Source organism: Sinohyriopsis cumingii, chromosome 4 (assembly GCF_028554795.1).
Source record: "Sinohyriopsis cumingii isolate HCF-2022 chromosome 4, ASM2855479v2, whole genome shotgun sequence".
Classification (NCBI taxonomy): domain Eukaryota; kingdom Metazoa; phylum Mollusca; class Bivalvia; order Unionida; family Unionidae; genus Sinohyriopsis; species Sinohyriopsis cumingii.
The window spans coordinates 105563707-105707885 of record NC_142964.1 but is presented as its reverse complement, the minus strand read 5'-3'; the positions used below and the strand labels follow the sequence as shown (position 1 = coordinate 105707885).

General features: G+C 35.1%; 2 protein-coding genes across 2 annotated transcripts in view; one reads left to right on the top strand and one right to left on the bottom strand.

Annotated features, from left to right (window-relative positions):
• Positions 1 to 43219: 43219 nt before the first annotated feature.
• LOC149801835 (sorbitol dehydrogenase-like) lies at positions 43220 to 100842 on the bottom strand. Its single transcript, XM_089956208.1, has 9 exons — positions 100650 to 100842; positions 90249 to 90282; positions 72284 to 72448; positions 63722 to 63881; positions 59766 to 59884; positions 56251 to 56316; positions 53244 to 53422; positions 50347 to 50468; positions 43220 to 43782 (listed from the first exon to the last, which is right to left on the bottom strand). The coding sequence occupies exons 1-9, from the start codon at positions 100701 to 100703 to the stop codon at positions 43629 to 43631; spliced, it is 1053 nt and encodes a 350-aa protein (XP_089812334.1). The 5' UTR covers positions 100704 to 100842; the 3' UTR covers positions 43220 to 43628.
• Positions 100843 to 143599: 42757 nt separating this feature from the next.
• Positions 143600 to 144179, top strand: part of LOC149801834 (uncharacterized) — a 1041-nt gene continuing 461 nt past the window's right edge. Inside the window, exon 1 of the mRNA XM_089956852.1 lies at positions 143600 to 144179. This exon is cut by the window's right edge and continues 461 nt beyond it. Coding sequence (XP_089812978.1) covers positions 143600 to 144179 — 580 coding nt within the window.

Genomic DNA, 144179 nt, shown 5'->3' with positions numbered 1-144179 from the left:
ATGGCCGAAAATGTTTCTGGAACAGTTTATTTTGTATTAAATAAGGCAGACGAAGAAACGTTTAATCTGGAGCCATGTGATAAAAAAATTAACCGCAGTGTCTTACTAGTGGTGCCTGGAATTTGTCGCTGAAACACCTCAGTTGATTACTTAGTAATTAGAATATGTGATTTCACAATCGTCCGATCTAAATTTTGTAAACAAATACAGATTCGATCATGTATGTTTGTGTCATACCCAACTGAAAACTATCTTCGATGAGTATACAATAAAACAAAACAAAAATACCTCAGACTTGTCTTTGTTACTGATATAATTGTATATTCTGCATCCGCGGTCATCGCTGGAACTAACTATCGTTATCAGCATCATACGTGATAGCACCAGGAATGAGAATTGGTGTCGCCGTAATAACCGGCTTTCTGGTAATCTTAATATCATCGTAAAAGCGTTTTGCTTGATAAATTACACGAGTATACAACCATGTTGTCCGCGGCGACTCACGCATACTCTAAATTATCTTCGTTGATATCATCAGGTCTTAGCGATGGAATAGAATCATATCAGGAATTAGCAGAAATGATTATGATTTACCACGAAGGTACAAATGTACCTTTATGAATGCCTGTATCAGAATGTACGAAAAATGATATTAGACCCCTGATTTAGAATCAGGATGGAACAAATAATAATAATGTCGTCATCGCAAGAATTACTACATCAGATCATCGCTAATACAACTCCATCAAAAACCACGACAGATATCAGCAAGCTCAACTAGCTCTGAATTTACGTTAGTTTTCCAACTGCGATTCTAGCGAAAGAAACAGCACTAGCAGAATTACGAGTATATCACAGCTGGCCAAATATTAGATCAATTTCATTCGGTGGGATGCAAGCAAAAAATTCTATAGTATTTTCGTATAAAAATAAACCAGATGGAACACAGACTGGAATGTTATGAGTATACCCACGGGTAATTATCAGATCAAACATATCAACGATGAATGCCAGCGCAGAATCAAATCTTTTACAGGAAAATAATCCAAAATAGCTATCACTGTTCACGAACCAACATTATCAGCCGCAATAGAAATAAACTCGCTAGAATACGCGGTAGATATATATCAATCATCGAATAGAACTGTTCTTGGATGGCCAGAAGTACAACCACCAGTACCTACAGCAATACCTCAGCCGAAACGATCTGATTATGTTTCAGATAAACATTCGTATATATCTAGGAAATACTCCAAATTATAAGAATAATCCTCTGTGGAGAGCAATAGAAGCTCAAACCGAGTATGGTGAATTACTTATCGCCCACGATATATGATAGATGTATAGAATACCCAAAAGACCATATATCGTCAATGATATAAAATTTACTTTTGAGCACAAACGATATCGCGACAAATTTCACAATTTATCCACCGAGAATCTTTTTGACCTGACGTTCACAAGAACAAAGGAAAAAAATCGTCGCACAAATAGAACTCTTGAACCAGGTTACATCTGACCTCGAAATAGTTCATCAGAGTATTATGTGGACGGTCATCGAGTCCAGAGGTAAATTTTCGAATGTCACTTTATATCAACAACCATTGCTCAACAAATATTCGACTGCAACAAATCCGCTGTCAGAGGCAGATATACCAACAGTTAACTTTTTGGATTAAACGCCGAAGAGCTAAAAAAATTCAGCTGACGACCTAGTCAGTGAATATCTTCCCAAAGTACTTGAAGCATGTAGAAAAATAGCCCATCCTCCGAATATTCAATCCGGTTTATTTGCGGTGTCATAATCCGCTATTATCGCGGATACATTTCAAACTTACTGACCAGAACGGACACTTGCTTGATTTGCGATATGAAATTTTGAATATAGATATGTATGTATGATCATAGATCTTCACGTTCGTAGAGGATTTTGTAAAATCTGTTTCTGAGTTTACGAACTCACAAAAAATTATTCCTTGATTTAATCAAAGGGTCTTATATAATGTCTACACGTGAGAGTTTTTGTATACAACAAAGAGATACTTGAAAGTGCCGTCAGAACAATATTGACACTATCCACCATTAACAAAGTCAAGGCAGAAAAATTTAGTGTTAATATAATTATTGATGAATACGCCCATGAAGAACTTTTCTTAACGCAGGAACAGTTAACTGAACTGCAGCGAGAACATATTATTACGATTATGTGTGATAGAGATCAGATTCTGAATTATGTACATTCTTGTACTGAATTTTATCAGCTTAAAAATAATCTGATTCTTCACTGATTATAAAATTTGTTGGGGTAAATGGTACTTAAAATTGTGATCATTGACCATGTTTTATAATTTGTTGGGGTAAATGGTAATCTAAATTGTGATCATCGACCACATTTCATAATTTGTTGGGGTAAATGATACTCGAAATAATAAATATAGGACTAATTTCACAATTTGTTGGGGTAAATGGTACACAAAATAATGAAAACCTCATCAAAAAATTGTATAATAATAATTTCATAAACAAATTTTTTAGATTTGTAACAGAATTTTTTTCTAATGATTTTATTTAATTTGATGGGTAAATGGCACTTAAAATAATGAAAATCAGTCAGCAATGATAAAATCGTTGTCCATAAATTTGATGGGGTAAATGCTACTCAAAAAAATAAAAGCTCGTTGAAAACAGAAGAATTAAAAAAAATATACAATCTTAGCTCTAAGGATGGCAAAATATCTATACGGGGAGCCCTCTCTACGTTCAAAAAGTACTCACCCTCCAATAATCAACATCGTGAGAGTGCAAAAGAGCACCCACCACGTGGTGACATGGTGGGAAGGTGTACATGTTTGTTGAAGTTCGAGCATGGGGTGGAGCTCCCCATCTATTAATGAAAAATTGCGATTATCGCCCTACCATCGACACATTTGTCAGTCATGGAATTAGATTATGAGATATCAACACGCTAGCACTGCGCCACAGACCATCCTTGCTGATATGTTTCAGAAATTACTATGAAGTTACATATGCTGGATTCCTAAAAAAATATCATTATACTGAATAAATCGTAATTATTATAAACTGCAGCGTGGATTTATTTATATTTCCAAAACACACCATATACAAAAATCGCACAAATAGTTCTGCCGAGTTAAAGTACATGTTAGGTCTGTATACAGCTATCTTACCTAGAGATCTAAAAATAACTTAGCTTTGATACATAAGCGGGGCGTGTGACTTACTCTTTTTCTGAATTTATCAACAAGAAAGTTAAAATGTGTAAATATCCTTCCACGAATTTGTAATATTACAAATTATGCTTCTCCACTGACAGCTAATTGCCACATAAGTAGTTAAATTACTGAATATAACAATTACGATGACATAAAAAAGTAAAATTTTCAAATCTACCAGTACCATTATGCTATCGCCCAGCAGATACTCGACGGCAAAATATCGACGTTGAGACTCTAGGTTGTGGTAGTACACAAAATCTTGTGTTAAATGATATTGTTTTAGTTCCTGTAAGTGTTGTTGAGAGCGCGTTAGCGATAGACAAAACTCCATGGATGCTAGGGTATGCTATAACGATTCATTCATCACAAGGATTAACTATTTCTGACACTAATATTTGGAATGTTGATGATCGTATTGAATGTTCAAATTTATTTATCTCGCAGTGTACTGAGTCAGAAGAATGTTTCAGCTACGGAGGGTTATCGTAGACATCACAGAAAATAATAACCAAGCTGCTAGCAATGGTGATGATGTAGTTAAACAAAACAAATTGCTAGTTATAAACAATGTGACCAAAAAAAAATAAGCGAGAGTTTGATCTCGACGCCGAATTTATCATAACACTGAAACAACGACAGAATACTCATTAATGTTGTGGCAATATTCAAAGAATAATCTAAGAAGGTATACCGTAGATAGACTTAATAGTAGTCTTGGTTTCAAAATGTGATACTGACCTGTCTTGAGTGTAATCGACGTCGAGGCGCTAGTTCACAAAAGTGAACGCGGTGGTAATTGTGTTTCTTCAGGAATTACTTGTAATTGTTCACGTACAAATCCACGCTGAGGAGCAGTTGAATCTAATATGTAGATTGCAGGTCTTACCACGCTGAAAATCGTATGTGTCGTCAAACTCCAAATAGAAATCAGTTGCTCTTGTTTGTTCTTTTAACCCCCTTCAAGGTCGCCAAGTTCAAATAAATATCTTACTGTTAAATTAACTAGTAATGGTTGTTTTGAGAAGGAGTCATTTCATTGTACTGGTATTTATTTTTGTGATCGTATTAATGGGTTTCATAGAAATCGCACGAATAATTTCATTATTTAACGCAGCTAGTACACTTAACAATTGCCTGATCGCGACGAATTGTGGTATGTCCTCGTCTGTTTTTGACGTTGTTTTTTTATTAAAGATAATAATGCACCAAGAAATTCCTTGCCAGTATCAAACTGTAGCAACTGTGGCCATCGTAAGGATCCTAGTTGATAAATTCGTCCAAACGCAGATGCAACTTCAGTTGCTGTTTTAGTTGATAGCGGTTCTGCTTCTTTATATCTACTTGCAACGTCAACGACAGTCAACGCGTTTTTTTTTCGTGATTGGTGTCTTCCAGTTTTAATAGTATCGTGTGGTAAAAACAAATTATCTGCTTGATGAACTTCATTTGGAGTGCTGCCATCAAAATATGCATATTGAATTTGTTTAGGTGGTGGTAGTTAAATTTGCCATATTGCCTGTCGTGCTAACCAGTTTGCAGCAACAGAACGTGTGACCCCTGCTGCATCAGCGAGTTTACTAATCGCTGATCTACCCCTCCAATATCCTCTTGGGCTATAATAAATCGATTCCATTATTATCATAATAATCGGTTGATTATTAGTTTACCCCTCATCACAGATTTTACTAGGAAGCTAGCACCTTTTTCTCTGAGAGATTTATTTTTTATGGAATTTAATGAGTGAATCAACTTGACATCTGCAATATGTCGTTGTTGTAAATCCTTATTTTTATACGCTACATCATGAACGTGAGATGCTTGGATGCTCTCCAGGTCTTGGTTGAACTCGTACCAAGTCGGGTACCAGGACCACAATAATTATATCCAGGACAATGTTTTTCTCCTAGATACTTAGCTCATGGATCTCCTGGTAATTTTTATAATGAAGCAGCGATATCTACACGTGTTTTCCTTGACTTGTCAAGGGAAATAAATTTGTATTTTTTGTACCATATTTCACACACTTTCCTGTAAGTGCGAGCTTTTTATTTGTTTGCATCGAACACAATATAAATTCATATTATTTATTATATTTGTACAACATGGATGTCATTGATTTCTCAGCGACATGAAAGCAAGAGCCATTATAACATCATCCAACGCATCCAAATTATATCAGAGCAGTTATTATTGGTCCATATGGGTCTGGCTGCTTGATCGGATAATGAGTTATTAAAAATAATCTCATAGTATTCGATGATATGATGCTTGACAAACAATCAAATCCAGCTTGGATATTTTCTCGAGGCAGAAACAAAAACACAGACGTGATTTGTGTTACTCAGCGGTATACACAAATACCTAAAGTGATCAGAGATAAGTGCAATATTTTATTTGTGTTTAATGGAGTTGATACTCATATTCTGCGAAACATTCATCAAACTTGGTGTTCAGGCGATATGGATCTGATTAAGTTCAAAAACTTCTTTTCACTTGCGCAAGCTACCCCTCATGGATTAATCACGATAAATTTACACGATTTTCGGTCGCGATATCGTGTAGGTCTTGATAAAAATTTTGGTTGAGATACAGTAGTGAGGGTGAATAAACACAAAAACACAAGCATAAAAAATTAAGTAACCCAATTAGAGAAATCTCGGTCAGTTAGAGGCTTCGGTTTGGCATTATTGACCTTGTACTTTTTATATTCGTAGGAAGCTTTATTTTCGTGAATAGACTCTTCTAAAAAGCGGTCTGTTCGCCCTCCCTGCTGCTTGCACTGATCTTGTACATAATCAAACTTGTCAAAGATTCTCAATCACATAAACATTCAGTCCAAATCTGATCAAAGTATGATCAAAAATATGGCCTTCAGGATGAAAAGAAGTTCCGTCAATCAGATTCAGGATAACTTCATTAATATGTATGTATTTCTCATTGTCAAACACGTATGAGACCTTGCTGATATAAACATATAAATTAATTTTGATCAAATTAGATCAGATATATGTACTCCGGAGTGGCAACAATCTCAGTGAATCAAATGCATGATATCCTCATTAATATGCATGGATTTTGCTTATTATTGCACCTGTCTGAGATCTTGATCAAAATCAAACAAGAAATATGAGCTCTAGAGTGGCAACAAGAACGGACAATCAGATGCAGGATCGCCTCGTGAATATGCATAAATCAAATTTGTATTCAAACCTGTCCAATATTATGGGTGATAAAAAGTTATGTTCAAAATTTGTGCAAAATCAGATCAAAAACATGGCTTCTAGAGTGGCAACAACCAAATGTTGATGGACAGATGAATTGTGGACACATGCATATACGATAAATTATCTTCACCTTACAAGTAGATGAATGAGGATTATTCTTAAAATACTGATGATACAGAATGAACTTTGTACAGGACAAAATATCTATTCATATAAAAACACATCAAATTTTAACCTAAGTCAGCACAATATGAAATATAGGTCACAGTTACCTGTTTTTGGTATGGCTGTATTAATGAGAGATGAATGATTACATCATAGATTATAAGCATCGAATTGAACCAAAGTCATTGCAATTTCAAATATGGGTCAGATTGACTTACTTTCAGGATGAGAGTGTATTACTCACCAAGTTTCATGATTTTATGTATAAGAAAAAGGTCATGAACTAAATGCAAAAAGTTGGCACATGCCTGTGAATCGCATGACCATCGTTTATGGAATGGGTGTGGTACAAATAGAGATGAAAACATGCTCAATACTGAACACAAGTTACTTAAGCATGAAATACGGTCTCAGAGACCTACTTTTGTGATATGCATGAACTCATTAAGTTCTATAATTCCAGGTATAGCAGTTTATACAGTGTGGAAAACAATAAAGCTACATACAAAATCTAACCAAGGATGTACATACATGTACAAAGTTTGTTCCCTCAGTCCCCTCCCAAGGGATTCCCTCAGTCCCCTCCTGAGGAGACAAGTGATATTGCACTCTTTCAAACCTTTGCCCAAAATCAAGGAAGAAAGAATGGTTCAATTTCAGTGAGAGTGTAATACTGTGGTTTTACAAGTTTTCATGGATTTCATTATTGTTCCAAACCACATATTTAATGACCCTATTAAATTACCCACATACGGTGAACAAGCCACCTCCCACCCCATTCTTACTGTCTTTTTCATTCTTAGAGGTCAACCAAGTTATTTTATAAATAGCCCTCCTCCTCTTCTTACTGTATTTCATTCCTTGAGATCAACAAAGTTATTCATAAATCATTGTCATTACTGGTATCAGATAATAAAACTCTTTACGTTGTTTTTTTTTTTCAACTCTTCTTTTAAAGATAAAATAATCATAAAAGCAGTATGTATTGTTTCAATGCAAACTTAGATGTAATTGCCGCTCACTGTGTGAGAACTAAATATAGAGATAAAGAACAAGCATATTACTGTAAATGAAAGAAAGAACAAATTATACTAGTTATGAAAATTAGATTTAATATTTATTGAAATATATTCTTCATTCAAATGAAACTTTTGTCAAAAAACGTAAAACTTCATCAAAACCTGCATTAATTTATCAATGCATACTTAATCCCAATAATCAGTAAATCAGCATGATACTAGAACCATTGCTTGAAGCACAATTACTATATATATATATATATATATATATATATATATATATATATATATATATATATATATATATATATATATATATATATATATATATATATATATATACATTTGGATATCACAGATCCATTTGATAATTTTTATAACATTTAGATATTTAAAATTTTATTCAATTAATTATGAATTTCGGCGGGTGAACGGTGTACTACAGGTGAGTCATTAAAAATAATGTAGTTTTGTACGCGTGTTGGTATATGTCGTTCCTCGCATTAGTTAAATTCTAGAATGAGGCCGTCTGTGCTCGAGTGGGGTCTACACTTTATTTAATTGTATTCTTCCGACTCTAGTTTGACCGCCTCTTTATTATTTAACCTATTGACCAAAAGATCCAAAAGGTTTTAAAGAAATTTCCATAGGAAGGAAAAGAACTATAAAGTAAGGGAGTTGTATAGTTAGATAGGAAAGATATAGAAGATTATTAGTTGCCTACTAGCCTATTCCCCTGTTTTTCTGTATGGTCTGCTAGTGTTCTACGTGGGGTGTTTTTCCCAGACTATTTCATGGGCCTTCACTTCGCGTAGCGCCATGTGACATAGCACCATGACGTCATTGCCTCGTACTTTCCCCCACATAGATTCCCTGTCTCATCCAGTGGTTTCTTTTTCTTAACCCTAATAAAACTTAAGTAAATTTTAATTTAGGTCTGGGTTAAGGGATGGGGTGAGGGCTACAATAATCAGTCTATCAGTATGAGACTAGAACCATTGCTTGAAGCACAATTACTAATGAAACACTATGTATATACACTTATTACTGCACAGTATTTAAGCTTAAACTTCTCATATTTAGCACCAGAGGAGATGAACAGACCTTTTGCTGAATTGTAATTTGCTTAAAACAAAACCTCATACGAAAACAAAAATAAGGCCACCAACACCAAACCAAAACCTCTAACCAACCGAGTGTTCCTCTCCAAGAATTCCTCTTAGGTGTTACTTTATTGTGTCGTTGTGTTTTTTTTTTCTCTAAAATTCATATGTACTTTGTTTATATATATTACACTTTATTGAGGTCGGGCCTCCTCTGCTGCTATTAATTTATCAAAATTTTTTATCAAGACCCACACGATATCTTGTTCTGGGATCATGTAAGTTTATTGTTATAAATCCATGCGGAGTAGCTTGTGCTCGTGAAAAGAAGTTTTTAAATTTAATCATATCCATGTCACCGCCACACCAAGTTTGATGAATATTTCGCAACGTATGAGTATCGACTCCATTAAACACAACTAAAATATTACAGTTGTCTCTGATCAATTTTGGTATTTGTGTGCATCGTTGAGTAACATAGATCACATCAGTATTTTTATGTCTACCTCGAGAAAAAAATCCTAGCCGGATTTGATTGTTTGTCCATCATCACATCATCATATACAACCAAATTATTAAAATAATATAATCCGTCTAAATCATCTACGGACGGTGCTTCATCAATATCGGTTATAAACTCACTAACATCGTTATCTTTGTCCAACAATCTTGCGTTTTCACTAAAATCTTTAAGTATATCATACCATTGCTGGTCTTCTACAGACGGGGCTACCAAATACAACTTATCCCATTTTAGCCATCTCATTATAATATTAAGCAACAACTGTGTCTTTCCACTTCCAGATGGCCCTATTATTATCATTCTGATGGAATTTGGTAACGCAGGATGGTGCTTGACAGGTTCTCGTTTTCGAGTCGCTGAGAAATCAATTATATCCATATTATATAAATACATGAATTTATATTGTTTACGTTGTATAACTAAAGCTCCAACTAATGATCTATCCACGGTTACAACAAAAAATGCGAGAATAGCATTTGGTGGAAAATGTGCAGTATGTAACAGAAAAATGTTTTCTTTTTTTACCTATAAAAAGATGGTGGTGATATTGCTAAATTAATGTCAAAGTACCCAGGCACTACCTGGGCTAAATACCCAGGAGAAAAACATCTACCAGGATATAAGTATTGCGTCCTGGTACTCGACTCGATATCAGGCTTGATAATCAGGATCAACCAAAACCAATTGAATATCCTATAAATGATATTGATAAAGCATGTCACGTTCATGATGTAGCATATAAAAGCAAAAACCTACAAGACAGACATATTGCAGATGTGAAGTTAATTCATTCATTAAATTCTATAAAAAATAATAAAAAAATTATCAGAGAATCATTATCTAACTGGTTAGTAAAATCTGCAATGAAAGGTAAATTAGCGCTAGGGGCTGGTAATGAATAAATGGAATCGATTTATTATTCTCCAAGAGGATACTGGAGGGGTAAAGCAGCAATTAGTAAACTCGCTGATGCAGCAAATGTCAAATATTCTACTGCTAAAGCGTGGTTATCCAAACAGGCAATATGGCAAATTTATCTACCACCACCGAAACGAATTCAGTACGCGTATTTCGATGTTAGTGTTCCTAATGAAGTTCATCAGGTTGATATTCTGTTTTTACCTCATGATACGATTAAAACACGTAGACGTCAAATAACATACGAATACGCGCTAACCGTTGTTGATGTTGCAAGTAGATATAAAGATGCAGAACCATTATCAACTAAAACATCACCTGAAGTATCTTCTGCGTTTGAACGAATTTATCAACGAGGATCCGGACCACAAGGTGGTCTACGATGGCCACAACTATTACAGGTTGATCCTGGCAAGGAATTTCTTGGTCCAGTATCATTGTTGATGAAGCGACATAATGTCAAAATACGATGTGGACATACTGCAAATCATCGTGATCAGGCAATTGTTGAACGATTTAATCGAACACTTGCTGAGCGGTTATTTGGATATCAATACGCGAGGGAATTCATTCAAGATACGAGATCTCGCGAATGGGTTGCAAGATTACAAAGTGTGATAACCGCGTTAAATAATAAGATTACTCGAACAACCAACATGAAACCCATTCATGCAATTACAAAAAAACATATACCTGTACAACGACGTGATTTTTCAGCGCAGCCAGTATTAGGTAATGTTACTGTAAGATATTTATATGAACCGGATGAACTTGAAGGTGGTAAAAAAAAGAGCGACTGATCCTATTTGGAGTATTACGACGCACAAAATATCTAGCGTAGTAAGATCTACTGGTAGACCCGCAATCTACAGACTGAATTCAACTGCTCCTCAACGTGGATTTGTACGTGAACAATTACAAATAATTCCTGAAGACACTCATTTACCACCGCAATCACTTAACTAGCACCAAGGGTGGCAGCACCCCTACTACGATTACACTCAAGACAGGTCAACATCGTGTTTTCGCGTGTATGACCAAGACGGTTAATTTTTCTATCTGCGGTAAATTGTCTTGGATTATTACTCGGGTACTGCCACAACATTATACAATTACAACTTGCACAATGATTATTCTGCTGTTGTTTCAGCGTGTTGGTAAATTCAACATCAAGGTCAAAATCGCGTTTTTTTTGTCACTTTGTTTATCACCAGCTAATTTTTTCTTATTATGTCATTCTCATCAAGGACACCGCCAATGGTTTCCGTAACGTCTATGACAATTCTCCGCAGCTGAGATATTCTTCTGACTCTAGACACTGCGAGGTAAACTAAATTTGACCATTCGATACGATCATCGACGATCCAAACTCGAGTATCAGAAATAGTTAACCCCTGAGATGAGTGAATTGTCATCGTGTATCCTAGCGTCCACGGAGATTTATTTGTTTTTAGCGCATCCTGAACAACACTGACATCAACTGTGACAACATCATTTAATACGAGATTTTGTTTATCGGTCTGTCCTGGTATATCAACGTCAATATTTTGCCGTCGTGTATCTGCTGGTCGATAACACAACGGCACTGGCAACGTTGGAAACTTTTCTTTATGTAACTAAAACAGCTCCCGTTGAAGTGTATCACGAACTATCTTTCTACTTGCAACTATCAAATCATTTGGTCTCCACGTTTGCAGAAAGTCGTTCATAGAGGTTTCTGAAATTATTTTACGCATTACTTCACACTGGGTTTTATTCGGCTGTAGTCTGATTAATTTGTTTAACTCACTTAATTCTGCATCAAGTGCTCTATGATCATCAGTTATCGCCGAGTAATAATCAACAAAATTTCTCAGCCAATCATGTGGAGATGGTCCAACTACGGGTGGTGGTTGACCGTGATCGCCGCACATTATTACAGCAGTATTTTTTGTTAATAGCCAGTCAAGAAATGTTTTTAATATTTCTAATGATACTATACATATTTCTTCCCAAACGATAATCCTCGGAATATATTTCTCTCCCATTTGATCAGGAGTCCATGCGTGACCCTTCCATCGGAAGAAGCTGTTATAGGTCCACGATTGTACTCCTCGTTGTTTCATCTCTCGCGCGAGTCTGTGTGTAGGTGCTAGCACGATCATATCTGAGTTCTGAAATAGTTCGATCGCTCGAGTGGTTTTACCAGAACTTCCAGGTCCGTTTAGATAAACCGTTTTATTTCTAGTTATTGGATCGTACACCGATGGTGCAGACGATAGCTTTAATTTTTGATGTTTTTTATAATAAATATCTTTAACTTTAACATCAGCGGATTCGGAATAATCGAGCATACTTTCCTTTTTTATTCTCCACGTGTCTATATTTAATTTTTCTAACAATCCTAAATATTTTTTATTGATATAAAACGAATCCGTAGCGACTCTGACAGCGAACTCAGGAAACCTGTTTATCATCGATAATAAATTTATCGAAACGTACGCTAACATTGGTGATCTTAAATGAGTAAACTGCGGTGACTCACCGTCCATATAACTCCCAGTTGTACCTATTTTAGTTCCATTTGGCAAGAAAGCTATTTCTCAACTTATAAATGTGTTTCTATTCGTTGTATCAGCGATTATAAAATCTAACTCAGTATCGTCCATAACACTGGACAACAAATTTTTACAAAAGTCATGTTACTGAAATAAAATTAGTCAATTCTTATCAATTTTTATGTGCTGAACACGAATATGACAGTCAAATTGCAAAATTGGCTCTAGTTTTTTTGTAATCTGCAAGAAATTAATGTTTACATAACGAAATGCATTCCAATAGTAAAAGGTCAACTGTAATAGCCTACCTATAAAAAATCAAGTCATTGACTACATCTTAGATTTCTTCGCCTGTCTCTTGTACAGCTGTTCGGGAGCATCTCTGAGGAGTGTCCAGCAGTAGTCAGCCAGCATTGTAGTGGACCATTTTCCCTGGTATCTTTGTTCCATTGTTGCGATATCTTGATGAAAACGTTCGCCGTGTTCATCACTAACAATACCACAGTTGCTAGGAAAGAAATCCAAATGGGAATGAAGGAAGTGAATCTTTAGAGACATATTGCAGCCAAGTTTCTTATACTTCATCAACATGTCTTCTACTAGTTCCTTATAGTTTTCTGCCCTAACATTTCCGAGGAAGTTTGTAGAAACTAGGCGAAAAGCATTCCATGCTTGTTTCGCGTCACCTTCCAGCAAGTTGTTGAACCGGTCATCTTTGAAAAGCTCTCGAATCTGAGGACCCACAAAAACTCCCTCTTTAATCTTTGCTTCGCTGAGTCGAGGGAATTTTTCATGCAGGTATCGGAATGCTGGCAAAGTCCGGTCAATGGCTTTCACGAAGTTCTTCATCAAACCTAGTTTGATGTGAAGGGGTGGTAGCAAGATTTTCTGAGCCTCAACCAGAGCTGGGTGTTGGATATTCTTCTCTCCAATGGCTACATTCTGCCTGTGAGTCCATTCCTTCCTCATGTAGTGCATTTCCCTTGCTCGGCTATCCCACTCGCATAAGAAACACATGTATTTTGTATATCCTTGCTGCAGTCCCATTAAAAGGGCAACTACCTTCAAATCACCACAGAGGTGCCAGCTGTACTTGTTATACTCAATGGAATTCAGTAGCTGCCTTAAGTTATCGTATGTCTCTTTCATGTGGACAGCATACGCTACTGGAATAGATGGAAGAATGTTTCCATTGTGCAAAAGCACAGCCTTGAGACTCAGTTTCGAAGAGTCCACAAATAGTCTCCATTCTTGTGGGTCATGAGTGATTTTTAAAGCATTCATGAGGCCCTCAATATCGGAACAGAATATCAGATTACTTTCCTTTCTGAAGAAAGGCTCCAATTGCTGGTGGCGCTTTCGATATGCAGTAATTGTGACATCTTCTTCTAGAAGATTCCATTGTTGGAGTCTTGATCCTAGCAATTCTGCCTTGTTCTTTGATAAGTCCAAATCACGAATCAGGTCATTTAGTTCTTCCTGTGTTATTCTGTGTGGGGTTGATGATGCACCACAGTGAAAATCTGGATCACTGCATGCTGATGGACCAGGAGAAGAACAGGTCGAAATACCTTTGTCTTCGTCAGATGAATCAAGAGAATATTCTGCTGGAGGTTCTGGAATAGGAAGTCCCTCACCATGTGGAACTGGTCTCAATGCAGACGGAATGTTTGGGTAGACTATTCTCGACTTCTTTCGCTTCGTTATTCCGCCGGAAAGAGGAGGAACCAAGCAGAAGTAACAGTCATTTAGGTGGTTGCTTGGCTCTCTCCACACCATTGGGACTGCAAACGGCATTGATGACCTTTTGCAATTCAACCACTGTGAAAGCTGTGTTGTACATGTAGCACAGCATATATGCGGAGCCCAAGGCTTGTCTTGGTCACCAACCTTGCATCCGAAGTAAAGATGATATGCCTTCTTCACTTGAGAATTGATACTTTTCTTCTGGTTGGCAAATGTCACTTCCCCACAAATATAGCAAAAATTGTCCGCGGTATTAACACACTTTCGAGGCATTACTGTTCTTTATTGTACGTAAATGGATAAAATAATAAGTTTTATGTAACAGTAGCTTGAACTGTCTCGCACAACGTCTAAAATATTTTAAATGCTGAACCTATCTGATTGGGCTTTATATAGTACACTGCTTACGTCAGCTTCAGCAGCCGCCTGGCATTAGTATAATAGGCCTACACATGTATAGTACACTGCTGACGTCAACTTACTTCAGCAGCCGCATGGCATTAGTATTGCATTGCATCAGAAAATGATGCAATCAACTGTGGATGATGTGAGCATGATGGTATTATGCAATGTTACATCATTATTCCGGATGTTGCTGCAGTCCTACTGGAGAAATTTACACAGTGAAACATAGAAAATGAGGTATATGAATATCTTCAAAACGAGAGCCAATACAAATTTTTCACGGTTATATTCGTGTTCGGCACACCAAAATACTACAGATTAGGGCCTTTTCAAGTCAGTAATGATTTCACTGTTGACCAGTGTAATTAATCTTGTACAATGTCGTTTATGATCATATGATCCTCCTTGGGTGAGTTAACCGATTATTTTTCTACCAAGATCCTTCGTAATTTTATTCTCATAATCAGTTTTATATGGGTTTTCGTTATCAGAATATTCCTTTTTTTGTGGTAACCAAAGTTCGGTTTGTTTCTGGTATGAAATAATTGCTTCACTTACAATCAACGATATTATTACTTTACAATCGAGTATATACCGTAACAATACTATTGATGCCCACATTTTTTCTGAAAAATGTTTTCCAAACCAAACATAACAAATTGGATGAAGTCCTTTAGCAAACTCAAATGACTCGATACAAGCGAATCCAGTTAAGTCAAAATCCGGTAATGGTCCATTTTCGATACTCTAGTCATTTCGTGTGTCGGATGACCGAATCTCTTAAAATATATAGAACAATCTCCGTATCCGAGAAAACTTCCCGGATAACATGCTACCATATCAACCGAAATAAGATGTTTATGATCGTATTTAGTATTCCATAATCCACCGTGCCCGTATTCGACACAACTCGATATTATATCATCAAGAAAATCAAACCGAGTCGGTTTCCACGAATTTTTCTTTCTAGCAAAATGAGCCGCAACTGACGGAACAGTAAAACAGTTGTCAGTAATTCGTCAGTATCATCAGTATATCGCAGCCCAAGATTTTTCATTTTTGTGTGAAGAAGATCTGTTCGATAAATAATGCCATTAGGTCGTACAAACTGATCAAATTTACTTTTTTCTTCCATACAAATACTTCCATCTGATTCGTCGTTTTCAGAACTTTGAATCAACCACACGGATACAGGATCGTTTTTACTTATTTTGTTAATAAAATAAAATATGTTATCATCATAAATTTAACAGTTCGATTAACTGTTATTGCGCTAGTCCACGCGTGCGCATTATGATCAATAATTTCAATCGAAGCTCCCTTTGATTTATATTTTGATTCATACAAAATCTCTCCAGTTATCGTTTTTACGGTTATTGGGAATTTTAATTTTTTTCTAATCAGCGACATCTTTGATAGACGCCCCGGTGTCTTTAACTATTTTCCCCCACTCGTTTATTATTTTACGTTATTTATCCGTTAGACCGTTTCCACGAGTCGAAACGGTAAAATGCTCCATACTCGTAACTTATTTTTGAAAATTGTATCGGCTTCATATTATCAACGCTGGGTTTTTCATTTATCGAATAGATTCCATCAATAACTGCTGTTACAGAATACGCTCGCTCATAATACGGTTTGTCAATACCAGGCAACATTCCTGGTTTGGAATCTTTACTCAGTATGGCAATTTTTTTATTAACATGGACAGGATCATATTTGTCACGAATAATCCATTTATCTGTTTCTGTTAGCACGACAAATTTTATTCTGAAAAAGATATTTTCGATTGTCAAGGTAGTTAATGATAGTTGTTGCTCGTTTATCATTCATCGTAGCGTCGACACTTTTGTCAGTCTGCACAATCTTGAAAGTTGACCAGACATGAGATGCGCCATCTGCGTGAAATTCTTTCATGGCGTCGTGAATTTTATTAATGAAACTTTTATTTTTTGGATCAACCAGATCTCGCATCGATAGGTCAGGAGATATTCTGTCGAGATTAAATTTATCTCCAGAAAACGTTGTTATCTGGATAATCTCTCAAACTCATCCATGTTATAATTAAGACAAACATTTAAATTAAAATATTATATATACAATGTCTCAAGCGAGAGAGAAATGCAAATGTCTCATGGTGGATTCATTGATTCCTTGCAATAAATCCTGCAAAAGATTTTGTGGACAACACTTGCTAAGCGTTCGTGGTGGGAGTTTAGGACCAATACCGTGTCTGCGATGTGGCATCGAGGTACGAGGAAAAACAGTTTTGTGCGCGTTGTGGTGGAAAAACATATCGCGAACTTAAGAGATATTATGATAAAAAAATAATGACAATGACAGAGCTATAAAATCCGTAGAGGATTATCTAACTAAGTTTTCAGACAAATTATGATTAAACAAATAATATTATTATATAAATGAACCAAAAATTTGTGAAGCATCCTATCACCAAGAATTACGAAGCAAATCGCGATGGTGTGATTAGAAACTGTAAGTTGAAGAGACCTGATGGTTTTGTTAGTAATACTGGCTATCTAATGTTTACTGTTGGGAAGAAAAATTATCTCTGTCATATACGAGTGTCACAAGGTGTTGATCAAAGATGGTTTTGTGATCGATCATATTGACGCAAATCCTCAAAATAATTCCTTATCCAATCTGAGAATTGTCACGCAAAATCAGAATTGTAGAATTGGAAACACTGGCTGTAATGATAAGAACGCCAAAGCAGTTTTATCCATAAATTTAGAAACTGGCGAAGAAATAATATTTCAATCAATGTATGCAGCTGGCAAATATTTTGATATTAAAAGGTTTTCAATACATTCTGTTGTGGAAAATATAGCCAAATCTGTTTTCTCTAAAAAATATAAGCAAAAAATTATTTTTCAATATTATTGTTAGAGATAAACTGTCAAGCTAAGATATTTTTAGCAAGTAGTTACCTCGAATTATATTTTATTAACTATTTATTTAATTTTTTTTTTTTGGTCAGAAATTCCCACTCGCGCACTACTTATTTTTCGACCTGAGCGAAGGGAGATAATTCTGTAACATAGTTTTTCTCAGTAGATCATGATTTTAGCAGGTGTAATTAAATAATTAAATATCTACGTTGCAATTGATGTCAATAATGTAACATAATTATACTCGTAGAAAGATATTTATGGTTTCTAACTTACAAACAAAAAATAACTGCGGTTACATTGTACAATACAATACGATACAGTAAAACTATTTTTAGATCCGTTGCAGCGATACATACAATGTATTTTGTCAATCTGATGTGGAAAATTCCATATATATATATATATATATATATATATATATATATATATATATATATATATATATATATATATATATATATATATATATATATATATATATATATATATATATATATATATATATACACGTGGAGAGTTTTCCCAGTATCAAATATATCATCGTAGAACCATTATTTTATCAAGGCAAAAATTATTTTATAGTTCCCAGTACTGAGAACACTTCAATATAATAATTTCTTAATCATATAACCATCAGATGCTTCCGTGGCTCGTTGCTAGAGCATCGAATTATGACACTCGAGGTGTGGCGATCGAGTCCAAAGACTGACAACTGTCGGTGGTTACGCATATTTGCGATTTTTATAATTAATTTGGGGCTCCGCCAAAACTCCCGACACTCAACAGAAAAAAATCACCCTCCTACCATATCACTACGTGGTGGATACACGTTTTTGTATCACCCACGGGCTGATTATTGGGAGGGGGCGTGTCAAAATCTGTTGAGTGTATAGAATGGAACCGTATATGTTGTATTGTCCTTAATTAAGATTTATATGTTGTATTGTCCTTAATTAAAATTTATATGTTGTGTTTTCCTTAATTAAGTTTTTTTATATTTCGTGTGCTCTCTAAACTTGCTAGAATGCGGTGGCAGGCTAGGAGTTTATATGAGGGGTGTGCTGTCCTTAATTAAGTTTGTATATTTCGTGTGCCCTCTAAACATGTTAGAATGCGGTGGCAGGCTATGCGTTTATATGAGAGGTGTGCTGTCTGTGTCGTCATTCACCAAACACGCCTTCTTGAGCCTGCTAGACCGTTGTTTGACGGGTTAGGGGATCTCATAGGGGGTTGTGTTTCGTGTATCCTCTGAACTTACTAGAATGCGGTGGCAGGCTAGGAGTCCATATGGGAATTATTTTTTTATTTTATATATATATATATATATATATATATATATATATATATATATATATATATATATATATATATATATATATATATATATATATATATATATATATATATATATATATATATACGTATAATGAACTATGAAAATATTAATGATGTTATTTCTGCTATTAAAAAATTCAAAAAAAAGGAATCAATATATCTGATGAACTGAATCCTGAAAAAATTATTTCTGATTTTCAATTTTTAGAAGAACGAAGAAATGATAATGGATACACACTGCCCTCTGAATACAAGTTTATAAAACGAATTCAGGCGGCGTTGTTCCAGTCACTAGCTGCAGTAAAAGATGATCAGGTCAAGGAATTCGTCCCTTTCTCTGCCGCAGTAGAAAAAATTAGATTAGAGTTGTTTGTTGAATAAGAGGCAAAGAAAACAATTAATGCTTGTGTAAGACAATTAAAAAATATTATGTTAGATCCTGAAACGACCGAGCACGTGTAATTTGTATTCATTCTAAAGTAATTTTTTATTCTGAAACATTTTATTTATTCTGAAATATTTTATTTATTCTGAAGTATTTTTTATTCTAAAATATTTTATTATTCTGAAATATTTTATTTATTCTGAAATATTTTATTTATTTTGAAATTTTTTTTGTTCTGAAATATTTTATTTATTTTGAAATATTCTTTTTTATTCTGAAATATTTTTTTATCATAAAATCTGATAGATTTGCATAATTTTGAGTACCTAACTACCCATCAGAATTAACGATCTGATCGATTTGCATAATTTTGAGTACCTAACTACCCATCAGAATTAACAATCTGATCGATTTGTATAATTTTGAGTACCTAACTACCCATCAATTTCAAAATAAAAATATATTTCAGAATAATAAGATATTTCAGAATAATAAAAAGCTATTTTAGAATAATAATAAGACGTTTTTTTAAAGTATTTTTTGCAAAACTGATCGATTTACATGATTTTGGCTACCTAACTACCCATCAGAATTAACAAACTGATCGATTTACATGATTTTGAGTATCAACCACCTCATCAATTTCTGAATGCATCGTTATCATCACCCTTTCTTACAAAAACAACCGTGTGTCTAGCTCCAAAAAAACTTTTCTAACATTCCTACAAAATCCAAAAATATACGATAGTGGAATTGCACATGAGAAACTTCTATTACCTCCTAGCAACATTTTTTTACGCACTGCAAATCCCAAGTTGAAATTTGGATTAGAATCATGGACTACTGGCGCCACATCAGCGTCAGCGTTTCCTGCAAAATTTCTTGGTCGTCTTATATTATACGGATTCTCATCGGGGTGACCAGTATTATCTTTTACAAACATCATTGTGGGACCCGGTGATCTTGTATAATCATCAGAATATCTTGCTAATCCTATTATTGTTGTAGCAACGTCGACATCTTTTTGAATTATCTCGATATTTTTTCCATCAATCAGATAGGCAGCGCTATCAAACAGTGCCATAATGCCATTGTTGACAAAACCAACTTGTACTGCATCTGCGTAATTAGCACCGTTCGTTCTTACAATTGTACCTTCTATCTCAATATATGCCTCAGAGGTTAGAAAATATCTACTTTTGTCATGAACTTATAGTTCAATTCTTCCACGTTGATCTGGTAATCGTGCGTCATAAGAATAAAACTGATAATCACGTACAGACTCATCTTTAAGGACATGTGCTTCCATATCAAATGCTGTGTCAGACACGCGCTTGAACATTTTATTATAAATGTTTTCATTTAACAGGTGGATTACCGCGTTTGGAAAATCCGCTTCAGGAAACACCCCTTCCTGATATTAAACTTGAAAAATTATTTCCCGATTGACCGAGTCTTTGATCTGCTAACGCCGCCAGTTTTTGATTTGCAGCTTGATTTATTATTTTACTGACATCTGCGGCCATAATTTCAGTACTTGGTAGTTTTACTGGTGGTTGTGATTTTCGTCTTATTAATCGTGCTAGTCTATCTTTGATCGCCGAGAACGCCTTACCAGCAACATTGACAAATTGCACCAGGAGTTTTTTCACGAACAACATCAATAGCTTTCATCGATAATTGTTTTGCAACAGACGCTACTTTTGGAGCTAACCTTGTAAAAATAATCCCTGAACAACATCACCAAGTCCATCTCCGTAAATCGCAGTGTAGGTTGGTAATCGTGAGTTTATTGCTCTGACCGGTACTTAATGATTATTATGTATGATCATCTTATTCTACTTGTTATTTATCTAATCATAGGGACTAGAGTCACTGTAATCATCAACGAGTTCATCGATAAGTTCTCGGTAAACACCGATATCCATAATACCGCCGCGAAATAATCGTTGACAAATATCAGCTGCTTCATTAATTATTTCTGGTGAGTTATTTCCGGCACGTTTTCCCCCTATGAGAACTTCTAACCACTGTACATCATTGAGGATATTATCAGGACAAACAAGATTATTTCCTCCTGATGTAGTCAGGAAACCACTTCCTACATCATCATCTATTCCTGCCAACATCTGTTCCCTTTCTCTTTTAAACTCCTGAATTGGCTTCCTCAATATAAGTCGTCGGGTGTTTCCTCGCTATAGGGATGAAGGTTTTTGCTGCGGTGGAGGAAGTTGATTTGAAGGTTCCTCCTGGGAAGGTTGTGATTGTTGTTGTGACTCCAAATAATAAAATTTATTTATATCTTTAATATATTCATCGTATACTTTATCACCAGTTCTAGCCTGGGGTTTGTTATAATACACGTGATATAACCATTTAAAATAATTTTTAACCCCTACGCCAGCGTTCTCGGGTTTAGAAATTTCAGACATTCGAGGAAAATTATCAAATACAAAACGAGAAAAATCTTCCTTTTTAACTTTTTCTTTAAGTTCCTCAACAACACCTTCGTTAAATGTTTTAATCAGTTCAACATTTTCTCTTCTTGTTTTAGGTTTAGGTGCAAGTTCTTTTCTCACGTCAGCGACTTCAGTACGAATTTTTCCAATACCCTCAAGTATTTCTTCACCGACAGGTGGAGGTTGAGCTGTAGCTATTTCCCTGGCCATGCCAGGTGGAAGATCTCGTAAAATCTTTTTTGTTTTCTTGGTTCTCGCTGCTATTTTTCCAGTTTGTTCGGCAGTTCGTGTTACTGGCGCAAGTAGACCTTCAGTAGCTGTTGCAACTCTTTCAGTAATTTTTGCGACGGGTTTAAATAATTGTTATGCACCTTCTGTAAATTCAACTTGTGCTTCTTGTCGAGCTTGAAGGTTTTCTCTTAAAGAATCTCTCACAGGGATACATTTTTTAATTGCTTCTAATCGTTCTCGAGCTATCCTTGCAGTGTACGATTCCGGATGTATCATTATTATTGATATAACAATTTTTAATTAATAGCAGCAGAGGAGGTGCGACCTCAAAAAAGTGTAATATATATAAACAAAGTACATACGAATTTTAGAAAAAAAACACAACGACACAATAAAGTAACCCCTAAGAGGAATTCTTTAAGAGGAACTCTCGGTTGGTTAGAGGTTTTGGTTTGGTGTTGGTGGCCTTAATTTTTTTCGTATGAGGTTTTGTTTTAAGCAAATTACAATTCAGCAAAAGGTCTGTTCACAGAAAAACATATCAAAGAAGAGTGCGGGCACACACAAATGTTTGTCTCGTAAAAATTCTGAAATCTTTGAATCAAAAAAGTCCAGCTTTCTGAAAGCCATGGATAATAAGTTTGATCTTTCACATATTTTGGTGTGCACGGTCATTATCCATTCAGCATGAATCAACTTGATTGATGTGGTTTTAAGGTCTACAAATACAGTACACTGAGGTTCACTTGTGATGTTTTCCTTTTCCCTAATGGCCTCTATGACCTTTTTACCATACCAGTTGTGCAAATGTGACCTTAATTCTTCTTTGTAGTCCTTAGTTATTGTAACATCCAATGGTTGAAGTTTGTTATCCCATGAGGCAGGAAAAAAGGAGATTGATTTCATTGTTTTTCAATTTAGTTTGCATCTTTGCACATTGATGGGCTCTGAACACATCAAATATTGACAATGCTTGATAATTACAAAGGGCTGCTGGTTATGTTTTTGGTTCACACATGGAATGATGACATTATTGAAACCTACACAGATCTAAGCTGACTTTGAACACTCTTAAGCCTCTGTGTTAATATCACGGTCATCAGAAAGTACTGACAAAGCAACTTTATGGACTGTGCTTTAGGAAGAGGTCACACACATGTACATTAATAGCGAAATAGCTTAAGTGACGTTGCTGTATCCGCCCACGTTTTCATGTTGAGTGTAAAGAATTGACAGGTATTTGATATATACCGATACAGGTGGTAGGATTCTCGTAACCATTGTAGTGACTGATGTTTGTTCTTGGGATAGGTGTACTCTTTTGTATTCTTTATTTTTGGGTATTTGTAGAGCTTAATCCAAAATTGAATACCTACAAATATCCAAACTTTGACAGGAAAAAACATGAGTATAAGTACCCTTGCCAACGTCTGTGTTTGCAAAACCTGAAAATGTAGACACCTGAAAATAAGTTATACTATAATTTGCATATACTTTTATCTATGCAGACACTGATGCAGAAATGGAGGGGATTGTAAAGTGCAATAACTTACCTCTACTTAGTAAAGGATGAATTAATTAGTTCAAAATAATTCCAAGTCTATATAGATATAAAGTTTCTACACACAGCTTTATCTCTCATTTTACCGTGATTCATATGTAGAAATATCATTAAATTTTTTTGTCAGAAACGAAATAATAAAGCTGCAGTCATCTCCTATCCGAAATTAATTCCACCTTCTTATCAACACACAAGATTTTAAAACTTTTATTTTGAAACTATGCCACGTTGTTGTTGTGGGGTTTAACGCCATATTTCAGCACACGATAGGCTATGCATGGCGGCCAGTATTAATGGTGCAGGAAGAATCCGGGAAAACCCCGGGAAGAACCAATGACCCACGAGAAGCTACTGGCAAGCTTTCTCACGTACCCACATTGGCTGAATCCGAGACTCGAACCCACGCAGACAGAGGTGAGATGGCAGTGATCCGCAACGGAGAGCGCAAACTATGCCACGCTTATTTATGCCGACTTAGATTATTTCAAACATTTTTCTGACTATTTCTTAAACATTCACTGACTCCGCTCATACATGCAAGATTCTGAAACCTTTTCTTCGAAAGAGTGTATCAAAGTCTTGGTAATCCGGCTGTCCGCGTAATATGTGCCAAGTTTAATTATGAATGAAAAATAAATGAAATATACCAATGCAGAATACACAGAAGTTTATATTTATAACTATGAAATACAGTACAGCTCACACGATTTTTCATTTCTCCATCCATCACAGTGGGGGTGGAGAACCATAGAGAGGATGAAGAAAACACTCACTCTGCATGTCCCTAATGGAATTGCAATGGCATCTCATGGATAATAGCTCTGTGCACCATGATCTCATGTGGAATTGATTCTGCAAACCAAAGTGGAGTGGACATGGTCTCAATCAAGCAAGCATGCACTAAACAGGTTCACTGAGAGAGAAGCACCGATTGATCTATGCCATTAACTCTTTTGGAAGCAATTTGTTTACTCATTGATATTTAAAATATGTGATCATTCAGTTAATGTTAAACGTTTGCAAGCTCTAAGATAATGTATGATACATGTCAAATTAAATTTTAGATAATATGAACACAATGCCAATACTTTGTTAACTTTATTAATATTATATTTTGTGTAAAGAATCAAAATTTAAAGTTCCACTTTAAATTACAAGGCTCTACTGATGTATTCATATCAATATTCTCATGCAGTTTGCATGACTTTTTTCAATGATCATCTAGAAGACAGTGATATTGTACTCCTCACTGTGAAAAGTACGAAACATATCAAACAAGAAAAAATTTGCACTCATACCTGACTAAAGTAAAAAGAAAAAAAAACAAACAAACAACAAGTCATAATAATTATTCTATACATAATTTCTCATTAACATAATAGAAAACGTCTCATTACATCTAATAACATTATTGTAAATAGGAAATTGAAACTTGAGAAAGAACAGTTCCAACTTCTTACGTCCAATCACATCACTATAAATAGGTAATTGTAACAAACTTGAGAAAGTACAGTTCCAGCTACGTCCAATCGCATCATTGTAAATAGGCTATTAAAACTTGAGAAAGAACAGTTCCAACTTCTTACGTCCAATCACACAATTATAAGTAGGTAATTTAAACTTGAAAAAGAACAGTTCCAACTTCTTACGTCAACTCACATGATTGTAGATAGGAAATTGAAACATGAGAAAGAAGAGTTCCCACTTCTTAAGTCCAATCACACAATTATAAATAGGTAATTAAAACCTGAGAAAGAACAGTTCCAACTTCTTCTTACCTCCAATCACATCATTGTAAATAGTAAACTGAAACTTTAGATAGAATGGTTCCAACTTCTTACGTCCACTCACACCATTATAAATAGGTAATTAAAACTTGAGAAAGAACAGTTCCCACTTCTTACGTCCAATCACATCATTATAAATAGGTAATTAAAACTTGAGAAAGAACAGTTCCAACTTCTTACGTCCAATCAGATCATTGTAAATAGGTAACTGAAACTGGAGAAAGAACATTCCCAACTTCTTACGTCGAATCACATCATTATTGATCTATGCCATTAAACTTGAGAAAGAACAGTTCAGCAGCAGGGCGGGCGAACAGACTCTAATAGGTTTACCCTGGAATTGTCATACCCTGGAATTTAAAAAAAATTTATACCTAAATTTGGTACCAATATGGAGTCATTCCGCCCTGCAGCTATACACAGGTTAAAATATTTTATCAAGACCGATTCGATATCTTGTTCGAGGATCATGTAAATTTATCGTTATAAATCCATGTGGAGATAGCTGAGCTTGACTAAATAGATTTCTGAATTTAATTATGTCCATGTCACCGCTGCACCAAGTTTGGTGAATATTCCTCAGCGTGTGTGTGTCTACGCCATCAAATACAGCTAGAATATTACAATTATCTCTAATTACTTTTGGAATTTGTGTATATCGCTGAGTAACATAAATAACATCAGTATTTTTATGTCTACCTCGAGAAAATATCCTTGCTGGATTGATTGTTTGTCTAACATCACATCGTCATACACAACTAAATTATTAATAAGTCCATCAATAGAATCAACAGATGGAGTTTCATCAATATCAGTAATAAATTCGATAACATCATCGCAGTGTTCATTTAACAGTCTCGCATTTTCATTAAAATCCTTAAGTACTTCATAACATCGTTGATCATTGACTGATGGTGCTACTAAATACAACTTATCCCATTTGAACCATCTCATTATCAAATTAAGCAATAACCGTGTTTTTCCACTAACAGATGGACCTATTATAATCATTCTAATAGAATTCTGTAGCGCGGCATGATGTTTAACTGGTTCCTGTTTTTTTCTAGCCGAAAAATCAGTTACATTCAAGATATAATTATATTATGGATTTATATTGTGTAAAATGTAAAGCGCGTACTCCAACAACTGGTCTAACTACGGTTGTAACGCGCAATAACAGATCAGCTGCTACAGGTACATGTGCGCGATGTGGCACAAAGAAATTTAGATTCATACCATCAGGTCAACGACGAAAGCCAGTCAAAAAAAAAAGTCTACAGCAAAGTCAGTTTAAAAAAAAAGAAATAAAGGGCGGTGATATTGCAGCAAAATTAGCAAAATTACCAGGAATTCCCTGGGCTAAATATCCAGGAGAAAAACATCTTCCAGGATATAATTATTGTGGTCCCGGAACCCATCTTGATATTAGACTTGACAATCATGATCAACCAAAATCAAATGAAGAACCAGTAAATGCTATTGATAAGGCATGTTATGTTCATGATATTGTCTATCGAAGCAATGATCTACAACAAAGGCATCTCGCGGACGTAAAATTGATTCATACATTAAATTTTATTCCTAATAAATCCATTAGCGAAAAATTAGCTAATTGGTTAATAAATGCTGCAATGAAAGGTAAATTAGCGCTAGGTGCTGGTAATTAATATTATGAAATTATTTATTATTCCCCAACTGGATTCTGGAAGGGAAAGCAGCAATTAATAAACTTGCTAAGGCTGCGAAAGTAAAAATTTCTACTGCTAAATTATGGTTATCCAAACAGGCAATATGGCAAATTTATTTACCACCGCCTAAACGAATTTAATATGAACATTTTGATGTTAGTGTTCCTAATGAAGTTCATCAAGCTGATATTATGTTTTTACCGCATGATATTATTAATCAAAAAACATACAAATATGTACTTACAATAGTTGATATTGCAAGAGATATAAAGAAGCAGAACCATTATCAACAAAAACTGCCGTTGACGTAGCAGATGCGTTTAAGAAAATTTATCAACGAGGACCTCTGCAGTGGCCAAATTTACTACAGGTTGATCCAGGTAGAGAATTTTTAGGTGCAGTATCATTTTTAATGAAACATAATAATGCTAAAATACGACAAGGACACACTGGAGTTCATAATGATCAGGCAATTGTTGAACGATTTAATCGAACGCTTGCTGAGCGGTTATTCGGATATCAATATGCGAGGGAATTTATTCAGGATATGAGATCTTACGAGTGGGTTGAAAGATTACCAAATGAAATATCCATGCTAAATAATGAAACAACCCGAGCAATAAATATGAAACCGGCCAACGCGATTACAAAAAAAAATTATACCAATACGACGACGTGATTTTTCAACACAGCCGGTATTAGGTATCATCGTGAGATATTTATATAAACCAGGTGAACTTGAAGGTGGCAGAAAAAGAGCGACTGATCCTATCTGGAGTATTACAACACATAAAATATCCGCCGTGACAAGATCAACTGGTAGACCAGCAATTTATATACTCGATTCACTTGCTCCTCAGCGCGGATTTACACGTGAAGAACTACCAGTAATTCCTGCTGACACTCAATTATCACCTAAATCACTCAAATAGCACCAGCTCCCTTACATCAATTACATTCCAGACACGCCAACGTGACATTTTCTCGTGAATGACCAAGATAATTATTTTTTCTATCTACGGTAAATTGTCTTGAATCATTTTTTTTTATACCTCCATAACATTATACAATTTCAACTTGCGCAGTGATTATTCTGCTGTTGTTTCAACCATATGATAAATTCAACATCGAGGTCAAATTCGTGATTATTTTTTTATCATCTCGTTTATAACTAGATAATTTTTTTCTTATTATATCGACGTCGAGTTCATCATTAATTATTAATTTATCTAAAACGATTCTACGTAATTGAGATATTTTTCTAACTCTAGATACCGCTAAATAAACTAAATTTGACCATTCGATGCGATCATCAAGTATCCAAACAATTATATAGTTAATCCCTGAGATGAATGAATTGTCATCGTATATCCAAGTGTCCACGGAGATTTATCTGTATTTAATGCTTCTTCAACGAAATCAATATCAACTGTAACAATATCATTCAATACTAAGTTCTTTTTCCCTTGTCCCGGTACATCAACGTCAATATTTTGTCGTCGCGTATCAGCTGGTCGATAACACAGCGGAACCTATATCATTGGAAATTTCTCTCGTTGTAATTGAAATAATTCTCGTTGAAGTGTATCACGGACTATTTTTCTACTCGCAACTATCAAATCATTTGGTTTCCACGATTGTAAAAAGTCCTTCATAGATGTTTCTGAAATTATTTTACGCATCACTGTACATTGAATTTTATTTGGTTGTAGTCGAATTAATGTTTTAAACTCAATTAATTCTGCATCGAGTGATCTATACTCGGTATTAACTTCTTCGTATTAATCAACAGAATTCTTTAACCAATCATGTTGAGATATTCCGTCAATAGGACATGGTTGACCGTGATCACCGCACATGATCACAGCTGTATTTTTCAATAATAACCAATCAAGAAATGTTTTTAATATTTCCAACGACACAGTACATATTTCATCCCAAATAATAACCTTATTGATATATTTTTCTCCCATTCGATCAGAAGTCCATGTACCACCGCTATATTTGAAAAAACTATGATAAGTACACGAATTAACTCCTCGTTGTTTCATTTCTCGCGCGAGTATATATATTGGTGTCAACACGATCACGTCAGAATTTCTAAATAATTCTATTACTCGTGTTGTTTTACCAGAACTATCTGGCCCGTTCACGTAAACTGTTTTATGTCTAGATGCTGGATCATACACAGATGGTTCCAACGACATTTCTGATATTTCATCGCGATAATAATTATCCCTAATTACAACATCAGCTGATTCACAATAATTGAGTATATTTTCGTTTTTAATTCTCCATGAACCCCATGATGAACCATCACATACTAAACCTTCTAATAGCGCTGAATGTTTTTTATCGATATAAAACGAATCCGTAGCTACCCTAACTGCGTGTTCAGGAAATTTATTTATCATCGATAGTAAATTTATAGAAACATGAGCAAGCATCGAAGATCTTAAATGGGTATACTGAGGAGATTCTCCATCATTGTAACTAACAACTGTTCCTAATTTATTTCTACATGGCAAGTAAATATTTTCTCGATTACAAAATATATTTCTCGCAGCTGTATCAGAGATTATAAAATCTAATTCAGCATCGTCCATAATTAATCGTGAATGATGTCGTCGGTGATCATATGCTCCACCTTGAGTGAATTTACCAATTATTTTTCTACCGAGATCTTTGCTGTTTTTTCGTCGTGCTCGGTTGGTAACCAAACATTAATTTGTTTTTTATACAATATAATCACCTCGCTGACTATCAACGACGTTAATATTGAACAATAAAGCATGTATCTCAATAGTGCTATATGAACCCAGCGTCGCTCCGAAAAATGTCTACCAAACCAAATATAACAAATCTTATGAAGATTTTTAGCAAATTAAATGATACTACACGAGCGAATCCTGTCAAAGGAAAATCAGGTAACGGACCATTAATTGATACTCGTGTCATCTCATCATTAGGATGTCCGAATTTTTTAAAGTATTCAGCGCATTCACCCATCCCTAGTATTGTTCACAATTTTCCACGTAGACCATACATGAGATGCTCCATCATCGTAAAACTCTTTTTTCGCACTATTAACGTCATTTAGATCGTGTTCGGCAACACCAAGATCAAATATATTGATATTATATTTTAGACAAGTATTTAATATAATAATGAATCAATGCAAATGGTTAATAGTTGGTTTGTTGGATTATTGTAAAAAATCTTGCAGAGGAGAATTCTGCGGGCAGCATTTACAGTGTATTCGTCGAGGTTGTTCAGGACCGATACAATGTATGCGATGTGGTGCTGGAATCCGAGGAAAAACACGATTATGTGCAGACTGCGGTGGAAAACGCTATAGAGAACTTAAAAGATATTATGACAAAAAAAAATAATGATAGTGATAAAATTATCAATCGCGAAGAGGATTATTTAAATAAGTTTTCAGGCAAATTATAATTTAAACAAATAGTATACTATATGAACGAAGTCTTTGTGAAGCATCCAATCGTTGAAAACTACGAAGCATCTTGCGATGGTACTGTTAGACACTGCAGATTAAAAACACCAGTTGGTAATATTATCAACACTGGTTATTTAATGTTTAAAATTGGGGGCAAGAAAACTTGTCTCAATCATCGTTTTATATACAAGTGCTTCTTTGGAATAATAAAAGACGGTCTTGTGATTGATCATATTGACGGAAATAAATTAAATGATTCCATATTTAATCTTCGTGCGGTCACACAAAGTGAGAATTCCACATATGGAAGAACTGGTAGTAATGATAAAAGTGCCAAAGCGGTTAAATCCATAAATATGGAGAGTGGCGAAGAAATAATATTTAGTCAATGAATTCGGCTGGAAAATATTTTGGTATTCACTCCGCTTCAGTGCAACATGTTGCAAATAAGATAACCAGATCATCGTTTTCGTATCGTTTTGGAAACTGGATTTCGTTTTCTTATATTCCCTTAATATTAGATTGAGATTATTTTCCTCAAATTATTGATTATTTAGAAATCATCTTATTTGTTTTTACTTTCAAATAAATAATATTCAGTATAATGAATGATGAAAATATTAATGATGTAATTGATGCTATTGAAAGATTAAAAATTAATGGAATAAAAATATTGGATGAATTGATCATTGAAAAAATTATTTCTGATTTTGAAATACTAGTACAGAATAAACACGAAGGAAGATATATTCTACCAGCCGAATACAGATTTATAAAGAAAATTCAGTCTGCGATGTATCAATCATTAGCTGCCGTAGATGAAACACAAATAAAAGAATTTGTTGATTTGTCTAGGACAATTGAAAAAATTAGATCGGAATTATCACGTGAAGACGAAGCAAGAAAAATAATTAATACTCGTGTGAGACAATTAAGAAAAATATTAGATAATGACGAAAAGTGATAATTAAAAAAATATTGTGCTAGTTGATAATAGATCGGATACAGTGTTGTAAAATCTAATTGTGATATTTGCAAACCGGTATCAACATTTTATCTCGTCCCATATAACTCATCAAACGATAATAAGCACGTGATACAGAATTAGTACCAAAATTTAATGATATCTCCTCAGATGGTTCTTGATGTCCATTTATTCTAAATGATAATTCAGTGACACCAAATTTGTCAAATACCATCGGATTAAATATCTGATTTTGAAGAGCGATAAAGATATGTCTTGGTGCAGAAATATCCTGTTGTGATGTTATATGCCAAGCAAAAGTATTATTTACTCTATTAGTGATACTATCAGTAATTGTTGTTAACCATGACATTATTGATTTACCGCCTTGATCCATAAAAGAAAGTATCCTTTGTTCTTCAGTGATTGATGGAGTCATTACCGGCATCCATAGTGTAGGTTTAGATAATACTACTTTACCAGCAATACCAACAGGTTCTCTCCAGATAGCATCATTACTATCACCTTTTCGATGAAGAACAATTGTGTGTTTAGCTCCAAAAATAACCTTTCTGACATTTCTGCAAAATCCAAAAATGTGAGATAATGGAATTGAGCATGAGAACTGCCTACTATTACCTTTTAACATATTTTTAAGCATATAAAATCCTAAAAAATAATCAGGATTAGCACCCATAACTACTGGTTCTACATCTGCGTTAGCGGCATTAGCTGCATTTCTTGGTGTTCTCATATCATACTCTCTGTGATCAGCGTGATCAGAATTATCCTTGGCAAACATCATACTCGGACCAGCTGATCCAGTGTAATCATCTGAGTACCTCGCTAGGCCTATATTTCGTTGTAGCAACATCAACATTATCATGAATTGACTCAATTTCTTTTCCATCAATCATGTATATGGCACTTTTAAATAATGCCACAATACCATTATTAACAAGACCAACTCTGTCACCGAGTCCGTATGGTGTATTAGCGGCGACGTTTGTTACAATTTCATCTACAACCTCAATAAATGCTTCACAGGGTAGAAAATATCTGCTTGTATCCTGAACTCGTAGTTCAATTCGTCCCTCTTGATTTGGTGATATTGCATCATATGAATAATGTTGATAATCTCTCATTGATTCATCTTTACGCACTGGTTCATCCATGTCGAAAGCTGAGTCAGACGTTCGTTTAAACATTTTATTATAAATTTGTTATCTTCTAAAACGAAGACCACTTCCTGATATTAGACTCGTATTTATTTGTTCGGTTCCTTGATTTATTAACTCTGCTAGTTTTTGATTTTCTGCCTCTTGATTTATCAACTCCGTTAATTTTGGATTTGCTGCATCATTTATTACCTTACTAACATCACTTGGCATCACCGAGGTGCTAGGCAATTTGACCGGAACCATCTTAGTGCTAGGGGATTTTACCGGCTGTTTTTTTTCTGCGTATTAAATTTTCTATTCTATCTTTGATGGTATTGAACGCTTTACTAGCAACATTACCAATAGCAGCAGTGGCTTTATCACGAATAAAATCCATTGCCTTCATTGATAATTGTTTTGTGATTGGTCCTGCTTTAGGAGCTTTCCTCGTGATAAAACCTTTAACATCATCACCGAATCCACTTCCGTAAGTAATTTCATACACTGGTAACCGCGAGTTCATTACCCGATTAGGTATGGATTTACAATGGTTTTTGTGTACTATCATTTTATTTAATTATTTATTTATTTAACAACTAGTCACTGTAATCATCAATGATTTCATCAATAAGATTTCGATAAACACCAATATTCACGATACCACCTTGAAATAATCGCCGACAGGTATCAGTTGCCTCATTGATTATTTCTGATGAGTTATTTCCAGCTCGTTTTGCTCCAATAAGAACTTCTAATCGTGACACATCATTGACAATATTATCAGGACAAACAGAATTATTTCCTAAACCACTACCAGTAGCACCATGATCTAGAGATTGTGGTGGTGTAGGTGAAACATCATATATAAGTTTTGATGATACTGGTATTCGTTCAGGTTCATCACCATAATCTTCTTCTGGATATGTTGTAGGTGGTATTGGAGATTGTGGTCGTGGTTGAGATTGTGGTCGTGAATATGGTGGTACTGGAGAATATGGTCGTGCAGGTGGTAATTGAGATTGTGATCGTGTAGGTGTTATTTCAAATCGTCTTGCTCTCTCTATGTACACATCACCTACAAATTTTTTAAACCCTGGATCATCTAAATCAGCATCTTTTGATCTAGAAGCAAAATATAATGCAGGAACCCATCTTTTTTTTTATCTATTGCTTCAACAAATTCTGGTTTTAGAAACTACTCTTTCTGATTATAACTATGTGCAGCAATATCAATTAATTTTTTCCTATCTTTAAAAGTATCAAGAGCATCTTCGGTAAATAAATTATCAGGTAACATTAATGGTGATGATAATTTATGTTTGCTTTGAGAAGATTGTTGTTCACGTTGTCGAATTTTTCCCAAAAATGGAAAAGCTTGTTCTATAGGTATTAGCTCTTGTTCACCTTCTAATTTCTCCTCACCTTCTTGTGTTGATTCAAGTATTTCTTGCATCAAACTTTTATCTTCCTGTTTAATTTATTTTTACTTTGTCTTTTTTTCTTTTTTTCTAATTTTTCTATTTTTTTCTTCCCTTTTTTCCCTTTCTCTCTTTTTTCTCCCTTTTTTTTCTTCAATTTCTCTCTTTTGTTCTTCTTTTATATTTTGATCAAGGCTTTCTCGTAATCTAAATCCATCAATAAAAGCAAAATACTTATTATCCTTAGTTAACCGAGTAATATTTTGTCTTGCTTTATACAACCAATCAGCCCATTTATCACGATTAGTGACACTTTCAAGATATTCGGGTTTTAAATATCTATATTTATCTGAAAAACTTGTATAAGCAAATGCACCAAATTTATTTATTTCATTATGATTATTAAGTGGAAAATTTAATATAAGATTCATACCACTACTATTAAATTTTTCTTCAGGAGTAACACGTTTAGCAGCAGCAGATTTAGGTTTAGGTTCAGGTGGAGGTTGAAATTGAGGTGGAGGTTCAGGTGGAGGTTGAGGTTGAAATTGAGGTGGAGGTTGAAATTGATCATAAGCTCTAGCTATATCTTGAGCTACAGTTATATCAACTGGAAGATCTCGTAAAATTCGTTTTATTTTTTTAGTTTTCAATGCAGTTTTTTTCTAATACTGGAAGAATACCCTTCTTTTTTTCCTCAGGATCTTTAATATCTCCCAATATAACTCTTTCAGTAGTCGTTGTAATGGGTTTAAATAATAATTCAGATGACTCTGCTAAATCTTCCAGTGTTTCCCCTTGTGCTTGTATTTTTTGTCTGACAGAATCTCTTACTGGAAGATGTTTCTTTATTGCTTCTAGTCGCTCTCGTGCTAATCTAACAGAATGTGCTTCTCCAACATCCATTATTATTATATTAATAATAATTTTAATTCACAGAAGATGATAAATTTACACGATCCTAGATCACGATATCGAATTGGACTTGATAAAATATTTTGATGAAATGAAGAGCAGCAGGGCGGGTGCGATTCCGAATTAGTACCAATTAATGATAATTATTTTTTTTACAATTCCTGGGTATGACAGTTCCAGGGTAAACCTATTAGAGTCTGTTCGCCCGCCCTGCTGCTACAGTTCCAACTTCTTACGTCCAATCATATCATTATAAATAGGAAATTTAAACTTGAGAAAGAACATTCCCAACTTCTTACGTCCAATCACATCATTATAAATAGGTAACTGAAACTTGAGAAAGAACAGTTCAAACTTCTTACGTCCAATCAAATCATTGTAAATAGGAAATTGAAACTGGAGAAAAGAACAGTTCCAACTTCTTCTTACGTCCAATCACATCATTGTAAATAGGGAATTGGAACTTGAGAAAGAATAGTTCAGTCTTTGCTGCAGGAACATAGAAAAATAAAAATTATTACTAGAAGTTGACTGACCATGGACTGTTTTGGAAATATAAAATATGAATTTCTGTATGTTGTGAAGAAAGTTGATGGATAAAGGCACTATATACATGTATACTAATCTCATGAATATCTGTGCAAGAGAGATAGTGAAAAGTGTATGTGCAAGAGAGGTAAAGAATAGTGAAATAGATATAAATTTGGTCTTCATTTCCATTTAAACTGCAATTTTGTAATTATCATCAAATTAGTGGTTGTTTTAGTGGATTGTTGTAATCACATATGGTGACAAAAATACATCCTCGATACATGTAGGCTCACATCTATAATTTTTTCAAGTGTGAACTGATAACATATATGCACTCCTGCAGGTTTGTAATATTTGGCAATATGGTGACAATAAACAATGTACACATGGACACGTGAACTGTTTCTTTTATTGAATGCACATTTTGTTCAATCATACCATATAACAAAAGTCTACTTCATCAAATAATTCTTGTAAGAGAAAAATCAGTGATAGAATGAAGAACTCATGAACAAATCAGTACAGCTAGTACACAATTTTGGTATTTGTGTTTATTGTCTTGAATTACTCATTTCAGTCATATCACCTAAGATTATTGTTAATGAGGAGAGAGAGCTCAAAATAAGATTAGTTGTCTAAAATGGATTGCGGTCTTGTTCCAAACTACATGTACTTACAATAATGTAATTCAATCTAATTCCAAGAGTGACATCAACTGGGAAATATATTACTCCTTCATATTCTAACATTGATGATTGGGTAGCTCAAGTCCAACACCGACCAGTGGGAATCAAATGTACTGCTTTAATGATCAGGTAGTCTGGCTACTCCAAGGGTAACCAAATGTATTAGTTTACATACACATTTATTTTTAAATCATGTTTCCAACAACAGGTATTCAATATGTAGATATATTAACACAGCTGAATCCAGTCTATTAGAATGAGAACAATATACAACTCACTTACCATTTAGACTTACAATCAAGACAATATTTTATTAGACAAATCCATGTACTTGAATGAAATTATTACGCACATCTGTATGGCAGTGCAAACCGTCATAAAATTATGAAGCATTTTTCAGGCTAATATGCATATGACAACCACACCCATCTATCTTTTCTATATTATATGATCTCTGCAATTATTACCTATACTTTAATTAATTATGCATTATATTTATATTTAGTTATGATCCTGTGCTTTGCAAATTCATTTGCCTGATACCAGAGACAAGCTAATATTTGGCTCAGTCAAACTCAAGTTTGCAAGGTACATGCCTGTGGGCTAGTCCAAAAAATATAGTTTGTTCAGTTTTTAATGCTTAACACCCTGCAAATTTTTACTCTGTGATCTCACCACAGTACACACGTCAGTACTTGACTGCATATTTATATGTCCTGCATTCTTCAATTACAGAACTGCCAGCAGTTTCTTTCATCTATCAATCCATTATTTCATGATAATCTGTCACCTCCATCATGCAAAAATCAAGATCAGTCTCACATTTTCTTACACAGACATGATATGAACATTAACTTATTGAAAGCAAGTTTTGAGAAACTGGAAATAAATATTTATATTTTAACTTCACAAAGTAATAATTATTATTATTGCAGGAACAACTTTTGTAGGCACACACAATAAAACATCACATGGCATGATGGGAAATCTTATATTTTCACATGTGAAAATATAAGTATATATCTTTCAGATGTTAAAAAATAGAAAAGTAAAAATAAATACGAAAATTATTTTGGGAAGAAATCTGACATTTAAATATTGTTTTTTTTTTTTAACATCCCATTCTTATATGATATATATTTACTTATGTTCTGATATTTTATTGTCCTATTTTGGGGCAAGCTCACATACCCTAAGGGCATGTTAGATTTTGTCAGATTTGTAAAGCCCCATGATCTATCTTCTTTATGTCAGTAGACAAATATTTATTACTAAAATTACACTTATGTATAAGTTTCTGTTTTCTAATGAATCCCCCGATTTACACTGTTATGAATTATATGTGAAGATGTTTTCTTGAATACTGTTAGAAATTTATCTCTTGATGTGATAGTTCCATATATAAAATGTACCTTTAAGTGAAGTTTGAAACATTGTTGAAACCAAACCATACAACTTTATACATGGATAGGGATATAAATCAAGTGAATTTCCTGATATATGGAGATATTATAAAGACAATCATATTTTGGTAACTCTTTTATTTGCATGAAGTTATTACATTAAGAAATTTAACATCATCATTTTATCCAGAGAGTCACAAAGATACAGCAGGCATGTCAGACATAATACATCCAGCTCTTTCAATCCACTAAGTCCAGGTGTGCATATGTATGTATTTGTGCTACATTTTGTCTTTGATTAACCCATGCTTATTGACATGCCTATTTGCTACTTTTTGGACATCTTTTACCACCATGTAATGACACAGTTGAGCCCCATAAAAAATACAATACCTCCCACAGCCCACTCATCCTGCATTGTTTTCTCTTGATATGTGTGCGTGTTTTTGTTTTTTTTGTTGTCAGTGTTGTTGCAGTTTATGACATTTTTTCATCCTCTTTATGCTTGCTTATCTATAGCAGACATCGGCTACCTTTTAGAACTGCTGTGCTACGTCAGCTCAGTTGTAGAGTGTTGTGTGCCAAGTCATATTCATTCCTTTAATTATCATATTTAGGACACAGAACTACAACTAATACCAAAAGATTTTCCCTCCGACTCTGGCATTCCATTGATGGCATGCATGCCATAGGATGCTGATCTATAACCTCCTCACCACAGAGTGCATGTGTATGTGTATCCTCTAGTTCATTTGTGGAAAAGGGAAAGCTTCTAGCAATGGTGTTATCATGAACAAAAGGCCTGAAAGAAAAAACAGTCATCTACCACTAAAACTGGGAGTCCATCATTGGCTTAGATACCAGCATCATCAGAACACTGTTGAAACCACCCAGACTTCCTTTGCCTGAATGGAAGGCCCAGAAATAGTTGATGTTTCTCGGACATAAATGCATTCAGTGAGGAGACTATGGATAATACCACCAATAGCATAGCAATACGAATTTTCCTGTCTTGCTCACTCTCCATTGTCTCCACCCTGAAGTCAAAATACTGCATCGCAATATTACCACTTTTAATGCTGAGTAAAGAGCCACTACAATAAGCCTACAACTGGAGGCAAGATCCTGCAAGCAAGATCAGTTTCTTCTCTCAACAAATGTAGCGTGCAGTGCACAAGTAATTCCAGAAGATAAATTTGCAGATAAGAGAATATCATGTTCAGTGACATTACCCTGTAGTACAGATGAAGTCGGGAAGTACTTATGGAGCTGAAAAGGTATTTGTCAGATAATATCATGTTCAGTGAAATGGTATTTGTCAGATAATATGGTCGGTCAAATGGTATTTGTCAGAAAATATAATGTTCGGTTAAATGGTATTTGTCAGATAATATCATGGTCAGTCAAGTGGTATTTGTCAGAAAATATGTTCGGTTAAATGGTATTTGTCAGATAATATCATGGTCAGTCAAGTGGTATTTGTCAGATAATATCATGTTCGGTTAAATGGTATTTGTCTGATAATATCATGTTTGGTTAAATGGTATTTGTCCAGTAAATTCATCTTTGGTGACATTAAACTGCAGTACAGGCTAAGTCTTAATGCACGTATGGAGACGAAAATGTTTTCATCAAAACTGAGCAACTTTGCCAAAAATGTAATATTTTTTCTAGGAGTTATTTGGAACAGACAATCTCTTTGTCAACTTCAACTAGTTGTTGTTGTTGTTGTTAAGGTTTAACGCCATTTTTCTGCACACGATAATTATGGCGGCCAGTATTAATGGTGGAGGAAAAACCTGGGAAAACCCCGGAAAGAACCACCTACCCACAAGAAGCTACTGGCAAGCTTTCTCACATACCCCATTGGCCGAATCCGAGACTTGAACCCACACAGACAGAGATGAGATGGCATTGATCCGTAATGGAGAGTGCTTCAGACCACTGAGCCACTTGGGGCCCCCAACTTCAACTAGTATGGTGGTGTCCAGATAGACAAGTTGGATTTGGACCCTATTTGCAGAGGATTGATCCAACAGTATATTTAAGAATTTAACGTTTTCTTGAGTTTATTGTGGTATAAACTGTCAGTTGCCGACTCATACAGCAAATAACGCCCAAAGGGTGTTATGTAAGCTGTGCGAGTCGGCAACTGACAGTTTATACCACAATAAACTCAGAAAAAAACAATGTTAAACTCTTATAATTTAAATTTCAATTATTCGTTATGTTATTTTGTTTGCATTGCATCATTAAAAAACAGAAATCTTAACTGAGTGTAGTAATACATGTTTAACGTTTTCTGTTACGTAGCTTTTTATAGCATTTGTTATTGTCCTGCTTGATCAAAATAAGGTCATCATAATACTAGTCCTTCAACCAATGGAAACCAAATTTATTCAATTATTTGTTTAAAAGAATTGTAAGACTGTTCTTTTTCTTTAATGCTTACTTTGCGTCTGCCCTCACTGGCAGTATTTATCTTATGCTGAACACGTGACTCTATTTATAGAAGTGGGTATTCTTAGAAAAGTAGTTCTCCTTACAGTTCATATAGAAATAAACGCAATTCATTTTGATCATGTGGTTACATTCTGACCAATGGAAATGTTATTTTCCTTTTCCACTACTAGCATTGCAATTATATGCAGTTTTAACCCAGAGGTGATGCAGCAGTCGGTGTGGAGAGAGAGATTGGCAATGAAAAAAACCAAAGGCCTCAGATGACCAAAGTAGAAACAAAGGAAAGAGAAAACAAATAAAACAACCTATGACATGGCAATGCATAGTGATATACAGGAAGTTCTTGGAGAGATGCATTTCAGCAAGAGTCTGAACTTCATAATAGATATGGATAGCAAAGAGGTGAGAGTCTGAATTTAATAATAGATATGGATAGCAAAGAGGTGAGAGTCTGAATTTAATAATAAATATGGATAGCAAAAGAGGTGAGAGTCTGAATTTAATAATAAATATGGATAGCAAAGAGGTGACAGTTGAATTTAATAATAGATATGGATAGCAAAGAGATGAGAGTCTGAATTTAATAACAGATATGGATAGCAAAGAGGTGAGAGTCTGAATTTAATAATAGATATGGATAGCAAAGAGATGAGAGTCTGAATTTAATAACAGATATGGATAGCAAAGAGGTGAGAGTCTGAATGTAATAATAGATATGGATAGCAAAGAGGTGAGAGTCTGAATTTAATAATAGATATGGATAGCAAAGAGGTGAGAGTCTGAATTTAGTAACAGATATGGATAGCAAAGAGGTGAGCCTAACTTCACATTAGACAGCAAAGGGATGAGAGTCTGAACCTCGTATTTGGATATGGATAACACCAGCTGTTAATGAATAGGTCACTAGTTGTGTGCACCAACATACAACTAAGTTGTTTTGTCCATATACTGCTGTTTATTTTCATATTATTTATCCACTGCAGTATGTAAATACTGTATATCAATCATATACATCTGTATCACCAAGTAAACTTGAGCATTAGACAAAATGACTGGTTAACATTTTCCTTTTCCAAATAGTTTCCTACTGCATACTGTACACAACCCAAACAATATGAGATGAACCTGTTCTTTAGTATATCTAGATCATTAACTGTTCTTAGTAAAACCGCTCTCTCTCTCTCACACACACACACTCACATACATACTCACACACACAATATGATATCAAAATCAATATTGTGTAAGTAATCATAATCAGCTGCAAATAACATCAGAAACATTTTTTATAATGCTTCAGTAAGTTTAAATATTCTATGATGACCTAGCTTTCATCACATAGTGACCTCATTTATACCAAATCTGCATGTTGTTCCTGCCAAGAACGTTTTTTTGTGATGCTGCTTATGTCTGAAGAATTTTTCACCAATGTGAGTTTCAGAAATACCAATAAAATGCATATTAGAATTAAGCATCCTTTAATTTGTTTATGCTCAACACGATGACATTTTTAGACACTCTTTAGAATTAAAATTTTAAAAATCAACTGATTATACATCTACACATACACAAAATGAAATCATATGTGTAAGAAAAGTCTGTAATAGACATTATTTTATAGATGTAAAAATGAAGAGAAATTTTCCAGCCAGTGGGTGTGTACTCATTATATCATGCTCTGAAACCAATTATCTAAGTCACACACATTATCCACTCAGCCACAGTGACTTAAGCTGTAAAGCAATAAAGCCAAGAACAGAAACAAGCTAATACTATTCAAAGAAATTAATTTATGATTGTTTAGTTTCAATAACCAAATGCTCCAACAGTCAAAAAGAGGAAAACACATACTTTAATATTTGTGCAAAGATAATTATAAGGAGCAGATCTATATTACAATTAGGTTATTGATCTATCTTATCCATGTAATTAATTTTTTTCTACAATAATAACATTTTCAGTTTTTATGTTTTCCCCTTAAAAAAAAAAACTAAGCAATAATAGGATACATGCAAATGGCCCTAAATTTGTTTGAAATGAAAATCTCCAAACATCTGAGATCTGACATGTATTATTATTCTATTCAGCAATGAGTTTCATTAAGATTAATTACAGATAATTATCACACATCTTCTGTTGATTTATGGATCTTAATTGGGGTCATTAAATCCAATGTGCCAAATCAGACGGATTCAGGTCATGCAAATGATATTATTCCCAAGCCAAAGCTGACATCCTCTTTTCGTGGTAACTCTTGTCAGTATTTTATAAGTGTTGACAATGGCACTGCACTCATTTATGTGGAACATTTGTCTGATAAAGTCGAGTCTCTATTATGAACAGATCATTTAATTTTCTAAAGGGGTGGGTTTGAAACCCATTGTCTTGCTCTAATTTATAGTATAATAAAAAAAGATCTTACTCTATTCATTGTTTTTGTTATGATCAAAGGAAAACAACCAAAATATATTGGTCATATAGAACATCCTATCCCCATGAATTAAATGGTCAGTCCCTTACAGTACACATGCAGTCAGAACTTTACTTGTTCAACAGTGTGATTATTCTACATCATGAACAGTACTGTTGTTGACTGCATGTAGCGCCATTACTGATTTAAGGATTAAGCACATAGTTCACATTTCAATGCAAATGTTTTTAGTTTTTTTATATTTCTTGTTTTATTTTACATAGCAGGGGATGCAATTTGGGATTTACATATTCATATCGCCAAGGATTGCTTTTCCTTTATAACAATAGAATACATTTATGCTGTTCAAGAGAAGTGTGCCTCTTATCAATTCAGTGTGTAAATTTGTTGAGATTTCTGATCATTGTAAAAATGGAAAATTCCAAAGATGTCAGTGATCTACTTTCCACTGATCATGACATAAATTCTAGGATGACATTGTTTGAACTTAACTGGGAATGCACATGATTTCTGACATAGGCAATAACAACAAATAAAAGTATTACAATAGAAACTGACTTTTCTGAAATTATTTTTTTATTGTCCAAAAATATGTTATCAGATGATCCTTCAAATGATATCTGACTGAAAATCACTCTTGACATCTGTCTTTCTATGGGTGGTCTTCATGCACAGGCTATTCAGATGTTCATCAATAATGTTGACCTTACCCTACCCAATGTGGAGTTGCCAAAGACTTGCCAGCCGAGATACAGTAATGATTTGTAGGTATATGCCCCACCATGATGCATGGAGAAATGATAAACTGTACCAGCTGTATTGTACATGAAACTGTTATTAGCCAATTTCAGTTTTACACTAATATGGCAAAGATGTATTGTTGACCTGTCATAAGAACATTTCCTTCTTCCATTAGATTTAGAAGACACGGTCATAATATATGTATTATCTTTCAATAATCTTTTAACTTCTCGCACACTCAATCATGACCTTGATTCCCTCCCCCTTTGCGGTGCTCTCAAAAGCTTTGACGGTATCCTCTAGCTTAAATTTGTGTGTAATCAGGGGTTTGACATCAACCTTCCCAGAAGCAACCATTGCCAATGCAGTAGGGTAACTGAAATTGAGGGAAAAAAATCAGTTAGAAACTAAAATAAAATTGAATGCATTTTAAGTGAATCTCCCAAATTACATCAGGTCATCTCAGATATTACATTTGTCTTCATTTTTTAAAGATAGTAGCTCTAGAACATTCATGTATACCACAAGAAGGGAAACTATAATTCCTCCTTCCATTTTAAACCAAAGCAATTCAACTGAAACTTGGTTTTCACCATACCAAATTTGAAATTGTACTGAAGCAACATCACAGCACAATAGTATCTCACTAAAAAATCACCATAGTACATCATGGTATCATATATAACATGGTTAGCAAAATGCTACCATACTATAAATCACCTCATCATAATATTGTATCTAACATGGTTAGTGCAATGGTACCACACTATAAAATACCTTATTATAACATGGTATCTTGTATAACATGGTTAGTACAATGATACTACACTATAAATCATCTTATTATAACATGGTATCTTGTATAACATGGCTAGTACAATGATACTACACTATAAATCATCTTATTATAACATGGTATCTTGTATAACATGGTTAGTACAATGATACTACACTATAAATCATCTTATTATAACATGGTATCTTGTATGACATGGTTAGTACAATGGTACCACATGATGAATCATCTCATTATAATATGGTATCTTATCTAACATGGTTAGCACAATAGTACTTCACTATAAAGCATCTGAGTATAATGTTATAAAGCATCTCGCCTCAATATAACACAATAACCTACATAACATCCTCAATACCTCAATATAACACAGTAACCTATATAACATCCTCAATTTAACATGGTATTATAAAATATGGGTTTGATGATGAATACAAGTGGAATGAATGATCTTTTTTTAAACTGCCACTTTATACACGCATGATTTACCTCACTTAATTTTCAAATTTTAGTTGTAGGTTTGTCATAACTGATTATATGGTCATCTCACTTGAAACATACCCTACAATTGTGGTTTACTATACAACATACACAATACAGTGGTTTCCCTGTTACAAGGTCACCACTTCTGCAGCAAGAAAGTGACTGTATAAGAGAGGGATCACACAGTAATAGGTACATACAAAGTATGAAAGGTTAAACTATTATTTAATATTTATTATTTTAATTAAAAACTCACAGGAATGTTATCAGGTTATGGATTTAATGTGACAAAACATGTATCAATGTCACATAAAATAATTATAGATAATCAATGATTGAAGTATGAAACCACTTTGTCAGTAAAATCTGGGCACAACAAGGTATAACTAACCAAGCTAATTGATTCAATTTTCCCACTCAATGCAGTTGAATGTACATTGATGGTATTTATCTGAAAATTTATTATATCAAATTTCTCAGTAGTGATCAAACAACTCTCCCTTCTTTTCTTTAGTCAAATTGCTTTCATTCTAAACTGAAAATACCTGGCAACATTTTGGACTTCTTGCAACAACTTATTCATTCATTGGCAGGTTGTAGTTTTTACATGAAATGCTCATGGGGGGGATATCCTTGATGGTTACTTTTTAACAAAAGCTGATCAGCGCCTTGGAATTCTGGCTGTCAGAGGGGCCATGCAAGGCCACTATTTACTTCTTCTAGATCCAACATTGATGAATCTACCATATATTTTTTTCTTATATGTCAAGTGTAATTGCAAACAACACAGACCCTGATCAACCATCAAGTAATATGCCAGCAAATGTTTGTTCTACTGATTACTTCTAACAATTGTCTAAGACCAAGATCTCCAGTAAATTATGTGACAGCAGATCTAGGTCTGTGTATTTTAAAGTTCAACTCAAGTAGGTATAGATGATATAATATGTAATATGCAAGGCTTAATATAGTATTAAACCATAATGATATCATACAAGATTTAATGTAGTATTAAACCGTAAACCACCCCAGTGGCCTGGTGGTTAGAGCCTCCGCCTCGGATGCGGGAGGTCGTGGGTTCGATCCCCAGTCAAGTCATACCAAAGACTTACAAAAATGGTACTAACAGCTTCCTTGCTGGGTGCTCAGCATTAACAGGTTAGTGTTAGGACTGGTCGGCCTGGTGTCAGGATAATGTGACTGGGTGGGACATCATGTTATATGTCTGCGGCATGATGCCCCAGTGCTAGACATCACACACACACAATTAAACCATAATGGTAGCATTCAAGATTTAATATATTATTAAAGCATCATGATACAGTAAAACCTGTTATGAGAGACCGCCCCTTCTGCCAACAAAAAGTGGTCTCTCATAGCAGATTTGTTGTTGTTGTTGTTGTAGGGTTTAATGCCATTTTTCAGCACAATATAGGTTATACATGGCAGCCAGTATTAATGGTGGAGGAAGAACCCGGAAAAACCCTGGAAAGAACCACCGACCCACAAGAAGCTACTGGCAAGCTTTCTCACATACCAACATAGGCCGAACCCATGACTCAAACCCACCCAGTCAGGGGTGAGATGGCAGTGATTCGTAATGGTGAACGCTTTATACCACTTGGCCACTCAGGGCCTCCATAGGAGATTTGTACAAAAAGACAAGTTTCCAAGGTCCAGTTTCAGAACAATTTCAAGAAAAATTACCACAATCACTGTACATATATTCTGTTCTTTATTAATAGTTCTTGCTAAAATATTGTATGCATTCATCTAAAAGCAAAATTATAGAGCAATAAAGAGACACTTGTATCATTAAGCGTGAAATCACATTTACATTTGAAGATCACATATTTTAGCATATGAAATCGTTTCTGAATTACTTGTTTTCCTTTATACCAACCTAAATTTGTTTTATCAACGTTTAAACTGCTTTTTTGCAAGTGGTCTGCTCATTTTCACTTCTTTCAGTTACAATAATTATTTTTTTTCCAGCCTTAAAATTTGTCTCTTTTTAGTGGGAGGTTCATCCATTATTATTAAGGTTCTAGGTGTTAAAATTATTAGTGCTCAATTGTAATATCAAACATAAAGACGGTTTTGAATGGGCTGTGGGAAAATATTAAAAATCTATACATGTGCACTGCGTATCTAACAATTAATGGAGAAAAAAACAAAACAATTTTCTCATCCAGCAACAGAACCATTTACTCAGAGACAAAAGTCAATGGCTTCATTCAAAGATGACATACAGGAATTAACTCTATTAGCAAAGTTTGTAACCTGGTCACACCAACTTGAATACACGGCAGCTTTGTGAATGGGATGTAATCACTTAGCATCGGGGGGAAATACATCAAACATCAAAAGTCTTTAACACTATTAATCGAATCCCGCAAACAATTCTCTCTTGCTGGTTTAACAGACAATGACCTTTTTCACCCCCAGAAATACGGATTAACTCTATAGACAAACAATATAGGCAACCACTACATCAACTTTGGCACTACAACGGCAATTCGTGACATGTACATTAGCCTGGTTTATGGACTGTAGCATCTATCACTGGTAGCAACACATTTTTTTAAAATTCCTCTTATGTTTGTTTTTTTTATCAGAACAATCCTTACTAATCAATAAGTTGTGGTAACAACTGATTACATATAGGTCACTGGTGTCTGTCTGTTCCTGTGATACAGTCATTGATAGGGATGCCAGCTCCTACGACAAGGCCAGGAAGCAGGCTAAGTGTGGGAATAATTAGTCTGGTTCCATGCTTTTTATGCTCCCTGCGTTGCTCACCCCATATACAAATAGCAGAGAACAATGCAGGGAGCATATGAAGCAGGGAACCAGACTAGGAAATAACCTATATATATATATACTTTAGTCAAGTTTATGACAAACTATAAAATAATATAGGCATAGCTTAAAAAATTCAGACATCGGAAACCAGCCTATTTTTTTATTTATTTTTTTAAATTTAGAACAGTATGAGCAGTTTTCTTTACAGGGATTAAATAAAGGTTGGTGGAGTTTATCCTCGTTTTTGCGATGCGGTCATTCATAGCAGTGTCGAAATGCATTTTTGTGTGTGTGTGTGTGATTAGGATTTTTAACGTAGCTTTAACAATTTTTCAGTCATATCGCTACAATGTCTGCAGTGTGGCAGTTTACAGTGATGTCTAGCACTGGGGCATCATGCCGCAGGCATGTAGCATGATGTCACACCCAGTCACATTATCCTTACACCAGGCCGACCAGTCCTAACCCTAACCTCTTAATGCTGAGCGCCTAGCGAGGCAGCTGTTAGTACTGTTTTTGTAAGTCTTTGGTATGACTCAGCCGGCAATTGAACCCATGACCTCCTGCTTCCGAGGCGGACACTCTAACCACTAGGCCACCGGTGTGGTAGAAATGCATATTTTGCCAAGACATTGCGGTGGCTGGTCACGTTCAGCGGGTGGTCGCTCATAAGATCATTTATGTAATAAAATCGATCCATGCATTATGATTGTGGTCAGAAATGACAGGTGGTCACTCATAGCAGTTTTTACTGTTTCACATAAGGTTTAAAATCATATTATCATACAGGACATAATATAGCATTGAACCATAATGATATCATGCAAGACTTTATATAATATTAAATGATAAAGATTTAATACAAGATTTAATAAGTATTAAATCATAATGATACCATACAAGACTTAATATAGTATTAAATCATAATGATATCTTACAATATTTAATATTGTATTGAACCATAATGATATCATACAAGATTTAATATTGTACTGAACCATAATTGTATCATACATTCTAAGTTCTTTAAAACAGTTTAATTTGCATGCAGAAACATGATACAATTCTCAGCTGTCTCTATTTGCTTCCTTACCAAACATTTTTAGAAGACTTATTTTATGCAGATATTTTACAGCACATCAAGTAACTTCTTAGTAGGGCAGAATATGAATTTAGTCATGTAAGTATTATGATTAACAGCTCTATAAATATCAAAATTGTTTTGGCTTAGTTCCTATAAGCTAAACAGCCACTTCACTGCACAGATGCAACTGTCACATAAATTGTATCAGTCACTTATAAAGAAAGGGTTTTTATTTATTTAGCCATAAATAATACCAGCACTTAAGATGATAATATGCCCTTCAGCTATCGGTAGCATTCTACAGTTTACCTACCATACTGAAATCAAGGAGTTGATCAACAATCTATATCAGTAACTCTAGTTAAGCAAATAAAGTTAGACTGAAAAACCACTTCTGAAAGTCAGTCAAGACGCACGATTATTGTTCTAAATGGCATATTTATTGGTATTAATGTTTTAATTAGCCAGTGACACCAGTAATGACAGGATGATTTTTTTAATTAGTGTTTTAACTGGCCAGTGACATCAGTCATGAAAGCTGCTTAGCTTCAACAATATCAAGGCAACTGGTAAACTGATAACATATGTGACAAGCAATCAATAATTTGTTACAGCAGGAATGAAGTATCACTGAAAGGGATTAAATGATCAACATTATCAGCTTGTGGAATGTACACTAATCAGACTTTTATATTTGGAAAGGAACACTTGTCCTGTACAAGGATTTTACTAATCCAACAAAGACTTTCACTTGCCCTGGACACTGACTAACAGATTTGCTTTGTTATAACACTACAAAACTCAATATTTGAGTAGTCATACTGCTACAATGTCTGCAGTGTGGCAGTTTATAGTGATGTCTAGCACTGGGGCATCATGCCGCAGACATGTAGCATGATGTCCCACCCAGTCACATTATCCTGACACCAGGCCAACCAGTCCTAACACTAACCTCTTAATGCTGAGCATCAAGCGAGGCAGCTGTTAGTACCATATTTGTAAGTCTTTGGTATGACTCAGCTGGCGATTGAACCCATGACCTCCCACATCAGAGGCAGATGCTCTAACCACTAGGCCACCAGAGCGGTTCTCAGTATCTGAATGTTCCTAAAAAGGAAATCTACAGTAATCAGTGACTTGTAAACAAGTACGCTCACAAGTTGTACTTAAACAGGCTTAAAATCTATTTCAATACAACATTGATTTTATACATATAGGTCAAATAACTATGTCTACAATTCCACTTACATAGTAAGGGATACAATTCAATGAAACTAACTTTATTTATATGATTATGTGCCTTATGCCATGTAAACTCTGAACAGAAACCAAATCACATTTTAAGAGAGATAAATGAATTAGCTTTTATGGAACCTGGTCAATTGAGACAAATGAGAGAATCATATCACCAAATATGACCTATATATGCAAAATAAATGTAAAAACATATGTCAACTTATCAGTGTCAGGAATAAACATAAGTTCACTTAATAACAAGTTTAAAGGAGCACAAAAAAGAAAAGAAAACAACACTGATTACCTGGAGGTGAGTCAAAATCTAATATGGGCAACTCAGCTTTAATCAAATGTTTTGAACCTCATGAAAAACTGTTTGCAGTGATCAAACACAGTATCTAATTTGTTTGCTTTCCCACTGGAAAGAATGCCTGCCATGAGCTGTTCCTTAAAAATTATGAAATTTATGTTGTTAGAACATCTTGTAAATCAGATTTCAAATATAATTTTACACTAATAAGTCCTGTTACACTTGCCAGTTGACATAGCGGAAAATTCCACGAATATCCACCTCCCTGACTGCAGCATTGACAATCGGTAATGGTATTTCAGCTAGCCCAAGACCAACAAGCACTACACAGCCTCCCGATTTTGTGGCCTGAAATAGAGAATATTGTGGCAGTTGCATACCAGTCTATTATATTGTATCTGGATATGAAATTCAATGAGCTCATTCTATAAATGACTTCTGTAAATAAAAAATTAGCTTATTACATCAGATTTTTTTAAAAACAGGAATGAAAAGGTATCATTATTTCTAAATATGGAAATTCTTGCTTCATGTTAAATTCCTAAAAGTTTACTTAATTCTAATCAAGTTGCACCATTTCTTAAATGTATAGTCAACAGAGTCCACCATTGCTTATTTGGATTTTCAATGCATAGCTAACCAATCTTATGTCTGTCACAAGTGAACCATTAAATACTGATATATGCTGTGCTGGCAAAGTGAAACAAGTGCCACCTTAAGCAAATATTTTTAGTAAATTATGTTTCTCAAAGAATACGAACCCAATCACATTATGTTAGGACTACTAGCCTACCTTACAAATCCAGCCCTACTAAAAGATGAAAATTGCCTTTTTTCTGTCAATTTCATATAGACAAGGTACAATAACTCTTGCCCATTACTTCCCCTTTCAAATGCCAGGTGTCACTAGTTTTTTAGCTGAGCGATATACTAAGGAGGATCCTAACATGGCACGGTAGTTGGGAGGGCTTTTAAGTAATGTGATTAGGTAAATATTCTTGGAGAAAAATGATTTACTTAAAAATCTCTCTCCTTCAAATATCCTCCCCAATCACATTACTTTAAAAGAATAGGTAACAGGAGGAGGGAATGCTGACCATCCAACCTCTACCTCGGGTATCCTTCCTGGGAACAATGGCTGGATTCCCCATGCAAATGATAACCCCTTCTTCCAATTACACCACTCCCTCAATAACTCGCGAACCCGCTTATAACGTGGTGTCAGGCGTGGATCCCATTTTTTAAACCCGAAAATACCCCAAAAATGTATCCCTATTCGTTGAATTTGAAGAAAATTGTGATAAAAATCAGTAACAGAAACTTTTGATGTATCGCTCGTTTTATCGTTGAAAACGGTAGATAGGACCTGGAAAATTTTAATCAACACTATGAAATATCAAATTTAAAAATAACTCAATTTTTCACATTTTCTTTCCAAACAACATTCCTAGTACACCGCAATTAACGATATGTAAGGAAATTTCGATCAATGAAAATGTCACTTATGCCAAGTGGAGGCAGTACTTTAATAAAAAAATACAAATTAAATAATTTTGTTATCAATTGAAATTTGTGTTCTAGTTCCATCTTTTACTTCCTTTTAAGTGTAATCGTCATAAGTGCAATATGTCCTCTTGTAATTAAATGTAAGATGCGTCAATCTACTGTAACAGCTATGTCCGCGAGCGTTTCTCTGAGAACCTAATTAAGTGCCGACTGTGTTTTGATAACTGACTTGCGGAAGTATTTATTGTATTGTTGCACTGAATTAAAAGCTGGCCTCCTTTATATTATCATGTCAATTATGTCTTTTGAATAAAAAAAGGAGGTGGAATAAAAGAAAAGTTAAAATCTAGCGGCCTCTGTATTTTGTCGGGTGAACTCACTTCATTTGATCAATCGAACACTGTAATAAATGTTAATGTGTATGTAACAGAAACTACTCTTTCATAACTATGATCAAAGATAACAAGGCAGCAAAGCGAAAAGAATACTTCGTAAAATAAAGACCTTGATTTCACAGATACGGACCATTGTGGGCAAGCGAGTTTCAGAGAATTCTAGAACTGGCATTTAGAGATATCCTCAGGGATGATAAGAAATTTCATTATTACTTATAATGAAATCATGACATTAACATTGTACTAATTGAACAATAAATTTGAATTCCCTAATAAGGTGTGACTCAAGCTTGGATATCAACTATACCATAAGAGTGTTGTACATTTGGTCTACTTTACACTCAATACCAAGACAGTTATTGAAATATCAACCAAAACATATGGAGATCTCATCAATTTCCAATGTTAAAGTTTTGTTTCTGTTTCTGAAAGATATCCCTTCCAGTGTGGGGTGTAGTGATCATTAAACAAAAAGTATATATTTCACAGCGTGTACATCTCTGACCTACTTGTGCTCAGTATTTAACATGACAATTTTGATTAAATTATCAAGTGTTTATCAAAACTAATGATGGAGATTAAATTTATATCCTTGCTCAAAATTTAAGGCATTGGTTGATAAGCCCAGACTTTACACATTCAATTGAGAATGATCCTATTCTAGGGGCAAAAGAGTTTAACACTCTTGTACAGCACCACTGCAATTCCTGACTTATCTTGAAAGTAAGCATGCACAAGGGCTAGTGGTTGCTCATCCTCTGTCAATCATTTTCTTGAGTTTGCATCATTTCCCTCAAAAGACAATCGCATGCACTCATGAATAATCAGTGATTAAAACTGTTGCTTAACCAGCAACTTAAAACCAATTATTTTCAGAATGAAGCAGTAGCTTTTTCAGGATAAATCATTTCTTACCACCTGGAGATGCTGTTACACAAATAAATTATAGTTTAATTTATACATCACAAATAAAAATAATCATTAACTATCAATATCCATTTTTACACCATATAACTTAGTTCTTGCCCATTCTGAAAATCCAAATTGTTTCAGGGTCATTGCTGTCAAATTGATTTAGATTAAATTCTGACAATCAAAACATAAATAAAACAAATTTTTTGCTTCTAACCTCTATTGACTTTCTTAGTATGTGCCATGCAGTTTTAAAAAAAAATATATTAAATCAAGCTAAGTCAAACAATCATAAAGTTTGTGGTCTTACATAGATGGCAGTCTGTATGCTAGATGTTGCTCCACTACACTCTATCGTAATCTCTGGCTGTTCTCCACCAAATGCCTCCTCTATTTTCTGAGCCATTTCCTGTGGGTCCTTGGTTGTCACCTTTAAGAAATGATTAGCACCCATCTTTTTAGCCATGTCAAGGCGGGACTGGTCCAGGTCTGGCAATACAAAAATACATTTGGTTATCTCCCATTGGTATTTTGGGGTTGTGAATCACAGAAGACCATTACCCTATTACAAAAGACATCATGTTGTTTGCCTATATCAAAATATTTGCATGGCAGTCCTCAGCCTATAAGATGTACTGGCCAATTGACTGGTAAGGCTATTGAATGCAACAAGAAGCATACAATCTGAATTGATTGGATGGTATTATTATTATGTTATTCAACTTCTTGATTACACTGGAAATCTGAGAACTTTTTATAATAACATACATTTCACATTTATCTAAGCATGCACACTCTTAATAAACGTGCATGACTTGATCCCAAAAGGAAACCCACAATCTGTCAAAATATTCCAAGTATATTACTGTTGTGATATTAAAAACCTAAACTCAGTGAACATTTAGTACATCAAGAATTGATGTTGGTATGCTAAAAATCCTACATAGCTAGTTTTACTTATATGAATTAGGCCCCATGATTACAAACAATTATCACTCTCTAACTCAGACTAATGCTCATCTGGCCTGTCCAAGATAGTCCTACAGGGCACAGTGAAATAAAATAAAAAAACAAGGCAGCCAGAGAAGAGTTGTTGTTGCTGTTGTTGTTGTTGTAGGGTTTAATGACCTTTTTCAGCACAAGCTAGGCTACACATGGCAGCCTGCATAAATGGTGGAGGAAGAACCTGGGAAAACCCTGGAAAGAACCACTGACCCATGAGAAGCTACCGGCAAGCTTTCTCACATAACCACATTGGCAGAATCCGAGACTTGAACCCACACAGACAGAGGTGAGATGGCAGTGATGTGTAATGGTGAGTGCTTTAGACCACTCAGTCACTTGGGGCCCCCAAAAAGAAGAAATGGGAAGATAAAATCAAAGAGTGGACAGGCATGGACTTTGCAGAACAGTCCCAAAGAGCAGTGAAGAACAGGGTAAAATGGAGAGAGACTGTCACAAAATCATCAGTGATGTCCCTAAGACAAGCCAGGTTATGAAGTAAATGAAAAAGAAAATAAACTCAGATTCAACTAAAAAAAATTTGAGATCACATTGGTTAGTGATTTCATGTTGACCAATCAGACAAAAATGTTGAATCATGTTTCAGTTCTAGTTTGAGAATGTTTTGTAATCTCTTGACAAGATATCAAGCACAAGTAATATTTAAGAAGAGAAATAAGTCTACAAGACAAAGATTAAACTGCCAAAATTATGCAACTAAAAAACAAATTTCTATTAGTGAAAAGGAGGCTCTAACATTCTTAAATACTGTTGAAAAATTATGAAAATACAGCTTGAACTGCTCTTCTTAATACAAAACACTGCACTAAAATTTATTTCAATCTCTTATGTCCTTCAAAAGCTGCTTTGCAGAGACAAAATTCAGGATGACAAAACGGGATGGACAAACATGGATAACATTACATGTATATACAACCTCCATAGACTGGGGGTGTAAAAAGTAACTCTTTCATCTGCTGTTTGTTTGTTAAAAACATTTAAAATAAATATTCCAAAAATCTGAAATTTTAGCCAGAGCTATTCATAAAAGCTTAGTCATAATAAAAAGAAAGTTATCCTGATATTTCTATGCAACAAAATTTGGAAATTTCTCTTCCACACATGGATTTACCTTGCCTTTTGCATAAAGGGGAAATAACTCCAAAGAAAACTCTCCAAAGCATATCAACAGAATAGCCACATCTGCAGATCATGATCCAAGTCTTCCAGCTAGCTAATTTACACTACATATACTATATAACAGTACTGCCATAAATAAGAATACAATTTTTGCAAGTTCTCTGACTCAAATTTGTTATGACTCTATGGTCTTAAACTAAATCACAGAAAAGAATCTTGAATGTGCTGTAGAACCAATAGCCTGGAATAGTGTTGTGCTAACAATCTTGATGTATAACAATGATATAATCCAAAACATTTCTAAATGAATTCACAATAATCCTGAAATAATGATTTATAGTCTAAAATGAGTACTTTGTAATTCCAATGAATAGTTTAAATAAAAGATTCCTCTCAAATTAAAACTGAGATCAACTAAAAGACTGCTTAACTGCTTACACTTCAGACATTAAGATAGGAATGAGCAATTCTAATGTAAACACTCTCACTATAAAAACCCAAGATACTATAAGAGACCAGGATGAGGATCATCTCAATGGAAATTTCTGTCAAACTGTAAACAGATCAGAATCAAGGCTAATGAACTCAAAACCAAGTAAACATGTTTTTAAAAAATTACATTAGATATGTAGGCCCAAATTCCTAACTTAAAATATGGACAAAGGACGATCACACAATACAAATTAAATATATGTAACAATTTACAAAAACTCTTAAGTATGGATGAATTTTGTAATTAAAGTATTCAGTTAGGAGACAAATAAGCTCACTGTACAAAAAGTGATATCTAAATTTACTGATGAAAGCTCTTCTCTCCAAAATATTCTAATCATATCATTATTAATTTTGATAAAATAATCAAGATTAAAAGCATAGTTTTGATATATCAATGCTTATGATACAAGTGTTATCCATATATTGGAACAACAAGAACACAAGCTACAAAATACAACCTAAAAAATACAAATTACCAAACACTTTACATCAGTTATTACATGGCTAATAAACAACCTGTAGGCAAGCATCTGTCGATTATATTATTTGTGAAATTGCTTAGTACACTGGCAACATTCAAGCATTAGAAATATCAACAAACTATTTGTGGATTTGTTCTTCTAAATACGATCTGTTAAAAACAGTATGGAACCTATGGTTGAAGCAACTGTGACACCTACCTGTTATGGCCACTTCCGCTGCTCCACAAGCTTTAGCTGTCAGGAGGTTCACAAGACCAATAGGACCTGCCATGAATTTCAGAAATCTGAGAGCATTTCACAACCAATCTTCACACTGATTTGCAAGAAAGTATCAAATTATAAGTTCTATTATGATACAACAGCTAATCTCAACAGACAGTAGTATCACTGAGCAGTTAAAAGTCTGTTCACTTGTGTGATAAATAGAAATATGATTTGTGCTTTAAGATGAAATTTGTGACCCTTGTTTCATAATACCATATTCCACATGATGCAAGCATACAATAAACTCCAAGTTGTTTTGAAAATTTCCTGGGTCTATTCTAAAGTTGAAAATTTCCTAGGTCTATTCTAAAGTTGAAAATTTCCTGGGTCTATTCTAAAGTTGAAAATTTCCTAGGTCGATTCTAAAGTTGAAAGTTTCCTTCCATTTGAAAAACAAGAGTCCCTTGAAGGGATTACTTTCTGAAGAGAATTTCCAGAAATTAAGATAGGACCATTTGTTTTTTTTTACTGCTGAGTGTTGAAACCATCTCGGTTGTTCCTGAGTGAAAAAGTTTTCAAATTATCCATAATGGATGTAAGATTGGCACAATCTCTATTTAGATCAAACCGGATACAATTAGAAGACTTCAGGTTAAATGCCAGGTTTATATGACCATCCATTCAGGAGAATTAGTGAAAAGATTCAATTAGTTCATTGTGGCAGCCATATCAGATGTCAGATCAGCACAATTATGATTTAAGACCAACTTGAAATAATAATAGCCTTCTGGTGAAAACATGATGTCAATACAACATTAAATTTCATAGAAGCAGCAATAAACAAGATTTAAAAGATGGCTGCCATGTTGGCCATACTGGATTTCCGATGAGCAATTTTTTCATTTTATGACATAATCTAGGAGGAGTAGCTGAGATTTTCAAGACGGTCACTATTGCAGCCATATTTGATATCAGACCCACACAACTTGAAATGATAATCAGCTTCTGGTGAGAACACGATGTCAATACAACTTTAAATTTCATAGGAGCAGCAATAAACAAGATTTAAAAGATGGCTGCCATGTTGGCCATTCTGGATTTCCGATGAGCATCATTTTCATTTTATGACATGATCTAGGAGGAGTAGCTGAGATTTTCAAGATGGTCTCTACTGCAGCTATATTTGATATCAGATCAAACAGTGACAACATGATGGCTATACTGGACATCAGACTGGCACAATTTTCACTGAGGACCAACTCAACATCAAATTAAATCTTTCAATGAAAATCCAAGGTTGACATAATCATCCCTTCACACAGAGTGCAAACAACAAGATTTTCATGATGGCTGCTGTGGTAGCCATATTGGCTGGCTGAGTAACACCATTTTTATTCAGGACAAACCGGACTTTGTGACAAATGCATGCGTAAAGTTTCATAACAATCCTCCTTGTAGTTTAGAAAGAACAGCAATAACAAACACAGACATTGGAAGACAGATGCTGGACAACAAGCCATCCCATAAGCTCTTTTGTCTATGACAAGTAGAGTTAAAGGGGGGGGGGGGGGGTAATTTTTCAATACAGGATGAATTTAATGAACAAATGAAGGTTGGGCTTGCAAATAATATGGTGTGTGATGTGATTCTCCCGCATTCCAGTGGATTTCTGAATGGTTGTTTAGAAATAATCCTCCAACTGTGTGTCCCAGAATAGACTCTGAACTTTGTATGTAATGAATAGTCTTGCAAGATCCACTATATACAAGACTATCTTATACAGAGATAAATGAATACAAATAAGTGATGTTGTCTTCATCATGTTTCAAAGGTTTAACTATATAATTCTACTTTCTGCATTTTCCAAATGTCACTGATGAATGATAAAGTCAGCCGCTGGAAAATGGTCTCTTAATAAGCATTGGAAATTAGAAACATCATGTCTACCAAAGGTTTTCAGAGACAGAAACATCATGTCCATCTTGGGCTTTCCAAGACAGAAACATTATGTCCATCCTGGGCTTTCCAAGACATTTATGGCATTTTTTTGACATCTGAGAACATTTTAACTGCACAAAGGAAAGGATTTTTTGCTGATACAATTTTCAGTCAACTGATGAGCTTATGAGTTACACAACAATGTGCATCTCAACGCACAGACTAGGTTTACAACCTAGGAAGGATTTATAAGGGAGAAACCAAAAAACCATAACCGAACTCAATTAAAACCCCTTTTTTTAGCATGAACATTAAAATATGTATTGGAACCATTACAAATGATATTAAACAGTAAAGCCTAATCATGTATTGGGACCAATACAATTGATACTGAACATTAAAGCCTAAATATGTACTGGGACCAATACAAGTGATATTGAACATTAAAGCCTAAACATGTACTGGGACCAATACAAGTGATATTGAACAGTAAAGCCTAAAATATGTACTGGGACCAGTACAAGTGATATTGAACAGTAAAGCCTAAACATGTACTGAGACCAATACACGTGATATTGAACATTAAAGCCTAAACATGTACTGGGACCAATACAAGTGATATTGAACAGTAAAGCCTAAAATATGTACTGGGACCAGTACAAGTAATATTGAACAGTAAAGCCTAAACATGTACTGGGACAAATACCAATGTTATTTGTCATTAGTTATAAAATGTTCTTAATGCTTTTAATGCTCAAATATAATATTTGCTACAATATTTATGATGTGGTTGTCAACAAAATGAAACAGGTTACCCAGACAAAAATAGAAATATTGAAGATGGTTATTGTTTAAGGATTAGGGAAATACAGTAATGTAAACGGGATTAAATACTGATAACCAGTTCTGTTTTATGATCAAAAGCAACTAAACTTTTAAAATCATGTAATCAGAATTTTAAATATCTTTTTTCTCTTTATCTCTTAAGAGATAACTGATTTAAAAGTTCTTAAAAATTATAAAGACACTTTGAAGCAATTACTATTTTATGAGCAATCTATACAGAACTGACTCTACTGAGTATCCATTAACTTAAGGGAGGCAACTACTCTGAGTATAATCATTCCACTTAGGATTAAATTTGAGTTATGTACCTTTGCATAACTAGACACATTTTGCAATGACAAAAGGCCACTAAAGCTAAATATTGAAGAAAAAAAATTTTTTTATTAGAAACAGATACTATTCTTGTTCACTGAGGAATAAACCCATCCAAGTCAAACAGAGCAAATGGCATTACAAACATCTGGACAAAAAGAAAAGCAAGAAATATTGTTCATGGAACTTAAAGTGACATTAAAGAAAAACTTAACCTAAATCTATGTATGAATGAATGCTCCTTATAAATTCAGTTCAGGGCTTAAAAACACTGATCTTGAATGGGTTTTCAAGTAATGAGGAATTACTGAGGATCTTGAATGGGTTTTCAAGTAAAGAGGATTGATACAAACACAATGGTTATGGAAAGTGAACATATTAACATGGTGTAATTCAGCACCATAAATACCTACCAGCACCACAGATAAGAACTCTGCTGCCCAAGGTAACCCCTGCCCTGTTGCAAGCATGTACCCCCACAGACAAGGGTTCCAACAAGGCTCCTTCTTCTGTACTCACATGGTCTGGTAGCCTGAGATTTACAGGAATGAATTAGCAGTATAAATAAAAATCCTGCAAACAACTTTATGGTAACAAATCCAATTATCCACGTACTGTGAAAATAACACTGAGAAGGCATAAACTGTCACTACGGTAGATATGTGTTCATTAAATACAAATGCCCCACCACAGGTACCTAAATTGAAAACTTAAAGCACAAGTATGAATTGACATATACAAGGAGGGACTGATGCTCTATACCCCTACCTGATTCACAATGGGGCACAAAATAATGTTTCAAAAAACATGGTCATCTCGATATCAAAATCAAAACCAATAATAGTAAAACTGTTTTATAAAGAGCAAACACAGTATAATAATAATAATAATATAATAATAATAATAATAACAATAATAATAATGAGGACTTTGTATAGCGCCTAATCTTTAGAAGCTTGAAGCACTTTACAACATTAGACAACACCTAAAAGATAAAAAACATATAATGATATGATTACAAAAACAAACAACATGAAATTAGAAAACATTAAAAAACATGCTGAGAATATTTAAGGTAGGAAACATTATTAGGTCTTTAAGTTTGTTCTTGCAGCCGAAATAAGTGAGTTTTGAGAGCCCTCTTGAATCTGATCACTGTGTCTTTGTGTCTAAGTTCAGTGGGCAATTCATTCCACAGTGCTGGGCCCTGGTATGCAAAAGAACGCTGTCCATTTGACATTGTTTTCATACTTGGAATAATGAGTATACGATTGTCAGAAGAGGAGCGTAAGTATCTTGTGGGTGTGTACACATGGGTGAGGTCGGATAGGTATGTTGGACTAGAGTCCGACAGTGAAACGTAGCACAGAGAACAAATTTTGTGTTTGATTCTGGATCGAATGGATAGCCAGGATAGGGTACAGAGCAGCGGGGAGGTGTGCTCTGATCGTGGTACTCTAAGTATGATCCGAGCAGCTGTGTTTTGAACTTTCTGAAGTTTCTGGAGCAGATATTGAGATGAACCAGACAGAATTCAGTTACAATAGTCCAGTCTTGAAAGTACTAATGAACACACAAGTGTTTTAGTGGCATCAACTGAAAGATATTTGCGAATTGAGCTGATGCGTCTCAGCTCAAGATATGCAGCCTTGCATATGTTCATGACATGTTGGTGCAATGTGAAAGTACTGTCCAGAGTGACACCTAGGTTTCATACTGATTGTGTGAATTTAATGTTGGTGTTGCTGATATTTATTGTTTGAGGTAAAGGATGTGAATGAGAAAGTCTTTGTGTTGTGATCAGAATGGCCTCAGTTTTATCATCATTCATCTCCAGCTTGTTACATGTCATCCATGATTTCACATCAGAAATGCACCTCTCTACACCTTGGATGGTAGCATCAACTTCAGTTGGGTGGCTAGATTTGTATATTTGGGTGTCATCAGCGTACAAGTGGTGAGACACGGGATGATAATCTATGACACTTGAGAGTGACTGAGTGTGCAGAATGAAGAGAACAGGTCCAAGAACAGAGCCCTGTGGAACACCACAACATAGATCAACTGGACTGGAGTATATTCCATTTGCAGATTCAATTTATCAACTAGAGGTGCATGGCAGGTAGCACCAGTATACTGGTTTACTGCAATCTTTTTCCAGTGGTACATGCCATGGTACTTTTTCATTGTACCAGTATTTAAATAGTTTTCATCAGTAAGGAGTATATGGAAAGCAAATTTTTCAGTAAATTCTTTTCTATAATACCTACCCAATCATCCTACCAATACCACTAAAAAAAGAAGATTGGATTCACCATTTGAAGGTTAACCCACTCTCCTAACTTGTGAGCAGTACAACTGGAGGCAACATGGTTAAGTCTCGGAAGAAGAAATGAGATCCTACTTCATGAAATTTTAAACTTTCAGGTGAATCCAGTGAAAGCTGAGCAGGGTGCCCATCAGGAGGTTGTGCTGATGTCATTTGGGGCTGGTAACTGCTTGTGCAACTGACACGGTGTCTACCAGATCCTGAGTTTGTTGCACTGGAGCCAAATCTCAAAGATAAAAATTCTATATGGTTGACTTTGCATGCCAACCATTGGCTTCGACAATATCATTGATCTGCTTTTAAGGAAGCCACACCATCACTAGGGGATCCACTTCAGATTAATTTATATACAGTATGTCCTAACAAATATTCATACAAAGTTGGACCAAAATTGGCCGAACTATTCTGAAGAAGCTGAAAGTAGGTTTCCCAATTGGATGCAATGGAAACTATTGTTAATGGCACTTTCAGCACATTACTGGCTATATTGTGTCAAGGAAACTGCCTTTCTCAAGGACACAATAAGGCAGCCCAGTTTGGGATGACCTTGGTGGGTACCAAACCCAGACACTTGGAAACATTTCCAACCTTACCAATTTAGCTATGACAGCTGCCTGGTTGCTATGGAAGCTAAACTGTTGCTACAGAAGCCACAATGGATATATAAAAATTCTGACATAGCATGTTCTAAAAAAACATTCCTCAAACATTGATCAAACTGGCTAAGCTGTTCTGGAAAAGAAACTAACAAGTCTGGCATTTACCCAGAGAAATGCACCCACCCCAGCCCCATCTGAACTGAGTATTGGAAGAGTATGTCCTGATGAACATTCCTATCAAGTATCATTCACACTGGCCCAGTGGTCTTGAAGAAGTTATAAATAGCACTGTTTCTTGACAACATATCTTGCAATTAGGGCCATACAATACACTCAATAGCAAGGACAGCTAATAATGGTTTCTGGGTTCCAACAGCACAAATAAAACAAAAACTATCCAATTTATAAATTTTACTATCTGGAATACAGATAAATCCTGGAGATCACAAAAATTGTGATTTTGAATAAGAGTTTAAGAGTTATAATCAACCAATTGCAGGAGTCATTTTTTTTAAACGAGTTTTGATTTGCTAAAAGTATAAATTAAATTTAGTCACAGGCAAGCATTAGAATCTTCAGACAAGACTGCAATATTTATTCCTGTATAACACTATCTACATGTAAACTGTGTGGAACCAGATCTGCCATCACTTAGTGCAAATTGAGGTCTGTTTGTTTTACTTATGTTTTCAAGAGAATACAGTCCACCCTGATCTGCCAAATCATTATGCTACAGTAGATCTGGATCTTTATTGTCTGCAAGAGTGAAATTATATGCCATTTTACCATGTATCATTATATTATGTGAAACACAAGGCCTACTATATGACACATATTATCACATTAAAAAAAATAAAGAGGCAAATTAATAATTATTCATGGTTACAGAACATAAAAAGTGTGTGTGTGTGATTTGGATTTTTAACGTAGCTTTAACAATTTTTCAGTCATATCGCTACGATGTCTGCAGTGTGGAAGTTTATAGTGATGTCTAGCATCATGCCACATCACCCAGTCACATTATCCTGACACTAGGCCAACCAATCTTAACACTAACCTCTTAATGCTGAGCACCAAGCAAGGCAGCTGTCAGTACCATTTTTGTAAGTCTTTGGTATAACTCGGCCAGGGATCGAACCCATGACCTCCTGCATCCGAGGCAGATGATCTAACCACTAGGTGAAGATAAAAAGTAAATTTTACATGGCATATATCATCCTGAATTGATTCTCCAGCCTTATTATTTGTGTGTATTAAAAAAACAATATCATCAATGCATCTATACAACAGTGAATCATTCACACCTGATTGTTTGAACTATGTGTACACCCCTATAAACTGCCACACTGCAGATATCATAGCGATATGACTGGAAAATTGTTAAAGCAACATTAAAAATTCAAACACACATGCATTATATGCAGGTAAATACAGTACTCACTTGAAGCAGAAGTCTGCATCATGGACATAGTAGCGTGCTAGGTTGCCATGGAAAGGGGGTGTGGCACAGAACTTCATGTCAGGACAGAGGTTGTATCTACCCTTCTTGCACTGTTGACATGTCTTACATGGGACACCTGGCTCTATTGCAACTCTATCCCCTAGCAACAAAATAACAACAGCATGGTAAACACAGCATCATAAATAGGTCTGTATGTTAAGGGTTTAATGACATATCAGCACAAATCTGGCTGTATAATGTGGTGTAAAAGGTAATGAAAAGTTAAAAACCTTGCCAAATTCCTTAAAAAGATAAAACCCAACAAAAAACAAATGTTTAAAAGAAAACAAGCATCCCAAGTGGGCTTAATATCATTCATCTGACTTGTATAAATTAACAGCTGACCATTCCTATAAGCTGGCTTATGCAGCAGTATAAGAAGGCATGCTATGTAAACCATCTCCCAAACATTAAGTGATTTTTATTTTAACAATTATATTTTATCCTGATAAAAATTCTTCTAATTGATGAAGGCATAATTAATATGCAGTCTCAAGATGTTGATAATAATAAATTTAAACAGATAAAAAATATGACTTCAAGAGTAGTAAGAAGCTCAGTCAATCAGATATAAGATCACCTCATTAAAATGCATAAATTTAGTTCCTGATGATATAAGTACAGATTCCATGTTTCTTCAAAATCAGGTCATGGTTTCCATTGTGGTATCTAGCTCAGCCAATCAGATGCATGTTCATGATTAGAAACCTGGCCTCCAGAGAGGTAACATGACTAGCCATGTCTTGATTTTGCTTATTATTGAAGTTATCCAAGATCTTTATGATACAGTGAAACCAAGCTATAGCATGATGATTGGGGTCTACAAGCTGTCATCATGCTATGCACAATATGTCGTGCAATATCAACCAAGCCAGTTAATGGAAGTTAATACTGCATGTGCATCCTCTTAGCTAAACAAGACAGGGGTTTGCGGGTTTGAGGTGTGGTGTGTGGAACAATTACATATTTCAATGACACAGTTACCACATAAACATAACAAATCAGAAATATCTGAAACAATTATTACATATCTAAAGTGAACTTTTTGGAGCAGAGAACCATTAATTGATATATACACACACACATGTATAACAAAACTGGGAATGACGTACAAACAGAATATGTATACTTTTGGTATTTATAATAGTAATTCCAACAAAAATGGCACAAAGAAGCACATTTTTGTAGAATTTTTACACTTGATTCCACAACTTTAGACATACTGTATTTTCCAAAACCTTTCTATTTACTGGACATGGCCAAAAGATATGATTTTCACTGACAATAAAATGCATAAAGCAGACACTGTAAGTTTCAAAAAAGAAACTTGTAGTTAGGTTTGAAAAATAATTTCACTTGAACAGGAAATCAAGGGTCTTGACCTCATAATGCACTTGTTTATAACTTTGACTCCGCACTACTGCAGAGCAAAAACTGGAAGTTTTTCCAATCCCCTAAAACTTAAATGCTTCTGTTCCAGTCAAAGGTAAAAAAAACCAGTATAGTTATACACTAAATATATAACACATGTATCTGTAGAATTAAAATTACAAGACCCTCCTGTATAAATTAGAGTGACTTGTAACTGCTGTTTGCATTTCCCACACTAAAATAACAAAGATTTGGATGAATATTGGCTATGAAAACATGTTTCAAGGGTATGTAAGATGGCTGACTGAACAGTCCTTGGTGGTCTATTATCTTCCCTTAAATGTAAGTACAGTAACTGACTTACAAAATGGGTGAGAAACTTTACTAAACCACTGCATTGTTTGGTGCCTGGATGTGCTTGTTTAATGGCATTATTGCTGATCATCAATAACAATTAGATCAAAGATTATCCGTTTTTTTAAGTAGTCAATTTCTTTCTGAAATAAGCAAGAAGCAATATTTTTCTTAAAAACTACAACAATCTTGACAAATTAACAAATTAAACTTGCTTATTTTGGCTCAAAGGCTTTGTAGTCATTCAAACAATTCATGAAATTATTTTAACACTTCTGAAGCCTTGCCACAACTGTTCTACATCCAAATTTGTGTTTTAACAACTCTTGTTATACCAGAGAATTCACTGGATAAGCTCATATTTAGAGTTTAAATAAGATCACAGTATTGCTTCTAGTTGAGGATCAAGCTCAGCTAATCATATACACAATCATCTCACTAGCATGCACAGATCTCACTCACACCTAAATTTATCTGAGATTTTAATGAGATTAGAATATATTCTAAGTTTGATCACTACTGGATCAAAAATACAGCAACAAGCTCAAGCTCAGCCAATCAGAAAGAAGATTATTTCATAAATATGTGTATATCTTACTCACTATCAGATTCATCTGAGATCTTGATGATATAGGCACATATTATATGTCTGATAAAATAAACTGGATAAGAAATACAGCCTCCAGAATGGTAACAAGATCAGCCAATCAGATGCTAGTCCATCTAATTAATATGCAAAGAGTTGGCTTATTATCAAACTCATCTGATATCTTAATGATATAAGCATACATTCAAAGTGTGATCAAAACTGTTACAGAAAAATGACCTCCAGAGTGATAACAAGGCTAGATAAATAGGTGAAAAATCACCTCATTAATATGCATGGATCCTGCTCATTATCAAACTTATCTGAGATTTTTAAAAACTCATATTCCATGTTTGACTGAAATCGAATCAGAGATATGGACTCCAGAGTTGAAACAATAGACCGTTGATTGATGTATGCATGATGGATACATGGCCTTACCATAAACTCCCTTAGCCCTAAGGCCAGGTGAGCTAAGAATTAAATGTTAAAGATGTACATATCCTAAGAAAGATATGACACTAAAAAAATAGAAAAAAGGGTAATTCTTAAAATACAAATTAAAATGTTATACATGGTCAGGGACTTCATATCAAGATTATAATCAAAGCGATGCTGTAAAATGAGTGACCCTATCCACAGCAATTCATCTTAAGTATTAAGAAAATCTGTTGATGAAGTTTTGGAAATATTAACAAAAAACAAAATTTAACCAAAACTTTAATGCAAAGTATCTATGATTGTGACAAAAACTCATGGGTGAAAGGTGCAAGCAAGCATGTAGCTGAATAAATTCTCATAGTTTTAAAATGATTAATTCAAAGTATAATGTTACGACTCCAAGGTCTTAAACTATGTAACAGAAAGAAATAAAACCAACAAGTTTTGTAAAATTAACAAATAATTTATTCTCCTAGAAAACAAAGTAAAAATTTAAAAAGATACTTACAGTATTGTGAATTAAGTCCAATTATAATCATAACTGTTCTATCACAAGTCCAAAAGTATAGAATATTCAGAATGAATCCCAAGTCTGCAATGTGCTGATGTACTAATATTCTTGAATGAGTTGATGTACGAAGAGTATTGATGTACCACAATGATATAATCCAGAAGGTCAGTCACCGATAAGGCCCTTAGCAGCATAAAGAAACTGCCCACCATGGAGGAGCTCGACAAAGTGCCCACCTTAGAGGAGCTCAGCAAAGCAATTGACTCCCTCCCAAACGACAAAGTACCAGGGAGTGACAGCATCCTGCCTGAAGCTATCAAATGTGGGACACCAACACTGCTTCAGCTGCTGCATAAGCTACTTTGCCTCTGCTGGGAGGAAGGAGCAGTCCCCCAAGACATGCACGATGCCAAAATTATGACCCTTTACAAAAACAAGGTGACTGCAGTGACTAATAATTACAGAGGGGTCTCGCTCCTGAGCATTGTTGGCAAAGTGTATGCCCGCATCATACTCAACAGGCTGCAGCTGCTGGTGGACCATGTGTACCCAGAATCCCAGTGCGGCTTCAGAGCAATCAGGTCAACGACAGACATGATCTTCTCCCTATGACAACTCCAAGAGAAGAGCTGAGAGCAAGGTCAACCACTCTACATGATGTTCATCGATCTCACCAAGGCCTTTGACCTGGTCAGCAGGAAGGGCCTTTTTGAATTCTCAGTAAGATTGGTTGCCCCCCAAAACTCTGCAGCATGATAATCTCTGTCCCATATGATGGATCCTCTTCAGTCTCCTTCCCAATCAACAGCAGCATGAAACAGGGCTGCGTGCTGGCGCCAACCCTTTTCAGGATCTTCTCCCTGCTCCTGTCCCATGCCTTCGACTTGTCCACTGATGGCGTATATCTACACACCAGGTCCGACGGGAGGCTGTTCAACCTGTCACTACTGTGCTCGAAGACCAAAGTGAGGTTGGTGCTCATCAGGGAAATGCTTTTTGCAGATGACACGGCTCTTGTGAGCCATACCGAGGATGCCCTCCAGAGACTGGGAGACCATTTCACTGATGCCTGCAAGCAGTTTGGGTTCACCATCAGCCTGGAAAAGACCAACGTCAACATGCAAGATACCACCATTACCCCTTCCATCAAAATTGATGGTGTCACCCTGGAAGTAGTCAACAACTTTACATACCTGGGGTCAACCATCAGCAACACTCTCTCACTTGATGTGGAGCTGGACAGAAGGCATGGAAAGGCAAGCACCATCATGGCACGACTAACAAAGAGGGTGTGGAAAAACAATGTGCTGACAGAGCACACCAAAATCCAAGTCTACCAGGCCTGCGTTCTCAGCACCCTTCTATATGGAAGTGAGACCTGGAGCACCTACATAAGGCAAGAGCGCCGGCTCAACTCCTTCCATATACTGTGCCTAAAACGCATCCTGAAAATCAAATGGCAAGATCGCATGCCACACAGCAAGTTCCTGCAGCGTGCAAGTACCCCCAGCATGTACTCCTTACTGAGCAAATGCCGCCTTTGATGGCTGGGACACGTCCGATGCATGGAGGATGGGAGGCTGCCAAAGGACATCCTATATGGACAACTGGCCACTGGCACCAGAAGCGTTGGCTGCCAGTCACTCCGTTTCAAGGATGTGTGCAAGAGGGACATGAAGGCATGTGACATTTCACCCAAAGGCTGGGAAGTGCTGGCAGAGGACCGAGGCATCTGGAGACTGACGTTAAGCAAGGGTATAGCAATCGCTGATGTGAGAGGCCAATTGGCGGCAGAGAAACGTGAGAGAAAGAAGAGCACAGCAGCAACCCCAGTAACTCAGACTTCCCAATATGTCTGCACCAATTGCAATAGACTGTCACTCGGGCATAGGCCTGCACAGCCACAGCAGACGATGACAACACCCCAGAGACATATGACACTTCAAGGGCGCTATTCGCATGGTCTCTCGAGACTGAGCCGTCAATGATGATGAGTTATAAGAAGCATTAATCTGTTAATTATTTCTGAGGGCTATTCCATTTAAACATACCACTACCCCACAGATGGCAAAATAAAAGTCTTCCATACATGGTCATCAATAAACAATAATCACTTCTGTGCCATGTCATATCAAAAGAAAAAATGCTTCTAACGGTGGTGCGTATTTTATTTTAATAATATGTTTCTGTCATGCCACGGTTATGTTTGTTTTCTCTTCTGTCCCCCCCCCCACAAAAATAACGTCATTCCGGATTACTCATCGTAATTCATGGAATTTCAGGGAATAGAAATACTAAATCGGCAATTTCCGACGAATTGTAACAGAAATAGGAAAACAATCAGAATGTGGATCTCCGGAAGTTTTTGGATGCAGCCATATATGGTATTGATGCTGTAGCCGAATATTTAGAACATGACTAAAAATGCCGACAGAAAGACAATACAGCAAGTGGTCCATCGAAGATGTGGGGATATGGCTGACTTTGGTTGACCTGGAGTCAGCTGTGGCTAATTTTAGAGGTGAGAACTAGACCATAGACAGATACAAGGTTGAGACATTCTTCAGCCTCAGAATTAAGTTTGAAAATCATACATTTGAAATTCCGCAAACAAAAAAAAAGTCTCTTTTTTTAGCTTCCATTTGATTGGTTAGAATTATTTTTATAACAAGCATGTGCTTCTGAAAAGAAAAAAAACACGACCTTGAAATAAACTGGATTTCGCACTTTCTCACATGACTTAGCATGACCTTTTCAGCTAAACTGCGCGTAGCATAATAAATTTTGTACCGATGTTTAGCTCAGGCATTCAACTTTGTAAGCATACTAAAACTTTGACGTACTATTATACATTTATGGAATTCCAGGCCATTTTCACACGATATAACTCGATATGGCCATGATCAAGCACACTTAATATGCAAGTGCAATACACAGAATGGAATGCTGTCTTCTCATTGGTTGACTGAAAATGTATTTAATCTAGGGATAAACTGATTTAAGTATTCCATTTTTTTGCGTTGCACTAGCATATTAAATGGGCGCGATCATGGTCAGGTTGAGCGATAACGTTGGAAAATGGTCTTGCATTCCATAAATTTATAAATACTATGTAAAAGTTTTAGTAGGTGTATGAAGTTGAATGCCTGAGCTAAACATCAGTACCAAATTTATTATGCTATGTGCAGTTTAGCTTAACATATCAGCATTGATTCTTCAATAGGTAGCATGAGAAGGCAGAAAAGTGTCCTCCCTTGTAGTATTTTATACTGCATGTATGACTGTTAATTAATATGTAAGCAACTATGCAACCTTGTGACTCTTTGTTGAATGTATGCAATTCGGTCTTACCAATCATAACTACTCGACTATCTCCATATCAACTAGGGAAAATTGGCGAAGTGATCCGAATGGTTGCATTACATGACTTATGGAAGTTAGGCTTGTGTACATTTTTCACTTATGGGCCTATTAATATTTATGACTGTGTGCCCATTTTATCTGTTGATTGGTACTGTCTACTGACTCCCAATATTTTGTTTAGTCACTTTATTAAAAGTCTCAACTTTTACATATTTAAAATGTCTGTCCATTAGTACAGAATGATAATACTTCATGTGGATATAAATGGAATCTTGCTGTTTCTGTATATGCAGTTTTCTTTGCCCAATCTTTCATACTGACCAAGGATAAAATGGGAGGGATATAAAATTAACTGGCTCATGACCCTAGGTGTTACTATGCCCAAATTTGTCTGCTGAGTTACTTTATTAAAAACCTCATTTGTTGAGTTACTTTATTAAAAACCTCGACTTGTCACCATGAAAATGGGTTGAATGTAAAAATGTTTCAACTGGTCTTCAGTAAATAAGTCATCTATTTATATATACATGTATATATACCACCATAATGGCCAATTCTGCACGTCAGGTAATTCTATGCAACAATACGTCATTTCTGTAAACAATGGAGCACATGTTATTTTGGGTCAAAAATCCATTTTGTATCAAGAAAGAATGACTGCAATTTAATTAAGAAAAGTGATATTCATAAACTGTACAAAAATATCCAGCATTTTGACTTGAAATGCATATGAACCATTACATAAAAATTTCATATTTCGCCAAGCAATTTCAACCAATTTGCGAGACTTCTCACACATCTTTACTCTCCAAGTGCGTGAACTCATACAAATTTTGCATGATTCATGCACACTCTGACAGCATCTGTTTAAGTACCTTACATGTCAATAAATGACATTAGAGCAAAGTTTCTCTTGCTTTGCCAATACTCCCTGTTTATCATGCAGGGAATAAGCTACATTAATTTCTAACTGGTGGTTATTGTTTAAACTGGACCAGAACATGCAATAACCACCAATGAGAGTTTAGTGTAACATATTTCACCATGGGACAGACCAGTAATGTAGCTTTCAAATCGACCAAAGTAGACAAGATACAATTCAACATAGAAATTTTATGTAAACGTTATTAAATGATGAGTAAAGTATTTCATTATACATTTGGAACATGTTTGAAATGTATCCTATATGCTGAATATGTTGCTGGGTTAAGATATTTAGCATGGAATGGGGGAGGGCAGATTATGAACTATGTCACTTTGTGTTAACTTGTAGATAGTGAGCAAGTAACTTTCAATAGTCTTTATCATTTTTACTAATAAAAATGAGTACCTGTGACTGCACATGCTGTTACAGATGAATTCTAAATTTAAAGAACAACAAAGCAAATTAACAATAATTATTCACGACTGCTGAAGACTAATAACTTCCATTTGGTAAGTATTATTTTGTATTGATTTTCCATCTCTTGTATCTGTATGTGTATTGTAATAGCAATAGTACTGATGCATCAATGTATCAATGAATAATTTCTCCCCTACAGATGGTAGACTGGAAAATTATATAAAGCTTTTTTTTTGACAATTACTGAAAAATATCTCCTAACTAATGAAGGGGAGATTTTAATCCAGACTTGTAATAGCTTAATGGTTTTGCCTTTTTCTTTCTGTCCTTGTGATCATTTATGAGGGAACTACTGTATAACAAGGATATCTCATCTGCTACCCATGTAATAATGTTGTTTGCTGGTATCTGACATAATAAAATTTCAAGACAGCATTATAATCTTAATAATGACAGTGTGCATAATGTTACAAAAGTGACACCTATGTTTTTCCATGCCTATACCAGTATGACAAAAATCCAACTATAACTGACCAACTTTCAGATTTGTAACACCTGGTCCCAGCTTGCTGACCACTCCACTGGCTTCATGGCCAAGAATCATGGGTGCTTTGACAACAAAATCACCTATAGCACCATGCTGCCAGTAATGCACATCAGAGCCACATATGCCAACATGATGCATGCACAACTGCACCTCTGTAAAATAAAAAGTTAAAAATATAGAGCTAAAGATGAAAATTTTAACAGGCTGAAAGGGCTGACATCATGAATTTCTCAAAAAATAAATAAATAAATATATATATATATATATATATATATATATATATATATATATATATATATATATAAAATACTGCATGTATAAGTAATACATGTAATACTATACGTGTGATAATTGCGGAATGGCTTTAATTAAGATTATTTCTTGATTATATCACCATCACAGCCAAGATAATATACAGATCATATCTGCATTATACAGGTAAATGTTGATCCCAAGGCTGCATATCAGTCCCATTTGTTTCTTTCGGAGAGTCCCTAGGAGTTTCATTGGAAGCATTAACATCTACCATATTTTCTTTATAGATTAAGCATATTCTATCAAAATACATTTTCTAGGCCTTGTAATTTCTGGACATCACTTCAAATGCTTTTTTATTCATGCATTGATGTCTTTGGACACAATGTAGTTCTATAATAATAAGACAAAAGAGATGAACTAATACCATTTTCTGAAATTTTAGAATTGGCTTGCTTATTATTAAAATATCCTCAACAAGTTAAATAGGCAATTCAAATTGTAAAACAAAATAGCGAAGCAGAAATCTGATCCTTATTTCATGTCTTTACTGCTATGATTTTATAAGTACTGGAATATAATTTAGTTTGTTATTAATCTTATACAGGTTTTGCTAGCAGCCCACACAAAATGTGATCAGTTCATTGTTTCTGTTAGTAATATTTAGGACTGACCTTCTACTCTCACATCCACTAAATACAGTACTGTCCTATCTATAAAATTACAAGTAAGATTCATCCCAATACATCTATTTGCATTTTGTTCTCATTTACTGAAAAACACATATGACTAATATGATTATATTTATAGAGATCTTCATCTATAAAAAAATGATGGTAAGTTATTAAAGCATGGCAGGTTATTTTCCTTCATATGTTAAGCAGGGTTTTTCAATATGTTTGCATTTTCTTGTGGACTGAAATAAACTAGGCAAAACTTATGGTTTTCATTCATGTACACATAAAGTGTGACAACTCTGCTTTGTGTCATGAGGCACAGTCAAATATCATATGTGCCAATTTTGCTGCTTGACCTTGGGTGTTTTATTCATTTATTTGAGCAGCAGGAAGGGCGAACAGATCATTTTCTAGAACGTCCCATTTGAAAACTAAAACTTCCTACAAAAAATGAAAACTCAAGGTTAATAACATTAAACCAAAGCCTCTAACTAACCGAGAGTTTCTCTCTGGGGTTAGTTTACCTGTTACTTTTTTGTTGTTGTTGTTGTTTTGGGGTTTAACACTATTTTTCAGCACATGATAGGCTATACATGGCGGCCAGTATTAATGATAAAGGAAAAACCCGGGAAAAACCCTGGAAATAACCACTGACCCACGAGAAGCTACTGGCAAGCTTTCTCACATACCCACATTGGCCGAATCCGAGACTCGACCCCACGCAGCCAGAGGTGAGATGGCAGTAATCCGTAACGGAGAGCGCTTCAGACCACTCAGCCACTCAGGGTCCCTACTTTTTTGTCATTAATAATGTTTTTCTAAATATGTATGCGTGAATATTTTACCAGTGACAACCTTGTTGAGGTCATGCCCTTCCTGCTGCTATTCATGTATGAGTAATTAAATCATTATTATATCAATAATGGCACCTGGTGTTGAATCTTATACAGCTAGATTAGCGTGAGAAAGATTAGAAGCAATAAAAAAATTCTTCCTGTTCGTGATTCTGTTAATCAAAAATTGCAATAACGTAAAGAAGCACAAGTTGAATTTAAAGAAGGTACAGAACAATTGTTTAAGCCTGTAACAAAAACCACTGAAAGAGTTGTAGAGGCTACTGAAGGTCTTCTTCCATCAGTAAGACAAACTTCTGAGCAAACTGAAAAAATAGCAAAACGAACTAAACAAACAAAAAAGATTTTACGAGATCTTCCAACTGAGATAGCTGCTGTTCAGCCTCCTCCTGTAAATGAAGAAATACTTGAAGGTATTAGCAAAGTTCATTCTGAAGTGGCTGATATTAAAGATTCTATACAAAAACCAGAACCAGAACAAGCAAGAGATAAAACTGAAGTGAATGATAAATTTACCGAACATGGTATTCTTACCATAATAAAAACTGACACCGTACCAAAATTATCTGAGTTTGCCATGCGCAGTTTTAATCAGCAAGAAAGACTTTTAAAACCCCGAGTATGTTAATGATGCTGTAAGTCGCGAAAGGTGGTACAAATGGATATTTCACATACACTACGCAGTTGATCAGGCTCAAAACAGTGATGATAGATATATTGTATTTACCAGTGAAATAGATAACTATCTTGCACGGTTACAACCACCACAGCCAGTATTACAACAACTAGACAAAAAAATCAGGAAAAGGTCTTGCTGTAAAAACAAAACAAAAAAACCCTTCCATTACTCTATAAACTTTGCCCTGATAACGTCCTTGCTGATGTCATGTGACTAGAAATTCTGACTGGAGGAAAATGTGCTGGAAATAATTCTCCAGAAAGAATGAAATCTCTTATATTTGTCGAAGATTATTTACTAGCGGTATCATGGACATCAACGTTTATCAGGAACTTATTGATGAAATTGTTGATGATTACCATAGTGACTAATTGTCACCATGATTAGATAAATAAGTAATAAATAAAATGATTATCCATAATGCTCAATGTGGACCAACCATGGTCAGAGTAGTAAATTCGCGATTACCTGTTTATAAAACATTTTATGGAGATGGACTTGGTGATGTTGCTCAAGGTTTATTTATGAGGATAGCCCCCAAAGCAATACCAATTGCAAAACAATTATCAATGAAGGCTATTGACCTTGTTCGTGATAAAGCTTCTGGTGCTACTGGTAACGCTGCCAGTAAAGCATTCTCAGCAATCAAGGACAAACTAGCACAATTAATACAATGAAAACAACAACCAGTAAAATTACCCAGCACTGAAGTTATGCCTGCAAATGTCAGTAAAATAATAAATCAAGCTGCAAATCAAAAACTATCAGAGTTGGCTGGTGAAGCAGAAAGAAATATAACTGCAAATTTAATTGCAGGAAGTGGTCTTTGTTTTAGATGATGATAAATATAATAAAGATGTTTAAATGTATATCAGATCCAGCATTCGACATGGACACACCAATTCTCACAAGATGAGTCTGTGCATGATTATCAATATTATTCTTATGATGCAAGACAAAAAAATCAGCATAGAAGAATTGAATTACAATTTCAGGATACAAGCAGATATTTCTTACCCACTGAGGCATTTACTGAAGTAGAAGGGTAACTTGTAACAAATGTTGCAGCTGACATGCCATATGGTGAAAATCTACGTGTTGGTTTTGTTAACAATGGAATTATGGTGTTGTTTAATAGTGCTACATATATGATTGATGGAAAAAATATTGAATCAATTCAGAAAGAAGTCAATGTTACTACAACGATAATAGGTTTAGCAAGATATTCTGATGAATATACAAGATCAGCTGGTCCATCAATGATGTTTGCTAAAGATGTAACCGACAATGCTAATCATATTCAGTATACTAAAATATGGACACCACAAAATACTGCAGCTGATCCACAACCAGATGATTTTGAATATGCAGCTAGACCAGCTGCTGCTTTTGATATTATAGGAAGTATTAATGCAAATTTTAACCTAGGATTTGCAACACGTGCACCAATGTTGTTAGGAGGATGTAAAAGATTCTCATGTAATTCCACTGTCACATATTTTTGGATTTGTAGAAATGTTAGAAAAGTTATTTTTGGGGCTAAGCATATAGCTGTACTTGTGTGAAAAGGTAATGACAATGATGCAATTTGGCGGGGTGATGATGTTGATGATGGTAAAGTAAATATAATAAAAATCTCACTATGGATGCCAGTAATGACTCCAACAGTCACCACAGATAGCATTCAAAGTACCGTTCGAGGTGTATTTACATGGCATGTAGCATCACAACAGGGTGTTTCTGCTCACGTCATATTTTTATTGCTTTGCAAAATAATAATTGATTAAACTTGCAAGAAGGTAGTCATATGATATTTGACCAACTCAGGGTTACTGAGGTTTCTTTAAGAATAAATGGCCATCAAGAGCCAGCTGAGGATATATTGTTAGATTATACCACAAATCATGTAGCATGTGCATATCATCGTCTGATGACATTTATGGGATGTGATCAAAATATAGGTACTGGTTTACAAATATCACAATTAGATTTTACAAAATTATATCCAATTTATTACTTTCTTTGGAGCATCTTGATTTAGTGTGACAAACTATCATTAATATACACTTTCAAGCTCATGTAAATGAAGTACCCACTGATGGTTACAGAGCAATTGCTGTTATTCTCAGTGACAAATCAATGTTATTTGAAGATGTTGGTGGATGAATAAGAGTTATTGACACACCAGTGGAAAACATGTAACATTGTTTTGTAAATGATGTGTAATTAAATTGCTCGTGATATTATAAAAATGTCATATAGTCAAGTTAATGTCACTCTGACTTCTGGTCAGGAGAAAAAATTACAATCAAATCTTGCAAGTAAATGCGGAACAGCAATAACATTAAAGCGAGATCAGATTTCTAGTGGCGGTCCAAACAATTTATCGTTAACCAAGACTCAACTTAAACATTTTAATAAGGCTTTAGAATTAAAAACTGGAGTATATTTCTCCAAGTGCTATTAGCAATATGGTTAAAACAGGTGGTATATTTCTGCTTGTTGCAGCTATACCCACGTTAATAGCTGCTGCAACTACAGCTGTAGCAAAAGCAGCTGTGTTAGGTGCTGTTGGAACTGTTACTGGAATGGTAATAAAGAAAGCAACAGGAAAAGGAATTCTACACACAGAAAACTTATCAAACAGATCACGCCAACAAAATCCAGGAAGGTGCCCCAAAGAAACAAGTATGCTACAACCGGGTCGTCTAAGATTGCCAGCCTCACAATACAGAAAGGGACTCAGACTTCCCGGGACAATATCACATTGATACCAATGTCTAATTTTGATTTACTCGATGCTGTTAAGTTTTTAAATATCTTCATTGCAAAAAAAAAAAAAAATGAAACAGTAAATCCTGAAAATATACGTAAACAGATTAATGATGAGATATCTGAATTATTAAGTCTTACAAATGTAGATCCAAACGAAGTGGTTGTATTTTAAGATAAGCAAGGAAAATTAACAACAAGTAATCTTTCATTGCAAGATATTATTGTTAGAATTAATGGAGTAACTGAAAATGCCATTGACACTAATGGAAAAATCAAACCTGGTCTTATATCAATAATATTAGGTAATATTCATAATCAAGTACAAAAATCCATTGATACAATGACTGGTTCTCTCAATATGTCAAATAATACTATTAGTTATCTGAGAGTGTGTGTGATTTGGATTTTTAACATAGCTTTAACAATTTTTCAGTCATATCGCTACGATGTCTGCAGAGTGGCAGTTTATAGTGATGTCTAGCACTGGGGCATCATGCCACAGACATGTACCATGATGTCCCACCCAGTCACATTATCCTTAAACCAGGCTGACCAGTCCTATCTCTAACCTCTTAATGCTGAGCACCAAGCGAGGCAGCTGTTAGTACCATTTTTGTAAGTCTTTGGTATGACTCGACTGGGGATCGAACCCATGACCTCCCACATCTGAGGCAGAAGCTCTAACCACTAGGCCACTGGAGCGGTCGTTATTTGAGAGAACCATTAATAGAAGATGAAGTTACAACAAAGAGATATGTGGATAATAAAGAACTTATTCTGATGAATTTGTTAACCTCCACTGGTAATGAAACGACCACATTTAAATCTGATTATAATACGCATATACAAACATTTTTGGGTTTTCACAAAAGAATAAATAGATCTGTTGAGGATTTTTTGGGAAAACCACCATCTGTTCATATAAGACTCACTGACAAAAAAATGTTACTGACAGTGTAGTGTAAACAGTAGTGTCTGGACAAGTATTATGGTCACTGCTTAATAAATCTATCAAAGTTCGCGCTGAGGTTACCAGTGTATACAGATTATCAGTGTTTGATCTACCATGATTTCACGATGTTATCCACATACACAGTCAGGTGGATCTATGTTGGAGCATGACGACGAGGTAACGTTTACTATGGAACCCGAAGGAAAGAAAACTCGGTTTGATTTATTATTGGTGTCTTGAATTAGTTGCTAAATTACCACCTGCTTAATATAATGAGCTCTCCAATCAATCTGCAATATTACAGATATAATCAAGTACATGAATGGCAAACACAATTAAAAAATATTGTTGACGATTACACAGTAAAAGTAAAAAAAATATAATAGACATATAGTTGTCATTGACATAACTGTTTATTCAGTGTCTGCTGTTATTGCTGGAACTGGTATATTATTATCAACAACAGTGATGGCACCAGTAGTTGTAACAATTTGTATTTCAGCTGCAACAACAATTGCTGGTATTTTTAATATCATTGCAAAGAAAATACGTACATGTACAAACACAAAATTACGTGAATATATAGTAAAATTACATACAGCAACGTTAGCATGTTCTAAATTATCCTCGCTAATATCAGCAAGTCTTAGTGATGGTAAAATATCTGTTTGTGAATTTGCAGATATAATTAAGATTTACAAAGAAGTAATAGGTGTAATAAAATCCACACCTAATCTTGTAAATCCTAATTTGGAAAATCAGAATTTAGATAATAATGTCATCATTGCAAGAACTACTGCAACAGATCGTCGTTAATACAACACCTTTAAAAACAACCATGATATCAGTGAGCTCAAACAATCCTCAATTTAGTGTTAACTTTCCAACTGCAATTCGCGCAAATGGAATTGCACTAGCACAATTATGAGTATATTACAGTTGGCCAAATATCAGATCAAAGTCATTTGGTGGATTAAAGGTGAATAATTCGCTTGTATTTGCAAATAAAAATAAACCAGATGGAACTCCTGATTAGCAAGTTGTTGGAATACCCAAAGGAAGTTATCAGATTGAACAAATCAATAAATCTATAACTGGAAGAGAATCAAAAATAGCTATAACAGTTCATGAACCAACGTTATCATCCACAATAGAGATAAATTCCCCTGATTATGTTGTAGATATTTATCAGTCATCGGTCAGATCAGTGTTAGGCTGGCCTGAAATCCCACCAGTTTATCAAGGACCACCAGAACCAAAATTTAACGAGTTTAACACTGATATTAAAAAATTTATGAGACAACCAGGATATCAAAAAAATGCGTGGAGATACAATTATCATCGCATGCCAGTAGTGTTTTCCAGTGAGTATATCACATTGCTTAATTCAGGAGATGGATACCTCAGTATTGATTCTCCCCTTAATGAAAATTATCTTAAATCATTCTCCGATGATATAAAAGCTGAAAATTTACATATAATTGGCAATATAAAAAAAATTATTTTTGCTGTTATCACAACATTATCTCGAGGATACAAAACAACAAATAACTGAAACAATACAGCATTTAAATGCCATTGTGGAGAATCTTAAACTTGTCAACCACATTATTATGAATTATCTCTGTAATTATACGGTGCCATGGTTATTTATAAAACATTATAAACTAACAGCAGAACAGTTACTAACATTTGTGATTCCCAGATTTGACAATACTGAACTAAAAAAATCATTTAACGATCTTATCGATGAAAATTTTCCCAGCATACTCGAGTCATGGAGAAAAAAGTATTCTTCAATATAACAAAGATCAATACAGCAGTTGCAAACATATTTCACCAGGAATCATTAATATCACATCGACGATCGCGGTCAATCTTGTATGTGATGCAACTGATGGTAGTTTTCAAATAGATCTTGAAAAATCAAATCAAGTTAAGCAAGGATATATTCTTTATACATTTACTCTGCAAGTACCTACTGGATATTTAATCACACAAGAACCTATTAATCCTGTTTATCTATGATGTCATAATAATTTATTATTAAGAATAAATTTCACTTACTGATCAGAATGGACACTTGCTTGATTTAAGAAATGGAATTCTAAGTATAAATCTGTGAGATCATAAATTCTTATTTGTTAGATCACAGAATTTTCTAAAATTATAGAATTATTATTATATTCAGGAAAATCTGAAATATTTTCGAATTTTAGTTTTTTTGAAGATTTTTTTTTTAAAATACTGATTTTGGTCGATTTTTCCAAAGAAAATTAATCAAATTGCAGATTTCTGTTAGGTCAAAACCTGAGCGTTTCTCTAAATAATTTATTGATAAATCATTAAATTCTCATAAAACACAACCTAAGCTGGTGGTTGATTTTTTTTTATACTGAATTGTGTCTGATTATGATTGGGGTTGTTTTGGCAGAAAAATGAGAATTTATCAAAAAATACCAAAATCATTTAGAGAATCACTCGAGGTTTGACCTAACAAAAATCTGCAATTTGATCAGTCTGCAAAAAATTATTTGAGTAATAATAACTGAAATGATGAATTTTGTCATTTTACAATGCAATTTATATCGTGTAACTGTCAGTCGTTGATTTTTTTTATAAAACTGTTATTTTAACTTGAGAAAAAAAACATGGTAAAATAAATATGAAAAACAGAATTTTTTTTAAAAAAACATGGAAAAAATAAATATGAAAAATAAACAAGGAAAAACAAACAGAAAAATAAATATGGAAAAATAAACATGGATGGTAATTATGAAAATTTCTCTCCAATTTTATTTTTTTAAAAGCCTTATTTAGTTAAATATGTTCTATCTGTTTTTTCTATAATTACTGCCATATTTATTTTTCCATAATTACTGTCTTGTTTATTTTTCCATGTATATTTTTCTATAATTATTTTTGTATAATTATTGTTTTTTTTTTCTTTTTTCATACATATGCCTCAGGTTCCCACGTATCTGTCCCCGGATGATGAAAAAAAAAAAAAAAAGTCTGTGTGGAAATATATCACCACAAAAAATTGCTGAATTATATTGGTCTGGACAGATTATATAAAATCTGGGAAAGATCATATAAAAATAAACGATTCCCCGCCAGTGTTGCTGGAACTGTTAAGGGTAAGAATCTTACAAAGTTAATAAAATCATTGAAGATACAAGAACCGAGAAAAAAAAAAATAAAAAAATAATAAAGAATTATACAGCAAATTATGTACTGAAAATTAAAAAAAATTGAAGCAGAAATAAATATTAGCAAAGTTAAACATACCGAGTTAAGTAAAACACTAGATGATTATAATAATGATTTTACAGAAAAATTAAATTTATGTGACGAACTGCATGATGAAATTGAAAAACTCGCAGTCAAATTACATAGTCTTCGAGTCAAATGCAACAATTAAATTAAGGCTTGTGATGTAAATAAAAAATGTAAAACAGACTTATCTAACATCAATGCAGAAAATCAGAAATTACACAAAGATATTAAAACTGCACAAGGTGAACTTGAGAACCAAAAAGATATACACAAATCACTCACCACTGATGCTGAAATAAAACACCTAAATTTACTGAGGGTAACAGTATTGCTGAAATAATTCATAATAGTATTGCGAAAAATAATTCACTGTGATATTATTTTTTGGAACTAACTGTAGCATTATTGCATATAATATCATCAAGTATATAGATTTTTTTAGGTGAATCTTCCGATTTTTCACTTTTAAGTTTTTTAATTTCATCATATTGTTTTGTAGGTTCATTTTGTTCAGATTCGTATATCTTTTGAAGTCTGCATGCATGTACCTGTCTTTTATCTTGTTCACTATATAGCTGACATAATACCCCCTTAACATGTTGAATTACACTAATAAGAGGGATTAATTCTTGAATACTGTTATATGATATACAAATATCCATAGCATTTTCAAGTGTTTAAATGAAACAATACTCATTACTCAATGTATCTTTCTTAAAATATCTTCCCATTTCAATCTTTTCATATTCATTTATGATGTATTTGATACTAAACTCATTAATATTGTCCATTTCTGTTGACAAATCCGTAGACTTCAATTTTTTAATCTCGTCAATAATATCATCAATATTTTTCTGGTCCACATAATATATTCTAATCTTTAGTTATTATAATAATCAGGCATAATAAAATGATACCCATACGTTATATGTTTTTGAAAATGTTAGATTAGTCTTACCATCAGAACAACATGCTACTGAATGTGGGTTAATACTGAAATATTTGGCGGCTGCGTGTATCGAGTGAAATTTAATTTCATTTATTTCAACAACAGATATAATGGTTTGTTAGGTGGGTTCTTTTAGGTCTACCGGTTTTAACATTTTTGTCATATTTATAATTTTGATTCTGAGTAACATCCCTCAGATTAAATAAATTATTATCTAATGGATTTGAGTTTATATGATCAATTACAAGATTTTTCGCAAATAATCCAATAAAACACTCGTAAATAAATTGAAGGAAAATATCTTTTTTTAATTGCGAAAGATAAATAACCAGTATTAACAATATAAACAACTTGTTTTGGTAATCTACAATTTCTAATAATTCCATCACGAGATGCTTCATATTAGTTAATTACCAGATGTTTTACAAATTCTTTCTCCATTACTACAATAATAAAACCTTAAAACATCTCTGACAAACAAGATCAGATAATTCACACATGTTAGAAGCTCCGATTTCATCAACTAGTAACTAAGATATCAACACTCTTATGTGGAAGTTTATTTATATAATCTTGAACACTGAAATCTTGAACACTGATAAACTCACCGTTACTTTTACTTTTATAATATTGTGTCAATTCAAGATATCTTTTACCTCCACACGCTGAACATAATTAAGTTTTTCCTCATACTCGGTGTTGGCAATTTATGCAACAAATAGGACCTTTACTTCCACGTTTTATGTATTATGAGATAAACAATATTCACTCACACAATTGTGATTGCAAAAATCAATAGAGCTGATTATTCACACTTACATTTGTCTCCTTGCTTGGTCATTATAATAATATGAAAAAACATTAATTGAACATATTCATTTAAATTTATATGGATGATTTCTGGTTTATACCAGAAAATAATCCTTCTTACAGATTTGACCTTGATAAAGTAATTCACGATTCACAAGGGGTATTTTTGGTTGATAAAAAAATAATAATCTTACTAAAATCATTCATGATGCTAAGAAAGAATTTTATAATGATGGTGCAGTTTATACATGGACAACATTTAAAATTATCAAAGTTCAAGATAAAAAAGTAATCAATGCTACAATGAGCGATAATCAAGCCATGAAGATTATTAATTATCTTCATGATCAAATTTATTTTTTCAGGATAAAATTTTTTGTGTCTGTAAATACCAAACAAGGTGATACTTGGATTACTTGTGACAAGTGTGACACTGTACGTGTTTGAGAAAATATTGTTAAGTTAAATAAAAATTCCAAACCAGGAATGTTGACTGGTATAGACAAACTGTATTATAAATGAGCGTATCCTGTGACCAGAGTTATTTACGTGTTATATCTGCTGAATGATAAACCCAACATTGGGGATCTCAAAACCGATTAAATTTTCAGGGCTAAATTGTGTAGCCAAACGAGTAACTGAACATTTTACCATTTCAACTCATGGAAATTGTCTAACAGATAAGAGATGTAAAATAATTAATGAGTGAGAAGAAATAGTTAAAGATAACGGAGCTACAATTAATGATGTTGCTTAGCTAGAAAAAACATTAAAATTTCCAATAATAGTAAAAACGATATCCGGAGAGATTTTGTACGAATTGAAATATAAATCAAGAGATGCTTCGATTGAAATTATTGATCATAATGCGCATGCGTGGACTTACACAGTAACAATATTTCCACAAAATCGAACTGTTAAATTTTACCAAGGAGATATGATTTTGTTAATGAAATAAGTAAGAACGATCCTGTATCAGCATGGCTGTTTCAAAGTTCTGATGATGAAAACTATGATCAGTTTGTAATACCTAATGGCGTTATTTATTGTGCAGAATCTCTCCATGAGGAAATGAAAAATCTTGCATTGAAATATACTAATGATAATAAACAATTACTTGGTAATTGTTGTACAGTTCCGTCAGTTGTGGATCATTGTGCTGGAAATAAAAATTCATGAAAACCAACTTGAGTTGATTTTCTCGATGATATAATATTGTGTTGAATACGGACATGGTGGATTATGGAATACCAAATATGATCACAGAAATGTTATTTCGGTTGATATGGTTGCATGTTATCCGGGGAGTTTTCTTGCAATGGGAGAATGTTCTACATATTTTAAGCGATTTGACATCCCACACATGAGATGAACAGAGTATTGATAAATGGACTATTGCCGGATTTTGACCTGACTGGATTCGCCTGTATTGAGTCATTTGAGTTTGATAAAGATCTTCATCCAATTTGTTATGTTTGGTTTGACAAACATTTTTCAACAAAGATGTGGGCACCAATAGTATTGTTACGATATATGCTTGATGTAAAAGTACTATTATCGTTGGTTGTCAGAGAAGCAATTATATCAAAAACAGACCGAAGTTTGGTTACCGCAACAAGAAAGTTTAATATAAAAAATATCAAAGAAAATTTTCCTGATCTCAACGAGAATGAAATTACTAAAAATTTTAATAACATATCCGAGGTCAGAAAAGAAAGTGATGAAGAAATCGCGAAAGATCTTGGCAGAAAAATAATCTGTAAATTTACCCAAGGAGGATCATATGACCATAAATGACACTGTAAAAGATTAATTATAGACTATGCCGAGTTAGATTGAATAATTACTGATACAATAAATAAAAATACATTTATAAATCGAAGTAATGTTAATTTATCAAACGGAACTAAATTAGGCAAAATTTTAGTTATATGGATGGTGAGTCACCGCAATTTACTCATTTAAGATCTTTAATGCTTGTCTATGTTTTGATAAATTTATTATCAATGGTAAACCGATTTTCTAAATTTGCTGCCAGAGTCGCTACAGATTCGTTTTATATCGATTAAAAAAAAAATCAGGATTGTTGGAAATAATGAATACTGGCACTCATGCATCATGGGGTGGATGGAGAATAAAACAGAAAATATACTTGATTATTCTGAATCCACAGACGTTTCGATTGAAGATATTTATTGCAAAATTAATCAAATATCAAATTATCATTTTCACCATCAGTAACTGATCCCGTATCTATACATAAAACAGTTTATCTTAATGGACCAGACTGTTCTGGTAAAACAACTCGTCTGATTATTTCGGAATTTTGATATGATCGTTTTAACCCCTACACACAGACTTGCAAGAGAAATACAACAAAGAAATATTAAATCACATACTTATCACAGCTTTTATCGATGGAAGGGAGATGAATGGACTCCTGATCAAATGGGCGAGAAATATATTCCAAGGATTATCATCTGGGATGAAATATGTACTGTGTTGCTGGAAATACTAAAAATATTTCTTGATTGGTTGTTGACTCGGAATACGGCTGTGATTATGTGTGGAGATCATGGACAACCACCACCCGTATTTGGATCATCTTCACATGAGTGGCTAAAAACGTTTGTAGATTATTACGAAGAAATAAATGATGATCATAGAGCACTTGATCCAGAATTAGGAAAGTTTAATTATTCAGACTACAACCAAATAAAGTTCAGTGTGAAATAATGCATGTAATGATTCCAGAAACTTCTATTAATGATTTTTGGAATTTGTGGAGACCAAATGATTTGATAGTTGCAAGTAGAAAAATAGAGATACACTTCAACAAAAATTATTTCAGTTACAATGAGAGAATTTTCCCGAATTACCTGTACCATTGTGTTATCGACCAGCAGATACACGAAGACAAAACATTAAAGTTGATATACCTGGATCATCAGAACGACAAAATCTTGTGTTAAATGATATTGTCTTAGTTGATGTCAATGTTGTTGAGAGCTCATTAACTATGGACAAAACTCCATGGACAGTAGGATACGCAATGACAATTCAGTCACAGCAAGGATTAACTAATTTTGATACAGTTGTTTGGATTGTTGATCATATCAAATTATCAAACTTAGCTTATCTCGCAGTGTCTAGAGTCAGAAAAATATCTCAGTTGCGGAGGGTTATTCCTGTAAAAGAAATAACTCACGCCAACAACAAATTTGTCAATGATGATATAATAAGAAAAAAATTACTTAGCTGTAAAAAATATGACAAAAAAAATAAACACAATTTTGATCTTTATGTTGATATTATCATGACATTAAAACAACAGAATATTCATTGTGCGAGCTGCAACACAATAATGTTGTGGAACAATATTCTTAATAACCCAAAACAATTTACTGTAGATAGAATTAATAATAATTTTGGTCATACATGTGAAAATGTGATGCTGACATGTCTTGAATGTAATCAACGTCGAGGTGCTAGTTAAGTGAATGTGGTGGTAATTGTGTATCTTCAGGAATTACTTGTAATTGTTCACGTACAAATCCCAGTTGAGGAGCAGTTGAATCTAATCTGTATATTGCAGGTCTACCCATAGATCTAACCATGCTAAAAAATTTATGTGTAGTACCGGGTAATACTCCAAACTGGATCAGTTGCTTTTTTTTTACTGCCTTCAAATTCACCGGGTTCAAATAAATATCTTGCAGTAGCATTACCTAATACTGGTTGTTTTGAAAATTCATGTCGTTGTACTGGTATATGTTTTTTCATGATTGCATTGATGGGTTTCATAGCAGTTGTTCAAGTTACTTCATTATTTAATGCAGCTATTACACTTGGTAATCTTGCAACCTATTCAAGAGATCTCATATCTTTCTGTATTATTTCCTTCGCTTATTGATATCCAAATAGCCACTCAGCAAGTGTTCAATTAAATCGTCCGACAATTGCCTATCATGATGAATTGCAGTATGTCCATGTCATATTTTGACATTTATGTCGCTTCATCAACGATGATACTGCACCAAGAAATTCTTTACCAGGATCAACCTGCAATAGCTGTAGCCATCACAGACCACCAGAATGATAAATTCGTTCAAATGCAGAAGCTACTTCAGTTGTTGTTTTAGTTGATAATGGTTCCGCTTCTTTATATCTACTTGCAACATCAACGACAGTTAACGCATATTTGTATGTATATTGGCGTCAAAGTATTTTGATAGTATCGTGTGGCAAAAACAAATTATCTGCTTGATGAACTTCATTGGGAGTACTGACATCAAAATGTGCGTACTCAATTCGTTTAGGTGGTGGTAGATAAATCTGCCATAACACCTGTCATGCTAACCACGCTGCAATGGCAGTATGTGTAACATTCGATGCATTAGCAAGTTTACTAATCGCTGCCTTACCTTTCCAATATCCTCTTGGCAATAATAAACTGATTCCATTATAATAATTGGTTGATTAATTACCAGCTTGAGAAACTCATTTTCCTAATGCTAGTTTACTTTTCATCGCGGATCTTACTAACCAATTAGCTAATGATTCTCTGAAAGATTTATTTTTTATGGAATTTAACAAGTGAATCAACTTTACATCTGCAATATATTGTTGCTCTAAATCCTTTACTTGATAAGCTACATCATGAATATAATATGCTCTATCAATCTCGTTTACAGGGTACTCACCAGGTCTTGGTTGATCTTGTTTATCAAGTCTGATATTAAGTCTGGTTCCAGGACCACAATAATTATATCCTGGACTGTGTTTTTCTCCAGGACATTTCCCCCACGGAGTTCCTGGTAATTTTTCTAGCAAAGTTGCAATATCACCACCTGTCTTTGTGGAAATAAACTTATATTTTTTTGTACCACATTTTACACATTTACCTGATTTTTATTTTTTGTCATGACTGTTGTTACTTCACTTGTTGGAGTGGGTGCCCAACATCTTACACAATATAAATTCATATTATTTATTATATTTCTATAACAAGAATGTCATTGATTTCTCAGTGACACAAAAACAAGAACCAGTTAAACATCATCCAGCACTACCAAATTCCATCAGAATGATTATAATAGGTCCATCTGGAAGTGGTAAGACACAATTGTTACTTAATCTGATAATGAGATGGCTTAAGTGGGATAAGTTGTATTTAGTTGCACCATCTGATGATCAACGATGTTACGATATACTTAAGGATTTTAATAAAAATGCAAGATTGTTAAATAAAGATGGTAATGATATTATTAATTTTATAACTGATATTGAAGAAGCACCATCCATAGATGAACTTAATGGATTTATTAATAATAGTAGTATATGATGACGTAATACTGGACAAACAATCAAATCCAGCTAGGATATTTTCCAGAGGTATGCATAAAAATACTGATATAATTTATGTTACTCAGCGATATACACAAATTCCAAAAGTAATCAAAGATAACTGTAATATTTTAGCTATATTTAACAGAGTTGATACACATACTCTGCCAAATATTCATCAGACTTGGTGTTCCGGGGACATGGATATAATTAAGTTTAAAAACTTCTTTTCACGTGCGCAAGCTACCCCACACGGATTTATAACAATAAATTTACATGATCCTCGATCGCGATATCATATTGGTCTTGATAAATCTTTGGATGATGATGATATAATAATGATTTAATTACTCATACATGAATAGCAGCAGGAAGGGCATGACCTCAACAAGGTCGGCCCTGGTAAAATATTCACACATACAAATTTATAAAAACATTAATGACAAAAAAGTAACAGGTAAACTAACCCCAGAGAGAAACTCTCAGTTAGTAAGAGGTTTTGGTTAGGTGTTATTAACCTTGTGTTTTCATTTTTTGTAGGAAGTTTTAGTTTTCAAAATGGGATGTTCTAGAAAATGGTCTGTTCGCCCTTCCTGCTGCTATTTGTATCTGGACACCAAATTAAATATTTTTAGCATGTCTATGGACACAAAAAAGAATAATTTTGCCATCCAAAAAACAAGCAAAAAACATGGTACATCATCTTAAGTCAATACAAAAGTATATTCAATAAATTGCAGGTTAATATTCTGATATTGCAAGCCAAAACAAAAAAAACACGAAGTTTCTTGCTAGTAATATTTTAGAAGAGATTAAATTTATTTCAAAACATGAATCTATTTCTGTGGACACTGAAAATTGTCTGATTTTTGCTAACTGATAATATTACAAGTATCAAAATGCTGCTAGTACTGAAAAAAGCTAATTTCAAACCCTGATGTTCCTTGTTTGTTCAATCAAAATGACTAAATGTATTCTTCTCAATATCAGAACTTCACATGAAGACACTTTCTGTTTAATTAAAAGAAAGTGTATACCTTTATTAGACCAAATATAAAGTTAACATGGTTCAATCAAACTTTTATGCCATAATTCTCTAAATATCCATTAACGCCCCTTTAATTTCCTAGTGCTTAGTTGTACAGGTATCTTGTCAATGATATTGTTTTATCTTCTCATTATTAAAATTTGGTATATGTGTGTCTTTAAATAGTATAATTTTGACAAGCTGAAAATATTTGCTAAGCCAATACATATCTTTGTGTCTTGTAAAAAAGAAAATTGCAGAAAATCTGAAGGAAACATTCCGACTTTAGTGTGACTATGAAAATCTAAATTCCAGGCAAGTTGGAGACTTCAGCATTTGTTATATATACCTCCAGGTCCTGGTTCAGGTATTGGACAATCCTCCTGAAAGTGAAACAAAACATGCATTACATTTAAGTGAAGAAAAGCTGCAATTAATGTATACATAAGGGTGGACATTTTTAAGCAAGGTTGTATATTGGACAACTAGGATGATAAATCTGTTTGCAAGCAAAATCATATTGTCCAAACAAAAATCATTTACATGATTCTAGTTTAAACACAAGTCCCATCAAAAGACTAATGATCTACTGTTCAAAAGTAAAGTCCTGGAATACAAGAGGAAACCATTTCTTCTTTTTAACTGATGAGTGTTGAAACCATCTCTTATATTCTTGTGCAAAAAGATGTTCAAATAAGCTGCTGTGGCAACCATAGTTCATGTAAGACTGGCACCATTTTTGTTTCAGGCAAACAATATACCATTAAAAAACTTTTGGTAGAGAATTAGTGACAGATTTCCAATATTTTAACATGTCCATTGTGGTAGCCATATTGGTGTCTGTAGTGTTTACATATAATAAAATGAGTCCACTGAAGGGACTGATGCTCTACTGGCTCAAAAGAATTTACAAGAATTCAAGATAAGACCATTTCTTCCTTTTAGCTGATTAGTGTTGAAACCATCTGTGACATTCTTCAGCAGTAACAAGATTTTCAAATTAGCTCCTGTGGTGGACATACTAGATATCAGCTTGACATCACTGACACACCATATTGATATGACTTTCCATTTTGGAGGAGTACCAAGAGCAAGATTTCCAAGATGGATGCCATGATGATTGGCACCATTTCTAAATATTACCAACTAGGAAGTCTTCTGGTGAAAGCACTAATGTCAATATGACCCAGACATGATTCCTATGAAAAAAAGCTGAAACAATTGCAAGGTGGGTGGGGATCCTCCCCCAGTGGGGTATCGAGGAGCAGCCCCCCCGATATGGGGGTCAAGTGGCCAAAGACCCTCGAGCAAAAATGCATTTTACACTCATAAAAAACTGCTCCTGGTGCAACTTATGATCATAAAATAAACCAAAAAAGTCATTTGAAAAACTAATAAACTTACCAATATTTTCAACTTTACTTCAATAATTTCACAATATTTATAGTCACATGAATTTATTCTCCACTACTAGTGATGCTGAAGTTATTTCATGTGCATGTCAGTGTTCACATCGTAATTAAGTCACAATAATTTGTAAAACAAATCTGTAAAATAAACACCCAAGTATATCAACTATATACAAATAATCCCATATTCACTTGTCTTTTTCTACAATGGACACAACCTGTTGATATGCCGGTCGAGCTCTTTTTGCGGCTTTGACAAAGATTTCTTTAGCCTTCCTTTTTGGCTCATTGTGCAATTGTTTCTTTTCCTTCTCAATGAGTGCCTTTTTCCTTTCAAGCTGGTATTGGCAACATGCAGTGCGCATATTCTGATAGAGGGTTACATCTTTTCTCTCATGTAAGAAATCTTTCTTCTTATAGTAATTAATTGCACTTTTTTCCAGATGCCTTCTGAGCTTCAATTTTTCCATATGCAGCTTCTTTTGTAGGTGCTGTTCCAAACTCTTCCAACCGTATTTACCGTAATTCAGATCTGTCTTGTGGAGGTCACAAAATGCCAGTCCTCTAGCATTGTTTTCTTATAAACTGACCAACTAAATTTCCGTCAACTTTTTGCTCCAGCCATTCTCGTTTCCATACATTTTAAAACCTTTATCTAAACCTTTCGTATCATGGTCTCTCTCAACAACTCGGGATGCCATGTTTTGCAAGCATGCTTCTTCTTTCCTTTGCCATCAGTTTCCATTACGTTTAGATTCATTGGATGAATTTAAACTTTGACCAATCAGATCATTCTTTACAAGAGTCATGTGCTAACTAATATATGGAACAAATGATTTACAAGGGTCATTGCGAAATGGGAACAGACAGACTGTTTTTAAAAAACCGAAGAGGAGATGATATAAAAAAACGGACTATATAAAGAAAAATCTGATTCAGGTCAGGAAAAAGTGGAATTCTGCTAAAATGGAGAAAAATCATATCTAATACCAAACATCTGGGAGAAGTAGCTACAACATTTTCAAGATGGCCATTGTGGTAGTCATATCAGAAGTCAGATCAGCACCATTTTCATTTATGACCAACTTAACATCACAAAAAGTCTCTAAGTGAAATCCCCATGCTAATATGACCATTCATTCAGGAGAAATAATTATATCACTTTTTAACAATGACCACTGAGGCAGGCATAATGAATATCCTAATATTACCATTAGGATGAACTAGATGTCATAAGATGCTTGTTAGTAAAAACCCTTGTTTATAATACCATCCATTCAGGAGGTTGAGTAGTAATACCGTATTTTCAAGATGGCCACTCTGGTCACCAAACTGGACATCAAATCAACACTTACTACATTTTGAAACAACTATACATCATAAGAACACTTCCATGAAAACTTCATGCCAATATTAATTTACATTCAGGTGAAATAATATTTCAATATGGCCCCTATTGAACATCAGTCTGGCACCATATTCATTTAGGAACAACTTGACCATGGAATGAATATGTGCATAATGTGTCATGGCAATCCTCCAAGTAGATTAGAAGAAGTAGGAATAACAAACTTGTGCTAACAGATGGATGGAGAACAGATGACGGAAGACAGATGACAGACAATAAATGACAGACCATCCCATGAGCTCATCTATTCTACAGCCAGTACAGCTAAAAATGTTTTATGGTGAAATTCTTATGTGAACATGACCGTCAATTCTGGAAGAGTAGTAATAACAAGATTCTGAAGAAGGACACCATGTCTGTTGTTAGAGCAATGCTGACAATTTAAAGTGGAGATTCTGTTTGATGATTGACAGTATACACAGCAGTATAGATAGAATCACTTGAACATGGCAGTGTATACCTTAACCTGCTTTGTTGATGGAATTATGAACCCAGGACTAGAGAGTAATTATGACTCATCTAGAGAGTAATTATAGAGTAATTATGACTCATCTCAAGAGAAATTATGACTGATGCTCAAGGTAATCTAACACCTGTCAAAAGATGATTTGTTTGGTAAGATATGAGGTTTGAAATTTGTTTACTTTTACAGTTGCATAGTTAAATTAACTACCAATATTGGCAGTCAGTCAAAATATTGCTAATACATGCCCAGCATATTCATGGGTCACCATAGGCTTTTCCTATTCTATGATATTTAAAAATACCTTTGTAAATAATAATAATAATAATAATAATAATAATAATAATATATTATAAAAATATTATTATTATTATTTCCATTGTTTTAAGTTTATGTCATTTCAACGCAATTTCTGGTAAAAAAAAATTTACATTCGTTATTTACTTTCTCTGTCTCTCAGATTTCCTACATTATAGTCATTATAGTGGCATGACGTCTGGGCTCCTGCCAATCAAGCATCAGCCTGTACGGTCCTACTAAATACTGCTAAGCCTCACAAAGCCTGACAAAGAGATGCAAAGCTAAATTAAAAAAGTGTATCTATATCGTTAATTATACTGATGAATAAATTAACCTAAACGAAAGACTAGTTTTCAACATAATTATGCCAAAATAATTACCGAAAACTGGGCGACAGAGTTCAAATTCAAACAGTGATTAAGTACTGATAAAGTCTTGACACAATCATATTTGAAATGTTTGTTATTATTTTATAAATTGTTCTTTTGACTGATTATGGACAGAAAATGCAATTTTCCAATACATGTTATAACGAGTTATCAATTTTTATCTCTACTTTTGTCTATCTTCGACACAACATAACAAAGGTGCACAAAGCCAGAAAAGTCATATTAGAAAGGTGTTTTTATCTTGCAATATCAGATTGATGAATAAATCAAGCAAACCAAAAGACTAGGGTTATACAAGTACCCCATTAATAGACTGCGAATTGCGAGATTAATTAATTTGGATAATAACAAAGTCAGACAAAATCATATTTGAAATGTTTTGTATTTTTATGAGTTACTTGAACAAACTATGGAAATAAAATGCCGTATCTTTAAGTATGTCTTACTGAGTTATCAAACATATGTTGGCAAACTCAGCAAGTGTGTCGATGCTTGATAAAGCATAACAAAGGCACACAAATCCTGACAAAATCATAACCAAATTATATATATATATATATATATATATATATATATATATATATATATATATATATATATATATATATATATTTTCCATAAATTATTGACAGAAATGACTATTTTTCACACAGGCACACAATGTCATAAATTGGCAGACAAAATCGTGCAATGTCATCAATGAAAGTAATGTTATTCCTAACTTGAAAAGTAAACCCCCAAAATGTAACACCTGTATATCTTTGAATAACTAACCAATTAAAAGCATGCAACATGCCAAATGATGCCTATTTATACAAGGGGACATGTAAATATTGGTATATCAATTAAAATAAAGTTACTCTGTGTTAGCTTCATCAGATCTATTTTACATATCTCTAAATTATATTTCTTGTTTATATTTAACAAACATCTTATTAAGTTTAAATTCTAAAATGCCTAGTGCTTCTGCTTGAAAAAGACAAAAACATGAACTAGCCTTGTGCCATATGTTGACTTAATTGTGCTGTTGGTTCCTTTATTTGTGATAAGTGCAAATGTTTGATGCATGCAAAGTGTTATGGGTTGACATCTGATGATTTAAAAACTATTTCTGGACAATATCCTTATGAGTGTCGTGTGTGCATTAGTACAGCCAACAGTGGAGTGCACAACTATGAAAGCTCGACGAAAAGTCCAAATACGGTTATTATTACTATTATTATTATGTTGATTATAAAAAAGTGTTTGTCCATATCGACATGACAGAAACTTACTTATCATAAATTAGTAAATGAAAATAGTAGTAAAATGCTTATTATACCAAAACCAATATATGCAAATGTTAAAGATTGTGTGAAAATGCCAAATAGCTTTGATAGAAATATATAACTGCCCAGCCAAGGTAAGGCAAGGTTGTTTTATCACACATTTTATTCTGATTATTTATAAACAATTTAAAGACATATATTTCTGGTCAGAATAGCAGTGTATCAGCAGAATCTATGTATAGTATGTACGCTGTATCAATGATATACCATGAAATGTATACATTTTTCATTCAATGGAAAGGAAGCTTGCACGAGTGGTATATTGTAGATACAGCACATATATACTATGCATATGTTTTATTTATATCACATACAAGTACACATATTTGCCTTTTGAATGGAGTTTAGACTGACTACAGCAACTGTGTATTGATCAAGTCAATGAACTCACATCCCAGCCGAGTGTGTCCACTACAAAATGTAATGTCCTTTTGTGCCTATTCACAATCACCTCTGCATATTGATAAGTTGATTGTTTACATTTTTGAGTGTCTATTTTTATTCACACTGATTGAATCAATATAAGTCACACTTATGATTTATACATGAAAGATAGTTTTTATGAAGAAAGTAGGGCACTACATGTACAAAGACAAAGATTCTTGAATAATGAACGCTCATCAATGCATTAACGTGCAGGCCCATGGATATTAGTGTGAAATAGAATCTAAGCAAAATGACTAGCCAACAATAGGTAATTAAAACATTTTAATATATTTAAAGTTGATCTAAGTCATTATTCTGCCTTAATTAACATTACTACCGACCATAAAATTCTCTCTCTCTCTCTCTCTCCCTTGCTTTGGTTGGTTTGACTTATCACTTAGCATCATCCTTCATAGGTCCAGAGACATTGTGGTATTTCACAAGTGAAAATCCTCTATTCTCATCTTTTCATGGATTTTCGCACTTATCTTGATATTTTTGGTCAACAGAGAGAGAGAGAGAGAGAGAGAGAGAGAGAGAGAGGCCTCTGGATATTTTAAAATTTAAATAATAATAATCTATTTTTATAACCATATAGTAGGTTTAAGATACAACAACAACATCAACAAAGTCTTAAATACATTACATATGTGTGCCCCATAACCAAGATATTTACCTTACTGTGTTGACCGGCAATTGCAACTCTGTATCATTGATTACATAAACACTTTATATAAGTTCCAAGGGAACTGTACACATACCGTTTTGACGAATGATATCTTGTCAGTTCCTTGGTGCAATTTCAATGTTTTTAATACAGCCCAATTCGCTTTTCTCTCTCGAGACTGTGATCATCTTTTTAGATGAAATATTTTCTTTTCTTTTTCTCAAGATTGTTATTTTTTTTCTCCAAATAATAGCAAAGGATATAATATTTAGTTTTGGTAAACCCCTTTAAAAAAGTTTTCATGGTTACCAGCTCCAATTATTATTGCATTGTTTCTTTGGCTATGGGCAGTGTCACACCCAATAAGCCTCATCCCCAAGATGTATTGGTCCTACTAAACACAACAAAGATGTGCAGAGACATATATAACTAATGTGAGTTAAATATTAAATCATGCATTTTCTTAAACACTTTCTTCTTATCATTTATTTGTACAATATTGTAACATTCTAAAAATATTTAATTACGGGTTAGAGTAAGTTTATACAGATAACTTCCCAAATGGAGGTTGAATTTTCTTATTTATTAATTCTACTCTTTCTCCTTTTATTTGACAGTGAAACATCCTCATGTCAATTTATGAAAATATTTAATTACGTTAAGTGTTGGGAGAAAAAAATGACAGGATCATGACAGGCAAATCATTGGCAATTACTTACAATAGTCGAAAATATATAGTATTGATACAAAATTTATATCAATAAATATAACAGGATTAGAATATGTTTGCATTGTCTGTGATCATTATTTTTTGACTGTTCATTTTAGTAAACACCAGGTGTTGACCTGGATCTTAACCATGATTCAAAATTAGTAGCAGCCACATAAATAAGTTCTATTTTAATTTTAAAATGATTGGTTGTTGTCAAGATCATGATGGAATTATGTGATTAAGAAGTAAACAATTTAAAAAAAAAAATTATTTCTTAGAGTAAAATGATTGGTTTTCATCAGGGACATGTTAAGCATATATGATATAAACACGATCACATGACCCCCTTTTTTCCATTTTGCAACTTGGGGATTTTTGAAACTGTGCTACAATACGATATAACCTTTGTTTTTAGAGAAATAATCTCAGTTGGGCTTTTTCTTTACACTGGAAGGTGTTGTGTCGTTTGGAGTTATTTCAAATTATTTGGATTCAAAAGGATTAATTTTTTTCTTCTGGAAAATAGGTGTGCTCCTGTGAGATCCTTGAACAAAGACGGCTTTTATAAAAATTTATTCAGATTTCCAAAACCAGAGTAATATTTCTTATTTCTACAAGGACCTGTAGACTTCAACATTACAGGTTACAGCATACATCATCGTCTTCCATCTTGGATTCTTCATCAGGACTTGAACTTGAAATCATTAAAACATTTTATTATTAGGATTTTTAAAAAATTATTTGTGGATTATTCTTGGATTATTTTTGGATTTGATTCTTAAAACCCGTAAGTTCATATTTTTTTATTTTTACAGAATTTTTCCAGGGAAATAAATTATTGTATTTTTCAAAGCTTGTTGTTTTCACTCTTTCTTGTGTTACTGTTTATTTGAGCTTAAACACGTAACATAAAAATCAGTACTTTATCATTATTTATAATTATGTTCAAAACTAGTCCTTCTGTTTGCTTAATTTATTCGTCAATTTAACTTACATTTTTCTAATATGACTTCTGCACAACTCTGTCAGGCTTTGTCAAGCTTTGTATGACTTTGTCAGGCATTCTATAATTAGAACATATTGAAATATTGCATCTTCTTTCGATAATCATTCAAATAAACAATTTATCTAATAATAAACATTTTACATACAAATTTCGTATTATTTGAATTTGAATTTTGCCGCCAAATTCAGCATAATTATGTTTTAAAGTAATCCTTCAGTTTGGTTAATTTATTCGTCAATATAACTTACAATATAAATACACTTGTCTAATATGACTTTTATGACTGTCAGGCTTTGTGAGGATTTGTTAGGCTTTGTATGTCTTTGTGTGATTAGGATATAATGAAAAATTGCATTTTCTTTTGATAATAAGTTAAATGAGCAATTTATAAAGTAACAAAAAGTTTACGCATGATTTTGTCAGACTCTGTTATTACTTTGTCATTATTCAATTTCGAATTTGTACTCTGTCGCCCAATTTTTGGTCAATTAATTCTGTATAAATATGTTGAAAATTTTTGGTCAATTAATTCTGCATAAATATGTTGAAAACTAGACTTTTGGCTTGGTTAATTTATCCATCAATATAATTAACAATATAAATACACATTTTTTTGACTTTGCATGGCTTTTTGGGGCTTTGTGTGGCTTTATCAGACTTTGTGTGGCTTTGTCAGGCTTAGCAGTATTTAGTAGGACCCTCAGTCTGTATAGGTTGGGTCAGCATGATGTCACAATCTTAGTGACCTACTTTCCACCATATTGCGGAGGTGAAAACAATTGCTTAGTAACAGAATGGTAGCATTAGTCATGTTCAATATTGCAAACCATTTTAGTTTACCTATATTTTGTTTATTATTTCTGTTTTCCGTTCAGAAGTGCTGCATAGCCTTCTGTACAAGCAGGATATAAAACTATTAATGTATGTCTGTCAAATATTGTTATAAAATAATAAAATTAAATAGATAGTTATACATATAATTATATTGTTATAAAGGATATACAATATATCAATTTTTTAAAAAAAGATATAATTTTATATAGTGCATTGGCATTTAGGCCATTAGGATAAGTATCTAATTTATGAGTCCAATAAGTTTCTTTTATGAGTCTATTCAAGTCACCATGCACAATATCTATTGGCATTTAAGAAAAATCTAGTAGAGAGTGATTATTGGTGTTAAAGTGTGTTGAAATATTAGAGGAAAACTGAGGATCTCTATAATTTTTTATATGAAAGAGATGATTATTCATTCTGTTAGAAACTTGTTGAAGTGTTTGTCCAAAATATTGCATGCTACATTTTTTCCAGGTTATCAAATCAATCACATCAGTTGATACACAGTTAATGTTATCATGTAGAGAAAATACCTCTTTTGTATTAGCACTACTGAAAGAAGTACCTTCTCTTATGTTTGCACAGAATTTTTGGCGTTTGTGACATTTTTTATCCTAATTCTGAATATTGTTATAGACGTAATATATTTTAGGTTGATAAGGGTGGCATTGATGTGTACGTGTCACGTACATGTGTACATGACAATATACGCCAATTAGTGTCAAGGCAGTTTGAAGGCTGTTTGTTATATAGTTTGTATATTGTACACTTTTCATTTATAAAATGACGAATATAAATGCAAGGATCATAAGATCAGTTCGCCATTCTTGCAATGTCTTACGCTTACAAAGAGATGCTGGATAACAATGCTAACACATGATATTTACAGAAACTTACAGCTATGGAAATTAATGATTGTCCTTATAAATTTCCAGCAAATATTTGGGTAAATAACCAACAAAATGGCCTTAAGTGGCATGGCCTGATGTTTGCAACTATCTTACAGACAGACCGGGTAAGTTTGCTTTTAAAAAAAAAATATTTTGTTGATGTAATTGTACACATTTTTCTCAAAAATATTTATCTTTCATTAAACTCTATCAAACCTGAAATTTTCAGTCGGTAATACCTGTGATCGTAATAGTTTTTTAATGTTCTCTTTAATTTATATTTTTCCATTATTATTATTCTTTAATTGTCCTATTAAACCTTATTTAATAAGCACTAAAAGTTGTGTATTTTTCAACCTATGTGCATTTATCCACATTGCATTTATAATAATAATTGCAAATCTAAGGCATATATGTAAATGTTTTATAAATGTCACTCACACGTTACTGAGGTGTGACCTCAGTAACAATGGCGGTCGTTTTCACTGCGGCGGTCGTAAATATGCACTGAAAATGCCCGGATCTGAAAAAGTGCCCTGATTCCCGACCCAACCTATTCTCAAAATATTGTTTTTATTAGCAGTATGCGGCCTAGTCCTTCAATGTGTCAGACAGATGCATAAAAAAGGATCTGAGAACATCTTGTCATTGTACTGGACAAGTTCCAGTTATTAATGATCTATATAGCTCACGCGTCACCCTCATACTGTGTCTAATCTCATGACCACCTTAGTTTGCATGGCAATGAACGGATCTGAAACTACTGCATTGCGACCTCGGCCAAGTTTGGATAAGTGTTGATAACACGACCCCCATTAATACTCGTACAGTACATTGTATAGTCTTGGAGTATAAACTTATTGTAGACGAACCATAAGATTCACACACCACGCAGCACAAACAAATTCTACTTACAAGGCTTATTTCGCCTTTTTTCTTCAAAATAGCTGTCAAGTTGGTATCCGTCATAGTTATGCTTGCAATCAGTGTTGTTTTCGCTGGTCTCGACGTCTGTGAGGTTGAAAAGTGGAGCAATCGAAGACGGGGATATCCAACTATTGGGCAACTGTTATTCTGTTAATATTCCTCCAGTCTTTCTTAGCTCACCATCTGGTCGATGTCTCTGGAAATTGGAATAGGCCGATAAATCAGAACCTCGCCTATAATAAAATTGATTCGAGGTTTATATAATCCATTTATCAGATACACTAGGAAACATTCTTTCCCTCAAATAGCAATAAGTACAACAACAAAAAAATACTGGCAGTTTTATACTTTCTTCTTGTCATTTTGTTTAAACTTGAACGAGGACAGAAAAAAAAACCACTGTAAAAAATAAATACGAATTTTGTTTTCAAAATGATTCATTGGGATTTGAGGATACTATTTTTTAGTAGATATCAAATGGAACCAGTCCAGCCACCTTCAGGGAGGGGTGGTGGAGTTGGAACCTCACTGGGAATGTACTGGACCACGTGAATGTGAGTTTTTACCGATGAAATTAAAGGAGATCCGATGGGTTGGTCCATGATACTCTTTTTGCAGCAGGCCAAGTGAGCTTTTTTAATGGGTATGGATGATTTCGGCATAACATAAACCTTGGCATTCAACCAAACATTCGAGTAGGTGATTGAGTTAGCTTTAATCCTTTTATCCCTTTTTCTTTGATAGCGAAAAAAAGATCCTTTTAGCCTGCTATTTTTGTCTTAAAATTAAATATTTATAACCAATAACATGTTGATATGTATTCCTAAGACTCATTTTGAGAAATTTTATGTTGACTAAATTAGATACTTGTAAGGCAAGATAAAGGATAAGACCTGAGTAAACCAAAAGTTTTCCCCTACCGGAACCGGCGTCAAACCTGTTGTAACGCGCATGTTGAAATTATCGATTAGCACCGAGACCAACAAGTAATTCTCCGCCATTTTTTTTTCTGACCTTACTGGTGGCGAAGACCAACAGTGCGTGACACAGATCGGAATGAAGCTTTCAGCCAGCAGCAGAGAAGGTGGACAGAGTTTTTGCTGGAGCGTCACTTTTTGGAAAACTAAAGCCTCCTACGAAAACGAAAAAAGGTCCAATAACGTCAAACCAAAGCCTCTAACCGACCGAGAGTTTCTCTGGTTAGGTTTTTATTACTAAATACAATCCTCGTCGTTTTTTAGTAAGTATTCGCGCGCGTTTACTCTCCGTGACGCTTCATTGTACTCGCACACCCTCTCTGTTGCTATAATTAAATCATTAAGTATATCAGTAATGGCACTATCTAAAGAATCTTTCACAGCTAGATTATATCGATAATGGAGCAGCAGAAAGGGTGAACAGACCATTTGCTTAAATAAAATCTTACGAAATGAAAAAATAAAGTCAATAACGCCAAACCAAAGCCTCTAACTTACCGAAAGTTTCTCTAATTGGTTAGTTTATTTATTTATTTTTGTTACTTTATTTTTGTCGAAGTTGTTTTTGTTTACCCGCCTGACATCTCATTGAGGTCGCACCCTCTATACTGCTGTAATTAAATGTATTGTTATAAATTTGTATGGAGCAGATTGTGCTTTTGAAAAGAAGTTTTTGAACTTAATCATGTCCATATCCCCACTACACCAAGTCTGGTGAATATTTCGCAGAGTATGTGTATCAACTCCGCGGCGATTCAATCATTCTTCATCAATCGTTTCGTTTTCTTTTACATATAATAATTAAAATAAAATGCCTTTTTCTGATGATTGTTTTGATGAATATGTATTTAGTTCAGGCGTGAGAGTACCAGGACCTTGGTTTGGTAGTTATTTTGAATCAGGCGTGACAGTACCAGGACCTTGGTTTTGGTAGTTATTTTTTTTGGTATCTTTTGGTGGTAAACGCGTAACAACTATATGTTTTAATCTAACGAAAAAAAAAACAAATCAAAAAATTAAATTCGGTGGATTTTACTGCTGTTACTCTCGGAATTCCTAAAGGAACGGTTAATAGATTAAATGACGGTTGCAAAGTTTGCCAGACGAAGGATAAATCATATTGGGTATTTTTTATGTACATGACGAAAGGCTGGAAGATTGGTTGTCTGATCCTTTTGTTGATGTGTTTGATCATGTGACGAAAAATCTTTCAGAAAAAAGTAGAAGGAAGTTAGATAGAATAATTATTTAATCATTCTGAAGCTTTTATTATTGGTGAGGAAACTATCCAAATTACTATAATATATAATATTAGGATAGTGTCCTCAGCCATAAAACGTGCAAGACATTTTTGTGCCGGGCGAAATGTCATGATACAACTATTAATTTATCAATCTGAGACTTCTTGATAGGGTCTTTAGAACGATTAAAAAAAATATTCCTTTAAATCTTGAAGATGATTATCTAATTTACTTTCGTGATATTGTAAAAACTCTTCAGTTGTTGGAGGAGCTCCTTTTATTCCTCGTCTTTGATAATAATCAATTAATGACCGATATCTAGCTCCGCAATCCGTGCAAATTGGAAATTTTCCACGAACTCCTTTCTTGCATTCAAACACGGTTTTGGACGGGTAGAATTTGTTGCTATGTGTAACCCACAGAACTCGTTATAACAGCTTTTATTGCAAAGACTAGTTGTTTTCTGAAAAAGCCATTTGCACTTTTTATCAGGTCGTTTTAACATGATTATATATTATATACTTAATTGATTATATATAATGTTTTAAGAAGAAATTTAATAAGTTAGAGATTATATATATTAATAATGAGTCAAAACTCAAAAATAAACCCTACACAACACGTTTGCGACATCATGTGTGAAATAATTCCCGTGGATTCTCCGTTGAACGATGATATACGAAGTTATATATATTCTAAACCTTCAAATAATAAAGTCTTTTGGTAACAGAGAAAATATCGACACGAATTAAATCAAGGATTTTATCATCTGCGCGGGAAGTGATCCTAAATTTATTTATCCTACTGCTTTATTTGAGGAAGAAACAGAGATAGAGCTAATGAATATCGCTACGGATAATTATTATATCCTCTGGGATTATTATTCCTTGATGAATACATCTTCGTTAGAAAAATCTGTTTATGTCAAAAGTAAAACAGGCAATAAATGCGTTGAGAAGCGAATTGATGCGTGAATATGTTCTTCAAGGATTAATAATTCAGCATTTTGACAAGTTCTGTCTATTTGCTTCGGATGATGATTTTGAGCGAGTCGCTGATAAATTCATCAATATTCAGTTACTGGGATTATACCAGAGTTTAGATTAAGATATCCGATCTTCGATATCGATTCGTTTTTCAAGTGTAGACTCGAGCACATGAATTACGAGGACAAATTTGGTACATTTACAATCAATGATTTACAATCAAGATGATATTATTGATTATTTTGCAAACATATGTGATTGTTTACGATCACATATGTATCGTTTTGAAACAAATAACGGATATCATGTTCTTTGTAAATCCAGGCCTGTAACACTAGAACAACAAAAGGAGTTGACTAAAAAAGCTATTAAAAAAAAGATAATCCAGAATGGAGTAAAGATTTACAAGCTGGACTTCAGAGCATAACATTAGCGAATACAAGATCTTACAAACCAGGTAAAATAACAAAAAGTAAAAGATGTATTTCGCATGAAAATGTTTCTAAATATGAATTACTTGTATGTCCAACTCGCATTCAGCACAAAGAAGCAGAATATGCTGAGAAGGAAGATAATTATCATTGTTATTATAAAAATTATTTTGACGATATATCGAATGAAGATCTAGAAATTATTTCGACCGAATTAACAGGAAAGCCAGATCAGTTATTGGCTATAATTTCACGCAGCGGAAATACATATAACGTTAAATAAAGACCAAGCCACTATTGCAACATCTGCGAACGAAATCACGGGATTACTCTTAACGGCTTAATAGATAGTAAATGTAATAATTGTATCGTTATAACCAGTCTAGACCTTTATGTTGTAATTTGTCCAGTTCAATGAAAGGCCGGCGTATAATAATTAATCGTGGTGAAGAATCACTTGATGAAGCAATAAAGAAAATAATTTCAGGAGAAGTTGACAATAATCCCGAGATATCAAAAATCGTTGCAAAATTACCCGAACAACAAAAAATCATGATTATAAAAAATTTCTGTTAAAATCTAAGAGCAAACAAACTTATCCGGGAGAATTTGCTGTAAAAACAGCGGATTATTAGTAGGCCTTTACATCAACCCCTACTCATGAGAATGGTCAGGGGTGTCGAGTAATTTACAACATGGATTATATCGATGGGATCCATGTGGAATGGGAAAATCAAAAGATGCGTGGGAATCTATACCAAAAGATCAATCTGTACTGATAATCAGCTTCAGAAAAACATTTACTGAAAAAACAAGAGCTGATTATGATATTGAGTCTTACGTGAATATCGCCGATGATATTCAAACCGGGCGATAAACGTAGAGTCATTGTTCAGGTAGAATCACTTCACAGAGTACAGAGAGTTCCTGATGTGTTGATAATTGATGAGTGGCACGGAATACGACGACAGATATTCAGAAAAGTTCAATCTTAAAAAAATATTGGAGTAAGTTTTCAATATTAATTAGCGCATCCAGGAGTGTTATTGTTCTTGATGCCGACGCTAGCAACGATGATCTGAATTTATTCACATTGTACCGACCCAATATGAAATTTGTTGTTAATGATTATAAACCGGATCACGACAAAAAATTTATCGTGGAAACTCTCATAAAGATAATCTGCTAGTTTTGTTAGATAAAATAAAACAATCATCAGCACCTGGCGAGAAAATAGCTATATTTACACATTATAAGGCCAGTACAAATTATTCCGTAGAAGGTCTTGCAAAAATAATACAACAACGAGGATATCGCGCAAGATATTATCACGCCGATACAGATCGAGAACAAAAACGAATAGACTTTACAGATTTAAATAATGCGTATAATGATGTTGATGTTGTTATATACAACCATACACTTGAGGCCGTAGTTAGCATAACAGATCCGAGATTCACTAAAATGTTTGTGTTTTCATACGAATTAGGATCTGTCGAAGAAACAAAACAAGCGTTACATAGATTTAGATGTGTTAATGAGATTCATTATTCAACCCTAACAAAATCACATCCTGGTAAAATACCGCTAAAATGTGCCGATATTCGGAAATTAATAATAGACTGAGAAATTGATTACCGACGAGGTAAAGTTACGTAGACCTCCAAATATTGTTGAAGAAAATAACTCCAAAAAGTTCTTTTCTCCGAGATTAATCGCGATGATGAAAGATACTGGTTATGAAATTATATTGACACCGCCAGACGATTATGATAATTGGTTGTCGGTTGTCAAAAATAAAAGATGAAGATAAATCATGATAATACGGGCATTGACGAGTTTCTAAAGACCAGCGTTGGTAATCGAATATAAAATGCTCGACTCGATACTGATAAAACTGAAGAAAAAGAAAATAATAATCAACTCGATACTGATAAAATTGAATAAGAAAATGATCCGCTTGATATTGAAATCGCCGAAGAAGAAAATAATAATCCACTTAATACTGATAAAACTGAAAAAGAAAAGAAAATAACTACTAAATATTATAAGTATAATCCCGACGAGATCTTAGAACCTTATACAGCAAAGAAGAAATATCTTAATATATTCCAGTGTAATGTTGAAATGTTACCTGCCAATGAAATTGAAAAATTATACAAGAGATCTAATCATCTCATACTGGCTCAACAGGTTATCGTTGATTAAATTTAACAACGGCTGTGTGATAGATAACAAAATGTTTCGTTCAGATAAAATAAGTCCTCGCGAAAAAAGATTCATTTGATCGGAGATTTCTTGACGATGTTCAATCTTCCAGATATAGTTCAAGATAAAAATCTTAGTAAAGAATTAGTTGAAATCTCCAGAGAGGATCTTAAAATTCGTATCGAAGTAATGATGCACGATAAAGATCAACTGGCCAAATATAACAATCTCATCAAGACCTGGGTAAATATATTTCCTGAAACAAAGATTCAGTCAATAAAGTTAACAACCAAAATATCGTAGAGAAAATAAAATCGGTATACAAGGAATTCGGAGCGACTTTAACATCAAACGATACATAAATTACCGATCGAAGTGATTATACGTTAGAACAGTGCTGTCCAACCCGCGGACCGCGGGCTGATTTTAAATGGCCCGCCAGAGCTCGAGGAGCTGTATAGTCCTTGCTTTTCAGTTTTCTGCTGCGGCCTTCGGCTTCAAGAGAAACATTTTTCAGTGGCCCATGGTGTCAAAAAGATTGGACAGCACTGCGTTAGAATGTCCTGTTTGGCTGAAGTCAGACTTTATTAATAATGAGGAATGGCGGAATATGAAAACAGACTGTCAAGGATTTAATGGAGGGAATGATATTTCGATAACAGACAAATATTCCGAACTGTTAAAATATCATGTCTAGAGCGTCAACAGATGGTTCAGTATGATTGATTTAAAAAAATATGACATAATATATACTATACTGTTGGAAAATTTATTGATACACCAGTGATTTAATAATCTGTTGCTTCGTTGATAATAAAATAGATCATCCTATATGTATTTGCGACTGAGGAAACTATCCAAATTACTATAATATATAATATTAGGATAGTGTCCTCAGTCGGAAAGCATAAAACACATTTTTGTGTCGAGTAAAATAACATGATACAACATTTATTTTGTTATCCTAAGGTCTTTATCAATTATCATCATTATATACACATACGAGTATAAGATTTAATCTGAATTAAAAAATAAAACAAGTAATAGATGCCAATGATGATATCAGACAATTGTTATATAGATCATCATCATCATCATCTTTATTTCCTTCCATGGAAGATTACATGATATAAGAATAAATCATCTGAATACAATCAATAAATATATAAAAAAAAAAAAAAAAAAAAAAAAAAAATTCTATATTGGAATACAAATTCTTACACAATATCAATCAACAAAGTGTTCGTCAACTCATAAGTTGCAAGTTTCAGTACCTTATTTACAGAAGATAGCTGCACACTGCATGACAAAGTATGCTGCATACAGGACGAATAGCTTGGAGTTTTCTTTGTCGATTACTCCTGATGGTAACCTTTTACCTAAAAGATATTGTAGTTGCAGCTCATCTTCTGCATTAAATAACGTAATGTGCAGGCTCAGGGGAAATTTATCAGTAAGGAAATCCCAGAAAGAATTTCGAAAGTTCGACATATAAGGACAACTAACACAACAATGAAGTATCAAGTCTGTATAAACATTCCCACATCTAATACACATATCAAGCTGTGTTTGTGGAACAGCAGCCCATAGTTTAGCTACATATGTAAATACCTTAGTGTGTTGTCTAGTTTTAGCCGACTGCCACACTGAGGCAGGTCGTAAGTATTCGTGTATCGAAGAGAATCTATCAAAATCTGCTTGATTAGACATACGAACTCTCCAGAGGCTATTTTCAAGACCAACAATTTTTGACCTTACAATTTCTTTCCAATTATGTTTATCTGGAATTTCAGAATGATGTAAATAATCATTTAGATACCCGAGCAAGTCAAACTTCTTTGAGGTATAATATAAATTTGAAATTAACCCGCAGCTTGACATGCATCCGCTCAGAATGAAGTGAAATAACGCAACGTTAAACACACGTTTAGTATGTACATTGTTAGGCATCAAACACAATCTGTGTAAAAACATCAATTTTCTTCTATCAATTTCGGACTGCGCTGATGTCCATCCTAGCATTCCCAGGGCAATGTCTGATCTTGTATGTATTGGAAAACCTTGTAAATGTTTGGCAAAATACCTCAGAGTTTTATCCAATAAAGCGAGGTCACTTTTTGAAATGTTACACCATAATTCACTTCCATAAAACATTGAAGGGAAAATTACCTTTTTAATTACATTTGCAGCAACCAAAGGATTTAAACCATTCGGTTTAATGCCAATACCAAACAGACCGTGAAAAGATTTTTTCCCTTTCTTGCATGCATCGAGTATTGCGTCATGCGACGTCAGCTTTGAGTTAATCCGGTGACCCAGGTGTGTTGCCGAATCGGTGACCGGCAAACATGACGGGCCAAGATACCATTTCATATTGATAAAATTCTTGTATTGGGGTCCGAAAATGATAATGTATGACTTTGTAACACTAAGCTCGAATCGCCACTTATTACTGTAGTCGTATGCTATATCTAACAGCTTTTGTAGATTGCTAGGATATATAGCCAAAAGTGAAATATCATCAGCTAGGGTTGGATTTCCCACAGCTAAGGATCCAATCTTTGCTCCAAATCCACTATTTTCTAACTGTAGCAGCAAGTCATTTATAAATATTGTGTACATCAAGGTTGACAAAACACCCCCTTGTCTCACTCCTTGGCCAATTGAGAACCAATCTGAAAATTGCCCATTTACAAGAACTTTACTCTGTAAATTTGTATACATGTTAAAAAATATCAAAAGGGATTTACCCGTAATTCCCAACGTGAATAATTTAAAAAGCAGTCCTTCGTGCCACACGGTATCAAATGCCTTTTTTGTATCAAGAAAAGCAGCAAAAACCCGTGAACCCATGTTTACATTATATTGTACTGATTGCAACAGCACAAAACTCGCTGTTGTGCAGCCTAAACCTTTTTGGTAACCATGTTGTTGTGAACTGGGTATACTAGAATTAGTATCTTTGAGCCAAGTTACCAAACGTTCATGAATAATTTTCTCAAAGGTTTTGTAGATAACAGGCAGTAAAGTAACAGGCCTGTAACTTTCGAGGGAGTTCTTTGATTTTCTGTTACCTTTGTACAGTGGTATTACTAACCCTTTTTTGCAATCTACAGGTATGTAAGATTGATCAATCATCCGAGTAAATAAAATTGTCATACACTCGATGAGGTAGTCGCTGCCATAGATCAAATGTTCATTGCAAATTTGATCATGGCCCGATGCTTTTGATTTCTTTAGACCTTTAATGATTTCTCTTACTTCATTTAAACTGATACTGGTCTGTAAGGCCTCGATATGGCTTACTTCGTCCTGTAGACCCCGATTTAATTCTCTCTCTATAAATTCATAAAAGTTTCCGTCAAAACTATGGTTTAAATTCGGCGTGTGAATGTCCTCATAGTATCTAGCAAAGCCATTTGCGATGGAATCATCATCACGGACACAAACTCCATCAGTTGATAGTTCCTGACAAAAATTTGTATTGTTCCTTCTCTTAATGTTGATCATTTTCCAAAAGTGTCTTACATCGCATTCATGTGCTTTTTCAATTTCTTCATACACCTCCCCCATATATTTTTCCACAGCCAGTTTTTGAACGTTTCTAAAGTCTCTCTTCTTATCTTTATATTCTCTGTAAGAATTAAATTGACTACCCCTCGGTCTTCCCTCATTTATCCAAGTATACCTAGCTTGTCTTTGAAGTTTATGTGCTTCTTTGAGTTCATTTGACCAATATGGTTTGGCATGATAATTGAATTTAGACTTTGGAAGCGCGATGTCGCTTGACTGCTGTATTGCATTAACAATGTGCTGGTAAAAGCTATCAACATTGTCCGAAATAGTATCTATATCTAAAGTTTTCAGGCGAAGGTCCAGCTCAGATTGATAGTTTTTCAAGATATCAGCGTTTAATTTATTCCAGGCTATGTTGTTTCTCTTCATAGACTGTCTGAAGTCTCTCCCACAGGTCACTGTACGAAGGGAAGTAAGGATAGGGAGGTGGTCAGATATCGCGTGCTCTTCGTGATCTGAAACAATGTGCACACTTCGTAATCTACCTATGCATTGATCCGACAGTACAAAATGATCAATCATCGTTCTTGCTGGGGTGAACGTATAGCGGGAACCAGTGCATATTATTAAATGTCCAGCACTCACTAGATTATTATATCGCAAGAACTCATGAAATACTCTATCTTTGTAATCTCTGAAAGTGGCTGGTTCAGCTACTGCATTGAAATCACCAGTAAAATACACGTCCCCCAGCTGTGAGTACTGATCATAGAGATTTTGAATCAACTCAATTTGCGCTTTGTAACAATCTATGCCATATAATAGGGTCGGCATATATACACAAAAAATATATACATTTTGCATATCAGGAAATTTGAATTCTATGCCAACAACTCTGTCACTATTAACTTCATCTATAAAGTTAGCATATCTCATGAGAGAAGTTTTGCAGAAGATTGCAACTCCTCCTTTACCACATTTTATTAACATACAATTAGAGGAAATATCCTCTGCCTTAGCAGTGCATTTATAATCAGAACGAATAGTATCGCAAAATGGAAGTATGTGCTGTAATAGTTTATGTTCAGTTACGCAAGCTACGTCAACATTATATTTATCCAGCATTGCACTAAAGCTAAGAGCAGAGGACATAATTCCTCTAACATTCCAGGTCAGTATATTAAGATTCATATTAACTTGCAATATAGGCATATTAATACTTATGCATCGTGAAAGCAGGACTAAAATGACAAAGATGACAAAACACATTAACTTACGACAGAACATAATGGCAAATTTATGAACAATTAACTGTCACCCTAGTCACAGAATATCGCATCCTGCACCTTCATTTGCTCCTGATCGCGATTGCTAAACCTGTCTCGCCAAGATTGATTCCCATACCACCTTCTTACATAAACACCTTTTGGCCATGTTACATCATTTTCAACAGTGTCGCAGTCTGAATTATATACAGTCAGCTTGGCCGATAGACAATTACGTCTACTGTGGATAAACTTTATGGATAACGGATCTATATCGTGTTCTTTCAAGAATTTACCGAGGCCTTCAGCAGTAGATTTGACGCCAATGCCACCCACATAAAAGCGCCTTGTTCTACGTCTAACTACACCTTCAAATACAACATTCTCATTTTTGTCATCAACATCCTCATGTCCAACAATACTCTCTGAACCTATTTCTAAACCTGATTTACCAAATGATCTAGGTCTTTCTACCTGACCCCCAATAACGGTAGGTATCTTGCTAGGAGGGGTTTTCAAGTCTATACCTTTCACATTACTGTTGCTAGTAATCGGATGCCTAGCGTTCTCTATCCTGGTCGAAGTCGAAGTTAACAGTTTATTTTGATTCTGAATGGGTGTGCGCACAACATTTGTCACATCAGGATGAACACTGGCTTTATAAATCTGTGGGATATTTCCATCGAAGGGGGCGATATGTCTTCTAACGAAAGTCTGTGAAATTATATCCGAACTTTTTGAAACCAGAGTTTGCAGAGCACTGACCCCACTCTTTTCCATAGTTGTTTGGGCCGTTACACCGGTTCGTGACTCCACTGCCGTTGTACCTGGTGTAGAGTCGTCAGCCTCAACCAACACGGGAGACAAACAGTTGGACACTGCAGTTCTGTTCTGAGATTCACTTGATAGGCGGCAGTGTGTATCGCAACCAGTTTTGTTAGAGTCAATCAAGACGGAAGATGAACAGTTAGACACATGAATCTTGTTCTGAGCAGCAACTGATGGAGAGCTATCACCACATCCATTGGGACTACATGATAGGTTACTTACAGCTGGACTATTCGTGCGAACGACATCCGCATAAGACATGGGTTTACTCAAAGATTTCATCAGCTTAACTCTAAGTTGCTCGGTGATGGTGTGGAGAGTTTCATTTTCTTTCATCAACACGCTTTGAGTAGTTTTCAGTGACGTAATCTCATTACGGAGCAGTTCTATTGTTTGAGATTGTGTCTGTACCTTATTGTTTACATCAGCACGGAATGCATTAAGGTCATTCATATTCACCAATGTGATTTGGGTTGCCTTCAGAGATATAATCTCTTCTCTGAGTGAAACGACAGTTTGTTGTAGATGACCGCAATCACTCTTGATTTCCGCTAGCGAGAGTCTTGCTGAATTAATCACTTGTTCTGCTTGCCCTGAGCTATGTTCATCGTCATGTTCACAATGTTCAGCTTGTACATTAGGGTTTGATTTCTTCTTGCTAAAAATAGAATCGATCTCGCAAGGATCCCCTTTTATAAATATAGCTAAAGAATAACAATCCCTTGCATATTTTATTAAACTACTTACACCATTTCTGTTTTTTCTAACAACCAAATATCCAGATGGACAGCCAGGAAAACCTCGTGCTCTACTAAATAAAACTGACCTGTACCAGGTTACAATATCTTCACTGTCGTGTGAAACCTCTAGCAATTTCTCAATATACATGTCTCTGGGTAGATTATCTAGTTCCTGATCAAGTCTTCTAATATAGTCCTGATTGGGAACCTGAGATATGACATCTTGATATGTTGGGCTGTTACAACGGTGACTCGAATCTTGGGCATCTCTGTCAAAACATGTATTATCAACATTCTGTGTACTCGTGTACTGAGGTTGCGAGCATAGATCTGCCTTGTTTGCATTGTCAGGCTCATCACTCACCAAATCTGCGTCATAAAAAGCATTTAAACCACAATTCCCATGTACAGTACAATCACCTTCATTTTCTGTTTCCAGTTCAGTATATTTCTTCCTGGAGCGAGTCTCATAAACAGAATTATCCATGATTTGCACATAAGCACTGCAACGTCCATCTGAACAGTCCGCCATCTTCAATTAGTCTGTGTGTTTTCTCAGCGCAATGTTTTGAAAGCAGGAATAACGTCTGTTTTAAACAGTAAACAAGTCAAGCAAATTCAGAGATAGTTTTCAAACTTTCAAACTTTCAGACAATTGTTATATAGATGAATATCTCTCACCAGACTGTAAAATCAGGAAGAAGAATAACGAGATGGTGATGATGATAATTGATAAATGTCATCCAGGTTTCTCAAAAACATTATGTTCTGTTAAATTTTTAAATGATTTGGCACGTCAACGATTACAGAACAAATTCGCTGAGAGAAACAAAAAATTCGTCTCATATGTTTCTGGTTATTGCGTATATTCCGGTCTTTTAATGTTGCTAATTCATCATATCACGTTTTTCTTTATTTTTATTAATTTTATTATTAATAAACATCTGTTTTTTCTAAAACTTCGTATTAACACCTAGTTTGTCCAGTTTTGCATACGTCTTATCCATTTTACCGAATAACTTTTCATCAGCCCGATTTTGTAATATTTTTTCTTCCTCCTCGTATTTCTGTATTTCATAAACTAAATTGTTATATTTTTTTATCCTTTTATCTAGTTTGTTTTCTCCAGCTTGGATATATTTTTTTCAACGAATGAAATATCATCGGTCAACTCTGAAAGTCTTTCAGATTTTATTAACGACATATACTTATCATTCTCTGATTTCAGCTTGATATTTTCCGATGCAACTTTATTATACTCAGATCTCAAGTTTTTTATTTCGCTGCGGTAGTGACTATTTTCTGACACAACTTTATTATACTCGACTTTTAAGTTTCTTAATTCATTGTTTTAATTGTTATTTTGAGACCTTAATGATAATATCTCACCATCTTTTGTTTTTAACGCTAATGAAAACTGATTTGTTTCATTTAATTCTGGCCGAGTGAATCGCCTTCCTTCATCATGTGGTTTTTCAAAACGATTTTTTGTAGATTTAGAACGATTTTATCCAACGATTTTATCTGCATCATCGTAATCAACGTTATCTACATCAAAGTCAGGCAGATTACATTCATCTTTTTTATTAGCAGGATTATTGCAGTATTTATTCATGTTGGTAATAACTTCATTAGTTCTCCAAATCTTGTATAGCCGCATCAAACTAATATGATACTTTCTTCCAATTTCATTTGCGGATTCGTAATTACGCAACCTAATTATTGTATTTTCATCTTCAGGGGTTAAATGTGTAATTCGAGGCATTAAAAGCTAGCACGAAAACATATTATTGTTATAATATTTCAACATGAATAATAGAGGCGTCAGAATGATTGAATAAATGTTATATCATGACATTTTAATCGACACAAAATGTCTTACATATCTCATGACTGAGGAAACTCTCAGAAGTATTATTATTATAGTAATTGTATGAGTTTCCTCAAAAACGATAGAAGTCTCAGATTGATAAAATAACTAGTTGAAAGGAAATAATAAATCAGACTTTGTTGCTATTTAACTCAACCAGATGTAGAAAAATTATCAAATTGCTGATTTATGAAGGGCAAAAACACCAGAAATTCTGTAAGTGATTTATCGATAAATAGATAATTTTTCATAAAACACAGCCCCAAATTATGTTTTTTTTTAAGCTGAATTATAACTGATTTGAATTGTATTTTAACCAGAAAAGGAAAATTTATTGATTTATCGATAAATCACTTAGATAATCGCTGGGATTTTTACCCTTGAAAAATCAGTGATTTAACACTTTTTTATGAACAAAATCAACCAAAATAGGTGAAAAAACGATGATTTTTTAAACTAAATTTCACTGAAATCTTGGACTTTTTCAGGAAAATCAGCAACATTAATAAAATATTTCGAATAATTTTGTAATGATAAAATTGTTATTCAACTCAACTCAGTCCAAAATAACAACAAAAATAAACATCAATATGATAAAAGAAATTTCTGCAATTAATTTTTCTCCGCGCAAAATATAGCACAATTTTGTATTATTTATCACCTTGAAATTTCACGGGGATTTTACATATAATTACTTAAAACGCAATTCAGAAAGACGTCGACATTGCCACAGCAATAATAGGTTTATCAAGACACTCTGATTATTATACAAGATCAGCCGGCCCCACAATGATGTTTGCGAAAGACACTTCCAACCATCCTAGCGACATACAGTATAATATAAGACGACCGAGAAACAATGCCGATAACGCTGACGCTGATGTGTGGCCGGTGGTTCATGATGTAATCCATATTATTATATGCTCATTTTTTCCCCGTTAACTTTACATTGTCTGAATCGTTCAATATTACCCGATACTGAACTCGCGCGACAATACACATCTAGCATTCACGTGCATAAAGGAACTACTTTCTATTGTAAACAAACAATGGACGCAGACGCCAGTACTTTTGATTTCTACACAAATCATATACACTCGCATAAGAGGCTCTTTACGTTGTGGTTGATTAAATTTGTTTCTGAATGAACTAAAGCATGTTTCCTGGACTGCAAAAAAACCCCAGCTGTTTTGGCACATTCCGCGTTGATACAATGTTACGGATTTAGGCTAGCTACATTATATAACAGACGGAAGATAAGGTCCTTACAAATAACATACAAGTGACAAGTCATATGCTCTCTTCTTTAGCTGGTGATAAGAATGGCAAAATAAAATATACTTACTGTTTTACATCCTGAATTTCCTCAAAATGTATTTTCTTAATTCTGCAAATCCGAATTACATAAGCCATGTCATAGGTTTTCAATCTGGATTACACATTTCGAAATTGTGCTGTAATTTCAATGACAAGTGCAACTGCATCCTCCTTACTGCACTCAAAATGAAATAAGCATTAAATTCCGTAGCGTCTTTTTGATAATTGCAATTGAAAGACTTCATATTTTCCCCACATTATGATTTCAAACATTCAATGACAGAAACAAACACATTTCCAGATTTAAACACGCTTCTCCCGCGCCACTTCAATCCGATGTATTTCATGTATAATTTGCACAGATGAATCATGTCCAAAATCACACACTTTCGTCGAATCGAAACAAAATACCAAAATATATTCATTCCAGATCAAATGGAAAAGTTGTTGCAATGCGCATTCATTCACTATATGATTCCAAATTTCAATTTTAGCTAGACACGCCATTTTCTTTCGAAAGTTATGTCCAGCGCACGACTAAGTTCAAATTTATCTGGGCGGATTTATGTGCGCATTAATAATGATGTCATTGTGTAATGACAAATCTGCGCTTGTGTATTTAGTTTGGAATATGGCATTCATTCATTTACGTTGTTTTTTGTAGTGTATTTTGTTTATATAATTAAACCTTAGGTAGAATTAAAAAAAATGAGCATATAATAAAAAGGTTACTGCATTTGTTTGGGAAAATATGAACTCGTTTTGTCGGAAGGATATACTTCACTCCCGAGGTCGTGCAGTATTCCATCCCAAAACTCGTTCATATTTTCCCAATACAAATGCAGTAACCCATAATATAACATAGGATTTTTAACACGTCGATCAAAGCTGGGACAAGCGCGTAGAGGGTTTTCATGCGCAATTCCACTATCTCACATCTTTAGATTTTGTAGAAATGTTAGAAAAGTTATATTTGGAGCTAAACGCGCGGATACCCTTATTAAAAAAAAGCTACCGACCACGATGCTATCTGGCAACCTATTGGCGATGCTGAAGAACAGCGATTGTTGTCATTTATGGACCAATGCGGTAAATCTTTGTTGAGTTGGTTAACAGTAACCGCAGATAGTATTCAGAGTAATATTAATGGTTTATTTACAAGGCATATAGCATCACAACGGGGTGTTTCTTCACCACGGCATATTTTTGTTACGTCTCAAAATTCTGATCGATTAAACACACAAATGCGTAGTCATATGATATTTGACAAATTTGGAGTCGGTGAAGTTTTTTTTATGGATAAACGGACAACAAGAACCAACTGAAAATATACTACTGAATTTTGATCAAAATCATATAGCGCGTGTGTATCATCGTTTAATGACATTCATGGGGCTCAACCAAAAGGTAGGCACATGATTGCAAATACCACAATTTGATTATAAAAATTTGTATCCGATCTATTACTTTTCGCTGGAGCATCTTGGTTTATCCAGACATTATGTTGTTGATATTCATTTTCGAGCCAGCGTAAATACAGGAGGCGGTATTAGTTACAAAGAAATCGCTGCTATACTCCGCGACAAAACAATGTTACTCGAAGCTGTTGTGGAAGAATGAAAGTTATTGACGCTCCAATAGAAACATGTAATGTTTGGAACATGTTCTGAATATGTAATTGTAATTAGATCACTCACAGATATTATAAATGTCATATCATCATGTTGATGTCAGTCTGACTCCTGGTCAGATTAAAAAACTACAAACCGCGTCGGTAAAAAAAATCCGGAACCACAATAACGCTAAAACATAACCAGATTACAGGTGGTCAAAATAATTGTCGCTGACAGAACGTCAACTCAAAAAGTTCACGATGCTAATAAAGCCAAGACTGGAATACGAATTACTCTTTCTGCATGTGCTATCGGGTGACATAACTAAATCGGGTGGCATATATCCACTTATCGTGGCGATACCAGCATTGATAGGCGCTGAAGCTCCAGCCGTTGGTAAAGCGGCCGAGTTAGATGCATTTGGAACCGCTAAAGGAATGGCATTAAAGAAAGATACTGGACAAGGAATATTAAGCTTAAAATGCTTTTAAAAAAACATCACGCCAACAAACCCTAGGTAGACGCAAAAAACCAAGTATGCCTCGACTAAAACGGCATGAAGAAGGACTCAGACTTCACTGCACAATACCCCGTTAGACGCAAAAAATATTCTTCCAATGTCTAATTTTGATTTAATTAAAGCTGCTGAAAAATTAAGAATAAAAAAAAACTTTAGATGTGCTTTTATGCGTGGTCAGTTACCTAACCAGCACAATGAAGTTGAAACCGGTATCATTAATCTCGATAATAGTTCTGGTCCAGGTACTCATTGGGTTGCATACACAATTGATCCACGTGAATATGTTTATTTTGATTCGTACGGACTTCCCCCGCCGAAGGAATTTATGTTATATACAAAATCCATTCCGATCTGGTATCCAACATTACCAACACAGACAATAACTGATCCGCCAATATGCGGCCGTGAAGCAATTGCTGTGCTCGATCAAACTCAAAATTACCACCTCATAAAGTCGTGCACAATTATACAAGTGGACGTTATAACGAATAATGGTGGATATTTATGGAAGATCATCTTCGTTCAAAGATAAGAAAAAACCCGGTGACGTGGATTTATCAAATAATGCGACTAAAGATGAACTCGCTGATATTATGAACCTCTCTGGAGTTGACCGAGATGAAGTTGTTGTTTTTCATAATAAATACGGTGTTTTAAAGACAAGTAATATCAAATGGAATGACATAGTTCGTAGACTTCTCGATGCTACCACAGAAAATATTCCAGTATTTACTGACGGATGTAGAATCAGAGATTCAAATATATTAATTCCAGTTATTAGAAATGAAATTGCAAAATGTGTTGATAATCGTTTGCGGACAACCGGCGATACAATGATAGGTGAACTCAGCATGAACAGAAATAAAATAGTTGTTTTAAGACATCCAAGATCTTATGAAGATGACGCAACAAAAAGACAATAACTATAATACTGTAGATACTAAATTATCCACGTTACGAGCTGAATATGACGTTCACGTAAATATGTTTTTAAATACTAGTAAAAAATTTCAAAAACTCAATAAAGTCGCCGATGATATTTTTGGTAATCCGGTGACTGCTGAAGTGAAACTCTCTTATATTAAGACGAATATTGAAACGAGTAATAAAAGCATAGAAGATGTCGTAAGTGGAGTTCCTGATATCGTTAAAAAATTAATCTGATTAAAATTCCCCACAAGCAGATAGTATACACAGTGTCATCAGGATTCTCAACATGGTCACAGCAGAATGATACTATCAAACATACCGCGGAAGTCACTGGTGTATATAGACTGTAAGTGTTCAGCGCCGCAAAATTTATACACTACGTATCCCTGGCGTCATTCAACCGATAAGTTTTCTGGAACCGTGTTTATTGTAATATATATATATATATATATATATATATATATATATATATATATATATATATATATATATATATATATATATATATATATATATATATATATATATATATATATATATATATATAACCGTCCACGAACCGACATCAGCCGCGATAGAAATACATTCACCGGATTGCGTCATTGATATATACTCGAGTTCGATCAGGACCGTGTTAGGATGGCCTGAAATTGCACCGCTGGCACCCTCACCGATGCCTGGACCTAAGTTGGCAGATTTTACGTCAGATAAGAAATCGTACAAAGGACTTGATGTAGAGTATAGTCAGTATCCGCTTTTTGACAATATGAAAACTCTCTCGGATAATGACAATCCTTATACTAATATTTTTTTGTATAAAAAAAAAACAGTTTTGATGTGGAATTTTTATTCCCGCCAGGTAGGGGTGGACGCAAGGGTACATAGACAATTTTATGATTTAATTAGTCAAGAACATGAACAGCAACACACAAAATATACGCCAGAGTTTTACCGAGTATCTTTCTGATGTGACATCTACAAATAGTGAAATCAAACAAATAGAAATATTAAACCGAATTGTTTTTGTGCCGAAATTGTTAATCGGAGAGTTATACAAACATTAAACATATTAAAGAAAAATGTACTTAAACAACATTGGATAGCAGAAGTGAATATACAAACACCTAATTTTTTAAAAATGTAACCCCAACAAACTAAAGAAATCAATCAATGATATCATTGAAGAGTTTTTCCTAAAACACATGAACAGTGGAAATAAATAAATTCACCAACGGATATTCCCCGATATAACAATGGTTAGCACGGCGAAGGTCGTCATATTTCACCAGGAATAGTAAATATAACCTCGACGATTGCAGTCAAATTTGTATGTAATGCAATCAATGGTAGTTGTCAGAAAGATCTTGAAAAATCAAATCAAGCTCAGCAAGGATATATTCTCTATATTTTTACACCGCAAGTACCTCCTGGATATTTGACGTGCAAGAACCGATTATATTAATCCGGTTTATCTTTGATGCCATAATCCGCTATTATCGCGAATAAATTTCAAACTAACTGACTAATCCGGACACTTGCTTCACTTGCGGAATGAAAATTTTAATTTGAATCTGTATGTGAAATCCTAACAAAGATCTGCGATGGTAGAAATGTCACAAAATTTTTTATATTTGAAAAATGTCTAAATTTTAGTCGGTTTATCAAATAAAATCAGTATAAAAAATATCAGAAAAAAATTTAATCTGAATAAATATTACACGTGTTTTTATTCACTTTCATTTTCATTTTTCTAAACATTAACGCCTGTGTTTTCACTTTTATTCTCATTCTTATTACTAAAGTCACTGACAGCACTTTCGCTTACGTTTTCTGACATAAACCTTCTTAACTGTCTCAACTTGTGTCCATAATATTTTTTGTTTCGTATTCGTGAGAAAATTCCGATCTAATGTTTTTGATCGCGCGCGAAAGTGATACAAATTTATCCACTTCTGTTTCCTCGACCACAGTCAAGGACTTGAGCATATATTGCTGAAGTTTCTTAATGAATTTGTTTTCTGATGGTAGTGTATATCCACCTTCGAATTTACCATCTTGTAATGATTCAAAATCACAAATAATGTTTTAAGGATTTAGTTTAACAGATTTTTATGCCGTCGTGTTTTAATATTTTTTATTACAGAAATAATAGCATTAATATTTTCATAGTTCACTATATAATAAATATGTATTTAAAATATAAAAAAATATTATGATTTTTTTTAACTAACTTAATTATAAGGACGGCACAACATACAATCTTATCTCACTTAAATCTCAGGACGATATAACATACAATCTTACTTCTAAGAACGGCGCAACATGCAGTCTTAACTAGCTTAAATCTAAGGACAGCACAGTACATATATGGGGCCTTCTCTACGTTCAACAGATTTTTGCACACTCCCCCATAATCAACCCCGGGAGGGTGCAAAAGAGCATCCACCACGTGATGACATGGCGGGAGTGTGTGCTTCTCTGTTGAAGTTCGAATTTAGGGTGGGATCCCAACGATAAAACGTGTCCTATGCTATATAAGCCAACTGATACTTAAAAGTCCCAAAATACCTCACACAATAGTTATGGCTTATTTGCTGTTTGTACTCTTCTGTTTTCCTAATTATTATCGCTGACAAAATTAGATGAAGCAAGAAACCTGACAGATTCAGAAAAATAAGGATATATTTTTTTAAAAATTGTTCATCAATAAATTTTAAAAGTTTAGAGTCTACTTTATTTAAAAGTCTGTTTCCTCTTGACTTTGGCAAGGATTATATCAGGACTCTGTCAAGAATGTTGTCTTACGAGTGAGTTATTCTCTGAAGTAATTCTTTTTTTACAAAGGTATCTTTGTTGTTTTTCTAAAAATAAATTATTTGTAAAGACGATTTGGTTGTTGTGCCGAAGGAGAGACAATAAGCAAAACAAGAATATTATAAACGAAAATACCGGCTAGGTAACTCTAACCGCGTTACGTAACCTCGACAGAGTTATCTATCTTCATCTAAGACAATCGAGAGATAATAAAACGATAATGATAATAAAATGATATTTTTTGCTTATACATTTTTGAATACGCCTATTTGTGTATTCCTTTTGAGACTGATTATACTGAAGGTGCACACATATCAAAATACTTGCCAGCTGCATTAATTCATTGAAATATTATTTCTTCACCAGTCTCTGTATTTACGGATTTAACGATCCAATTAGGTTTTTTTGCTTTCCAGTATTTTCAAATTCACAATGCTCGCGTTGTGTGATAGCTTGCAGGTTATGCAAATAGTTATTTTTCTTATTTGAATCAATATGATCGATCACAAGACCTCTTTGATTTCCCCAAAGAAACACTCGTATATAAATTTATGGCAAAGATATATTTTGTTTCTCCCGGCACAGAATATGAGATAACCATGATTATTAACAGTACCAACTGGATTGTTTAGTCGACATTTTCTGACTACACCATCACGAGATGCTTCATAATTTTTCGATAATAGGATGTCTCAAATTCTTTTTGCTCCTTTTATATATAATATTTTTTGTCTAAATAATAATTTGTCTAAATTATTATTTATAAATCTTGCTATATAGTCCTTCACATCTCTTATAACCTTATCATTGTTATCAGTGTTATTATTGTATCATAATATCGCTTCAGCTCTCTGTATTTTGTACTCCCGCATTACACACACAACTGTGTTTCTCCTCTAACTCCAACACCACACCGTAAGCACGGTTTTGGTCCTAGACTTCCTCTCCGTACTCTTTGTGAATGATGTCCGCATAATTCATTTAGGCAGGCTTTGTTACAAGGAGCTTATCATTAACCACCTACACTTGTTCTTTGTTTGGATCATTGTATACACAATATTTTAATTTAAAAGTTTGTCTTAATTATAATATGGAAGAGTTTGAGAGATTATCTAAAATCCAACCCGTTAAATCTAGATTAGATCTTGACAGAAGAACTCTTGACTTGTGGATGCGAGCTCTGGTTGATCCGACGAATAATCTGATTGAAAGTATTCGAGATGCTAAAAAAGAATTTCGCAACCATGGTGCATCTCACGTGAGGTCAACGTTCAAAAGTATACGCGACACCAACGGTGTTGACGAAGTCATCAGTGTCACCGATGCTACAATGAATGATGATCCAGCGGAAAGATTATTGATTATCTCGACTATAAAAAAAATATTTTTTTTCAAAATAAAGTTTGTTGTGCTAGACGAACCAGACAATACTTGGATTATCCGCAAAAAATATGACCCTGTCTTTCATAATGTAGAGTTGCCGTATTAAGTAAAAATTCCAAGTCAGGAATGCTGACTGGTATAGACAAACCGTATTATGAACGAGCGTATCCTATGACCGCGGTTATTTATTTAATTTATCCACTGAATGATAAACCCAGCGTCAATGATCTTGCTCCGATGAAATTGTCAAGGCTAAATTGTGTAGCCGAACGAGTGATGGAACATTTTACAAGCGCGATACGTTTAAATGGCTTAACGAATCAACGACGTGAACAAATAAACAAATGGGCAGAATCAGTCGAGGATACGGGAGCTATACTAAATGATGCTGCTGAATTAGGAAAGAAATTAAAATTCCCAATAGTAGTAAAAAGGATAACCTGAAAGATTTTGTACGAATCAAAAAATAAATCCGATAGAAATTATAGATCTTAATGCACATTCGTGGACTATCGCAGTGACGATACGAAATCGAACTATTACATTTTACCGCGGAGATATGTTTGTTTTTATTAGCGAAATAAGTAAGAACGATCCTGTATCAGTATGGTTATTTCGAAGTTACTCCGATGATGAAAACTATGATCAGTTTGTACGACCTAGCGGAGACATTTATCGTTTAGAATCTCTCCACGAAAAAATGAAAAACCTTGCGCAGCGATATACAGATGATACCGAACAATTTTTCAGTAATTGTTTTACCGTTCAGTCAGTTGCTGCTCACTTTGCTCAAAAGAAAAATTCGTGGAAACTCACACGATTGCAATTTATTAAAGATGTGGAACGCAGCTGTGTCGAATACGGACACGGTGGATTGTGGAATACCAGATACTATTACAGAGATGTAATTTCTGTTGAAATGGCAGCGTGTTATCCGGGGAGTTTTCTTGATATAGGAGAGTGTTCTAAGTATTTTAAACAATTTGGACACAACACACACGAGATGACCAGAGGATCGATAAATTGACCCCTACCCGATTTTGATTTGACCGGATTCGCTTGTATTTAGTCCTCTGAGTTTACTGAGAATTTACACACGATTTCTTATGTATGGTTTGGTAGACATTTTTCAGAGAAAAATTGGGCCCCAATAGTTTTATTACGATATATGCTTAATTAAAAAATAATGATATCGTTGAGTGTAAGTGAAGCAATTATATCATATCGGAAATAAACCGAAGTTTGGTTACCACAACCATATACGTTTAACCATGACAAAGTCAAGGAAAATATCAGAGAAAATTTTCCTCATCTCAACGAGGATGAAATTACTGAAATTTTTAATTATATATCTAAGGTCAGAGATAAAAATGAGGACAAAGTCATGAAAGATCTTGACATCAAAATTATCGGTAAATGTACTCAAGGTGGATCATATGATCATAAACGACATTGTACAATATTAATTATAGATGATGCTGAGGTATATTTTATAATTGCTGATACAACGAATAGAAATACATTTGTAAGTCGAGAAATAGCTTTTTGTCAGATGGAATTAAATTAGGTACAGTTGTGATTTATACTGATGGTGAGTCACCGCAATTTACTCATTTAAGATCTTCAATGCTCGATGATAAACAGATTTGCTAAATTCGCTCTCAGAGTTGCCACATATTCATTTTATATCGAAAGAATATATTCAAAGTTACTGACTAAATTCACGGGTACTGGTTGGGGCGAGTGTAGAATAAAACAAGAAGAATTACACAGTTACACCGAAGCTGTCGACGTTGAAATCAAAGATATTTGTTACAAAAATAATCAAATATCAAAATTATCATCAGCACCATCTGTATATGATCCCATGACTGGACATAAGACTGTTAATCTAAACGTACCAAAGGTTGTGGTAAAACAACTCGTGTTATTGAATTATTTCGGCAGAGTTCAGTTGATATGGTCGTTTTAAGACCTGCACATAGACTCGCAAGAGAAATGAGAGAAAGAAATGTAAAATCATGTACGTATCATAAATTCTTTCGACGGAATTGAGATAAATGGACTCCTGAAAGAATGGGTGAAAAATGCATTCCAAGGACTATTGTTTGGGATGAGATATGTACAGTGTCATTAGAAACGCTAAAACTATTTCTTGATTGGTTGTTAACAAAAAATACTGCTGTAATAATGTGCGGTGATCATGGTCAACCCCCACCTTTTCTTGGATTGTCTCCACACGAATGTTTTAAAACGGTTGTGGATTATTATGAGTAGATAACTGATGATAATCGACCACTTGATCCAGAATTAAAAGAGTTTAAGAAATTAACCAGACTACAACCGAATAAAATTTAGTGTGAACTAGTGCGTGAAGTAAATTCAGAAACTTCTGTGAACGATTTTCTGCAAGTGTGGAGACCAAACGATTTGATAGTGGCAAGTAGAAAGATAGTTCGTGATAAACTTCAACAGCAGTTATTTCAGTTACATAAAGAAATTTTTTTAGAATTGCCTGCACCGTCGTGTTATCGATCGGTTGATACGCGACGACAGATTATCGACGTTGATATACCGGGACCCTTGACAGAGTTAAGGAGAAATCAGACTCTTGTATTAAATGATATTGTTTTAGTTAATGTCAGTGTTGTTGAGAGCGCATTAGTCATGGGAAAAAATCCGTGGACGTTAGTATACGCAATGACAATTCATTCATCGCAAGGATTAGCTATCTCTAATACGCGAATTTGGATCGTCGATGATCGTATCGAATGGTCAAACTTAGTTTATCTCGCAGTTACTTGAGTCAGAAGAATATCTCAGTTGCGGAGAGGTATTGTAAATTTTACGGAAACTGCTGACAACAACTTTGTTGTTGACGATGTATCGACAATGATACAGTAAGAAAATAAATTAGTTGGTTTTAAACAATGTGACACAAAGACGAGACTTTGATCACGATGCTGAATTTAAAATGAAGCTGAAACAACAGCAGAATAATAATTGTGCGAGCTGTAACACGGTAATGTTGTGGAGCAATATTCTTATTAATCTAAGACAATTTACCTTAGATAGAAAAGATATTAGTCTCGGTCACATACGTGAAAATGTGATGCTGACCTGTCATGCATGTAATCGACGTACGGGTGCTAGCACTATACAAAAGTGATCGTGGTGCTAATTGTGTATCCTCGGGAATAACCTGTTGTTGTTTACTTATAAATCCACGTTGAGGAGCAGTTGAATCTAATCTGGAGATTGCAGGTCTACCCGTAGATCTTACCAGGCTAGAAATGTTATGCGTTGTAATACTCCAGATAGGATTTTTTTGTACCGTCTTCGAGTTCACCGGGTTCATATAAATATTTTACAGCCACATTACACAATTCTGATTGTTTTGAAAAATCGCGTCGTTGTATTGGTATGTGTTTTTTGTGATCGCGCTAAATAGGTTTCATGGCAGTTACACGAGTAATTTCATTATTTAATGCAGCTATCACACTTGGTAATCTTGCAACCCATTCACGAGAGCTTTTGTCTTTCTAAATTATTTCCTTCGCGTATTAATATTCAAGTAACCGCTCAGCATGCGTTCGATTAAATCGCTCAACAATTGCCTGATCACGATGAATTTCGGTATGTTCTCGTCGTATTGTGACGTTATTTTGTTTATCAGCGACGATACTGCACCTTGAAATTCTTTACCAGGATCAACCTGTAGCAGTTCTGGCCATCGTAGACCACCTAGTGGTCCAGATCCTCGCCGATAAATTCGTTCAAACGCAGAAGCTACTTCATTTGCTGTTTTAGTAGATAATGGTTCTGCTTCCTTGTATCTACTTGCAACGTCAATGACAGTTAACGCGTATTTGTACGTTGATCGACGTCATCCAATTTTGATAGTATCGGGTGGTTAAAATAATATTACCGCCTGATGAACTTCATTTGGAACGCTTACATCAAAATGTGCGTACTCGATTTTTTTAAGCGGTGATAAAAATTTTGCCATTTTGCCTGTCGTGCTAACCAATTTGCGGCGGCAACACGTGTAACATTTGTTGCTTCGGCGAGTTTACTAATCGCTGCTCTACCCTTCCAATATCCTCTTGGGCTATAATAAATCTATTTCATTATAATAATAATCGGTTGATTAATTACCGGCCCCTAATGCTAGTATACTTTTCATTGCAGATCTTACCAACCAATTAGCTAATGATTCTCTGAAAGATTTTTTAAAATAGAATTTAACACATGAATTAATTTCACGTCTGCAATATGTTGTTGTTGTAAATTTTTATTCTTATAAGCTACATCATGGGTGTGACATGCTCGATCAATATCATTTATAGGATACTCTCCAGGTCTTGACTGATCCTGGTTATAGAGATTGATATCATGTCGGATACCAGGACCACAATAATGATATCCCGGAAGATATTTGTCTCAGGGTATTTAGCCTATGGTGTTCCTGGCAATTTTCCTAGCGAAATAGCGATATCACCACACTTGACATCCGTCAAGGCCTTCTTAAGAAATAAATTTATATTTTTGTACCACTTTGTACACACTTGCCTGTAAAAGCACACTTGTTATTTTTTGTTGTTATAGTTGTTAGTCCACTTGTGGGGGTGGGTGCTCTACATCCAACACAGTATAAATACATATTATAAGTATATGGATGTAATTGATTTCGCAGCGACAAAACAAAAACAAATAAACAAGAATCAGTCAAACATCGTCCAGCGCTACAAAATTATATTCGAATGCTAATAAATGGACCGTCCAGGTCTGGTAAAACACAGTTGCTACTTAATTTGATAATGAGATAGATCAAATGGGATAAGTTGTATTTAGTAGCTCAATTCGTTGATGATCAGCGATGCTACGAGGTGCTTAAGGATTTTAATGAAAATGCAAGATTGTTAAATAAAGATGGCAGTGGTATTATTGAATTTATCGCTGATATTGATGAAGCCCCATCTGTAGATGACCTCGATGGATTTATTAATAATCTAGTTGTATATGACGACGTAATGCTGGATAAACAGTCAAATCCAGCTGGAATATTTTCTCGAGGCAGGCATAAAAACACAAACGTGATTTATGTTACTCAGCGATATACACAAGTACCAAAAGTGATCCGGTACAACTGTAATATTTTAGTTGTATTTAATGGAGTTGCGAAATATTCATCAGACTTGGTGTAGCGGGGACATGGATTATAATCTTTTTTGAAGAAAAAAAACAATTTCACGAGCACGGTTTTATAACAATGCATGTACGTGATCCACGATCACGATATCGTATAGGTCTTGATAAATGTTTTGGATGAGACTAAAAGTTATAGTAGCAGTGTACAATGAAGCGTCACGGTGGGTAAACGCACGCGCATACTGGCTAAAAACGACGACGACAAAAATATAGTAACAAAAAAAAAACCTAACCAGAGAATCTCTCGGTCGGTTAGAGGCTTTGGTTTGACGTTATTGGCCCTTTTGCTTTCGTTTTCGTAGGAGGCTTTAGTTTTCCAAAAAATGACACTCCAGAAAAAAATATTTTCACCCTCTCTGCTGCTCAGCCTAATTTTTAGTTCGGTCTGTCGGTCGCTCGCTGGTAATTAATACATTTATCTCGACTAATCTTTGTGAACAGATGTAAGTAAAATCCCTCTTCTTTTGACCCAAAGCAATAAATCCTTCAAAACACACACTTTAGTATTAATTCCTGTCAGAACAGAACACCTTTGCCTCCTTCGGTTATTGAACTGAAACTTAAATTGCTGAAAGCAGCATCACCCCAAGGTAAGAGCATATAATGCTTGTCTTAAATGAGGGAGTAAAGAAGTGTGCTGGACAAGCTGGGTTGGCGTTTATTACGATAGCCATGCAGCGCAAAGTGCAGATGGATTCGTGATCATGCCATGCTGGAAAAGTGGAGTCGTGTTGGCGATGGCCATCATATCTGCGTGCGATCTGGGGGCACATATTAATTATAAGGTCTAGAATGCCTGTAACATTGATAACTTTCACAAGCAAACTGCCCCCCCCCCCACTCCCGAATAGCCACGATTCCTGGTTCCTGGGCTCATGGTTCGGCCAGAATTCCTGCTAGTCTTATTAGAGTGTAGGGTAGATAAGGCCGACGCGATAATGAAAGAATACACCGCCTGAAAAACACGCAATAGAATCGGATGGTGGGCGCCTGGCGTGAGAGTTGTCATCGGCAATGAGCTTGAGATACTTCACAATCTAAAGTTCATTTTCCTATATACGGCACAGGTCTGGAAAACGGCAACAGAGAAGCTGTTCTAGCAGGTCACTAAGTTGACCGCCCATTTGTGTATTGGCGAGATCGAGAATGTGACCGCCAAAGCTATTGCCGTCATACTACCCAGCATGCGCTAGGTGCTCATTACCGAGACCTCCAGTTCTACACCCAACTTGGGATAGTTTTACCAAGGCTCACCGGGCATCGAAATTCGACCAAAGTGCTTGGGTGGCGCCAAAATTCTGCTCTGCCTAAAAATGAATCTGGAAACCAATGCGAAGAAGGAATTTTAAAAAGACTTTTTCAAGCTGATGAAAAACTCTGTCTTCGGTAAGACGGATAAAAACATGAAGTGTATCTGATGGACCTCGTGCTACCTCCTAGCGTACAGGGCAAACTCTGCTAATCACAACAGACCCAACTTTCGAGTCGTAGAAGATATTTTACGGCAGCCTGATGGCGGTCCAGAGCAGATGACCAACCTTAAGCTTAATCGCTCACGTGAGGGTAACGATTCTCGATATGGGCAAGTACCTTTTGTGGCGTTAAGGAATTTCCCCGTTACATGGACATCGATAAACACCTGCTTAAATCACACACACACACACACACACACACACCCCGCAAAAAAAAAATGTCTGCCGCAATATGCACGACACGAGAGACTACCTGTATGGTCACTTCCTCCACAACGCGGCCAGCAAGGAGGTCGTTAGCAAACTCAACGACCAGTGCAACGACATGCTGATCGCCATGTTCGTCGTCTTCCAGCCTAAGATGTACTCGATCCAGGTGTGGGCAGTAATGTTTGTTGACCACAAGCCAGTCACCAATAACAGGAGGGTCGATCAGATCGCGAAGGTCTTGAGTGGTCTGACTTCAATCACAAGCTCTATCTCGAGTGTCTCCAAGGGAAAGAAGTGTCTAGGCACTTCATGAGTGCTATTGTCAGCGATCACCACAAGTGAATTGCGCCTTTATGCATAATATGCTGACATATGACACGACCTTACAGCACAGTATTAGCAAGCTTGATTTGGTTAAAAATGCTCGTTGAGAGTAGCTTGGATGATATATTACAGATGGTCGATAAGACAAAGCCAAAATGTTCTGCCATTAATAATTATATTGCGCCTGATCCAAGGATATAGTTATATTGGTTATTTTCACAAACTACCAACACGCTTTTCGCAGCGTCCATGTAATAGGGGAGGATTACATCAACGAACGCTTTGTCCTTGACCAATAACAATAATCCCCGTATATGGTAGCTGAATACTTTCAGACACGGTCTTTAGTTCCACGCCTTTCTACGTGGAGAACTCCTTCCCAAAAAAAAAAATGGCATATAGATATCTGACCTGTGAATTCACACCTATCAGCCCGTATATACACTCTGAGACACCACCCTGACTTTTTCTGATATCTGCATTTTTAATGATAACTGTTTGTGCTGTTTATACGGCTTTCACGGATGGGTCAAAATCAGTCGTTTCATGATATGTTGGCTGGGATTGTTGGTGCATGTTTTCCCCTTCTGTGGACATCCTAATCGAAATAATGTCTGCCTTGGTGCGCATCGTCATATCTTTGTTCGCATTAAGAAGTTAGTTACACACTCATTGCTGCGACCTTTAAGCTAAGAAAAGACAATGGAAAAGCCGTCCTCAACGACTTTAGCACAGCCTAGTACTTTTTAATGAACTTGGGGATGTTTTCTTCGTAAGCGAGCTAATATTCTACCTTTGCAAGAAGCTAGTTTTGTGCATCAAATGACTTCTTTTGCCCCACTATCGTGTTGTACGTGTGTGTTTGCGCGCCCATGATTGCCCAACGTATGACCGAACGCTATTCAATGAGGTGCTCTACCATCAGTCACAGTAAAGCCTTTCTACATGTCCAGCATGAAATACACAACTCCGTTTTTTGACCCCTATGCCAGGACTGTCCTTCGAGAAGTAGTCAACATTGTGCTTCTTTGAAAAGTCAAACGTATACATGTTCAGGTTCCATGCTTCATGGATCGATTAGTAATCGCTTTAGCATTAATGAACATATAGTCAGATCAACTATGATATGTATACCAATGACTATAGTGTATTCAAAAACGGTGCTTTAGATCAGGTTGATACAGCCAGCGCTAAGTATATCAGGTGTTAACTTCCATACAAATTATTATATTTCTCAGTTTGTCAGCCGATTTGTATATGCCTTCCGATTTCATTGACATCTTTTAAATTCTTGTATGTTGTTTAGCTTTAAATGTTAGCGCACAGAAAAAGTTTAAATAGCTACCTAAATTGCTCAATGTTTATGTATTATGCACTAGTAGGCCAGCTTACATGTTTAGTCAATGAGTTGCTGTTGATAACAAACATGATTACCTTTAACAATCAATAATTTCATGGAATGCGGCTCAGTGGAGTACTCAGGGTCGATGGCTCCCGGGGCGACGATGATGGCAAAAATTGGTTTTGGCGCCCCAAGACCTCTGACGCCCAGTTCAAAACCACCCGTTAGTACGCTACTGATGCTAGTTGGTCTAAATACAACCGTTCTAGACCGCTTCGGTGGCCTAGTAGTTAGAGCGTCCGTCTCGGATGCGACAGGTCTGGTCATACCAAAGACTTACAAAAATGGTACTAACAACTGCCTCGCTTGGCGCTCAGCATTAAATGGTTAGTGTTAGGACTGGTCGCCCTGGTGTTAGGATAATGTGACTGGGTGGGACATCATGCTGAATGATGCCCAAGTGCTAGACATCACTATAAACTGCCACATTGTGGACATCGTAGCGATACGACTGAAATGTTTTTAAAGCTACGTTGAAAATGCAAATCACACTCATACAACCGTTCTAACGCAAAAGCAAATCCCTTTGCTGGTCTAAAAACAAACGTTTTAAGGTTCAGTGCTAGTCTGGGCCAACACCTATAGTCGCAATGAAAGTTCTCCAGCTCCTCACCTATCCATCCATAAAAGCTAACAGACATGGGGTCAGCAATGTTCCTGCGGGGGTAGAGAGTGAGAGAGGTTACAAACGCCCACTCTCGTGTGTGTGTCTGGGGACTATTCTAAAACCAATTTCACGTATGCTATTTTTATATCGTATTCCCCCGCTCCAAGAAATGATAGTCAAAACTGAAAGATAACATGCTAATTTCAATTTTTTGGACTAGCATGAAAGTGAGACAGTCAAGTGTGATACAGTAATTAGTGTATTTGACTGAAGGATATGTAAGGATGGGTGGGGGTATATATATATATATATATATATATATATATATATATATATATATATATATATATATATATATATATATATATATATATATATATATATATATGGGCGTGGGTGGGTGGGTGAAGAATTTTTCGACATGGGTCGATTTTTGTTATTTCGTAACATTAATATGAATCGCTCAAGTTAATCTTTACAAAATCCAAGGTATGTATATATTTTTAAAGTATCCTAGGGACTAGTAATGGGGAATATCAAAGGGTGAAATGAGCCTCTGTAGACACAAGAATGATCAATATTATGGTCACCATTTTGAAAGCATCACCCCTGCCGATAAGGGAAATTAAACATGAGACAATAAGTTGTCATCATGGGTCTTAATGGTCACAAGAGAAATGATATGTGAAAAATAAGTTGAACAGGGTGGGAGAGGACAATTGGAAAGTCAATTTGATAAACGCTTACACCGATGTACCAAATACGCCAACTTACTAACCAGCTACAACACTTACTGACTAACAAGCTGTCTTAGAAATTAGGACCCAAACCTTCTGACTAACACATCTAAGGGTGGATTCAGGAATATCATTTAGGGGGAGTGTAAACAAGTGGGCAAGGGAGCTGGACATACTTGTAACAATCTGTCGTGTCTCGATTGGGGTGTGGGGTGGGTGCGTGGGCGTAAGTTTCGCCCCTCTTTACTGGACATGACATTATCTTGCTTGCTGGCAACTACATGTACTAACCCACACACTGTCCGTCTATTTTGCACCCACCTCTATTTATCATCACGCCCTTCTTTCACCAATACCATCACCAACCTCTGTTGCTTGTCCTTCGAGTTCAAAGATAACCATAACTGGTTTGGTTTCTTTGAGTACGTGAGTGGCTGATCAGTTCAGTTTGTACTTTGAACTGTCTATGGTACACTGGACAGGAGAAGCCAATTTAGTTTGCCTGCTCAACATAGGAAGTGATGCAGTTAAGAGATTTACGATACTCGCTCTTCTGCATTGCCATTGCAGTTCTCCTCAATTCAATGTCTGTATTTCCGGTGTTGATGAGACTGTTCCAGGTGGAATTTTCCTGTGCGAGATCTTGCTAAGACTCATGGTCGATAATATTTCAAGTACGTTATGATGGAATCTTTAAAGCATTTCTTCTGACCACTCTAATATCGATAAGCTCGCCGTATAAGATTTTATGTTGTAGTCGTTCTTCTGACATTCTAGTCACATGGCTTGTACATATCAACTGTGATTTTATCAGCAGAGTGTGGATGCTTGGAATGCTTGCCCATTTAAGAAAATCAGTGAAAGGGGCCCTCTCTTGCCATCTGATCGTCATTAGTTTATTCAGGCAGTCGATGTGAATATGGTTCAGCCTATTCACATTGCGCCTGTACGCCGTCCAGGTTCGCAAGAAGATTGCGTGTTGACAACAAAGTCATTGTGTATACCTTCCATTTTGTCTGCAGACTAATGCATCTGCGCTACCACACATTGGCTCGTAGTCTGCCAAAGGCCTCACGTGCTTCAGCAATTCCGACTATGGTTTCATCATTGATGTGAACCGCATGTGTACTACCAAAATAGGTGAGCTTGTCTACTGCACGACGGTTTGACCATTTACTGTGATCGAATGCTTTATATAAGGATGTCCTTGTGCTGGTAGGTGCATTAGATATGTCTTCTTGATACTGATTGTGAGACTTAAATTGTGAAAACTGAAGAGAAATGGTCCATACCCTGTTGCATGTCAGAATTACATTTGGCATTCAGGGGACAGTCGTCAGCAAATAGGACATCACGAACAGTCACTTCCTGTAACTTCATCTTCACATGTAGTTCCCTCGGATTGAAGACCTTACCGTCAGTCTGGCATCTGATGTCAATCCCAGTGTGATAGGCATGGAAGGCATCAGTAAGCATGTCAGAGAATATCATACAGAGTAGGGTTAGGACCAACACACCGCCTTTCTGGACTCCTTTGGTGACTGGGAATGGTTCAGAATTGACCGAACTCTCCGAGTTTGCTTTGGACAGTCCTCTTAATGTTGTTGAAAGCTATCTTCTTAGATGATAAAGTGATGTCTTCTAAACAGGCCTTCTGTACCTAATGTTTCTGATTAACAAATTGATGTATGACAGCAGCGTTAGCATCAAACTAATCTCCATGTTTAGGTGTGGTGGGACCGAAGGTTGTGGATGCAGGTGAGTGCACATAGTCTCTTAAGGATGTCCAGTTTTCTTAAACATTCTAGGAGTTCATAACGATTAGATATAGTTGGCTGCATAGTTTCATGTCTGTTTCACGTTCTCATGTTTCATTTTGGAGATATTTGGCATTTTAGTGAATTTTTTAACCTTGTGGTCATCTGTTGTCTCAGTCTAGATATTAAGCTTGGAGACTATGAACCTGTCATCAGCCCAACATTCTGCAGTTCTCATGGCCTTAGTCACTCAGACATCCTGCCTGTTTCTTCTAAGAAGCAAGTGCTTGGAGCATGGGTGTATTCAATATGTCTTGCTGCAGTTTGACAGGCAGAAGATTATGTTGCTAATTATGAGGTCGTGTTTCGCACATTTCCTCAATGAGTCCTCTTGTTGCATTTGCCAGAGCCATTTTTACCGTTGGCACATTGCCATGTCTGGTGAGCTGTGCCAACTCTAGCACTGAAGTCACCAGGGATAATGAGATTGTCTGCCTTTGGTACTTCTATGATAAGAGATTTCTGGTCTTTTTGTATTTGATCTTGAACTGGGTTGGTAATGGTGACTGTACATGCGCTGATGATAATTGCATGTCTTTTGCCAGACAATGGGAGTCTCGTTTGCATTAGTCTGGCATTCGTTCCCTACGGGAAATCTGTGAGCTTGCTAACTAGCTGGTATTTGGTGACAGATAGGGAAACAACCATTTCCTAGCAGTAAAGTGTTGCACCCAAGCTACAATGGAAATCCCAGTCGAAAAGGTCGTGGGCACGTCTGGAGACAAGGTTTGTACGGATCCCCTGGGCACGTCTAGCGACAAGGGGAATTTAACATGGGGAATATTGGGCCTGTATACGACAAGGGAAAGTGAAGCTGTTGTATAAGGACAATATGAATTGAAAAGGTGAGGTGACCTCACGGTACTAAAAATTGATAACAATGTCGCAATGGGCTGACCTCGATCATACCAAACAGCGGCAAAGAAACCTAGGACGCTTGACCGGACATAGACGTATGTAATACATATAACATACAACAAACAGACATAGATTGATGAGCATCAGTCTATCATACATTAAGTAGAAAATTGACTAAAAACAATTTAGACAAGAAAGTAAATCTTTTCGAGGCATATGAGTGGTCCTGAAAAGGGTTTTTGGGTTTCTTCTTCTTCTTCTTCTTCTTCTTCTTCTTCTTCTAATTTCTTCTTTTCTTCCACCATCTTCTGTGTTTTGCTATCGCTGTTGTCTTTTTTCCTCTTCCTATCTCTCCTTTTCCTCCTCTTCCTTCCTCTTCTCATTCTATTTTTTCATTCCATTCTCTCATTTGTTTTCTGTCCTCTTTATCCTTCATCCTCCTTCTCTTCCTTTTCTTCTTAAAGGAGATCTCTTATAATTTCATTTGACTTTCTTAAATTGTTTATTTCCATCCTCACTCAGTGGATGCTATAAGAATAAACAAAGTCATCCAGTTAAACCAAAATATCTTCTGTCATCCCCAAATTGTCGAGAACGTCTTGCAACTTCTTCAGCTTGTCAAGGTGGCTTGAAGCCATCTTGGTTTAAATGGCGCGATCGACTTTATATTTGTCAAGCACGAACGTGAAGGAAAATATCACTTACACCCACTTCACATATTATCTACTATCCACACAACGTACTTGAACACATACAAACCCAAAATATATTATCCACACATGGAAAGAAGAATAAAAACAATGACAAATATACTATCCACACACGGAAAGAAGAAAATAAAATATTATATACTATCCACAAACCATAAATATACTATCCACACACGGGAAGGAGGGAAAACCACACTATCTACTATCTAAACAAACGTACGCGAACTCATACAGACACACACTATACTATTCATACAGAAGGAAGGAAAAAAACCACTCTACTATCCACACAAACGTACGCTAACTCATACACACACACACACACACACACACACACACACACACACACACACACACACACACATACACACACACACACACAAACACACATAATCACATCAGGAAAGAAATGAATGTTTATAGTCACACTACTCCACCTTCAGACAAATTGTCAACTTAAATAGTCTCTTTTCTAGAGTATTAGGATAGCCCTGAGAAGTGCAGTTGTTTTGAACTCCAGATGCACCTAGTTAATGGTGACACCTCCCAGGCCGAGCACAACAGATACAAAGCCGACTCCAATCGTTGTCCAAATTGATTGTTGTGGGTTGGAAGCGCAGACGGGGATTGAGTGGCATCATTATCCCAGTCCTCCGTTTGAGGGATAGTGAAGACTTGTTCTTGTCTCCTTCGTCTATTCTGCACCCGTGGATGTTGTGGTCGCTGAGGCTCCCACTCCTGTATTTGCCTCTCCAATTCCACGTCCCAATTTTCTATCTGGGGAAACACGGGTCTAGGTGGTGGTAGTGGCTGTGATCTGTCTCAGGATAACGGGAGGTAAGATCGGTCTTTCCTTTTCCTCCTCTTATTTCTTTTGTATCTTCTCCTCTTCCTCTTCTATTTTTGCACTTTCTTCTATGGCCTCCATGGCCAGCTCATTCAGCAGGAGCCGGGCGTAATCGAGGTGCATCTGATGTTTCAAGAGTTTTGTGAGTTTGCTCATCTTCTTTCGCTTTATATATGTGAAGCGCGGACATAAAGAAAAACATCCCCTTTTATCAAAACGTACAAGACCCATATTATCACAAAAAACATGGAACGCTCGGACCTAAAAGAAACACTAAAGTTTTACTTATAAACACTAACTACAGCCACATTCAGGCTATTTTGGACAAGCTACGGAAATGCTTATAGACACACCTCTACTTTGTTTTCCGTAAAACAAAGAAATGAAGTGTTTATAGACACATTGCTATTTGTTTTAACTTACTAACATACAATTGGCAATTGAACTAAAATGTCTTTTCTATTGGAGTAGCCCTATAAATGGCTGTTTTTGTGGACGGGGACTTATGGCAATCGTTTATCGTCTAAGATTGCATCCCCGTCTGGCGGCAGGTTTTCCCACAGGATAGGGCTTGCTTCTTCGGAAAGAGAATGAAACTCTTTCGTGTCTACACGGCAGTAGACTAATCCTGTCAGGCTCCTGTTGTTGCTGCTGCTGTTGCTGTTGATCTCTTTGCTTGTGAAGTCTGTACTTCTTCGTCCACTCTTCTTTCTCCTTCTTGATTTCCTCTATGAAGAACTCTTCTATCAGGTATTTGGTCACTTTCAACATTCTGACATTCTCTCTCTTCAGGCTTTCGTATCAGGCTTTGCCTGACACGATGTAAATTCACGTAAACTTCGTTCAGCCTAGCTAGTCTTGAGCACATCTTCGTAGGAGGATGAGTCAACAATGGATAGTCATACTGGAGAGTGCCTTGCTTTATATTTGTTCAAGCGCGGACGCGATAGAGAACATTCCTACGAATTTTTGTTGGGCCGAAACACTGTGATAGTTTGATTTTAAGGTGAGGGATAGAGAGAAGTCAAAGAGCATGTATAATGAAAAGAATTGAAAACAAACGACCGACACATTTTTTTCAAAACACATTTTTATTCAAATAGCTAACAACGAGCAATTAACCATAAAGCGTTTTTCAACGAAACAAACATTTTTCAAAAAACAAGTTATTTTTTGCAAGGTTGACAACGTTGTGAAGTTAAGCTAGACTTCCACTGATGGAAATCTTTAGGCCATTGATGTACACTACGTTTCCTACCTAAAGACAAAATATAACCATAATGGTCACAAAACCATCGATCTACTTTTTCATCGTTTGTGGAAGAGTGACGATCAAAATTTGTCACTAAATGTTCTAAAGAAAATCCAAGACTGCGTTGATGAAGACAATACACACAATATTGTCCACACACCATGGAATATGTGCCTTGTAATTTCACATTATTCAATCGTGTCTTCTGGGCATTTCTTCTCATAAAGTCGATGATGTCTTTTTCCAAATGTGGCAATCCATAGGAACCAAAATACTACACACGACCTTCTTTAGGAAAGTAGACGGCTACCCAGTGGGTTCCTGGGAGATGACTGTCATCCGTGTTGATGACATAAGCGTGATGGTCTTGAGGTTTGCGATGATGCAGTTCATCTTTAGCACACACAACAGGATTCCAAGAAGCAGAGTACGAACTGTGGTTCAAAAGGTAATGAAGTTCCCAGGTATCCATTTTTGTGTTGTTTTCTTGTTTCTTTCTTGTTTTTTCCCCCACAGGTAATGATAAGTCATCAATTCAATCCTAACTTTCTGCTTGAAAATCTCTGAAAGTAACCTTATCTTCGCTTCATCTCCGCACTCTGACCCAAGAGAGCTTCGATGTGATGAATCTCTAGAATCACCAATGGAAAAGAGGAATTGTCCCGCAAGTCTTTATACCACTGATGCAACACTGCTTCCTCCAAGATGAGACTCCAAGCTTCGTCCAGATACTCGTCCAATTTTTCTTCTTGACTCATTATCAGACATGTATCGTGTTGAATTTGACTGGGATGATCGTTTTCATATCCATAGCAATCTTTCTTGATCAGTTCCGCAAATGTTTCTGCCACGTGTTTGGCAAAGCAGGAGACTAAATGTTGTTCTTGTTCTGTCCACTCCATTTCGATAGATTATCCGCTATTCAAAGAGGGATTACATTCTTCCATATTTTCTAATGGACTAGAATGACTTCTCTCAAAATGGTGATTTCTATCGTATTGTAGAATTTGGCATACAAGATGACGTTCACCTTGTGGGTAGAGGTGTTGCAAACTGAAGTCACACACAAATCTGATCGGATTTTATAGGGTAGAAACGTCCCTCATCGCTGCCTTGGTCTAGAATGAAATCAAAAGGCCACAAAGTATAGTTTCCTGCATAATACTCGTACGTAATGCCATGACTGGCGATGGTTTCTAACTGTCCCGTGGCTTCGTACAGGGACAAGTACGATCTCAAATAATTCTTCTTGCCACCAAACTTAGGTTCGAAGGGCCTGGTACACAAGGTCTTGCCATCTCGACTGACTTAAATCTTAGATATGTCGTTGTGATAAAAGTGGAAAGGATTTTCATTCTTGACTCCTTTGAAGGCTGCATTGCTCACTATACCAATGATTAAACGTTTGGATAAATGTCCTTGGAACAGATGATATTCGATCATGGAGTGCTGTCCAGTGGGAATGTGAAAGTTTTCACTTCCGCGCGTCAGATCATATACTTGGCGGTAGTTCTGCTCAAAGTGTAACTGATGTCGTTTTCCACATTAGGTAACACTTCCACACGTCGTACGTAGAGTTTGGCTTTCTCATTTTCAGTTTTGTAAGCGTCATCAGTTGCATCCATCACATGGAAACCGGTACTGCTGATATTCAGTCTCAGGTGGACATCCACACCTTACAGCAAATAATTTTCTTGTAACCACATGTCCAAATGCAAACGATCCATTAGTTCTAAACTCTTGTTGTTTATGACGATCGTTGAATCCCACATTCTCAGCTTTGATCTTTCCATCTTTAATCAAATCAGTGTTGTTAAATTGGCCTGTCGTGTCATGTTTCCATACCACGCAAGCATCCAGATGAGTGTTCTTGGCTTCTTTTCCGTACGTAAAGATATTTTCCAGGTACGCTCGGTAAGGGTAAGTATCCATGCTGCTACTGACTAGCTTGTTATTTAAGTACTAATCCACTGAGCTGAACAAGGAATGCATACAATTGTTGACGGGAGCTACTGGTTCGGTGACTATAGCATTTCCAGTGGGCTAGAGAACTTTGACTTTCAGGTACCAGAAACTGCTATTCAGATCAATGTAATATTCGGGTTGTCCTTTGGAAGTCAATGGCACGACCCAGGTAAATTTGGAAAAGACCTCGATGACACAAAACAAATATGTGTAGCCACGATTGTAAGTGGCAAAATGAGAGACATTCAGCTAAATCGGCTTTCCATTGATGATCCATGCCCTCCACTCAGGTGCGACTTCTGGAAAATTCCCGTCGAATAGTTTGTGTAAAGTGTACTTGGCTTGTTCTTGTAACCTTCGTTGCACTTGAGGTAAGCGGAGACTTTTTAGACGGGTTTTGGAAGCACGATACAATTTCTGAACTCCTTCGTAACCTGCAGGATGGTATGGATCGTAGTAAATGTTGGCTACCACCTTTCCACGTTTTAGTAAATCATCCCCTTTATGCTGATGCTACTTTGGATGAGACGAAATGGTGGTTTGGAAACGGCTTTACTTGTCCGATGTGCCACGTTAGTAGAAGTCGAGGTTAGTAGTCGGGGTGTGGGTAGTAATGGGATGGCTTTGGTCTTCTTTTCTTTTTTCACTTCTGGTTTCCCTTCTTTATTTTTCACTTATGTCGAAGGAGGAGTGTATATCGTTTTTTTAACCCAAGCTTTAAGTTTGTCTCGTTGAGGAGTTGGGGAAGGGGTCAACAAAAAGTATGCATTCTTATTAGGAATCGGAGCTGCTGACTGTGTTTGAAAGACTTCTCGTACCTCTTCTTTATCAGGCATTCGTGGGGCTGCGTCTGTCTTAACCTCTGGAGGTGGTGGTAGTGGTGGTGATGGACTTTTCAACAGGGTCTTAAAATCTTTCAGAGTTGGCAGAGCTGTTTGGTCTACAAATTTCTGGTGAAAGTTGCAGTCGTTGCAATAGTTGACCGTACTTTTGCGATGTTTCTGTTTCGGACAAATCGTTGCGATCCATCAACGATTGCAGTTCGTGTTGTAATTGGGACATCTCGGTCAAATGAGGATCGGGAGGCAAATGAGGGTTCCGTTATTCTTGCCAACGATGGTATTCCATCCATCGTTTGTAAGGCACTAAGTCCAGTTTTCTCCTTCCATTGGAGTTCAGTGGTCATGTCTGAGATCTTTTGACTCCAGAGGCTTCTTTTATCTTCCTGTAAGCATGAGTAAAACACTTCCCAGGAGCCCCAACATAGGTCATACTATTCGTTTGACAGGAGTTCCTAACAGAGGTAAAAATCCTTCGCGTTGCACCAACACCTTTTTCTTATGACAAATGGGTATTCTCTTTTGGACCATTTGGCGAAGAACGTGTCGATGCTTGGCTAAGCATTTTTTATTATATTTAGACAAAGGTATCGTGTATTTCAAGACATTCAAACAACATTCTCACACGGTACTGATTACATCTTTGGAGGCGGTTTGAATGACTTGTTTTCGCATGGGTGGAGAGGCTTTGGTGAGGATGGACAACATGTCCCCATGTTTGACTAAACGAGGAGGAAGTCCTTAACTTTTCTTTCCTTTAGGGGTAGAAGAAGTATGTTTTATGGGGGTGACATCTTTGTTTCTTGGCTCCAGGACACACACAAAACAATACACTGACGTCGATGTCGTGGCACACGCCCTTTTATCTTTTTTTTTGGACTATCGCTTAATCAAAAAGGTGAGATGTGTTTTCCAAAATCGCCAAAGATTCCTCCCCATTGGCTACTCTTTTTTTTTCTTTTGATGACTGTGTCTTTTCTGGGTGTGACATCGATACATGGCTAAGCGTTTATTCGGATGACGAGACTGTTCTTCTTTTTTCCTTTTCCTTTTTGGACAGGAGATCGACGATGGTAACGGTGTGCGCTTCTTTGAGGGGACATCTTTGAGCGTTCATGATTACACATAAAAATACACTGAAGTCCAACGCTTGACGCGTCCTTTTATTTTTTCTTAGATAAAAGTTTTCGTTCATTGTTTTGTTTGAATTGATTGACCGTAAGTTCTATGCCAAAAACATCCTCCCCTTTGCTGGCTTCTCCTTTTCTTTGGACGATAGGGTCTTTTCTGGGGGTGACGTCGATGCTTGGCTAAGCGTTTTCTTTTATCAGATGACGAGATTGTCCTTGTCTTTTTCCTTTTCCTTTTTGGACAGGAGAACGATGATAGTGACGATGTGTACCTCTTTGAGGATACATCTTTGGGCGTTCAGGAGCACAAAAATACTAATTCCCATCGTTTACGTCGTATCAATTTGATGACAGGCATCACGTGTCGTGGATGGGTTCGCAAAGGACGAAATCGGGACAGTTCTTGCTTGGACAAATTCAGTAAACTCTGTAACATTCCCGATCTCTCTTGGACTTTGATTTTGGGGGTAGGTACTTTGTGAGCAGCTGCCACTGCAGCTAAAAAGGAGGAGGGTGTCACAGCTGCAGGAGAAATTCTTGGAGACGCGGGTTTCCATTGTTTCATTGTAACATTATACATGTATAACTGACCAATCAGAACCCTCTTTGCACGAGTCATCGCTCCACTGATACTATCTACAGGCGTCTGCTTCTTTGATAGCACTCTGTGTTAAGACCTCACAGTAGTCATTGGTATATATTAAAGTTATTGATAGTTAGAACACGACATCTCATCTTATGTTTTAACACAATAACACAACATGGTGTCAGATGTGTGATAATTATTATAACTGGAATAGCACATGGATCGTAAATGGATATCTTGAAACAATAACTTTACAATCCACGGAAGATTTTGCACGAATTTAAAACCTTAAAATCGTTGAAATTTCTGTATACGAACTTAATACCTTCGAAATGGATCTTTTCGGCGTGCCTACCCCTACCATGGACTGTGACAATTCCAACCTTACCACATCATGGGCTAAATTCCAACTACACTGTGAATTAATATTTAATGGACCGATGAGTAGAAAAAGTGATGCGGTCAAAGCCAACTACATTCTACTTTGGGTAGGCGACAAAGGTAGAGATATTTTCAACACATGGACTCTGACGGATGAAGATAAAAAGGACCCATCAATGCTCTTTACAAAATTCAAACATCACGTGCAACCAAAATTAAATCCGGTCTTTGCCAGATTCAAGTTTAACAATGAAATTCAAGGCTTCAGGACAATAGACCAATATGTGACTTCATTGAAACTCTTGGCCAAGGACTGTCTCTTCAAAGACGAAGACGACATGATTCGTGATAGAATTGTCTTCGGGGTATCGTCACCAAGGATACGAGAAAAACTTATCAGCGAGGGTGAAAAGTTGACCTTGGAAAAGTCTGTTAACATCAGTCAAAGCCATGAATATGCCCAGGAGCAGCTCCAGACCATGTCTGCATCAGCCAGACCGGAAGTACATGCGACAATTCAACGACAGGCCA

Excerpts from the sequence above, each read along its gene's own strand:
- LOC149801835 (XM_089956208.1), bottom strand. The coding sequence starts at position 100,703 with ATGACGGATACCAACTTGACAGCTATTTTGAAGAAAAAAGGCGAAATA. Across the intron at positions 59,885-63,721 it reads GATGCAGACTTCTGCTTCAA|GCTACCAGACCATGTGAGTA; the intron begins GTGAGTACTGTA and ends TGTAAATCTCAG. Across the intron at positions 43,783-50,346 it reads ATTTTCCGCTATGTCAACTG|TTACCCTACTGCATTGGCAA; the intron begins GCAAGTGTAACA and ends CCTCAATTTCAG.